This window comes from Acipenser ruthenus, chromosome 3, assembly GCF_902713425.1.
Source record: "Acipenser ruthenus chromosome 3, fAciRut3.2 maternal haplotype, whole genome shotgun sequence".
Lineage (NCBI taxonomy): Eukaryota > Metazoa > Chordata > Actinopteri > Acipenseriformes > Acipenseridae > Acipenser > Acipenser ruthenus.
The window spans coordinates 43,873,545-44,011,567 of NC_081191.1; the positions used below are offsets into that span (position 1 = coordinate 43,873,545).

Genomic DNA, 138,023 nt, shown 5'->3' on the forward strand with positions numbered 1-138,023 from the left:
TGAAAGAAACCCTACACAATTGTCTTTGCTGCTTTCTGCTGGTGAGATAGCAGTACTGTTGCTTTAGATCAGGACTGCAAAGTGAGTGGTGCGCCCTTCTGGGAAAAAGACAGGTATTGCATTCTGCACCACTTGAGCATTCCACTGGAACACAACACTCACATAATAGCGGTTAAATAAAGGGGCATTCAGAACAGAACATAGGAGGCACTTTTTTACACAGAGAATTGTGAGGGTCTGGAACCAACTCCCCAGTAATGTTGATGAAGCTGACACTCTGGGATCCTTCAAGAAGCTGCTTGATGAGATTCTGGGATCAATAAGCTACTAACAACCCAACGAGCAAGATGGGCTGAATGGCCTCCTCTCGTTTGTAAACTTTCTTATGTTCTTATAAGAAGGGCCTCATTCACCAAAGGCTCTTATGCTTTAGGGGCAGCAGTGTGGAGTAGTGGTTAGGGCTCTGGACTCTTGACCGGAGGGTTGTGTACCCTTGAGCAAGGTACTTTACCTAGATTGCTCCAGTAAAAACCCAACTGTATAAATGGGTAATTGTATGTAAAATAATGTGATATCTGTATAATGTGAAATAATGTGATATCTTGTAACAATTGTAAGTCGCCCTGGATAAGGGCATCTGCTAAGAAATAAATAATAATAATAATAATAATGCTTTAAGGTGCGCCTTCTCTTAAGATAAGGTGTGTGCTATTAAACGCCTTATTCATCAACCTAGATAAGGTGCACCTTAAAGCATTAGGCGTGCATTAACACACACACACACACATTAAAAATAAGGTGTTGGGTTGATTAGCATCTGCTGAATATGCCCACACCTCAATGCAGTGACAGAAAGGGCTAATAGCACCCACACCTCACTGCTGTGACAGACAGGGGTAATAGCACACACCTCACTGCTGTGACAGACAGGGCTAATAGCACATACCTCACTGCAGAGAGACAGGGCTAATAGCACACACACCTCACTGCAGAGAGACAGGGCTAATAGCACACACACCTCACTGCAGAGAGACAGGGCTAATAGCACACACACCTCACTGCAGAGAGACAGGGCTAATAGCACACACACCTCACTGCAGAGAGACAGGGCTAATAGCACACACACCTCACTGCAGTAACAGACAGGGGTAATAGCACACACCTCACTGCAGTGACAGACAGGGCTAATAGCACACACACCTCACTGCTGTGACAGACAGGGCTAATAGCACATACCTCACTGCAGAGAGACAGGGCTAATAGCACCCACACCTCACTGCAGTAACAGACAGGGGTAATAGCACACACCTCACTGCAGTGACAGACAGGGCTAATAGCACACACCTCACTGCAGTCACAGACAGGGCTAATAGCACACACACCTCACTGCTGTGACAGACAGGGCTAATAGCACATACCTCACTGCAGAGAGACAGGGCTAATAGCACCCACACCTCACTGCTGTGATAGACAGGTCTAATAGCACACACACCTCACTGCAGAGAGACAGGGCTAATAGCACACACACCTCACTGCTGTGATAGACAGGTCTAATAGCAACCACACCTGAACTGAACACAGGTAGAATGAGCACACGTTGAGGTTGTATAACCTACTGGTGGGACCGCATGCAGAATACTGTGTTCGATTCTGGCCAAATTATATTGTGAAGGATCTTGTGGCCTTGGAAAGAGTCCAACAAAACAGCATCTAGACTAATCCCAGGACTTTAAGGAATTAGCCATGAAGAAAGGATGAGTAGCCTAAGTACTGTAGTAACATTTTTAAGCTCTTATGTTCTGCTGGTCAGTGATTGCTCCTTTGTCCCGAAGCTGGTATGTGATAGTGTCCCATCACACAGACTGCCTAATTAATAACACAGAAGTCCTATAACTATTTATGTGTGAAACCTGGAAAGAAAAGGGAAATACTTTGGACATATAAAACAAAAATGTGATCACTTACCTGTTTCTGGATCCAAGTTGTGCATCGTTATTGTCATCCATCACCCGCAGCAACAGCAAGAGACTTTGTACTTTGTATTTATCAGTCTTGTTTGTGTTCAAATATATGAATATTCAGTATGTCTTCAAATATACCTCCCCACCCACCCCGTCCTCTGCTCATTCATTCTCTGCAACCCCTAATAACCTACCCTTCTTCTTTGCCCCTGCTCTACTCCCTTTCATTTCCTCTCTTTTCAACACCTCTCTGCTCTCTGGCTGTTTCCCCTCTGCCTTCAAACAGGCCTCCATCACCACCACCTTAAAAAAACCCTCCCTTGATCCCTCATCCCTCCAGAACTACCGTCCTGTCTCCCTTCTCCCTTTTCTCTCTAAAATCCTTGAGTGAGCGTTACATCGCCAGCTCTCAGCTTACCTGTCAAAACATTCCCTGCTCGACCCCCTGCAATCCGGTTTTCTCCAGGCACACTCCACTGAAACTGCTCTTCTCTCTGTCACTAACTCTCTACTCTCTGCCAGCTCCCTCCACTGGCTCCCTAGCACCGCTTGCATCCAATTAAAAACTCTGAACTTGCCTACCGCTATCTCGACCTTTCTACTCCTATCTCCAGACTAATATTTTTCCCTACACCCCCTCTCGACACCATCCTCTCCTCTGCCATCGGCAGATTATCTGTACCCCACCTCCGCTCCCACACTTCTAGGTCCCGTTTCTTCTCCTCCCTTGGCCCTTAGTGGTGGAACGACATGCCCACGGATATCAGGACTGCTCAGTGTCTGACCACCTTCTGGCGCCTCCTCAAGACACACCTGTTCAGACAGCATCTGTAAACCTCACAACTCTCGACTATATTGGACTATATGGCACCCAATTGTATCAGTACTTGCATCATCTTGCGCTTAACAGCTCCACACTTTGCTGTATTCTACTACTGCTCTTAATTATAACTATTTTCTGTATCCTGTACTTGATTTTACTCTTAAAGGTAACCATACTCATGTTTTTTGTAATTGCTCTTATTTGAAATCAATTTTATCCATTTGTTGTACTTACTACTTGCTCTTTATGGAATTTACTCTCATAAGCAAATACCTTTATTATAAGTTTAACTGCTCTTAGTCAAATTTACTCTTAAACGTAATTATTTACTGTATTCTTTATTTTGCTCTTATTACAATTTGCTCTTATTTTCTACTGATTTTATTGTATTGTATAACTGCTCTTATTGGTAATGTGATATTTTGTAAAATGAAATTTGTATTGTGATATTTTGTAACAACTGTAAGTCGCCCTGGATAAGGGTGTCTGCTAATAAATAATAATAATAATAATAATGGCATGACAAACACACTGACAGGACAGTCAACCTGATGGTCACAGGTGCTGTCAATACATTATGTACTTCCTAAAAAAACATTGTGTGTTTATTTTTTGTATTGACGGAGAGCTGGTGTCTTCTACCAATACTATTTAAAGAGTAAGTAGCAGGGTTCTGAAAAATATATCGTTAGACATCCCCACGTGTTGCTACAGCTGTTTGAATAACATAATGTGAACATAGCCTTAGGGCTGAGGCTCACTTTTCACCCTTACACACAAGGCCAGACACAGAACGGTACTTTTACCAGCACTTTCATGCACTTTTATTATTTACAACAACAAAACAAATAAACAAACAAAAACCTAACTCCACTTTGGAGAGCTAACTAAACTTTCTCTGGTCTTAACTATTACTGGACGACTAAACATTTTACCAGCCAAAACAAAAACATTTTTTCTTACAATGCAGGGTAACAGTACCTTTGACCTGCAGTCCCATGGTATTCTGGGAATTGTCATCTTACAACCCCTCCTGGACTACATTTTTCTCCTCCTCCCCCTACTCGGCCACAGTATCTATAATTTTTCTTTTCATTGTTAACATCCTGACAACTTTTTACACTTATAAATTTAAAGACTGTTTCAAAGCTCTTTTCAAAATGGCCGCTCTAGTGCACTGGGGTTTGGACAAATCACTACGTAACAACAAGTGATCTGGCTTAATTGGGATATTAGAACCGAAGTGATTGTATTTTATCTTGCTCTTAATTGTATTAATACTTGTACTGTGATTCTTGAAATGTATTTTTGTTTATGACTGTAAGTCGCCCTGGATAAGGGCGTCTGCTAAGAAATAAATAATAAAATAATAATAAATATGGATAGTGTTTGTGTATTGGTTATCAGATGTATGGGGAAATAAGGTGTTATTTCTTTAAAGGATTTCCAGGTAGCTGGAAAAGGGGAGGAGTTTGGCACTTCAAAAGCTTGCCCAAATTCTCCCGAATTCAGTTCGCTTGAGATGTTGTGCTGTAAATTCTGCTGTTTGCTTGGTTGTTTACTGGGTCAAATATATGCCGGGACTAACCACTCTGAAAAATGAGATCTGTGATACAGATCATCTCACAATGTATCCCACACCCCTGGCGGCTGTAGACTCTCAGCATCAACAGGCCAGTCTCCCAGCAGTAGTGTGTAACTTCTCTCTATACATTTGTTCAAAAAACTTTTCAACCACTGTTGCTGGTTCGTGGTGCTTGGAGGTGAGACATGTGATTTACCTAACAGTGGTGGGGCGTCCTGCCACTATATATATGTGTGTGTATTATTATTATGATTTATTATGTATTATGTTTTACAGGACGGACGAAAACTCATCCGTCATTATTTGTTATTGTTTTAGTACCTCTAATGAGAATGCATGACTGTCGGCTAGTAATTATTGAATTAGCTGCCAGTCAAGCAGATTTATTGAACCCGTGCAAAATGTGACCGAGGGGTTAATAAGATAATTGATAGCTATATGAACCTGCAGCTTTCGCAGAGTCGGGTTGTTGTGTTCAGGGCGGAACGAGAGACGTGAGTCGTGAGTCATCTTAAAATTGTTATCTTAAAATAACAATTGCTACACACGCTGGTTTTTAGACTTGCACAATAGTTGTTTGTTCCGTGTCTGTTTGTTTTGTTTGTCTGTTTTGGCCAACATGCCATTTATTTTGAGTAAGTGTTCTGTTTTGTTCAAACTTTTTGTTTATTTATTATTAAATGCGCAAGCATCACTTTTCATACCCTGCAGTATTGACTGTCTGTGTCCATTCTCTTCTGGGTCTGACGTCACCACCAGCCATCCTGGTCACATAATGGTGCAGATAGTGGGATACAATGCTTCCATGGACTCAGGCCAGGAACAGTATTGCAGTTACATAGTGGTTTGTGAAAGAGGAATTTCTTTGTGTTTTTTTTGGAGTGGAGAGAAATGGATGTGGATACAGTTGCCTCAGAGGAGTGGTACTACTGTGAGTTCGGTGGGAAGGAGAACCACCACCACTGAAAGGGTGTCCAGACATCCAAGACTGGTGTGGGGTGTGTGAGCATTTCGGCCATTTATGGCAGAAGTGCCTGCAGCCCAATGGGTTCTCTGGGGAACTGTTGGAGGAGGTCCCTGTTCAGGAGGAAGAGGAACAACTGCCGGCCCCAAAGAGGAACAAGGGAAGGAGCGGCTGCCCCCGTAAGAAGGGGAAGAAGCCGGTGCAAGTTTGGTGCAAGAGCCCGAGCACCCAGAGCCCACAAAGGAGGAGCACGAGGGTCCAAGGTCCTCAAGGGCGATGCAGGACTGGCTGACGGACCCTGAGGGGTGGAAGATGAGGGATCACCCGAGGGCCATTGACCTGCTGTGGGGCGGGATGGGAAGCCTGGGAACAGGAACATCACCTAGCATCCATCCTAGACATCTCAGCCATGGTACTCAACTACCTGGCTGCAGATATGGGAGGGGTCCAGTCTCATCGGAAGGAGCCACACCTACTCCAGATCCACAGGAAGTAGGCAGGTCCACACCAGGGCCCGAAGGAGAGCCGACCCAGTCCCCCGTGACCGGAGGAGAGCTGCCCCAGTTCCCCGCGACCAAGGGAGAGCCACACCAGTGCCCAGTGATAGAGGGAGACTACCTGCTGCTCTCGCCTCCACCAGAGGTAGACTACCTGCAGCTCCCACATCCACTGCCAGAGGGAGACTACCTGTTGCTCCCACCACCAGAGGCAGACTACCTGTTGCTCCCACCACCACCAACAGAGGATCTGAAGCTACCTCTCGAGGATCAGCTCCCACCATCGCCCCCCAAGGATCAACTGCCCAAGCCCGCATAGCCTGCACTGCCTAGGGCTGCCGAGCCTGCACTGCCTAGGGCTGCCGAGCCTGCACCGCCTAGGGAGGCTGAGAGTGCAATGTCTAGGGCTGCCGAGCCTGCAACACCCGGGAAGACCAAGCCTGCAATGCCATCGCCTGGGGAGGCTTGTTCACCATCATCTGGGGAGGCTAGTTCGCCATTGTCTGGGGAGGCTAGTTCACCTGTATTGCTGGAATACGCAGCGCCACCACCACTGCTAGAGTGTCCTGCGCTGAGAGCAGCATGGCCACTGCTAGCGCCACCTCCACTTCCGGAGTGCGCCACGCCGCTGTCAGTCTTTCCGTTGCAAGCAGTGCCATGGGTGGAGGACCTTGCCCCGCTGTCAGCATTTCCGCTGACAGCATTGCCGCTGTTAGCCTTGCAGTTACCAGCATTGCCACTGGCAGCCTTTCCGCTGCCACAACTGTCTGCTGGAGGAGCCAGCCTTTCCGCTGCCAGTGGTGCTATGGGAGGAGGAAGTTGCCCCGCTGTCAGCATTTCCACTAACAGCAGTGACATTAGCAGCCTTTCCGCTGCCAGAATTTCCCCGGCTGGAGGAATCAGCCTGGGAGTTGTCAGTCTTTCCACTGCCAGTATTGCCACTGGCAACATTGTACTGACTGTCTGTGTCCATTCTCTTCCGGGTTGGCCGTCACCATGAGCCACCCTGGTCACATTAACTCAGACAGATTGCTTGCCAAATATCTTGATATGCCTGAATTGTCAGAAATAGGCAATTATTTTTATTACCAAAGCAGAACGACTGGACAGTATATTTGTTCTTCAGCAATTTCAGTTTCTGCCAAAATGAGACTGAATTTGGTGAAAATAGGGCAATTACCTACCATCAAGGAGCCAGCAGTGGTGGTGCAACACTTTTCTGAACCTCTGTAACTGCAGGACCACAGTGAGTTTGTTACCCTTATTATCAATATTTTACTGGACAATTTGAAGAAAAAAAAAACCCTCTCACCTGCATCCCAGAGTACACAGCTGCCCTGCAGTAATGTACAAAGTCCAGCACAGCTCCAGGGCTGACTCCCAGACTCAGCAGAGCACTCAGGTCATCCACGAGCAGGACCGTTGGACCCCAGGCAGCAACCTCCTCCTCCGTGAATAACAGGGACAAGTGCCTAAACTCAAAGGGGCCAAGCAACTCAGGGACAGGGGATCTGACAGACCAGGAGAGAAAACACCATCACGAGAAGGATAAGAGAGGATTGTTAGCACTGCCAACATTTCTTATAGAGCACTGCTTCTCAAATTGGGGACCGGGGACTACTTTGGGGGATCACTTTTTTTAAACTATATTCAGTAGGGACCCCCAACTGAAAAGCTTTCTAGAAGTTTGTTGGGGACTCCTGGGCAACCTTTAGGTTTTTTTAAAAGGGGTCCCCCAAACTTAAAAGTTTCAGAACCTCTGCAAACAAGTCAATGAAAAATCTATGAAAATTATAGAGAAGGTCCCTGGAACTGGGTTTAGTTCCCTGGGAACGAGTTCTGATAAGTGGACATTGATACAAACCCCCAAAACTATTTTAAAAAAAGCATCACTCATGTGAAGCCCTTTGAGGCGAGAAGTATAAAGATTATATTTTCTTTGTATTCTTCTTATTATTATTGTAACTATTACTACTAAACACTAGTTTAAAGTTCAGTCTTGTGTCCACCGGGAGATGGTGGTGTAATGCGACCAGACAGAGTTGAGAAAAAGTCAACTCTGGTGGCCAGTCTCCTTGGATCTTCAGAGAGTTGCACAACTAAAGAATGGAAATCACCCTTGCACAATGGAAGTATGAACCAGACTGCAGCTGCAAACTGACAGTAAAAAAACACCCCAGCTTGCTCCAGCTTTGTGTGCATGTGTATGTATTTGTAAACCTCTATTCTCCCCGACATCCATCAGTGTCAGGGATAGAAATACGACTCCTACTGCATAGCAGTTTAATCCATTCCAGATTTTACTGAGAGTTTTATTTCTATCCCTGCTTAGAGTAGAAGGGACAGCAAGACAGATTCTGTAGATTGTGAGACAGATAGATGGAAAGAAGGTGTACCTGAGGAAGACGAGTGGCTGAGCAGTGTCTGGGACGGGCCCGTCCTGCAGCAGCATGTCCAGAGTGCGTTGCAGGCCCTCCAGGAACACCAGCTGGCCCTTTTCATGAGCCAGCAGCAGACACACCCCCCGAGAGGGCAGGAACCACACATGGAGGTCACCACAGACAAACCAGCTCCATGCATCTAACCACTGCAGAGTCACTGAGCTCAAACATCTACACCAGCACACATTCACAGTTAAATCACCAGAAACACCACGGATGTCAAGAAAATAATCATTTAACTTTCCCTTTAAGAAAATTGTACTTCAATTACACAATTTAAAATGTTGTTGAAATAAACCACATGTTTAAGCTTAGGAAGACCTTGTGGATCAACATATATGTATATTTTTTAGTTTGTGTGAACAAGTGAGTGTGTGACACACAGACTCACCAGTCTCTGGCCCACTGCACTATAGTGACTGAAGGACTGCACCAGACCTAGGACACACACCCTGCAGCCAGCTGAAAAACACAAGCACACGGAGCATGAGAACGTTTAATTGTCATGTTGCCATGGATGGAAATTAAACTCTTATTGCATAGCCGTTCCATCCATTTCAGGATTTAATAAGAGCTTGATGAGCCACAGCGTATAGGTAACAAGATGAGATGTGTCTTGTTAAACTCTTAATAAAACCAATGGATCAAACTGTTATGCAATAGGAGTCTTATTTCCATCAATGTGTTGCTAGAAAGTAAGTCTGTATGTTAATATAACAGTTTGAAACATGGCTTGCAAGTCACTTAGTGGTGGATTTGATCAACATTTACCCTGATGGGATAAGTCACCCCTGTTTGTTTTTTTTTTGAGCATTTTACAGCACTGGGGAATCCCTCTGAATTTCAACAGCCACTAATGTTTATGACTTATCCAGGTATACCTACAGATAGGTGGTTGATGCAACCCAGGGTGACTCTCCAGTGCTGTACCATGCTCCAATAAAATCCAACTATGGCTTATCACTGATGGGACAGTACAAAAACCCACTTTTGTTCTCTAGCTTCTATTATTGGCTTTAAGCAGGCAATCATAACATACTCAGCAATACTAAAAAGAAAATTAGAAAAAGTATGGCTTATCACTGCTGGGTACAGGTTGATCAAATCGAACATGATATGATACCCACTGCCTCTATACCTATACTTTGTATCAAGTTTATTTAATGGACCCCCACCTTTCAGGTAGAAGAAGATGAAGAACAGTTTTTGTTCCTTATTCAAAATATGCCTTAATTTTGTACCAATCTTCAACAAACTTTCATACACTCCTAGACTCCTATAGACGTTTCGGATTGCATTTGGGTGTAATCCGATAAACCCTTGATTTTATCCATGTCCTTTCAGTACATAACTATAAAACTGAGTGACCACGCCGATTTGGATGAAGAACAGTTAAATGAACTGAAAGGTAGCAAAACAGAAAAATACCCCCCCCCCCCCCCCCCAAAAAAAAAAAAGCTGTTTTTATACTCACTCATCCCGAATTTGTCACTTAAAATAATGTCATTTTAGCGGTTTGTAAACGCTACAGAAAAACACAAAAAGACAGTTCTGCACATTATCCACCCTTCTCCGACACAGACCCTGAAAAAATACTGAAATTCTAGACGTCATTATTTACATTTTCTTCTCCCGTTCTGCTGAAACAACGTCTTGCACTCACAAAAAGAAAAATAATTCAGTGCCGTCTGAACCGCTTCCTGGTGGATCTTTTCAATGGCAATTCAACACATCAAAAATAATATTTACTTATTTTTGCATGTTTCAATTAAATCAGTTTACTCAGCTTAACTTAGTGTGTAGTTCTAAGTTATAAAACTATAAGACTACTTTTGTGGTTGCTTTATTAGTGTAATGATATGTAATGTGTTTTGGATTGGCAGGGAGGGGGTTAAATTCCTCCTTGCCAAAATACATGTGAGAATGTGGCTGGAGCCTTAATTGAATAATTGTTAATTATTGATTAATTGGGCTCCAGCTTTATCCTACTGGTAACACAAAATAAATCATGCTGCTGCATTGTATACGTTGGTGTACAATGCTAATAAAAGATTATTTTAAATTGAAACTAAATGATTTTAGGGTTTTTTTATTTTATTTTAATTATAATTAGTTTTAACTTGGCCTACTTAGTAGCCTAGATAATTAACACACAATAGATCATGGTCCTATACAGGTGCTCAGAATGAGCTGGAGGGGTTAGTGGCACATGTGTGCAGTCTATTGCTCCCAACATGCTGGGAAACCCAGAAATATCATAGAAATTTGTATTCAAGTCTTGTACGTACACCCTGACTAGAGTTCACCTCAAAAATGCATTGAGCACAACTGGCAAGGCATGAGAAAAAGCAGACTGGGAAATTAAAGCAACAATTGCGGCTGTTTAAAACATGCTTTCAAGAGTTCTTAACAAATGTATGCAATTGTAAGTGTTGCGATTGTCAGCAGTTTTAGTACATCTCATTATAATATTTGTGAACCCTAATTTGCACTTCGCCCGCTTTTTGCGAATTTATGCAGGAACGCCCATAATTACATATTCATCTAAGGTTGAAGCGCAAAGAAAAACTGCTGCCGCAAAGCATTCCCTAAAAAGTCTCAAACAGCATTGCACATGTTTAGTACATTTCACCCTAGACTTCCGACTCGTTTTGCTACTACTGCGACAGTGGCAACACTTTAGTACGTCTTTAGTACATATAATCATTTTTTGAATATGGCCAATTACTGTAGATTTAAGAGGCAACTTTACAAAAATGTTGCAAGAAAAACCAATGTTCATCTTGAAGAATTTAATTCACAAGTTTTCTGTACAGCATTTTCAATATTTGTTTTGCAGGTTTAAATCCATTTACATATTTGTTTTTCATTGATTGCTTACATATGTTTATATAACATGCCTAATAATTATAGGAGGGTTGTAACATTTTGAGACCTGCAATATTTATTATTATTATTATTATTATTATTATTATTATTATTACTACTAATACATAATTTGGTATGGTGTAATAATAATATACAATGCAGTTAACTGTACAGTAAATATATATATATATATAATTACTGAGTGCTGGGACTACTATCCGAAATGACACAGTTGACAGAAATGAGAAATATGTACCATATCACAACCAGTTTTCCCTTGCACAGATTTGCATACTTAGCCAGAAATTGGCAACAGTTTCTAAATTAGCAATAGGACAAATAGCACTGTGTGGGACTTTATAGATATAAAAAACCAGAAGATCAATACAGCCACTCTTGGTCTTCTATTTACTTCTGGCTGTCAATAAAACAAGTCCAGATTAGGCTGCGCAACACAAGCTGCCAAATAGTGATCTCTACTCACATGAAGTTGCAAGCACTGTTAAAAAATATGCTGTCGAAAAAGTGCTGCATTATCAAGAATATAAGCTCACACACCTGTATCCCATTTTGAGTTCTATCAGAGGACAGATAAAGCCAAAGGATATAATAATAATAATAATAATAATAATAATAATAATAATAATAATAATAATAATAATAATAATAACATATTAGTAAGATCTTTCTCAGTAGAAAGCACTCAAGCACCACCAAAGATCAATTTGATTTTTTAAAATTTTACAATAGAGTATTTTATCTATTTTTAACTATTTTAAAAACCTTTGACTTAGTATATCACCAGGAGAAGTGACTCACAAACCTCAGCCATGTAATCAAACTCCACAACTGAAACACTCTATTAAAGTAGCATCAGTCCTCCGTTATCAATTTCCATCTTCTTCCCAGGGTTCATGTTCTGAAAATCTAATTAAAATAAACACATCAGCCAGTGATAACTCTAGTAGTCCTGTATGGACCTTTATCTGGTTGGCATTACTAAATACAAGATCTCTGAATAATATCTCTTTTAATTAACAACTTTATTCTGGAATCAAATCTTGATATCATAACCTTAGTTAAAACCTGGCTGAAATAGGATGATATTATAACACTAGTAGAGGCTTTTCCCACAAGTTTTTCTTTCTAGCAGAGGGCGTGCCCTATAGGTCACAGTGGTGGCATTGCTACCATTTTTGACAAGGAGTTCAATCTTAACTATGAGAACACAGAAGGTTATTCGTCATATGAAATTCTGTATTTTGCTGTTTGTGGCCCAACTCCTATACAAGTTGCAGTTATTTATCGTCCTCCTAGACCCAACTTTTTTTATCAGAGTTTGGTGAACTTGTATCAACACTTGCTGTCAAGCATGATGGGATTGTGGTGTTAGGTGATTTTAATGGAAAAGATTTCATGATATTACTTACTCTAGATCCAAAAGATCTTAATCATTTTAGGCCTATTTCCAATCTCCCCTTTCTATCCAAAGTTTTGGAGAGAGTAGCAGCAATCCAACTTAATATATTCCTTGCAGCACATAATATATAAAGGCTGCCAATGGATTGGAGCTGCCCTATGTTTGATATCTAGTCCTGGATTTTCAGATCGGAGGCATGAGCTTCCCGAACCGGGGGGTTATGATCATCAGCGATGGCTGTCAAGGCACCGATAGAGGGATCTTGTGATCCAACACAAGACAGATATTTCTCTGCTTCGATTCAACCAGCTATGCGCAGTGAGTGGGAATGAGCCTTTGACCAACGTCGATGGGTAGCTGCTGCCAACACCCCTAGTGGCAAGATTGGTGAGGTTCGTCTAGTCTGCCAAGGACAGGTAATGATTCCCCTTGTAGAGAGATGAGGGTTCGGGTAATGGCATCACCATCCAGAGAACCGTATTGCACCATGATTTGAAGCACCTAGGCTGGACGAAGAATGGCAAGTATCCTGCACCCTGGTTACAGTACAGAAGGGGTATTGTGTGCTTCGTATACAAAATGTCCACCTCTATCCCGTGGAAGTGCCCCAACGACGGAGCTTGGGTGTTATTTCATGGTTGGACCCCCAAGATGTCTGGACCAAGAGGGATGTTGTCCGAAAGAACCAGGGGTGATTCAGGTTGATGTCAGGACCATCGAATAGGAGGAGTCTACCCCGGTCACTGACCTGGCTTCATCTGCAGTGGGCTGGATAATTATCAAGAACGGAAGTTATCAGAACTGTTGCAGCGTTGGACCAAGATCTTCGCCAGTCATGACGATGACTTTGGAAGAACCAACGCAGTACTACATTGGCTCCCTACTGGAGAGCCCCCCCCCCCCTTGTCATGGGCGGTTCCGTCCGATTCTACCTACCTTGTATCAACAGCTTCGGAGCCTGTTGGCCAAGATGCTGGAGGGAGGTGTAGTGAGGGAAAGTGCCAACCCGTGGACTGCTCCAGTGGTCCTCGTAAAGAAAAAAGATGGATCCTGGAGGTACTGCGTGGACTACTGTGACCGAGTGCTGTTGAGTGGCGTGTGAGTGGTGATGTCAAGGACCAGAAACAGGAACCAAAACAAGGAATGGTGATGGGTAAAACTGAACACTACGGCGTTCAGTGCTTTTATTAAATAATAAATAAACAAAAGGTTTAAACAAAACTAAACAAACACCAAACAAAAAGGCGCGATGGCCAAACAAATAAACAGAAACAAGTATCTTTAAATATAGTAATTGTTTTCCGCTCTCGTTTTTTGCTCTCCTTGCTCGCTCTCCCGTACTGTCCTCTGTACACTCTCCTCCGAGTACGGACAGCTGCAGGAGTTTAGTAAGGATGCGTGACTATAAGCTAGTTAAATAATCAGTAGCTGATCAGCCACGCATCCTCACAAAGTTTTTAAAATATAAATACAAAACAATAACAAATACGTGACGCTTTGACCTGCACCTTAAACAAAAATACAAATAATAATACAAATATATATAGAGAGGCGGGACACTCCGCCACACATGCCCCCCCTTCTGCACAGCACACATGGCCTTTTCGGCCACCTCCCCCCTTAGTCCCCAAAGTCCCGGCTAGCAGTCCCAGCCCAGGAACAGGGGCAGCAACGGGCCAAAGGTGGCGGCCACGGTGGGATGTCCTCCTCCCACCCAAACAGCCGTAGCGTCCCGGTGGACTGTGCACAGGCCAGCTCCTCCGGCCAAGGACAATATGGGGGTGGTCTCCAGACCCCCCCTTCTTCATGGCCGGCAGCTCCCCTCCGTGGGGCTCCGGCCACCCGTTCTCCTGCAGCGAAATTGCTACCGGGGGAGCTGGTCTCCTGACCCCCCCCCCCCTTCTTCATGGCCAGCGGCTCCCCTCCGTGGGGGCTCCGGCCACCCGTTCTCCTGCAGCGAAATTGCTGCAGGGGGAGCTGGTCTCCTGACATCCCCCCCCCCTTCTTCATGGCCAGCAGCTCCCCTCCGTGGGGCTCCGACCACAATTTCTCCTGCCGCGAAAGTGCTGCTGGGGGAGCTGGTCTCCTGACCACCCCCCCCCCCTTCTTCATGGCCGGCAGCTCCCCTTCAGAGCCACAGGCAGTCCCAGGTGATGCGGAGCCACAGGCAGCCCCAGGCGATGCAGAGCCACAGGCAGCCCCAGGCGATGTGGAGCAACAGGCAGCCCCAGGCAATGCGGAGCAACAGGCAGCCCCAGGTGATGCATGGCAGGCATCCTTGGGCGGTGCGAGGCAGGCATCCTTGGGTGGTGCGAGGCAGGCATCCTTGGGTGGTGTGAGGTAGGCATCCTTGGGCGGTGCGAGGCAGGCATCCTTGGGCGGTGCGTGTCAGGCATCCTTGGGCGGTGTGAAGCAGGCATCTTTTGGCGGAGCGAGGCAGGACAGGAGCAGTCCTTCCCATGACGATGGAGGTGGAACCAGCAGGTATTCACCCTCTGCTGGTGGAGGTGGAGATGGAACCAGCAGGTATTCACCCTCTGCTGGTGGAGGTGGGAGGGGCAAGCAGTCCTCCCACGGCGGTGGAGACGGAACCAGCAGGTATTCACCCTCTGCTGGTGGAGGTGGGAGTGGTAAGCTGTTCTCCCACGGCGCTTGAGACAGAACCAGCAGGCATTCTCCCTCTGCTAGTGGAGGTGGGAGGGACAAGCAGTCCTCCCACGGCGGCTGAGGTGGAACCAGCAGGCATTCACCCTCTGCTGGTGGAGGTGGCGGATTCAGAGGCAGCTCCTGCTGCTCTGTCCCTAGCAGTGGTGGAGACAGAGGCAGCTCCTGCTGCTCTGCTCCTGCTGGTGGAAGCGGCGGAGACAGAGGCAGCTCCTGCTGCTCTGCTCCTGGTGGTGGAGGTGGCGGAGGCAGCTCCCACTGCTCTGCTCCTGCTGGTGGAAGCGGTGGAGGTGGGGACAGCGTGTAGTCTCCTCCTGTTGTAGGGAACCAGTGATTCTCCTTCTCCTCCTTTTCCTGGAGAATGGGGCAGTTGACCACGATGTGGCCCCACTCCCCACAGGCAGTACACCAGTTCACGGCCTCAAGTGTGCTGAGGTATGCTTTCCAGCTGCCCTTCGGTCGTCCCTCCTCCTCCTCTCCAGGGCAGGGGCAGTTGACGATGGAGTGGCCCCCCTTCCCGCAGGAAGGGCACCAACTTGAGGACTCAACCAGGCAAAGGTAGCCATCCCAGCATCCACTCTTGAGCTTCCCTCTCTTGGGCTCTTGACGCTTAGGCTCCACCTTCATGGGTGCTGGATGTACCGACTCCCCCCTTCCGGGCACTGGATGCACAGGCTCCCCCCTTCCGGGCGCTGGATGCACGGGCTCCCCCCTTCCGGGCGCTGGATGCATGGGCTCCCCTCTTCTGGGCGCTGGAGCCTGCTTCTTCGCCTTCTTGGCACCGCCCCTCCTTCCATTCTTCAGGACCAGCAGTTCCACCTCCTGCCATGGAAGGGGTTGGTTGGGTGCTTTGTGCCCGACCTTGCCGACGGCAAAGCACCACTCCTCCCCTTTGAGACAGGTGAGGCAGGTTTCCTGATCCACCTGCGGCGATGGTATGGCCTTCAGGTGGACCCACTCCTCCGCGGTCTCCACCTCACCTCGATCAAAGGCCTGCACAAAGAGGAGGTCTTCATATGGGCACACATCAGGGAGGTGTCCATACTCCAGGCAGGCGAGGCACCATGTAGCCCCTCCTTCCTTCAACTCCCTCTGATGCTCATGCCACCTCTCCATGTAGGCATCCACTTTATCCAGTTTTTATTTATTTATTATTTTTTTTTCCTCCAAACACAAAAACACTTATTCGAAAAAAACGAACAAAAAAAACAACCTTTTCTTTCCTGGTCCGGCTCCTGGAGGTGTTGTTTGTCCCACGCAGGACACCATATGTGACCGAGTGCTGTTGAGTGGCGTGTGAGTGGTGATGTCACGGACCAGAAACAGGAAGCAAAACAAGGAATGGTGGAGGGTGAAACTGAATGCTACGGCGTTCTGTGCTTTTATTAAATAATAAATAAACAAAAGGTTTAAACAAAACGAAACAAACACCAAACAAAAAGGCGCAATGGCCAAACAAATAAACAGATACAAGTATCTTTAAATATAGCAACTGTTTTCCGCTCTCGTTTTTCGCTCTCCTTGCTCGCTCTCCCATACTCTCCTCTATACACTCTCCTCCGAGCTCGGACAGCTGCAGGTTCTTATATTCTGGCCACAACTACCGACGGCTTAATTCCGTCTCCCACAAGGATGCTTACCCCCTCCCCCGGATCGAAGAGTCGCTCACAAGCCTTAGACAAACAGCCTGGTACTGCGCCCTGGACATTGCCAGCGGGTACTGGCAGGTTGAAGTAGACCCCAGAGATCGTGAAAAGACTGCCTTCACCACTCCTTTGGGCCTTTATGAGTTTGAGAGGATGCCGTTTGGGTTGTGTAATGTCCCAGCCACCTTCCAGAGGCTCATGCAGCGTTGTCTAGGAAGCCAAGTAAACAAGTCCCTCTTGATTTATCAGGATGACGTTATTGTTTACTCCCCAGACTTTGAAACCCATCTGGAACACCTGGAGCAAGTATTTGAGTGGTTGTGGAGCCATTGCTTGAAGCTCCAACCCACTAAGTGTCGACTCCTACAGAAGAAAGTGAAGTACTTGCCCAGGAACAAGAGGGCAAAGAGAGAGTTATAGCCTATGCCAGCTGGAGTCTACATCCTACTGAACGGAACAACCAAAATTAAAGTTCTTTTAAATTGAAACTTTTGGTATTGAAATGGATGGTAACAGAAAAATCTAAAGACTACTTGTGGGGGGGGGGGGGGGGGGGTGTACCCTTTACCATCTACACAGATAATAATCTGTTGGTTAATTTGGAGACGGCTAAACTGGGAGCCACAGAACAACACTGGGCTGCACAGTTGGCCAACCATGAGTTCAAGATATTGTATCGACCAGGAACCACCAACATTAATGTAGATGTTCTTTCCTGGTTACCAGAGGAAAGGACTGTGATGGCCTAATCCCTTGACATGGTACCCCCCCCAGGTAGAAGGAGAGCCTGTGCTCAGCCGGTGCTTCACATGTGGAATGGGAGGCGACACAGTGGGAACAGTGGCAGCAGAAAGATCATACTTTGGAGGCCCTACAATATTGGCTGGAATTAGGGAGATGCCCCGATGATGCAATTCAGGAGGCTGCTACTCCACCATTATGCCGCCTGCTGCAAGAATGGAACCACTTGATATTGACGGACGGAGTGGTAGCCAGAAAGAACCTCGACTTGGATAAGCATGTCATAACACCGCTCTGTAGGATAAGAGTCTCCCCGAGCCTGCAGTCGTACAGGCTGAAAACCATTTGTTTATATTGTAAATAGTGTGTATGTGTTCTCACCCTAAATATAAATGCTGTTTAGCACCTCAACCCTCCAGTCTCTTTGTTTCATTGGTCCACCACACCTCTACCTGTAACAGCGTTATTGTGTTTTTAATATAAATACAAGTTAACATGATGTTTATGTGTACTGTTATTTTGAACTGGTTTTTAAGCTCATAGGTAATTGTGCTACAATTCAGGATAATATGGTAAAGTGCTGCCTATCACTTCTGATAAACAGAGAAGTTTGGTATGCAAGGAATTAGAATTTGGGAGAACTTATATATATATATACACACAGTATATTTATACAGTATATACTGTATTTATCAAAATATTAACTCAACTGCACACAACTGATCACTTTTTAATAACTAGAATATATTTATAACAAAATAAATGTATATATACAGTATATATATATATATATATATATATATATATATATATATATATATATATATATATATATATATATACTGTGTGTATATACATATATATATATACACACAGTATATATTTTTCTAATGAGGTCCCCTACGTCTTGGCAGTCAGAAGAAAACAATTCTGAGTTTTAAAGTGAAAACAAATATCATACCAAATCTTTCTGCATTTATTGGGGTGCTACCAATACATTTTTGAGACAGCTTGCTGATTAAAGCATTTTTCATATGCATTTGAAGACCAAACAATTATCAATTTAGGAATATTTAGTAAAATCATTTTTGTGTTCAAAACAGATTACCTCCTCCCCTTTTCAGAAGTTGCTTGGACCTCACAACCCCTTAGATTGTTGGCTCTTTGTTAATAGATGTGAAGTTCCCTAGGAACCATCGCGCTCTGTGTTGCTCGCCCTAAATTCTGAATTACATTTCTTCAGAAAGGCTTCAGAATTCTGGCTGAGATATCATATGGGCTGGCAGGGCTGTGTGATGGAAACACACTGTGGTGGAGGCGAAGGTGTAAGAATGAAGAGGAGAGGGAACAAAGAGGGCTCTGTGTGCTACTGTGTGGTTTGTTTTCTAATCACCTCTCCTTGTGGGTGTGTGTGGCTGACCCCCCCTCCAAGCCTCTTCACCACATGCAAATTAGCCGTTTGTTTCCTTCTGTCACCGGTCCAACGGCAAAGTGGCACCCTGGGAAACGTTTAATACACAAAGTACCCAAGCATGCCTCAATTGAAAGGTATTTAAATGAAACAGAAGAATTGAAAAAGAGGTATTTAAACGAAACAGAAGAATTGAAAAAGAAAAGAAATTCAATTTACACATCATTATGCATCGCAGCATTAGGGCTAACTATTTAAAGTTTTGAATATGTTCTAAGTTGTTGCAAATGGCATCAGTCACACATCATTTTCAAAGTAATTGAACTAATCTAGAAGTTGATATAAGTGGTGGCTTCTTTCTTTCTTTCTTTCTTTCTTTCTTTCTTTCTTTCTTTCTTTCTGTGTCTCTTTGTGTGTGTGATTCTTTAATGAATCCTCAATGTTCACAACTAATTAAAAAGCTGCAGTTTGTAAAACTAACAGCAGAGAGCACCATCGTGTATCTAAAAAAGGGAAAAAAATTAAAAAAAACAACCTGTGTGTGTGTGTGCAGAGTTTTCCTGCGTCCTTCTTTTTTCTCTCTCCAGCCAGTTACTGGTTTGAATGTAATCCCTGCGCCACAATGAGCTATGGGGCCTGAGAGACACCCTGACCTGCAATCAATTCACACCATGCACCCTTTCAGTGCATTCAGACCTGCCTGGCTGGCAGCCACCATTCCCCCTGAACCAGCAGAACAAGAGCCTTCCTGTTCATCTTCATCACTGCAGTTGAACAGTTTACTCAAAGAAGCGTAATAAATCAAACGACGAGCATTTCGACTGGAAGTCTTTTTCAATGTTTTCAGTCTTCTACTCGAAATGTTTGTCATTGGACTAATACTGTTTCTTTTAGTATGGTCGAGCAGCTGTTGAGTGGCGTGTGTGGTTACGTCACGGACCAGGAAGTACCAGAAACAAAACAATGGTGGGCGGGTGAAGCTGAACGCTACGGCGCTCAGCGTATTTACTAAATAATAAATAAAATATTTAAACAAACAACAAAACAACAAACAAAAAGGCGGGTTGGCCAAAGAAATAAATAAATAAGTATCGTGCTCGTGTAAACCAGCACACTTAGCAGTTATTTTAAGTTCAGTTTTCGCTCTCTCCTCGCTCTCCCGTACTCTCCTCTGTACACGCTCTCCCCAGCACGGACAGCTGCAGGTTATACTCTGGCCGAGGGGTTAACTAGCTGCTGATTATCTTATTACCCCACGGCCACAGTCTGCACGGGTTTAGTAAGGATGCGTGACTGTCAGCTAGTTAAATAATCAGTAGCTGATCAGCCACTTATCCTCACAAGGTTTTTAAAATATAAATACAAATAACATTATCGGCTTTCGCCATAATAAACAAATCATAATAAATAAACAAACAAAGGGGCGGGGTTTAAACAGTAACTGTGAAACAAGGGGGTCTACAAGAGGAGAGCATTGGAGAATGTTCTGTGTCTGTTTGTCACTCTGTCTGTCTGTTTGTTCACTGGGCAAGTATAGTGCATGGCAGGGTGAGGGAATGCCATCACTAAATATTGCCTTATAAAACTGAACCACAGTAAGTTTTCTAAGCTTTTACTGTATTTAACCATGTGTTACCATGGTTTACCATACATACACAGCTGTGATTTGCCCTGCTTATACCTGTGCTTTACCAGGATTTCACTAAGGATGTACTGCATGTAGAAAGTGCGGTTTGATAACAGAGTTCCTGAGAAGGAGGAAATGTGTGGATAGAGAAGTGGCCCTTAGACATATAATTCATGGATCTTCTTTTGACTAGCACACACACTCGCTTCAAGGCAGTCTTGGTTTTTTACATGATCCCTAGTACTTTAGCTGTTGCAACTTCATTGCGAAACACTTTACTTTGTTTAAAACATCTATTAAAGAGAGAGGAGACAAGTTTCTGTTTGAAATATTCAAATTTTACAAAGAAAATGTCATCAATTTTATCCAAAGAACTTCCGAATCATCAGAGCCGATTTAGTGATGGGAAGACTAGCAAGATCTGTGGGTGGTGAAATCCCTGCCTACCCCAAACTCACTGCCAAGAATATCAAAGAAAATGAAGCATGTTTTCAGTCCATCACGGCAGCCAGTTGGAAAGAGAGACTGTACTGTACTTGCATATGCAGGAACAGGCAAGCCTATTTGTATGTACCCCTTGTTACAATATGAGCAGCTTTGAAACTCACTTCACAACCAAGCCCCCTGTGTAGTCCTGTGTGTTCCTCTCAGAACAGGCAGTAGAGCTGATCCCAGGGTATCCTTCAGGGTAGTTCTTTTATCTGTAGAACTTGCAGAAAGACAGCAGATTGCAGCCGGCTGCAGGCTCCTCACACATAGATGAGAGCCGCTGAGCTGCATGTCTGCGTTTACAGTTTATAGGTGATGATCAAGCTCAATGCCCTTTTTCATAAGAGTGCACCAGCAAAATACAGAGTTATAGTCAATGCATTTAACAACTGTGATGATAGATGTGTAAAGGTGGGTTACACCCATACGATAGGCACAGTAGGGGTCTGTATGAGTATTGAAATACTAAAAGAAACTTTGCAAAATTCAATGACAAATGTTATTAGTCTTTAGTGGGGTCTGCATTAGGCAAAAAAATGCCTATAACACTCCCGAGATATTTTGTGTGCGCATGTGTGTGTGACTAGATAACAGGTATCTTACCATATAAATAAAGTTCATATTGTAATTTTGGTAACTTGTGGTGTTCAGTGTAAAGTCATTTTAGAGATTGGTTTATGTAAGTAATACTATGTCGCCTGCAGTACTAGAGAATATCTTAAAACATGGAATCAGATATTTCACTAATGGGTATTGCATTTAAAGAACTCAATCCTACATTTTTAGTTCTTGTTTTGTGTATGGTAAACTATGAAGGAGTTTCCATCATAACTGCATGCAATTTACAGTTTTCAAGCTAAGCGATTAGAAGAGAAGCCCTTGCATCGAAATCTATAGAAGTTATTTATGACCAATTACTTGAATGTCATTATTGCTAGTTATCTAATGTTTTATTAGTCGTAACATTGTTTAATGTAATATTGACTGTGCAATTGTTTTAATGTATTGCCTGCCTAATTGTTTGATATCCTGCATTACTCGTTTTTATTTTTCTGAATATATTATTAGATTGAATGCATGTTTAATAAATTGCTTTGTTTTAAAATAAATTCCTGGTAAATAATTTGCCTGTGTAACAACCTCGATTTATGAACTTTAAATTAAATAGATTGTGATCTATTTTTTGTTGTAACATGAACATCTGCTATCGTTTTCAGAGAGCGATATTGAAAATGGATTTATATATTATAATAAAACGCAGTTATTGTTTTTAAAAATAATACCTTACTACGTCACCCACAACACCTTTAATTACACTACGGTAGCAGCAGCATATGTGTGCCCTTTGTATGAAAAAGTAATTCTGCATTTTAACTGCGATTAAAATCACTGTATTTAAATGTTAACTTTTCTTTTTGTGATCAATATTTTTTGCTTTATTATTTTAACAATAAAAAGGAAATACACGATCACATTTACATACATTGAACAGTAACTAAAAAAACAAAACAGAACACACAGAAACAGAAAACCTCTCCCAAGTTTACACACATGCATCATACAACCAAAAAGGACAATAACTGTACAACTAAAATAAAACCTGTCACGCCTTGATAATGTCGGCAATGGTTGCTGAGACTATATTCCATGCCTCTACTGTAGCTGGCCGAGCCCTGTTTAAATCAGGCTGTACTGTGTTGTATTATTTATTATTTATTTCTTAGCAGACGCCCTTATCCAGGGCGACTTACAAGATATCACTTTTTTGTTTTTTACATACAGCTACCCATTTATACATTTGGGTTTCTACTGCTTTTCTTTAACCACTGGAGCACACAGCCTCCTGGCAAATCCCAGCTCAGCCACTGACTCACTGTGTGAACTTGAGCAAGTCACTTAACCACATTTGGTAACCCAAACTAATTTGTATGGTGTGCAATATCAGGCACAGCATGGGAACAACCTGGGGCCACATTCTAGGGTGCACAAGTGGGTCCCCACTAATACAACTGAAATGAAAAAGTTCTGGGGCTTATCTTTTCTAATGGGATGAGGGGATACACCTAGAATGGATTTATATTGGTCCACCAACCAAATACATGCTGCGCCAATTTTTCTCTCCACAGTGAGCTGGGACAGGTTCCAGTTATTGTTAAAGTTTTTATACTACAATGCTAAGACTCTCTCGAGGGACCATCCTCAGTTTGACAGGCTCTTCAAATTACAGCCACTTCTAGACCATCTGAAGCATACATTTGAAGAAATATATACACCTGGCCAAAATATGTCTGTGGACACGCTGTTCAAGGGGAGGATTCTCTTTAAGCAGTATGTGGTGGCCGCGACCTCTTCTACTTAACTGTCCAGGTCGTGATTCAAATTATGCCATCTATAGTTTAACGAGGAATAGAACCTCAAATAACCCTATCTATATACCAGCAATATTTGGGTACCCCACATAGAGCCCCTCTCAAATAAAGGAAAAGACAAAAGAATGGAAATTGGTTGTGCTCTTTGAGCAAAATCTTTATTATAGAAAACAATGGCTTGTGGTACAATAAGACCCAACAGGAAGGGATTTCCTCATCAATTGGTAGCCAACAAACAGAGGCATGGCGAAACCAGCACTGACAAAAAAGATGTGTACCTCCTCACCACCATCCACGATGAGGCAACTGTAGCAATTCCTGTGCGAGGTCAGGACACACACACAAACAAGCCAAAGTTTGTCCTGGAGTACAATAAATTCATGGGAGGCGTAGATAGGCCAGACCAGATGCTGGAAGGAAGGAAGACCATGGCATGGTATAAGAAGCTTGGCATGTACATGGTCCAGATCTCATTGTGCAATGCCTATGCAGAAACTGTGACAAATCTTAGTGAACAGCATTGTATTCGAACGCTGCCACAGTCCGGGAGAAAAGCCTGTCCTCAAAAATAGTGCTGGGTATGTTCCCGCAAGGGCATAAGGAGGGACACACGGTACTACTGTCCATGCTGTCCCTCTTTGCCAGGCCTCTGTTTGGAGGAGTGTTTTGAAAAGTACCACACAGTACATGAGTACTGGAAGGACTAAATAAACCTTCAAAATAAACCAACGTAACCAAAGTTTGTATAAAACACTTGTTTTTTCTTCATGCGGCAACATTACCTTGGGCTCCAGAATGATTAAGGGTAACAAACGATTGAATGGGGATGTTATGTTACCCGTTTCTAAAATTCTTATTTTGTGCAGATTCAGAAAATGTATACTTATGCCAGGGTATCCATTCTTTGGTGGCGTACTAGGCACATGAAATCAGAGTGGGTGCTATAGGCTGCATAGTTCAAAGTAGAAAAGTCAAAGAGGCCTGGTGTCAGTCTAAACGCCTGGAAATGTGTGTAAATGTGCACATATTTGATATCTTTGAACTCAGGACACTCCAAGGAATTCAGAAACACTGTTTTCCCAACAATACATAATTCAAAGTGGAAAAGTCAGTGCCCTGTTATCAGCCTAGAGCACGTCATACCCCCCAAACAAATACAAAGATTTACACAAAGATACAGGAAAATCGAGCAGCTAGAAAGTCTCTAAAATCTTAAATCAAACATGAGGATTTGAGGGACCAAGGTATAATATATTTTATGAAAAAGTTGCATGTTGCATACAATAATAGCTGTATTTTTGTGGTCACATGACTAAAAATCCACAAAAACTTGTCACCAATGAAATGTTCAGACTGTGACACACTTAACAAATGAATATCCCAAAAAGCATGTAATTGTTTTAAATACTGAATTTTTACCAACCGTTAGTTAAGGTGGAATTTCGTGAGGCAGGCAGACTCCGACACGTTCAGCTGGCTGGGTGTAAATGGAACAGTTTAAATTTTCGCAAAATCATTTCTGTTCTAGCATCATGGCTGACAGCGATTTGGGGATGCTGCTTGTGCATTGTGGTGATTTTTTTTTTTCAGACAGAAAGTTCCAAGTAGTAGTTACATCATATGGAATAAACTATAACATTAATATTGTAGAATGCATGGGGGAAGGCAGCAGCAGGGCTGGTAGGTGACGTAATCACACATGAAGGCATAAGCCCGATATACGCCCGCCCTCCGCCTCTGTGTGGATTGCCTCGCCCCTGTGTGATGCGCCTGCCTGCATTTACCGGGATCGCTGCATTGGTGTCAGAGTGGACGCAGGTACCCCAGAACGCACTCGTCGGACTGTAGCCTGGTGAACAAGTCCGAGGCTGGTAGGGGAGAGTGTAGCGTGCATGGGGGAAGGCAGCGGTGGGGCTGGTAGGTGACATAATCAAATACGAAGACATGAGCCCAATACACGCTCCTTGCGATGGAGCTGGCTCTTTTGTACAGAGGTATTAGCGGTATGCGTTAGTGCGAGAGATCCCGGGTTCGGGTTCGTGCCCGCCCTCCGCTAGTGTGTGGATTGCCTCGCCCTGTGTGATGTGCCTGCCTGCGTTAACTGAGATTGCTGCAATATTATGGGTCAAATATATAAAAAAAAAACCTCGCTCTACTGTAGAGACCATCGTAAATCGAAGCTACGTGTATTGTATTTTGCCAGTAATTGCATGTACAGTTGTAATTTACCTATAGAATAAAGTCTCTTTTCCTGTCAATAATCAACCAGCTGATTCCCCTAATGAATGGGGCAATTTCCATGTAAAAATAAGTCTCACCTTTTTCTCACTATTTTGGTAGTACTTTCAGGTTGTGTCCATTTCCATGTAGTTTTCTTTCAGCCAGAGAAATTCTTAATCCAAATGCAAAATAACCTAATTAATATTATCCGGGAGAGTATATTTCAATGTTTGTGTCTGAGTTCCCATTTGGCCTTGCGTGACTTACTGATATCGTACAGCTTTCTTAAACTGGGTTTCCACTAAGTTTTTAGGTTGTGTTAAAACACTGAAAGTGCAACCTGCCTCATTTGGCCACCAACAAAATTGAATAAAAATAGGTTAGATAAATAATAAGAAAAACAGACATAGGTTACACAAATAACCTTAGATAGCTAATAGACATGTACAAGAGTTACAGTTAATGCAATCATTCCATTAGCTATAACCACTTTAATGGGGGCAATAACCAAAGCTAACAAAACATGTTCTGACCTTTTATTAACATAACAAAATCCTCACCAGTCTTTTTGCATTTGTACTTTTTGCTTTCCAGACCTTCATAACTGTACTGTGCTCTAAATGCAATGACGCCCTCCTTCTCCCTGTGAGTCGATTTGGAAGGATTCTTGTCTTGTCTGAAAGCAGCTTGGAGGGCAGGCATTATGTGATCCTTAAGCATGCACTATATTGCAGAATTAATTTCTGAAACCATTGAATATTAGCTCTGCGATAAAATTTTCCAGGAGTGCATATGGTAAATCCTGATGATAAATCAGTGATAACAGTGTGAAGTAAAGGAACTGTCTCCTAAATCTGGAGGTTTTACAGGGTATAAAGAAACGTTCTTACCTTTCTTTGAGTGTATGCTCCCAGCAGACTGTAGCATGCAACTTCAGGGGTTGTCTAGACTTTGCCATAGACCACATCACTTGATTAATTTGCTCTTTAGTGCCGACTTCAAGTTTGTGTCGATTATAATGGTGAAAAAATATTTAATGTGGAAAATGTTTGTTTCATTGTTTACTCAGAATGTTTTTGGAATGCTATCATGAGAAGTTGGAACATTGTTTTTGCAGACTTGTTTATTAGTATTAAGTAGAGTAGAAGAGTATTGAATGGAGCAGGCCTGGCAACCGCTGTCCTGTTTGGACAACAGGAGTTTTGTAAAAGTGATGTATGGATAATAAAAGTTGTAGAACCAAAAACCCTTCAACAAGAATCTTTTTCAGTAACAAATCTCTCAGTAACAAATGTGTGCAAGCTTCTGTGTTTTCTTGTTGTTTGTTTTCCTGAACGATTGGATGCTTCTATGAGAGCTTGTCACCCATTTTAACTTCTGAATTCCTTGTCAGATTCATCTGACATTTTGTATATTAGTTCATAATGGTGGGATCAAAACAGATTTAACAAATTGTTAAAATTGTAACAAAGCCCCCCCCCCCCCCCCCCCCCATAAAAACAAAAACAAAAACAAAAAACAACCAAATGTTTATTTATAGATCTTTATGCTGAGTGTGAGGGGTTCAAAAGCATATTTATTTTTCATATTTCAATGGCCGGCTTGTAGCACTGTGATATCACAATAGCAGCTTTGCTGGGCTTTGAATTCAGAGCTCTCCACAGCAATGGCAAAAAAAAAAAAAAAAAAAACTGCGAATAAAAAGTATTTGTGGATAACTCAAATAATCAATATTATTAAGTGTTTATGGTTTTCCTAATCACTGATTACACCATTTTAGTTTAGTACAATTTTTTTTTTATAAGAAAACAGTAAGTGGGGTCTGTAATAGTGTTGAGCGATATTGACTGCATAAATAATGAGGTCATCAAAGTTTGACTGAGTATCCAATTTGACACTAGAGAACTTGTAATTGACTGCATGCAAATTAGTCATCCAAAATACAGCTCAGTAGCAGATTTGAAGAGAAAGCTCTCACCAAAGGTTTGCATATAGACGGGCAATTTGTTCTAAATTGCTGCCATAATAGGCTGGACCATATTTACAATAGTATTTTGATGTAACAAACCTGACCACCATCTATATATACTCAGGTAATGGAAAAACAATCCCATTTTCACAGGCACTGATACATTGTAGTGTATTGTTATGTGTATAATAATAACAGCCTTGCAGAATTAACTTTGCAGGTTCAAGTGGCCTCATTTGAATATGTAGAGAGTTAATTGAAGAGCTCTCTATCAGTGCTGGATTCAGTCTCTCTACAGCCTTCACTGATCAGCAGGAGAACTTTTGTGATATTAAACAGTATATACTTAAATTAGACCCACCATTTAGGGCTGATGTACAATGTGTTTGCCTGCTAACTGGCAATACTTTGGACGCAGAAAAGTGTTGGACCCTGTACAACCAGTCCTTTATAAAAGGTGACCACAGTAAAAGCACAGCTAAGTGTAATAAAGTATAGCGGAAGCATGGTAAAGCATAGGTAAGCATTGTAAATCCCAAAGAGCTTCCTGAATGGTAAAGCATATTAAAAAAAAACAAAAAAAACATGGCAAACCATGGTAAACTATTGTAAATGCAAAGTATAACTATGGGAAAAGCATAGGAAAACTGCAAAAACACCCGTGCTGCAAATTTACAATGGTAAAATTTGATAAAAGTACACAGAGGGGTAGGAAATAAAACTGTCAATTCTGGAGAGGAGACTGACACCATGTGGAACGTTCTAGTAACAGTTTGCAGATCTTAACCCTATTTCTAACCCCCAAATGGATTTGGGAGAGCTGATTAGACTTGAATTCAATAAAAAAACAAGAGTTACCAGCAGAATGGGAGTCACACAAATAATGTGCACTCGAACCCGTGCATTGCATCACTTCCAGAAGAGTATGGACTGTCCTGCCACCTTCCAGTGCCACCAGTCCCTGATTCTCAGCACAGTCTGTATTGCTCAGTTGAGATTGCTCATTTTCACAGTCTTCCACAGATTCGCCATATCCTGCAGCTATATCGTCATCAGAATTATCATAAACACACTACTAAAGTGACCTGAAATATATAACTTGGTTGTTCGGTTTTAGTTTTGTTAAATTAACAAATGTTTTCTCTCCTTCAAAAAGTAGGAGTTAATTAAAGACTAGAGTTAAGGCTTTGAAAATGTGGCCTAATAAGAAGTCTCATTGTGATGTGATGTTATGTGATTTGATTTGATTTGATTTGATGTTATGTTGAAGTAATGGCTTCCTGCATGAGGTATTAATTATGTTATTAATTATAAGTTTTACATTATGTGTATCTTTTATAGTTAAGTTGTTTTTAATCATTATGTTTAAATTGTGTGTGAATGTGCTTATAGTCGTTTTAATGCAGTATGGTCCAAGTTTAGAATTCTCTCATTACACTGGGCTGACCCTGAGATGGGGGGGGGAGGTATTAAAAAAAAACAGATGGATGTGCCCTGCTGAATGTAGCACGTGGCGGACCATGAGGTCAGAGAGCACCGCCCCCTTTCCCACAGAGGACGTATGTGGTAGGCTCGCCGTGTGTAATAAGAGAACAACTTCGATTATTGGACAGAAACCAGTCGGGTTGAAGGGGAGTCAACAATTACTTACAAAGGTATAAATATCAAACATTGCAAAGTTTTGTCAGTCTTTTCAGCTCTTTCGAATTGACTCCATGGATATTCGTGCTTTCTGATACAAACATATCATGCACTGAGCTGTACTGACACATATCTACTCACAATTTCTGCGTTTTTTTGCATATTTTTCCGCACATTTGCACTGTCACTACCCATTGCCTCACAATAGCTCTTGAACATGTTTATAAGTTCAGCTGATACACCACAGTGTAACCATTAACCTGACCCCCTGCAACACTCTGCCCACCATGGAGGTAAGAAATACATCACAGGATACCACATAGAGCATCTGAACAGCTAGAGGCGTACATTGGTTAATATAACAGTGATATTTAACACCCATACCAAACTGTCCATAAAAATATATATATTTAAACAAAATATTTGAGTAACTGCAAGAACCACTGCTTACATCATTAAAATGTAAGAGGACATTAAACATTAAAATGTAAGAGGACATTAAACATTAAAATGTAAGAGGACATTAATCTATGACAATGGCATTTGAAGCCCCTCAGTTTTTAATGAGCCACTTTTCTTGGGTATGGAATGTTGTTTAGGTTCACTTTGTATAATTTTCCAAGTACATCTGATACATCAGCATGTAACCACTAAACTGTCCCCCTACAACAATCTACGCAAATGGAAAAATGTCAGTTCTGGAGAGGACATACATAAAAAATATATCAGTTAGAAATACCAAACAGAACTGTGGCATTCCCTACATAGGAGCAGAGTGTTGCAGGGGGGCAGGTTCATGGTTACACTCCGCTGTACCTTATGGACTTGGAAGTTAGACATGATTCTAACATTTGTTTTGAAAAGTGACTTGTCCTTGGTGTTCTTCACAAGTATATAATGCCCAGTACACTCTGTGTTGCCAGACAGGGGAAAATGTGTTTTGTACAAGAAACAGAATCTAGTTACATAAATCAAGTATCATTTCAGCATTGCTTGGACAATACAGATTGTTATTGATTGGTACTTAATGTAGGCGTATTAAGGTTTTATTCCATTTTAATTAATGCCTGACCACTTAAAATTCTTGTAACTGACAAAATAATTTCAAAAATGTTCTGTGTTATGTACATCTATTCACTAATTAGGTCTGAAATGTGTGTTTTTGAAAATAGTCTATGTTTTAGCAAACATGTATTTTCATTTTAAAAACATGGTATCTGGTACTACACAAATTTAAAGAAATCTCTCTTTTCAGGTCTCGCTTCAGAAAGTCTTGCATTTATTTTGTTAGCTTCAATCACTTTAAAATATGTTAAAGGGAATTAATTAGAGAATCTGAGTATCAGCACACCCCTTGTCCAAACTACCAGCATATTTAACATACAGCTGCAGGCAAAGACAAGGATATCTTCTCTGGCATTTGTGTTCACAGAACAGAAAGAGGAAAGAGTGAAGAAAGTGCACTGAAGCCATGTATGCAGGCACTGAGAGAGAGGGAGAGGGTGGAAAGATAAAAGCAGGAACGAGTGGGCTCAAGCTTTTAATGTTAAAAAAGTTTTATTTCATAACTGCCTTGATTTTTTTTCGTTTGTTTTTGTATTCCCAAAAAATTACAAAAAAATTGAAATACATCAAAGGATTAGAAATCACATCAATAAAAACAAAGACACGTTTTTTTTTTATCACTCCGAGCAAGTTTGCTTTTTTCATATATACTATATATTTTTATAGATACTCACTGAATTAGTCAAACAAACATCAAACTTCTGTAATTCTTTTTGTTTTTAAAAATGTATATAAAATACACTAATGCATGCCATTAAATTAGTAAGGCTTGGGGAGGGGGAGGGGGAGGGGGAGGGGGATGGGGGGTGAAACATAAAAAGACGAGTTTGTACCGTTGTAAAAAGTCTGTGGTGCTGCAGTTTGTATGCTGTCACTGTTGTGCATTTACATCATGTTGTTCTGAAGAGAGTTTACCTCGGAGTTCTCCTCACACTCAGCTGACTTGTTGTTTTCGTGTTTGGGTGTCAGGGAGTTCTGGATGTTGAGTGCGTCGTCCTCCTTGGGAGACACATTCACTGGGTCCTCCAATTTGTTCTGTGCGTTCGGGTCGTCCTGTGGAACAACATCCTCTGTTAACTCTCATTACCCCCGACCTACAGCATCCCCCTTTAAGGATCACGTATGATTGAAGCAAACGTCCCAGAAAGATGGATAGTAAAGAACGATATTATAAAATGCTTCCAGGTCATGGAATCAATTAGTGAACTGTTTGTAGGATATATATATATATATATATATATATATATATATATATATATATATATATATATATATGCAAATCCTTCTTACAATGCCATTTGTTGTATACTCATTTGTAAAAGATTTCGATTGGTCTGTTTCTGAAGCTGAATACTAAAGTCACTGCACCAACTTATTTTCCACTAGAACTAGATTCTCAATGATTGAATGATGTGTTCTTGTAAAATGCTCAAACAAATGCAAATTCTTCTATAGGTCATGCACTTAGGAAGCAGGCCTTGCCCCACTAGGGTACTAGTTAAAGGGAATATTTATTGGGTCTGATAGTTATAAAACAAACAAAAAAATGTTTACAATCAATGCCTGCAGGTTTTCCCTTACTCCGATACAGTGCACTGATTTTTGGGTGCAGTTTAAAAAGATAATGCATCACCCTGCTCTTGCAAAGTTAACACATTCAGCCGCAGAACCTTGGAGGACTGGGCGGGGCCAACACAAATTACCATAAAGTTTTAAAAAAGATATATTATTGTAAGGTCATTTCAACGTTACCTCTAGCAGTTGTTGCTAAGGAATTTTAAACAACCAGAAACCAGAGCAGAAAAAAGAATCATGGATTTCATTCTTGTTCAATCCTGTGATTTAAAAAAATGCATGTAGTTTTAATTTAATGTCAAGTTGTTTAAAGTGAATACCAATCTTGGAGTTGGAGGACACAACTCCAATTACTGTATAGAATTATACAAACATTTCCAAAAGCTTTTTGAGAACTGATTATAACTTACTGTTCTGTTTCCTCGTTCTCGTGTAAAAATCTGGTTGTAAACGCAATTTTAAATCTAGCTCTACACTCCATTTTAAAACTGATTGTAAACACCATTTATAATCCGATTTTTGCCATGCTAAAAATCAGGGAAAACTGTAACTTTATGACATAATAAAGCTTTTTTTTTTACTGTAAACATATCCAGTGTGTTCTAAATCATGTAATAAAGGGAAATAGATAATGCCTCTACTACGATTAAACTGATATAAAAATAATCTGCTGGTCCTTGTTAATAATCAATAACACCTTACCTATTTTCCATGAATTAATTTTTGAAGGAAACAATGTGGCTGATTCTCAAAGTCTTTACTTCAAAGTTTTTTTCAAAAGGAAAAAAAACACCTATTAAAGTTACATGAGTAGAACACAGCAACATTTATTAATTTAGGTAATTTTAAGTGAGCTAGGTGTTTAGTTAATGTAGTAATTTACACTTCAATGTAAAAGGCTTTAACTTTAAACTCAGACCCATAGTCTTAGTTGCTCAATGGTTATGTCTTTTGTTTATTTTCGCATTCAGAACCAGCACGTATCCCAGCCCAATCCTCAACACAAGGGCTTCACTTCACACAGTGATAGCTATTTAGCAACAAACAGACACTGTAGTTCTGAACATCACTGGAGTATCACTGGTGCACTGACAAGCTTGGAAGTCGTTCTGCTTTCAGGAAGGTTTAAAAAACAAACCATTGCAATTTAAAATATGTATTTTGTCAGAAGATTAGCTTCAACCATACTTGGAAGTGTAATACAAGGGTACATGTAAGTAAGGCGACTCTTTTTAGTAATCAATTTCTAAAGAAATATTGAATATTTCAACCAACTAACTGAGGTTTAATTCAGTATGTTATGGGACTGGCAGCCTGGAGACTGATGTCCTCTTTTACCCCCGGATGCTGGTATGGCCCAGAAACCCCACACCCATCCACCCACAGTACAAGCATGCTACCCGCTGTCAGTGTCCCATACATCGCAGAGTGAGAGGACAGTTCAATCTCCAGGCTTATCCAGATGCTCCTAGTAATTAAAATTATAAATTATCTATGCAGTATTGTTTTTGTACTATTTGTTTGCCCTGTGCTTTAAAGCCCAGATGTTAAAGGTTTACTTCTTGATTTGGAAACCTTGAGTTTGATGTTTCTGTTTTCTTTCAATCCTTGGAAGAGCTTGCAGGATTTATTTCTCAGAATATAACGGGTAAGTGTCTCTCCTGAATCCAGCAGTAAGCCCTCACTGTCTGTCCAGCGCTGTATTGGCAGCCCTGTCACATGTACGTGCAGGGGGATAATTGCACTCTCCACTGCTTGCTTTAGGGCAGACTGATTTGAACATAGTTCAACTTCCTTCAAAGATTGGAACCAACATCATTTTCCAGATCCAAATCAACATTTGTCTTTTCACATTTTCAGAAATCAGCAAGGCAATGGCAGCGTGCAGTGGGTACAATGTGAGAAACCACTGCTGGCACATTAGTGAACCTTTAACAGCGAATGAATGACCTGTGCCAAACTCCTCCATGCAAGACAGGCAGGCTCTGGAGTCCATCAGTGCCTGGGAGAGGTTGACATAGCGTGTCTAGGGTAACACCCTCTTTGGAAGACGTCTCCAAGACCGCAGTACATCCTCAAAACAGATGCTGAACACACATGAAAATATAAACAGGTCCTGTCGTAACTGACTATCTTTTGTAATATATTAAATAGCACAAATAAAGAAAGTTATTCTAAACCTTAAAAATAGTTCTATTGGAAAAAGAGTCCTTGTGTGGTGATGTCAGAACAGGAACTGAATGATACAGAGTTGTGCAGTGAATGCGCTGTTTGCGCCGGTTTATTAAATGAACAAATAAAGCATTTAAACAAAACACAAAACACTGAACAAAACAAACAGCACATTGGCCAAAATAAACAGAGAGACAAAACAGACCGTGGACGAACCACAAACAAGTATCATGCTGGTCCTTCCAGCATGAGTAGCATTTGTTATTTTAATCGTCTTTGTTTTTATTTCTCTTTCTCCTGTTCTTCACTGCGCACACACCAACCTGTGTGCGTGAAGCACTCACTCTTTTATGCAGCTGTGCCGAGACTCAATTGCTAATCAGTCATTCACTTGAATCTCGTCACAGTTTGCATGTGGACTAATTGTGCACTCCCCGTGCCCCCACACAAATACCTATTTTAATCTGCACGTGAAGTGATTATAAAATCCCTGTGCCTAAATACAAATATACATTTTAAATCACCTGTGCTACATAACCCACACTCTGTGCACCAATACATACACACAACATAAAACATAAAACACAAAAATACACACAGGGGAGGGGCACCCTGCCACATTATTAGCAGGGTAGAATCTCACTTTATTGCTTCATGCAGAGTGTATTCGGCATGCAATTTGAATCCAAGGTACAAGCAATGACAACCCCTAGAACAAGGGAGAATTCCTGTATGGTACATCATAAAGCTTGCCATAGTTAACCATAGTCCACTAACATTTACCATACTATCCAACTGGTTTTAGCATTGTAAAAGGGGGTGGTTACAGTATCTGTTGAAGGGTTGAGGGGCTGACAGAACTGGAGAAGGCAGCCCTCTGTCCGTCTGTCTATATGGTGCAGGTACAGGCCCCTCAACCTGGGCTTGTGAGACCACTTAGCCCCCCTCAGGAGGCGTGAGACCACTTAGCCCTCCTGGTCCTTTAGCTTACCTGTGTGTCATTTGAACTCAGATCTGAGAAAATAAACAAGGCTTTAGACAGCAAGCCACCTATTCCCTGTCCTGGAGCTTAACCTCATGAAGCGAAAAATAAAAATGGATTGCAAGGTCTTACATATACTGTATGTCCTATAGAATCATTAGAACCATATATGTGAGACCCTAAAGGTCTTTTCACACTGAGCGTGTCACGTTGAAGCATTAGCGTCTAGTGTATTTTGACACTGTCAAATTTGCTTTCACACCAAAGGCGTTCAGATAATTAGAACGCAAGGAACGGCAACCCTGTGATGCACAAGAAGTCGAGATGTATTACACCGTGTAACAAATTTTTTTTTTTTTTGTTATTTCCTAATTGCTTTTGCCTCAAAAGTGTAGAAAATGGCTATTATTTCCCACAAACTTTGCTTTTGTGACCAGAACATTCCAGATAGATTCAGTGCTGAGTAAACTTGGAGTAACTTCTAGAACTTTCCAGTAATATAAATAGTAGTATAAATACAGGGGCCTTAAGCCCACCAGTTCAGTTTAGTTCCAGCTGCCTAAGTGGATACATATCTGCATTTTTCTGAGATGGCATCAAGGTCATAGGAGACTTCAAAATGGTGGCATTCCTGATGGGTCTCCAAGGAGGTTTTACCAAGTTTCCCTGCTATCTTTGCCTTTGGGACAGCAGGGACACCAAGGCGCACTACCACAGGCGGGACTGGCCACAGCGGACCGAGTTCTCTGTGGGGAGGAATAACGTCAAGTGGGAGCCACTGGTGGACCCCCGGAAGGTGCTGATGCCACCACTGCACATCAAATTGGGCCTTATGAAACAATTTGTCAGAGCTCTAGGTAAGGAGTTGGCAGCCTTCAAGTCCCTTCAAGACTTCTTCCCTAAGCTGTCTGAGGCAAAGGTCAAAGCCGGTGTCTTCGTTGGACCACAGATAAAGAAGATCCTGGAGTGCAATGAATTCCCCAAGAAGCTCACTAGTAAGGAGAAAGCGGCTTGGAACAGCTTTGTCGCAGTGGTTCGGGGCTTCCTGGGCAATCACAAGGCCGAAAACTATGTGGAGCTGGTTGAGACTCTGGTGAAGAACTACGGCACAATGGGTTGTAGGATGTCCCTCAAAGTCCATATCCTTGATGCTCATCTTGATAAATTCAAGGAGAACATGGGAGCGTACTCGGAGGAGCAAGGCGAGCGCTTCCACCAGGATATACTGGACTTTGAACGCCGCTACCAAGGACAGTATAACGAGAACATGATGGGAGACTACATTTGGGGGCTGATTTGTGAAAGTGATTTACAGTATAATCGTAAATCTCGAAAAACTACTCACTTCTAAATCTTTTGTAGTCATTTTTGTATTACTTTAGTATAAATACATGTTAATTTGGATTCATATGTTGTTTTTTTCTGACTTTATGTGAACAAAAAGACACAAATTCGCCCGTTTTCTCATTGGAAATAGGTAAATTTCAAAATATCACTGTCCTGGTCACAAAAGCAAAGTTTGTGGGGAATAATAGCCATTTTCTATACTTTTGAGGTATAAGCAATTAGGAAATAACACTTACTACCCAGGAACCAAAAAAAAAAAAAGAAAATTGTTACATGGTGTAATAATAATAATAATACCCTACTGCTGACTGTTTATGTTTCTCTACCTTTTCATTTCCAAATGCTGCTCCAAAAACTCCATTTGCAGCATGTATGTCCATGATTTTATATTTCTTACTGGCTGCGCAAGCTCTTCCATCGGTTTTTAACTACATCTGAATCACAAGACAAAATAAGCGAAACAAGCAACAGTATAGTACTTTACTTGTGGTTCGCTAAAGCACTTTAACCAGAACAGAACCATTAATGTGTTGCATATGTTTAATATGTAGGCTACGGTTGAAGTTCTTAATCTTAAAAAACTAAATTTTATTTTAACTATTCAGTTTAAAGTTTGAAACACAGGGCTCTATACTCATGCTGTTCTCCACAAATAAGTACAGTAGTAAGCATTTTGATGACTGGACATTTATGTATTTACTGTCTGTCCTAAAATTAAATAATGTGAAATATACATAAACATGAAGATTATATACATTATATGTATACATGTATTCATTTAATGCTGATGGAGGTATTTTTTTTAACACGTTGGGTCTCATTTTGTGTTAAAAATCCTTGAAAGTTTTCTTGTTTTCTTTACTTTAGCTTTATTTGTTTCCGTTATCTTTAAGGACACTTCATTTCGTTAATATTACTGTTTTAAATCACTCATTTTCATTAGGTCGATCTCTGTGTTAATGGGCTACCTGTTTATGTTTGTTGTCATACCGACGAGTGGGCGAGAGCTGGAGTGTGATTGGTTAGACAGACAAATTTATGCCCGACGTGCACAGAAAAGTAGGACAAGGTCTATTTTTGATGCTGTCGGTTTTAAGCGACGCATTCAGTGTAAATGTCTCCACAGGATGTATTGTATTGTAAAAAATATATATTTATGACACTTTGACGCAACGCGCTATTGAAACCCTGATGGTTCTATTTGGAACCCTCAGTAGTTTAGTAAATAAGAACAGTTCTTTATAGAATATTGCCCGGGACAGACAGGCGCGGCGAGGTGCAGAGCAGCGCAACAGAGCGTGGCACACGAGGCAGTTTACCGTCTGTATTGCTGGTATTGCTTTCTTATAGTGTTGGACGGATCATCGTGGGATACTACCGCTAGTCCAGCAGCTCCAATCGAAAAACCAGAGCGTTTTTTTCTGACTACCGCGCGGTACCGTCGGTGGATTAACCAATTACAGCCAAGTGCTGACAACACGTGCTTGCCAGGAAAAATCATGAATTAAACTGTTGTCTACCAAGGTATCCAAGCACCCTGAAGTGTTTGATCACTCCAATATTTCCTACAAGGACAAGCAAGTCATTATTTTATACATCACCCCTGATAAGCATCCTTCTTGTAGCCAATTTGATAATGTTATCACGTTTGCCTTTTTTTATCATTTCTGTAGTTCACTACTATTTTTGAGGTATGACACAGGCCCGGTTTTTGGGATGGAACCGCTTAACAGTCTCGCGTTTTGATTGGTCCACGTCTGCCACATGAATATGTCGTCACACGAGCAGAAAAGCTTGCAGGCATTTTTAACATTGTGATCAGAGAGAGTGATCTGCTTTCCACAACCTTACCATTAAAATATAATGTGGTATTATGCTGTACTGATATAACAAACTATGGGTAATTACTTTATATGAATTATCATGTTATGCACAAATGTAAGAATTGGCTTTCTGTAATGGTGTACTTTTTTCTTTCAAGTAGCATATATCTATAATCGTTTACACGATATATTTTAATATCAAATATATGTCTTCCACACTATTACAGTTTTGTTAGAGGATGTATTAGTTTAGATCTAATGTAATCACAGTTGTACATAAAGACTGCTCATGTTTTCATTCACGTCCCAAATTCTGGCCCGCTTTGGTTTTTAGATAACATCCCAAATTCTGGGCCGATTTGGTTTGCAGATAACGTCCCAAATTCTGGGCCGCTGTGATAACATCCCAATTTTTGGGCTGCTCTGGTTTTTAGATAACATCCCAAATTCTGCATTTTCGAATTCAGGCCAGTTTTTGAGATATTCTGCTTAACTGACAGCCGAGTTTCTAAGTCATGCATGCACAGTTTACCATAAACTGGACCGTTAATTCATTTACATGTACATGAATCAAAGTACATGAATCAAAGTTAATGTATTTTTTACTCTCCCCAGAAAACATTTAGGAACATGGTATACCAAAAAAAAAAAAAAAAAAAAAAAAGGACATCTCATTTGCTTATGTAATGTCCATCAATATATAGTGAGGCGTAGGGGTTTATCAGAACTTCTGGATTTAAGAGACCAGTGCCCTTCAACAACTTCAAGTAAATCCTATTGTATTGTATTAGTCAACATTTCCCTTATCTATTCCTGATAGTTTATACTGTAGGTCAGGAGTTTTCAACCTTTTTTTTAAACTGTACCCCTTCTATATGGAGGTTTCAGCTTGAGTACCCCTTTACAATTTTCGCTCAACTGAACGGTACCTCAGTTACAATAAAATGGAGAATAATCTGATGACCCCCCCCCCCCCCCCCCCCCACCCCCCCGTTTATTTCAGAAATTTGGGTGACAAACTGCTGGTTTAGGACAGAACAACAAACAGTAGGCTTAATTCTTAAAACTTTTAACTACAAGTATTTGGATGCACAGAATTAAAAAGACAAGTATTGGGTTAGGAGCACACCTATTTCTTTGTAACTTTGACGGCCTTTTTTAAATTTTGACAGCCTTTTGTAAAAGTGAAGGCCTTTTGATACCCAACATACACTGCAATACCCAGCAAAGTTATACACTGATATTCTGATAGCACAGCAATTCAAATGAAATTTGTAATTGGTTGTGTTCCTCAAATACATAATGAAAAGTGATATTTATAGGGTATACAGTTATACAGTGATACAGTGGTTTCAGACATCTAAGAACAGGTACTGCGAGCATCTGGATTCATACCCAGAGGTACTCTGTAGCCTCCTAGGACATTCACAGCTTGATTGACACCCTCTTGTAGTTGCCCGTTTCTGCATATAAAGCAAAATGCTGTTTGTCAATCTCTCTTTTTTCTTATAAATCAGTCTTTGCAGGAATCATTCCAAAAACACTTGAATCAGTTAGGGACTACCAGTCTGACACTACAGGCCTTTAAATTGCAGTACCAATTTGCAAGTTGCTAAGTGGTTGCGTTCCCCGAGACTTGAAAATCGGTACGGAGGTCCACCTCGGGGCCCCTGTTGATCTCTCCAAGCGACGTGTCCCCAGCTAAAAAGGACTCCAGTTTAGACTTTTTTTTTGCCAACCTGGAGCTCAAAAGCTATTGGAAATGCAACCTTGACATGCCATCATGCTGAAAATGTGTAAATTTGTTGAAAATGTAGCATTTGAAAACGGATGGCTCCCTGTGAAAGAGGGCCCCCAGAAATGACCCTAGGAAGTTCAACCCGGTTTCTAGGCCCCGGGGTCATGGAGATATGACCCCGAAAAGGGTAGTTTTTGGACATTTTTGACAGGGCGTATCTCGGGTTCTGTGGGGGTTAGGAACTTGATTTTTTTTTTGCGGCGGGGCCCCATGGGACACCGCACAAGGAGTCACCATTTTCATGGTTCAGATGCCAGGACGTCTTGGCAAAGTGAATTTTTTCGTCTTGACATGAGTTTTTGGGTGAACCACCACACCGTTTTAGGGGGTGGTTTGGGGTGCTCCCCTGAGTCTATATCACTTTGAATGGTGGTTCTATGTGCTCGGGTTCAAGAGATATGCCTGAAATGTGTTTTTGAACCCTGCCATAGACATGAATGAGGCTGAACACCCTGAACGCCCTGAAAATATTTTTTGCAAAGAATTGCTACAAAACTGGGCATGTTACATTCAGGCTGGTCTAGAACCCTTCGAACGGTGGTTGTAGGTGCTGCATGGTGGTGTCTGAGTGCAGGGATTGCATGGTGGTGTGTGCATGTAGGGGTTGCATGGTGGTGTGTACATGTAGGGGTTGCATGCTGGTGTGTGCTTGCAGGGGTTGCATGGTGGTGTGTGCGTGCAGGGGTTGCATGGTGGTGTCTGCGTGCAGGGGTTGCATGGTGGTGTGTGCATGTAGGGGTTGCATGGTGGTGTGTGCATGTAGGGGTTGCATGGTGGTGTGTGCGTGCAGGGGTTGCATGGTGGTGTGTGCGTGCAGGGGTTGCATGGTGGTGTCTGTGTGCAGGGGTTGCATGGTGGTGTGTGCATGTAGGGGTTGCATGGTGGTGTGTGCATGTAGGGGTTGCATGGTGGTGTGTGCGTGCAGGGGTTGCATGGTGGTGTGTGCGTGCAGGGGTTTCATGGTGGTGTGTGCGTGCAGGGGTTGCATGGTGGTGTGTGCGTGCAGGGGTTGCATGGTGGTGTGTGCGTGCCGGGGTTGCATGGTGGTACACGTGTGTGGAGGGGAATTGGAGTGCAGGTTTTGAGCAAAAGAGGGGCGGGGAAAAAGACTGGGAAGGGTAGGGTAAAAGAAAAATTACTACAATCATTTATTTTCACTTTTGACTCTCAGTCTCCTTTCCCTCACTTTATGATTTTATTTTGTGATTATTTAATTATTGTCAAAATAAACGGCCTTCATCTACTCACAGTTGCAGTCTCATTTCTGTCCAAAAAGAACCTGAAACACTACAATATATTGATGGACGTTACATAAGAAAACGAGATGTCCTTTTTTCAGAATACCATGTTCCTTCCCAAAAATGTGTTTTAATATTAGCCTTTAATAAAGGAAAACGACTGTCTAAAAACCAAAGCGGCCCAGAATTTGGGACATTATCTGAAAAGCAAAGCGGCCCAGAATTTGCAATGTAAATGAAAACAGGGGCAGTCTATATGTAAAACTGTGATTACATTAGAGATAAACTAATGTATCCTCTAACAAAACTGCAATAGTGTATACATTTTATATTAAAATATATCGCAAAAACGATTATAGACATATGCTACTTGAAAGAAAAAAGTACACCACCACAGAAATTCTTACAATCGTGCATAACATGATAATTCATATAAAGTAATTACCCATAGTTTGTTATATCAGTACAGCGTAATACCACATTATATTTTAATGGTAAGGTTGTGGAAAGCAGATCACTCTCTCTCTCTGATCACAATGTTAAAAATGCCTGCAAGCTTTTCCACTCGTGTGACGACATATTCATGTGACAGACATGGACCAATCAAAATGCGAGACTGTTATGCGGTTCCATCCCAAAAACCGGGCCTGTGTCATACCTCCTATTTTTACTGAATAACTGGCTGTAAAAGGATATTTTCAAACACTTTAGTAGTAGGCTACTTGCTGTCAGCAATGTATTGTATGTTTCTTTGCTAATCTCAGATCGCTCATTTCATACACCTGCATATTCATGACAGAGAAACAATGTTGAAAAACAAAGCAGTGTTTTTTTTTTTAGTAGATTATATGGGACACATTACAGCTATGGCCAAAAGTTTTGCATCATGCCCTATAGAATTAATAAAGTTACGTTGACATATTGAAATTACATATTGCTTTGTAGTTTTCCAAAAATTGAAAAATGTGACATTTCGAAATCTAACATAAAATACTGTACTACTATTGTAGACTTTTGAGATACCATTTTGTAGTTTCTTAGATTGCATGATGTTAAATAAAACATTGAAATTATGTTCATGTAGTTTTTTTTTTAATGTCTGCATCCTAATATTCTACTAGGTGATGCAAAACTTTTTGGTCATAATGTAAATTATATTAGAGTACATAGCCTACGGTGTGGTACTGACAATTACTGTACTGTACCATTCAATTTTTCTATATTATACGAAAAGTCAGTCGCGTAGTGCATACCGCTCCTATGTGTCTGGGTGCAGACTAGTGGTATCGCACCATGAATGCCCTGCGTGCCGCACCTATCTGTCTCGGAAGAGTGAAGGAATATGAGCACTTCACAGCACTCCCCAGCACCCACCGTTCCTGGAGCACTTGTTTCTGTGCACAAAGGTAGACGTTGGGATAAAGGATTGTATTTGTAAATAAGAAATGTGTTATTATTTCGGGACTGCAACTCGTCGCATTGACTTCCACTATACCACTGCTGATATGCGGGCAGATTATAAATACAGACTGCTTTGCTATTGAAATACTGCCTGGACATTTGCATGCTTCACCCACACCACTCACCTCCTGACAAGAACCCATACAAAATACAGCTGTTTCCACTGCCCAATGCTGTCTTTCTCAGGTACATGCTGAGATGCGTTTCTGTTGAGCACCTTGCTCTTGAGACTATTAATCTTTTTCACTCACAGTGAGGCTCGAACTAATTAATTTGAAACATGTGATGCTAATGGGTCCGAAATATATTGAAACATCATTAAAAAAGTAGTGGGTTATGGCAAAGATGCAGCTCTCCTTTCTTGTAAAGGTAAAGTAAACGGTTCTGTATTTTGACGTTTCTGTTGTGGGGGGAGGGGGCTAGGGGTAAATTGTGTACTTTTCAAACTGAAATCAGGGATATATTTCCATCCGGTAATAAAAATGCTATTAACTAAAAGGCTCAAAACAATAGATTGTGTGCATCCCTTAGTAGCTGCCAGTCTGTTTTTCATTCAACAGTTTCCTTCAGTTTTCTTGACAGTTTTTGTAGATTCGGTACTCGGTTCGGTATTTGGACGAATCTTTTGAGATGGATTTGGTATTCGGCTGAATCCCAAAAACTTGGATTAGGTGCATTCCTAATTATATATACAGTGCCTATAGAAAGTTTACACCACCTTTCAAAATGTTCACCTTTTGTTGCATTATAGCCTGGAATTAAAATGCATTAAAATAGTTTTTTTTCATTGATCTACACATCCTACCCCACAACTTCCAAGTGAAAAAAATATTCTAGAAATTTGTAGAAAATTAATTAAAAATAAAAACTGAAATAGCTTGGTTTGATAAGTGTCAACCCCCCTTGTAATAGCAATCCTAAACTAGCTCAGGTGTAACCAATCACCTTCAAAATCACACACCAAGTTAAGTGGCCTCCACCTGTGTTAAATTGTAGTGATTCACATGATTTCAGGATAAATTCAGCAGTTCCTGTAGGTTCCCTCTGTTGGGTATTACATTTCAAAGCAAAGACTCAACCAGGCGCTTTCAAAAGAACTCCAGGACAAAGTTGTTGAAAGGCACAGATCAGGGAATGGGTATAAAAAATATCAAAGGCCTTGAATATCCCTTGGAGCACGGTCAAGACGATTATTAAGAAGTGGAAGGTGTATGGCACCACCAAGACCCTGCCTAGATCAGGCCGTCCCTCCAAACTGGATGACTGAGCAAGAAGGAGACTGATCAAAGAGGCTACCAAGAGGTTAATGGCAACTTTGCAAGAGCTACAGACTTTTATGGCCAAGCCTGGTCAAAGTGTGCATGTGACAACAATATCCCAAGCACTCCACAAATCTGGCTTGTATGTTACTCAAGAAAGACCACCTTGAATCCCATTTGAAGTATGCAAAAACACTCAAGAGATTCTGTAGCCATGTGGCAAAAAGTTTTGTGGTCTGACAAAACTAAAATGGAACTTTTTGGCCTAAATTCAAAGCGTTATGTTTGGCACAAACCCAACACAGCGCATCACCCAATGAACACCATCCCTACTGTGAAGCATGGTGGTGGCAGCATCATGTTATGGGGATGTTTCTCATCGGCAGGGGTTGGGGCACTTGTCAGGATAGAAGGGGAAATGAATGGAGCAAAGTACAGAGAAGTCCTTGAGGAAAACCTGCTGCCCTCTGCAAGAAAGCTGAAACTGGGACGGAAGTTCATCTTTCAGCATGACAACGACCCAAAGCACACAGCCAAATCTACACTGGAGTGGCTAAGGAAAAAAAAGGTAAATGTCCTTGAGTGGCCCAGTTAGAGCCCCAACCTAAATCCAATAGAAAATTTGTGGCATTACTTGAAGATTGCTGTCCATCAACGCTCCCCAAGGAACTTGACAGAGCTTTAACAGTTTTTTAAAGAAGAATGGTCAAATATTGCCAAATCTAGGTGTGCAAAGTTGGTAAAGACCTATCCCAACAGACTCACAGCTGTAATTGCTGCCAAAGGTGCTTCCACCAAGTATTAACTCAGTGGGGTGGAGACTTATCCAATTATGATCTTCCAGTTTTGTATTTTTAATATATAATTTTTTTCTCAATAAAAACTTTTTTTCCCCTTAACAGTATGGAGTATGGTGTGTAGATAAGTGGAAAAAATCCTCATTTAAATGCATGACACTCTGAGGCACTGACACAATAAAATGTGAAAAAAGTTCAAGGGGTGTAGACTTTCTATAGGCACTGTGTGTATATATATATATATATATATATATATATATATATATATATATATATATATATATATATATATTAAAGGTAAAACTGGGGGTAGCATAGTAAAGCAGCTCATCTTGTTGTGAATGTTAATAATTCGCTGCATGAATGTCTGTGAAAAACAGGTAAAAGTTAATCTGAATCAGAACTACAGCATTTTAAACAACAGCCTTGTATTATAATTTTGTTTTTTTAACTACACAAATGTGTCTACCGAATGTATTAAAAAAAAAAAAAAAATATATATATATATATATATATATATATATATATATATATATACAGTGTCTTGCATAGGTATTTACCCCCCTTGGACTTTTCCACATTTTGTAGTGTTACAACCTGGAATTAAAATGGATTTAATTGGGATTTTTACCATTTGATTTACACAACATACTTAACACTTTGAAGGTGCAAAATATTTTTTATTGTGACACAAAAGTTAATTAAACAAAAAAAAAGACATTTGTTGGTTGCATAAGTATTCACCCCCGAGTCAATACTTGGTAGAAGCACCTTTGGCAGCAATTACAGCTGTGAGTCTTTTTGGGTAAGTCTCTACCAGCTTTGCACATCTGGATCCTGCAATTTTTGCCAATTCTTCTTGGCAAAATTGCTCAAGCTCTGTCAAGTTGGATGGGGACCGTTGGTGAACAGCAATTTTCAAGTCTTGCCACAGATTCTCAATCGGATTGAGGTCTGGGCTTTGACTGGGCCATTCTAAGACATTCAAGTTCTTGTTTATAAACCACTCCAGTGTATCTTTGGCTGTGTGTTTAGGGTCATTGTCCTGCTGGAAGGTGAACCTCCACCCCAGTCCCTTGCAGACTGAAACAGGTTTTCCTCTAGAATTTCCCTGTATTCGTCTCCATCCATCTTGCCCTCAATCCTGACCAGTTTCCCAGTCCGTGCCGATGAAAAGCATCCCCATACCATGATGCTGCCACCACCATGCTTCACCGTGGGGATGGTGTTCTTAGGGTGATGAGCAGTGTTGGCTTTGCGCCACACATAGCTTTTTGCTCTAAGGCCAAAAAGTTCAGTTTTGGTCTCATCAGACCAGAAAACCTTTTTCCACATGTTTGCTGTGTCTCCCACATGCCTTTTGGCAAAATCCAAACGGGATTTGATATGGGTTTTTTTCAGCAATGGCTTTCTTCTCGCCACTCTTCCATAAAGCCCAGCTTTGTGGAGCGTCCGGGTTATAGTTGTCCCATGGACGGTTTCTCCCATCTCAGCTGTGGATCTCTCCAGCTCCTTCAGAGTTACCATTGGCCTCTTGGTTGCTTCTCTGACTAATGCACTCCTTACCTGAGTTTTGGTGGACGGCCTTCTCTAGGCAGAGTCGTTGTTGTGCCATATTCTTTCCATTTTTTAATAATGGATTTAACGGTGCTCCGGGGGATGTTCAAAGTTTGGGATATTTTATTTGATTGGTGCTTCTCCAGAACTTTATCCCAGACTTGTTTTGATAGCTCCTTGGTCTTCATGATGCTGTTTGTTTAGATATACTCTCTAACAAACTCTGGGGCCTTCCAGAAACAGGTGTATTTAATCTGAGATCATGTGACACTTTAATTGCACACAGGTGGACTCTATTCAACTAATTATGTAACTTCTGAAGGCAATTGGTTGCACCAGAGCTTATTTAGGGGTGTGTCACAAAGACGGCCAGAGTGGGTGGCGTCAGACCAGAAGCAGGAAGGAATACAGACAGAGATTTCCAGCACGTGAATTCATTACGTGCAACCCCGTGCCACACATTATATTTTAAATGCACGTGCGTGATGTGCAATCCCGTGCCTAAATACAAATCTACACTTTTTAAATACACGTGAAACACAGACCCGTTTATATCCCGTGTACCAATGACTATACACCAACATTAACAAACGCAACATACACACAAATGCACACAGGGACGGGGCGCATTGCCACATATACCCCCCCTTGTGCGCAGCACACATGGCCTCAACGGCCACCTCCCCCCTTAAAAATCCAGCAGTCCAGGACAAAGTCTCGGGCTGGGAAGGGAGGCTTCAGTGGGCCCATGGCTGGCCATGCTGTCAGCACCCCTGCCGGTAGTGGCACGGCTGACAGCCTGTTGGTTTGCTCCTGCAGCGAAACTGCTGCTGGGGAAAGTGGTCTCCTGACCTCTCCCCCTGTCTTTGTAGCCGGTAGCTCCCTTTGGTGGGGCTCCGACCACAGTACTGCCGGCAGCGAAGAAGCTGCAGTGGGAGCAGGTCTCAGGACCTCCCCCACGATCTCCGGCAGCGAAACTGCTGCAGTGGGAGCAGGTCTCCAGACCTCCCCCACGATCTCCGGCAGCGAAACTGCTGCAGTGGGAGCAGGTCTCCTGACCTCCCCCATGATCTCCGGCAGCGAAACTGCTGCAGTGGGAGCAGGTCTCCAGACCTCCCCCACGATCTCCGGCAGCGAAACTGCTGCTGGGGTTGGTGGTCTCCAGACCTCCTCCCCCTTCTTCGTGGCCGGCAGCTCCCCTTTCTGGGGCTCCGGCCACCGTACTCCCTGCGGAGGTACGGGCAGCAGAGGCAGCTCCTGCTCCTCTGCTCCGGGCGGTGGCGGAGGCAGAGGCAGCTCCAGCTCCTCTGCTCCTGGCGGTGGTGGAGGCAGAGGCAGCTCCAGCTCCTCTGCTCCTGGCGGTGGTGGAGGCAGAGGCAGCTCCAGCTCCTCTGCTCCTGGCGGTGGTGGAGGCAGAGGCAGCTCCAGCTCCTCTGCTCCTGGCGGTGGTGGAGGCAGAGACAGCTCTAGCTCCTCTGCTCCTGGCGGTGGTGGAGGCAGAGACAGCTCCAGCTCCTCTGCCTCTGGCGGTGGTGGAGGCAGAGGCAGCTCCAGCTCCTCTGCTCCTGGCGGTGGTGGAACCAGCAGGTATTCACCCTCTGCTGGTGGAGGTGGGAGGGGCCAGCAGTCCTCCCACTGCGGTGAAGGTGGAACCAGCAGGTATTCACCCTCTGCTGGTGGAGGTGGGAGGGGCAAGCAGTCCTCCCACTGCGGTGGAGGTGGAACCAGCAGGCATTCACCCACTGCTGGTGGAGGTGGGACCAGCAGGTATTCACCCTCTGCTGGCAGCTTGGGTCCTAGGGCTGTGGAAGCCCCGACTTCCCTCTCTTCGGGCTGTGGACGCACCGACTCCTCCCTGTTGGGCTGTGGACGCCCCGACTCCTCCCTGTTGGGCTGTGGACGCACCGACTCCTCCCTGTTGGGCTGTGGACGCACCGACTCCTCCCTGTTGGGCTGTGGACGCACCGACTTCTCCCTTTTGGGCTGTGGACGTTCGGGCTCCTCCCACTCAGTCGTTGGACGTTCGGGCTCCTCCCACTCAGGCGTAGGACGTTCGGGCTCCTCCCACTCAGGCGTAGGACGTTCGGGCTCCTCCCACTCAGGCGTAGGACGTTCGGGCTCCTCCCGCTTGGGCTGTGGACGCTCAGGCTCCTCCCGCTTGGGCTGTGGAGGCAAAACCAGCAGGCATTCTTCCTCTGCTGGTGGAGACGGGGACAGCAGGCATTCTTCCTCTGCTGGTGGACCTGCTACCTGGGCTGCTGTTCCACTTATAATTGCCTCCAGGTAGCTGAGGACCAACCCCACACCTTCCTCCCAGGTGCTTACGGTCTGTTCCCTTGCATATGCCTCCCATCGCTCTCTGTCCATAAATCGCAGGAACTGGACGACTACTGGGATAGACTGGGCCTCCAGCCCAGCATTTTCCAGCATCCAGTCCCGCACTTTGATGGCGTCTTCTGCCATTTTTTTTTTTTTTTTTTTTTTTTCCTTTTTTTAAAATCCAAACTGCGGTTCCTGCTCTGGCCTGAGTCCTGGAGGCGCTGTCGATCCCACGCAGGACACCACGTGTCACAAAGACGGCCAGAGTGGGTGGCGTCAGACCAGAAGCAGGAAGGAATACAGACAGAGATTTGGGGTTTTGGTTAAGCTGAGCGCGTGATCGCGCTCAGCATTTAATAAACAGAACAGAAAATAAAAGGTTTGAACAGACAAAACACGGGACACGGCACTACACGCCAAAATAAAAAGACAAACAAAACGTACTAAACACTTAACAAACGGTGCACGGAGAGACAAACAAACACGGTGAGTACAAACACTTCTAGATATTATTTTTACTTTACTACTTTACGTTCTCCTTCTCTCTCACCCGTTCTCCACTCTCGAACACCCAACCCCGACTGAATGAAACATGCGTCTATTTATACTGTTTGTGCTGGGATTCAATTACTAATTAATTATTCACTTGAATCCCAGCACGTGAATTCATTACGTGCAACCCCGTGCCACACATTATATTTTAAATGCACGTGCATGATGTGCAATCCCGTGCCTAAATACAAATCTACACTTTTTAAATACACGTGAAACACAGACCCGTTTATATCCCGTGTACCAATGACTATACACCAACATTAACAAACGCAACATACACACAAATGCACACAGGGACGGGGCGCATTGCCACAGGGTGTCACAGCAAAGGGGGTGGATAATTATGCAATCAAGAATTTTCAGTTTTTTATTTGTAAATAATTTTGAAAAATATGTAGATTTTTTTCCCCACTTTAACATTATGGACTATTTTGTGTAGATCAGTGACAAAAAATCCAAATTAAATCCATTTTAATTCCAGGTTGTAGCACTACAAAATGTGGAAAAGTCCAAGGGTGGTGAATACTTATGCAAGGCACTGTGTTGCAGACATTTTAAATTCACAAGGCAGTACAGACCTGTGATGTATCTGATATTGGCTCTCTAAAGATTAACCATGCACATATAGGTTTAGATTACTATTAACAAGCAATAAGCTCATTTGAATAACACCATAATAACACATTACTAGCTAGCATAAAGCTTCATATGTCATGTTATAAAATAATTACAAGGTTTCTTATTAATGCTTTAGTTACTTACAACACTATATCCTGTTTTTATCGTAATTAATGATATTCAAATATTGTTTATAACATACTTTACAACACATTTATAGATATTCTATTTAGTTATTATTAATTGATCTTATTATTAATTGGGTATTTAAATGGCTTGTGGTACAATGAAGGCCCTGCCACTAACATTCACTATCACCTCACAGGAAGCAATTTCAGGTAATCTGACCAGCAAAGGAGGCAATCAGCTACGAAGAAGCTAAATTACAATTTAATCTTTCATGAAATAAAATTATTTAAAAAGAAACAAACAAGCAAATAACCAAGATATCTATGGCACAAGACTACTGTGTCTCCAGTGCTATTGAAAACCACAGGATTTTAAAGGCCTGCTTCACTCTTGTAAGAAAATATTTCAATAACTACTTCTTGGTATTTTGTTTTTTATTTGTAAACATGCTGGTTTTGTAGACCAGTAAAACATAGACAGTATTTAACTTTGGGGCATATTCCTAAAACATTAGAGCACAGGCACCCCTTCAATCACTTTTTCCTGTCACTTACTAAATAGCTAAAGTAGCTAATGGAAGTGTAAAACAGGTCAGATTTATGAAATTATTATGATAGCTAAAACCACTTTATCTTTAAAAAGCAAATAATAATTACGCAAGAAGTAAGGTCACTCAACACAGCACAGAGACAAGAAGAGTGAATCAGGAAATAATGAAGGAGAGGTCATTCAGCCCATCTACTGTAACTGTTCCTAGAAAATCATCCATGAATCTCTTAACGAATCCCAACAAATCAACAGCAGCAACATGGCTTGGCCTGCATTCAAGGTCAGATTCATTCAATTGATTTATCAGCTGCACGTTGTTTCATTTAGTTATGGGACTTCTACACAGTACCACCATTAATTGCATTTTTTTTTATTGTGTGTCTGTGTAGCACACAGTACTATCTTGTGGCTTCCTAGGCTCTTAAAGGGAAAGTTCTATTTGTAACTGTCCGCACACCCCTGCCTGGGATTGTAACACAATCAGAGCTAATAAGAGGCTAATTGGCTGCACTCAAGTCGGTATTCCCAGTCCACCTCCTTAGTCTACAGGGACCTGTTAAAAAAACACCTTCAACTTGTGTTTCATTTGTAAAGGTTAGAACTGTTGTGAAACACAAGATTAAACTACAAAGGATCTTTAGAAGCAGTTGAGGCAGGTTTCATGAATATTGTACCAGACTGTTGAATTCATAAAAATGGGCTTGAAAAAACACAATGAGTAAACGTTTTATGAATAGGGGTCAATGCGGCTCAAAATCCCTTTTAGGGAAGGCCTGATTTGAGCTTGTATTTAAACCCTCAGGATGTGGACGTGGTCTCGTAGTACCAGGCTGTACTGCACTAGATAGAGCTATTAAATGAATTAGTCTATCTATAGTAGATTAGTAATAGCTGAATCTCTCACTGGCAGCTATGTTGTAAACCTGTCAGTAAACTCAGAACACCATCTCGGGGGATGTTGCATCTCAGCTGTTTATCCAGACCAGGCTAAAAGGTTACATTCTGTAAATATTAAAAAAAAATTAAAACCCAACCACTTCATTCCAATTCCATGATCCAGGATAAACATTTGAAACTGACAGAGTGACAGACAGACAGCCAGACAGCCAGACAGCCAGACAGACAGATAGACAGACAGCCAGCCAGACAGACAGACAGACAGACAGGCTGCGACATCTCCCATGGGCATTCATGTGAGCAACAGAACATTCAATGGGGTAACAAGGGGAAGAATGGCGATGGGGAGTTGATTTTAAAATAGGAGACAGGCCAGGTTTTCACACGATTGATGAAATGTCAGCTGTATGTGTTAGACAGGGCTAAAAGACCTCTTCTCAGATAAGACTGAGACATTTCAAATTCTTTAGACACATTTCCACTCTTATTTTATGTTTTTCTATTGTTTGTAGAGGACTGAGTGTTGCCCTCTTTTTTCTGATGCTTATTTCCTTTCAAAAAATGTTATATTTTTGGTCCAAACAAAAGCTGGCCAACCTCTTGTTTCACGTCAAGTTGATTTACACTGACAGTGAAATGGAAATGCAGAAAACTGTGTCAAGCAGCTGACTTTAAATATCATGTTGTCATTGCTAGCCAATAAGAGTGCTGCATTTATTTCTTCAGTGGACTGCACAGCGCAGGACTCAAGATCTGTACAGAGTGAGTTTACTCAAAATCCCTGGCAGCATTTTGACTGTATACTTGAGAGCTTCGTAAAGCCTGATGGAAGTTAGAGCATCTTTAGTCAACTGCTACACTCAACAGTCAATCTGCATGGTTACTGCACTTTACTGCAATAATATTTACAAGGTGGCCAAATCTGGCACCAATTAGCCACGCCAGTCCAGGAATTTATACAACCGTGTCTGTGCTTTATACATTTTCATTCTGCATTGCTTTCCAGCGCACAGAAATGACCTCTTACAGACTGATATCTGCAGTGATTACTCTGTGTATGTCAGGCTAAGAGGCAATACAGAATAAAGGGCCTGGCTGCTACAGACCCCCGGGCTGGCCTAGTGGTGTGGTGCCGGATTTGGTGTGTGCATCCTAGCTGACCTGTCCCCCCAGTGAGATGGCCCCTGGAGGTGAAACACAGGCCCCCATGCAGGAAGGAGAGAGAGAGAGAGACGTTACCTGACAGATAATGTTATCATAGTAAGCCAAAGCACGGGCCTGAGGGAGGTTAGATGGGGTGTCGCACAGTTTCCTTACATTTGGGTGGGAGCCCTCAGCGATGGTCGACAGTGAGAAATTATCATTGTGCTGTTCCGAGGGAGGACGGTACTTACTGAGGAGAGAGAAGAACATAGAGAGAAAAGACAGGGGTGGATGATGGGACAGAGAGAAAAGGGGGGATAGACAGAGATGAAGGGTCAAGAGGAGGGAAAGAAAGGTGGGGAGAGAGGGAGAAATGAGGGAAAGAGGGTAGAGGGGTATAAGAAAGAAAGAAAGAAAGAAAGAAAGAAAGAAAGAAAGAAAGAAAGCATTAGTGCTACATTATTACTTCAAATTATTTACTAAGAAAAGCTGTATTGGGATGCAGCATCACCTCGCCTCACTGGCCAAGGCGGGGGCACTGCTGTTATTGCAAATTCTGTGCTCGCTTCCTGATCTTTCTTTGCCTGCCTTTTCTACCGTCCACCTAAGACCAACTCTGCTTTTATTGCGGAGTTTTCAGAGTTCCTCTCCATCATCTGCACTTCAACTGACAAAATCCTACTCCTAGGTGACTTCAACATTCATGTTGACTTGCCTTCTTCCCCCCTAGTGACCGACTTCAACACGCTTCTGTAATGTCTTGGTCAGGACACACCCTGGATCTGCTCATCACCAGGGGCCTTGATGTCTCCAATCTCTTCGTCTCAGATGTCTCTCTCTCTTACCATTTCCTAATCACTACTAATATTAATCTCACTGCTCCTTCCTCCACTACTGATACTGTTGTCTCCTTCCATCCCAAGAATCTGCTGAATCCTCTGAAACTCTCAGAATGTGTCTCTGCATCCCCTCTAACTGGTACTCTCCCGTCCTTATTTGATGATGCGGTGACCCTCTACAACGCCACCTTTACTCATATCATTGACACTGTTGCCCCGCGTATTTTTAATTAATTAATTTATTATTTATTTCTTAGCAGACGCCCTTATCCAGGGCGACTTACAATTGTTACAAGATATCACATTATTTTTACATACAATTACATTTTTTTTTTTACACATTATTTTTACATACAACCAGAACCGTCAAGAAAGATCGAAACTTGCCATGGTACACCCTCGAACTTCGAGTGCTTAAATCTGCCTGCCGCAAGCTCGAGCGCAAGTGGAGGTCGTCTGGACTAAAGGTTCACAGAGAGATCTGGACCAACCATCTCGCGAGCTACAGGCATGCGCTTGCGGTGGCCAGGGTGAAATACTTCTCTGAAAATCATAACTATGGGACACGGTAAACCCAATGTTTCTCTAAGACCATTGACCAAATCCTACATCCAGCCACCAACAGATCCAACTCCCGTCCATCTTCCTCTCTTACCTGTCATGACTTCTCTTTCTTTCGGAACAAAATCAACAACATCTATTCTACACTCGCCCACCACAAACCTAGTCTACTACTTGACCACCTTGACGCTCCTCCAGTTGCCCCTCCTGCCCTCTCTTCCTTCTCTCCTCTCTCCACTGCTGATGTTTCCGGTTTACTGTTGAAACCAACTACTGCCACATGCACCCTGGACCCCTGGCCGACTAACCTTGTCCGTCTCTGTGCTTCTGATCTTGCTCCCTCCATTATGCACACTCTCAACCTGTCCCTGGACTCTGGCTTGGCTCCTGCTGCCCTTAAGCTTGCCCGAGTTACACCGGTACTCAAAAAACCCTCCCTTGACTCGGCTGACATCTAATTTCCGTCCCATCTCCAATCTCCCTTTTCTCTCAAGAACTCTTGAAAGGGCTGTAGCCAGTCAGCTGATGAAACATCTCACGGACAACAATCTGCTTGAATCTCTACAGTCTGGTTTCCGTCCGCATCACAGTACTGAAACTGCTCTGCTCTCGATTGTGAATGATCTCCTGCTCAATGCTGATGTTTGTGCTCCCTCTGTGCTCTTCCTCCTTGACCTAACAGCCGCTTTTGACCCCATAGATCATGGCATTCTTCTTGACCACCTACAGATGTATGCTTGGACCTCTGGAACATCTCTCCTGGATGTCCTCTTATCTATCCGGACGCATGCAGTCTGTTTTCTATGCTGGATGCAGTGGTGTTGCAAACCCAGTCACTTGTGGTGTCCCCCAAGGATCTGTTCTTGGGCCCCTTCTTTTCAATATCTACATGCTTCCCTTGGGTCACTTCATCCACCAACACAGCATCATGTTTCACGCCTATGCTGACGACACCCAGCTCTACTTAAAACTCAAACCTGGTAGGCCCTCTGCCATGGTCCGGCTCTCGGCTTGCATTCAAGACATCGAGGCCTGGATGTCTGCCAATTTTCTTCAGCTGAACACTAGCAAATCTGAATTCCTTCTAGTAGGATCTAAAACTCAACTTAAGAATCTAAATGTAGCTGCCCTGAACCTCAGAAACTCTGCTGCTGCCTTGCCCCGCAGTACGAAGCCTTGGTGTCTTCTTGACAGCAACCTCTCCTTTGATGCCCACATCTCCTCCGTGGTCAAATCTTCCTTCTACCATCTTTGAAACATCTCCAAAGTCCGTCCCTACCTTTCCCTCCCAGATGCGGAGATGCTTTGTCACGCATTTGTCTCCTCTCGACTACTGCAACGCACCATAAACCGACTGCAGCTAGTCCAGAATGCTGCTGCCAGGATCCTTACTAGATGTAAAAAACGTGATCACATCACCCCCCGTCTTGCCCAGCTGCACTGGCTACCTGTAAAGTTCAGGATTATTTTCACAACTCTCCTGCTCACCTACAATGCCCTTCATCACACAGGTCCTCCTCAACCTGCTGATCCGCTATGTCCCTGCCTGCAAGCTGAGGTCCTCCAACTCTGGCCTGCTTGTTATCCCCAAGCAAAAGTGCACCACCCTTGGAGAACGCTCATTTAGCTTCATGGCTTTGACGCTTTTGAACTCTCTCCCAGCTTTGGTGTGTGATGCTCCCACCGTCGCTCGCTTTAAATCAACTCTCAAGACCCACTTGTTCTCTCATTTTCCATGCTCCTTTAGCTTGATATCTGCTATTAGCTGCTGTGTTGCTGCTACTATTTCATGTATTATGTTACTATCATGTATTATGCACTATCCACTGTATTTAATGTATTATGTTTTTTTTTTTTATCTGTATAGCATGTATTATGCATTTCTCTGTAATTAAAGTATTATGGATTTTCTTGTTGTTACTGCATCTTGTAAAGCACTTTGGTGGTCCACTATGAAAGGCGCTATATAAAATAAAGATTGATTAATTGAACATCTTGTTGTATTATTTTTAAATAATAATAAGAAATGTACAATGTACAACTGTGCACAATAACACTACAATTCTATCAAGTGTTTCTGGTGACACATAAATCTTTTGATTTATTAATGTCACCAGAAACCTGAGATCGAATTTCAGCCTTATATAGACAGCTTGGTGTATATTATTTGTTATAATACACAAAATGTATGTCACTTATTGTTTTAGTAAATAAACTTCGGTAACGCTTCATATTGCAGGGCATAGCCACTTTTAAGATGCCTTTGAGGTGGATTAGCTCTTAGGATGTTTTTTATTTTTATTTTTAGTGGAAATGCAGCTGTCCAAGTTTCAGTCATCACAAAACTTACCTATTTCAAAGTAGGCTTTAAGTCGTCTTCAGTACCAGTCAAAAGTTTGAGTACACTTGCTGGAAGTTTTTTTTCATAATTGACAATGTTTTACGTCGTATACGTTTCTGTAAATACTTGAAGGCATTCGGTTAACAAGTTTCAGCAGGAAATCACCCGACATGTCTTCCCAGCTCTTCTGCAGCCATTCCAAGAGATGTAGGGCACTTTTGGGTAGCTTTGCTTTGACTCTTCTGTCCAGTTCATCCCATACAAGTTCTATGGGATTGAGGTCTGGAGACTGGGCAGGCCAGGTCATTAGATTGAGCTGTCCTTCACTTTCCTTCTTTGCCAGATAGTTCTTGCACAACTTTGAGGTGAAGAATGAAGGACTGCCCAACTAGCCATAATCCTGCTGGAATGGCATACCTGTGAAGTATGCTATGATAGCCATGCTGGCTGAGCTTGCCATGGACTTGGTAAAGATCACCAACTCTGTCACCAGCAAAGCAACCCCAGACCACGACACTGCCTCCTCCATGCTTGACATTAGGTAACATGCTAGTTAACTTGGAGAACATCTAACAAAGACACTTTTATGCTTAGGCCAGTGTTCTAACACCGTGTTATACACATTTCAGACTTTTAACTGACTTGGGCTTCAGACTGAAATCCCCTTGCTTTGGGTGACCATTTCATTGAAATTGACAAGATTTACTTTTTCATTTAAAAATTAAATTTTTGAATGCAATTCACTTATGATTATCAGCTTATATAAGTACACGTATCATATAATGAAACATTAAGTGTTTATAGACAAGTTTATACAGTTAAAAGCATAGATAATCATGAAAAACCTGGTTTCAGGCAGGTGTACTCAAACTTTTGACTGGTACTGTATATATCTTTCCTATCTATTTTGTAGGAAATATATATACATTTTATCACTGCCCTGTGCAGAATTGTTATTTACTGGCTGCTCCTTTAAATTAAAAAAAAAAAAAATCTGGGCTTTAGAAGCAGAACAGTTGTCTTCCAAGTTTGCAGCAAAAAAAAACAAACAAAAAAACTGTTAATTGTTTATAGGTAAATGCACAGTCTCTTCATTTAATTTAATTTTGTAAAATAGTCAATTAAAACTGTTATCCTGGGTTAAAAATATTCCATTTTTAATATGTATTAATGCTGTTGTTATCTGAGAAGGTTAAACTAATATAAAACCTACTATATGCATAGACATGCATGTGTGGTTACAATATTATTAAGCAAAATATAAGCTTAGTTTTTGCAGCATTTTAACATAGTATTTTAAAGTGTAATAAGGTGGCCCACTTAATTTCCAGCTGTCTCCTCTGGTCCAGGTTTCTGTGCTGAATATAAAGTATTGTCAGGGATTATTAAATTATTGGCTTATGCATTTCACTATAAGCAACCATGTAAGTCATTGTTTAAATGGGCATTTCAAATGGGAAACCAGGAAGAAGTATAAATGAAATAAATTGTGCATCTACTGCACTGTCCTTCCTATGTGTGAGCAGGTACTTCATTGACATCAGTGAGCTGTAATATATTAATTGTCCAGAAGGTGGTGCTGGTGTATATACTCATGACAGCAGCACATATTCAAGCTAACAGAATTCGTCTATATTTATTTTAAAAGACATATCACTAATGTATTGTCAGTCAAGTAATATGCTTTAAAGCTGTGTTTAAAGCCAAGGTATTTGTATAGAGGGTATATAAGGCTACAGAATACCCTACAACATACTATATCGATTTTATAAAACCCATTCTGAGCTTCCTTTTATTTTCACTGTCATATCTGGTCAGCTGGGGATATGGTTAGGGTTAGAGTTAGGGTTAAGGCTTGGACTAGGACTAGGGCTGTTGTTAGGGTGGGGTTTATAGTTAGTGTAATGAATGGGGTTTGGGTAATATGAAATATTACACCTACTGTATTACTTGTTAGTTACAGTCTAGCGAATATGTAGTGTAAAAATTCCTATGTGTTAGTAAGACTAGAAAGTTCACTGCTGGATATTTCAATATTTCCCAAAGGAACCTGTTTTACTTCTATCTTGGTCAGGGTTGTTGTCTTTATGTTCCTGAAGGAAAAATACATAAGAACATATAAGTTCTTAGAAGCGATTCAGTCTCAACAACATGACTAGGTAACCCATTCCATACCCTTGTCACTCTCTGTGTGAAGTGTCTCTTTCCTTCTGTCCTACAGTATATTTATATAAGCTTAAGACTATCCATTCATTCCAGACTAAATGAAAAAGGTTTAATTACTGCTGTAAACTACTTGTTAAAAGACTGGGTTTGTTGTGTGCCAGTTACAATGTGCTCCTGGAATTTTCAGCATTGCAAACACTGTCTCTGTTTATATCAATGGGGTTAAGCTCACAGGAGACTGCAACATGCTGTTTAACTGGCAATGGTAACGGTATTCTAGAATCTGACAAATGTTGTTTAATTAAAGAGGCACCACGTCCCCAATCCCCCCCCAATAAAGGTACTGCCACGTGGTGCACAATGAGTCATGAGGTCGGTACTGTGCTGGTTTGAATCCTGGTTGCACACAGTTCTTGGCTGAGAATTCAATGAGAGTGCTGCTTTGGCTTTTGCATGCTCATGGACAAGGTGGAAAATTTTCTGCGTCTGATATCTCCTTTTTTTCCTTTGATAACATTTAGTGAGATACACCCATAAAGGTAACATTTTCAACATCAGTGAGGCAACATTCTTTTTAAACTATGTAACTTATTTTAACAGCCGTGTGTGGCACTAAACATTTAAATTGGAGTTTGTTTTTGACTTAAATCCTTTATTTTGGAATGTTTTAAATCGCTGGTCATACAAAAATTGCATAGCACTGCCCCATTCAAAACTCATGCTGGCTGTTGGTAAATGTGAAAGGTTTTAATTAGCCAGTCTGTGCAGTAGCACAAGAGATTTTAAAATTATTACACATGATTTTGCGATTGCATTTATGCAATATCATGTGGGTGTACAGATCAAACATTTGTTTCCACAGAATACTGCTCTCACATACAATACAGTACCACAGCTCAGCTGATGTTATCATGAAATACAGACATTTCTTCCTCAGTATCTTGTCATTAGTGGTGATTATAATAGTTCCATGTGCTAAAGTCAATTGACAATGAGGCTGGAGACTTCAATTCCTGCACCCATCATGGCTGTGATCAATACTGTACGAAAATTGCAATTGAGACTTTTACATGTCTTCTTTTTTTTTAAATTGTTACTGCCATTTGGTAGGCCCTTTAAGATGTTTTTGTTTAATTCCATAAGGCCTGTTTGTGTTCTACTCAATAACAAAAATGAAAATATAAAGAAAGAAAGAAAGAAAGAAAGAAAGAAAGAAAGAAAGAAGGAGCCCTACTTATAGATATTAGTAATGTGATGATGCAATTACTGATGAAGATTATATATGTGAAATTCATTAGTAAAGGTGTAAAAATCATTAACATGGTAATTATGCAAAATTCACACAGTAAATCAGAAACTGAAATCACAGTTTTGTAAGAGTACTTTTTTTTGAAAACTATATGTATATATATATATATATATATATATATATATATATATATATATATATATATATATGCACACACCCCTCCCCATTCCTCCTGATATCTCTGGGCTGTGTGACTGCACTGCTCCCTGCTCATCCCTCCTCCTCTCTCATACTGCAATGTAGGTCACCCTTCCCCCTCTCAGACAGTGCCACAGATTCCAGCTGGAAGGCGTGACATCAGTGCCTGTGTGGGGAGAGAGCTGAGAAGGCCCTCACGCTGACAGTTTCCATTGGCCCTTGCAAATGCAAATCGCTCCATGGCTTAATGCAGCGCCACAATAGAGCCTGCTAATCTGTTTTCTAATAGTGTAGTTAAACGACTTCAGAGCCCCCCAGTCTGCCTCTGTGAGGGCTTTTTAAAAGCCCCTCTCCCCATCTTATACCCCCTACCCGTCCACCCTGAAAACACTGCACTCGGACATTAAGAACAGCTAGCCCCTTTCTGCACTGCTCCGGCCCCTGCACTATAGACGTTAAGTCTTTGTTCTGCGAGAGAATGGGGCAGCTTTGAAATGTGGCTGCAACCAATTACATAGCACCAAGCATCAGTGGCTTTTTACGGAATACACTGACTTCCCTGCAGACATAGGAGCCACAGGTTGCCATTCCAGCGATGGGATAAATAAAGGGTTGAGTCCATCTATGTCAGATTCTCAGAATGGTGTAACGGTTGCTGGGCTGCAGTTGCCATGTTAATCTGCAATATGCACCGTTGCTAAGGAAAGCTCCAATAATCTTGTTCGAGGTGCTCCAGTAGGTGATGGTGTGCAAAGCTTACTTATTGTGGTACTGCACGTCGCAGAGGGACTGGCTTCAGGAGACTAAAATGCTGTTCCAAACTCCAACACGATTCTTTCTTTCTTTCTTTCTTTCTATTTTCTATTGTAAAGCACAGGCAAGCATGTTAAAGCACAGATAGGTTTGGATCATCACAATTTCTGTGCAAATTCACGGCTTAACAAAAAGCCTCTGCTCTGTGTCTTCGCTCACCAGTTCTATCACTCTCAGTTCTATTTCCCAAAAAGCCCCTCCTCCCTCACTTCTCCACTGCCCTCTCTCTTGCAGTGCCCCTCCAGGCCCCCCAGTGGCAGTTTGACTCACGAGCGCTTGCGTAGTTTGTAGTTCTCTGTCTTGAGCAGGTGCAGCTTTTTGGCGAAGAAGACAGTGATCATGAAGAGCAGCAGCACCATGACAGCAGCAGCTCCAATCGTGATGCACATCACCTGGAACTCCGTGATCACAGACTCACAGCGAGCCCCCTTGTGCCAGATATAGTTCTGCGTGTTACACCTGCGATATGTAGAAATGAGAGGGGGGGGGGGGGGGGGGGGGGGACGGGGACGACAGAAAGTCAGTTAATGGCTGTTAAACCCTCATTCCTAATTAAAAGACAATTAACTTACATTTTGACCCAGGCTAAGGCAATAATTAATAGAAGAGGAGAGTCTGGAGAGTTTCAAACCACTGAAATTAAAATCCAACATGGTTTAGATCAACATTAGACCACAAATAGGCAGTGGATTCCAAAGACTGTAATTTTCCTGCATCCCATTATTAACCATCTACACTGTCGTGCCTTAAGAAACACACACCCACACCCACACCCACACACCCACACCCACACACACACACACACCCACACACCCACACCCACACACACACCCACACACACACACACACACACACACACACACACCCACACACCCACCCACACACCCACACACCCACACCCACACCCACACCCACACACAAACACACACCCACACACACACCCCACACACACACACACAGACACACACAATTTCCTCATACTACAAATTTACTACATGGTTTCGGCCAAATTTAGCATTTGCTTATTGTAAATTATTTCTTATAATATGAATTCACTAAACACGAATTTCCTGTTTATGTAAATTATTTTGGAGTCATCCCAGGGAAGAACATTGTGAATAAAACTAAAACGCCCTATTCCGAACAGCTTGAGTGTAAAGGATATTGGGAAATGTATTAACTTGCATCCAGATTTGCGCTTCTGTTTTGTATTTTAGTGCTGTTTTGGGACTACAGATCCTATGATGCATTTCACATTTTCAAAGCTCAAAACCAGGACACATTGTTAAATAATTGATAAGACTAGTTAAACTATTGAAATATAAGCTATTTTAATGGTAATTGAAATAGCCATCCTCTCACTCTTAGTATTATCTTTTTTTTTTTTTTTAAGCCGCTAGCAAATTCCAGTACACTCACAGGTGTATAATTTGTGCGTAATTTAGTTTAATATTGTGCTATATACGTATTGCTAATTTTATATTGAGCTCATTATTATTATTATTATTATTATTATTATTATTATTATTATTATTATTATTATTATTATTAGGGTAAGCCATTCTTGCTTTTTATTATACCCTTAAAGCTATATATAACAAAAAAAGTAAAGTAAGAGTAATAACTCTAGACCGATAGGCCTTAAAGTTGTTATTGTTGTGTACAATAGGTGTCTGAAATACTGAAATCATTGATGCATTAATTTTTGTGTTGAGTGCTAAAAATGTTGCCTACTGTTATTATTACTATTATTTTTATTTATTTATAAATATTATTTATTTCAGGTATCTTCCGTGGTGACAAAGGGTGTTCGGACAACAAAAGACGCTGTGCGTCGCATCATGCGCCACCTTTCGACGAATAAGTTGGCGCAAGGGCTTAATTGGACAGGCCTTGGGGAGAAGATTTATTTTAGAGACTTGAAAATTAGAGTCATACTTCAGAGTAAGTATAAATTTCACATAAAACAATTTGTAAGTAGTATTTATTCCATAAGTTACTTGATGGGGTAAATTATGGCCAAGCTGTCCATCCAGCCCTTAATGTGTGGCTGTCACACGGCTGGCTGTGTCGTGACGTCAGAACCAGAAGATAAATAACACAGACAGGACAGATGAGGTGAAATGATGAAGGCACATGCTTGTGCCAGTTTATTATAAATAAAAAGGTTTTAACAAAACACAGGACACGGCACTTGCAGCCAAAATAAACAGACAAACAAAACGGACTAACACTCAAACAAACGGTGGACTAAGAGACAAACAAACACAGTGAGTACAAATACTTATTATTATTTTGTCTATTTTCCTTTCTCCTCTCCACACCTGTTCTCCACTCACCGAACACACAACCCCGAGTGAGTAAAACGTGCATCTAGATATACTGTTGTGCCGGGATTCAATTACTAATTAATTATTCACTTGAATCCCAGCACGTGAATTAATTATGTGCAACCTCGTGCTCACATATTAAATACTTTAAATGCACGTGAAGTGATTTAGTGCAATCCCCATGCCTAAATACAATTATACATTTTAAACACTCGTGCTCATTACCCACATTATATCCCGTGTACCAACTACAATACACTAACATTAACACACGCAACATAAAACACAAGAATACACACAGGGGCGGAGCACATTGCCACAGTGGCTTATGAGAAAGATATTACTTGAAAAAAGCAATATATCATATTGTGGCAAAGTGGCTGATTGTGTACAGGTGCAGGAGTGATGCAGTGCGTGCAGAAACAAACAAGGAGAGTTATAATCCAGTTGAAAGGTATTTTATTTATATCCAGGTCTGGTGACCAAATAATAAGACCCCGGCAATACACAACAATGTGTATTGCACGGTGTAAATAACAATGGGTTGCAATCCCAAACAATAAACACAAATATCTGCCCCACAATAATGCACTGCACTTTTTGCAATACGGGTCTCTCACAGTCTTTCTCGGTTCTAGCAATTCAAACCAAATGCAAAGGAACAGATTACGATTCTCCGTCCTCTTGGTAAACGAATGTAACCCTTCCGGGTCAATGCGTTCTTGCAACGGAGTCTCGCCTTCATCCAGACTGGCCGACTTCCCGACCCAGAGAAAGAACTGTCAGACCAGCCCATCCAAAGAACTCTGTTCTCGCTGCTTAGCGCCCTCACAGGTCGGGTGGGAGATTTACAACCAAGAATCATTGTATTTCTGTCACACATATTTATACCAAAGCTGTATCTTGTTATTACTTCACACTACTGAACAATGCCTAAACTTTAACTATTTTTCAAGGTCACATAACTATTTCTCAAAATTTGTCATATTAGTTACTTGATAAATCAGTTACTTGATACAGTTTGTTTAAATTAAGGCAGCAGGTAAATGTTGATAATTGTATCATTTTTTACATTTTTTGTATCAATACAAATAAGGTATTCATGCCCCTTTGAAAGTCTTATTTCAAAGGGGTATGGAGGGATGGAGGGATGGAGGGAGGGAGAAGAGAGGAGTTTAAGGACCAGCTAAGGATCATCAGTGGGACAGCAGCAGCTTGCCAGTTTATGACCGGCCAAGGGCCATCAGTGGGATAGGAGCGGCTTGCTGTTTAAGGACCAACCAAGGGCCTTAGTCACCTCATCCGCCAACACAGCCTCACGTTTCACTCCTATGCTGACAACACCCAGCTCTACTTAAAACTTGACCCTGGAAGCCCCTCTGCCATGGTCCGGCTCTCAGCTTCCATGCAAGACATCGAGGCCTGGATGTCTGCCAATTTTATTCAGCATAACACTAGCAAATCTGAACTCCTTCTAGTAGGATCTAAAACTCAACTTAGAAATCTAAATATAGCTGCCCTGAACCTCGGAAACTGTCTGCCACTGCCTTAGCCCACAGTATGAAGCCTTGGTGTACTTCTTGACAGCAACCTCTCCTTTGATGCCTACATCTCCTCCGTGGTCAAATCTTCCTTCTACTATTTTCGAAACATTTCCAAAGTCCGTCCCTACCTTTCCTAGTTCAGAATGTTGCTGCCAGGATCCTTACCAGATGTAAAAAACGTGATCACATCACCCCCCGTCTTGCCTAGCTGCACTGGCTACCTGTAAAGTTCAGGATTATTTTCAAAACTCTCCTGCTCACCTACAATGCCCTTCATCACAGAGGTCCCGAGTATCTCCTCAACCTGCTGACCAGCTATGTCCCTGCCCTCAAGCTGAGGTCCTCTGACTCTGGCCTGCTTGTTATCCCCAAGCAAAAGTGCGCTTGTGGTCATTAGTTAAAAGTTAAAAGAACTTTGGCATTTACGCATTATCCCCAAACAGCACATATTTTTCGGATATCAGCTAAATGTGCGAGAATTTATTGAGGCGACATAAATCACAATTCTAAGTAGGCATCGCAATTTTATGTAGTACTTGCTTCTGGACTTTTCGATTCCCTTGTTTCTGTTGCAATGTTTCATTATTCCACAGCTCCTTGGTTAATTGTTACCAGTTATTCCTCTCCAAAGGACCACCGGCCCAATTCTGTTTCACTTCTTTCGTTCTACAAGCGACCGTGTGATAAGAATCACATGAATCACGTTGCAGCTGCAACTCGCCGCGACTCAGACTTACAAAAAAAAAAAACACAGTACAATGTAACCATATGGCTTCATGGCTCCGACTCTTTGGAACTCTCTCCCAGCTTTGGTGCGTGATGCTCCCTATCCCTTTAAATCAACTCTCAAGACCCACCTATTCTCTCATGCTTTCCATGCTCTTTAAGCCTGATATCTGCTATTAGCTGCTGTGTTGCTGCTGCTATTTCATGTATTATGCACTTTCCACTGTATTTAATGTATTAAGAATTGTTGGGTTTTTTCCCCGCTGTATAACATGTGTTATGCATGTTATGCATTTCTCTGTATTTAAAGTATTATGGATTTTCTTGTTGTTACTGCATCTTGTAAAGCGCTTTGTGATGGTGGTCCACTATGAAAGGCACTATATAAAATAAAGATTGATTGATTGATTGATAAAAACGGCTTGCCACCGGTGGTCCACCAAAGATTGAATGAGCAAAACTGCGGAGGGCCACCAAAGGATGCCGACAATGGGCTGATGAAAGTGCTGCTTAAGGTCCTCTGTTGGTTTGCTTGCTGGGTTACTACTGCTACTACTACTACTACTGGTTCTACCAAGAAGAGAGACCTCCTGGTGAATCTGCTCCTGGCGCTTGGAAAACTGGCAATTTACAAGACCAGGAAGCGCAAGATCACCAGGGAGTGCCTCTTTGACTGTGGGGCTTTGACTGTTCAGGGCCCTAGTCCGGTCCCGGGTTAATTTAGAGCACGCCCTCGCGAAGTCCACTGGCGACATGAAAGCTTTTGTCGACCAGTGGGCTCTAGGGGGTGTGCTCTGTACCACCCCCCCTTTGTTTTGAACTTTTAATTTACAGACCTTTTAACCATTTTTTTTTCATTTAAAATTAGTTAATGGCCAGTCTTTGTTAGCACCCCCTTTTGTTTAGGTGGTGCTAAACTGAATTTAGTCCCCTACTGGACATTAAATAGGACTACTACTACTAATAATAATAATAATAATAATAATACTAATTATTATTATTATTATTATTGTTATTATTATTATTATTATTATTATTATTATTATTATTAATAATTCTGTAAAAATACATTTACTTTCTTTTTTTACTCACTGTGTCAGGATGGCTCTATTTATTGACGTTGTTAATGTGGTTTAACCTGGTGGATTAGGATGCTAGCCACCTCTCCTACTGTGCCTAGTATCTGGGTTAAATCCCGCCAGAACTGAACCGCTACAAAATTAATGTATTACACACAATTGTAGATTCATATTGAATATAAACAAAATGAAAACGCAAGGTGCACTGAGGAATAAGCACGTATGTCTGTGTTAATTACTTTATAAAAATAATGTTCTTGATTACCCTGGTATTTCATTGTACTTTATTTTCAATGCAGGTGCCATAAACCAAAAGCAGTTGTTTGCGTTATTTTGACAAAAAGTATTTAGAGTGTGTCGACAGTGAAAACCGGGACTTTTTAAAGCATCAAGCAAAATATCAGGACACCCGACACCTTTGATGGAAAACCGGAACTATCCCAACTAAAGCGGCACGTCTGGTCACCCTAAATAGTTCTCACGCATCAACGCCATTTCAATGAAGCAGCACAATACCATGCACTATCCTTGCAGACAAAAGGTGTGGTTAACGGCTTGCGAGCGCCCCAGCTTGAAATGACTATGGAGGTGTTGAAGGCGGTGGTTAATTAACCACCATAGAAGAAAAAGAAAGATGTTGCTGCAGCTTTTAACATTCCTGCAAATACTGTTAACCATTAAAAATAATGGGGCACAATAATACAGGCCTATGAACAGCAAACTGTGGTTGCAAGTTATTAGCATTTCTGATTTGCTCAAAACCCTGATACTGAGGACGCCTTTCTTTAGTGGTTTAAAAATGCCATGTGATCAGAATGGGACATGCAGGTTTGTTTTGCAATGTATACTTTTTAAAACTAAATTTCAACTGCATTTTCAATAAAATGCATAATACATTTAAATGTATAATACTTTTCATTGTTCAGTGTTACTGGCAATTTACAAGACCAGGAAGCGCAAGATCACCAGGGATAAAAAGTGTCGTATAAAAAGTGTCGTATACATTTGGCTTACACGTGATAATACGAGTTTGTGACTGTAATACTAATTTATTTTTTTTGCTGATCCCTTCAATTTCGTATTAACAATAATTAACTCTATATATATATATATATATATATATATATATATATATATATATATATATATATATATATATATATACATATATACACATGAATTACCCCTCCCCAAAAACTAGACATTTTAACAACCTAAAAGTAAGTGATTTGAATGATGAGTCATTCTTTTTTCTAGGGCACTTCTGAATATCAGAAATCAGAGAGCCAGATCACTTGCAAATATTGGACCCCATGAAATTCCCTGGTTACCGGGTCAGTTTTCATTAAGGCTTGATCACAGGAGGATAAAACCAGCCACTCACTGTCACTCTGATACTACCTCAGAGCCTCAGTAAAACCAAAAGCCAAACACCATAGCTGAACTAACACACTAAACACGGAATCACTGTCACAGCAGTCTCTTTAGAACCAGTCCCTGCTTTCCCTAGCTTGTATAAGACTTGATATGCTGGTTAAAGAGCTCCAATACCCGGACGTAAACAGTTTCTTAATTTCTCTGAGGTGTTAGAGTGCAGCTGTAGACTTTTCCTGAGAAACGTTTAGAAATGAATAATGCAAGTCTGAACCATTTACCAGCCAGTGAAGGACATAAACGTGTCTGACCAGCACTTTTTTATTTTGAGAAGTACACAAAATACTGTAATACAGTCAGCACTCACATATCCGACCATATCAAATTTTGACTTCAGTGATGGTTTAACCAGTGTGACACATATGTGATTATTTCATTTAGGCCCGTTCCAACCCTTGTCCGTTTTTTCAGGGAACACAAAAAAGATACAATGTCAAAAATACATAGCTGAAAGGACTGCATTTTAAAATAAGTAGACTTTCATTTAGATGTACTGTAGTTGGTTTTGTTGGTACACTATTATATTTTCAACAGAATAAGTATTTTTATTCAGAACGATATGATTCTGAAAATATCACTTGCCAAAAGAGACAACTGTTGACACAGGGACTGTAATACAGTACATACTTTTAAATCCGGTACGTATTGTAGCAGTATGTAAAATTCCACATTAACGACCCAACAGCAAAATGAAATCAAAATGTTACCCATGCAAGACTGTGTAAAACGTAAAAGGAAATGCAATTTATCAAAAGATTAAAAAAACAACAACACCAGTTTCCAGAATTAAAACAGTATCTAAAGTCACTATTCAAAATTGCAGAATATAGTGTTTGATAAGGTCCTAATGTCACAGTTCACTTGCAAATGAAAATGCACAAAATCAACTAAAGATCACAGATTTAAGAAAAATGCATCACAGTATCTAAAACTGTTTAATGATTAACGTTTACATTACCGTAGCTTGTCTCATTTGCTTTGCTTTTGCTGCAATTTTCGTCATGTGAAATTGGAGTAAGCGTTGTGTAACTGCACAATAAAGACTGATTTAGCATGCGATAAAAAAAACAAACCTTGGACAGTGAAGGATAAAGAAGTACACTAACATTGAAGAGATGGGCTTTGTATCAGAAACCTGCTGACAGAGTCAGTAAATCGTGTGTGATGGGTAAGTGCATTCATTTGTTACATATATATATAATGGGGATTGATTTTATTCTTAATACAAGGGAGGTATTAAGAATAAATACGCGACTGACATGTATCTGGGTAACGGATATCCGAGTGCTGACTGTAAATCACTTGTCTGGTAGAGTAACACATTTGTTTTGAGCAGACCTGGGTTCTTCATTGAAACATCATGAATCTGTAAAATCTGTTCATTGTGTGACAGGTCGGAGTTGCTCAGCTTCTTAATGAAATAACTTTCAATTTATTATTTAGCTCCAGAACAGCTAAATGTCAATTATATCTAATAACCACCTTGCCTGACATGCTTAGCGAGCCAGAAAGACAGATAGTAACATTGCCCTGTCTTACTTTTGCTGTTGAAACTGCCCCCCAGGTCTTCTAGATGGGTCTATGGAAACAGTAGAAAATGATACTGAAGTTACATTTTTTTAGTTTCTATATTTTATTTTTATAATATTTTTTATACCACTTATTTGCTTTTCTATAGTACCTGACTATCGTTTCCCATTGTGCATTAAGTGATGTAATGCACACATTAGCAAGCTTCATGATGTTTCTGTGAAGGCCCCCAACGTAATTAAAACAAACAGGTTACTGAGTGATATAGTACAGTATTTTGTGAGCCCCTGAAAAATTACTGTCTGGCAAACACAAACAACAAACATCTTAGAATTAGCACAACAGCCCTATAGCACATCTCAGTGAGAAGGTTCATTAGGTTTATTTGTTGTATGCAAGACCTGATCATCCAAAATGAAACACTGTTTAGAAAATATCCATCAAATAACACCCAAATCCAGGAGTCACTTTACTGGTATCCAGTGGATACAGTATATTATAAATCACGCATGAGAAATCAACCAATCACTGTTAAGGGTTTGTCAAAATTCCAGTGCATCATATCCTGTGTATAGATGTCATCCTGTGCGTAGAACATACAGCATAGTTCTAAAGTTTAAACAGAATAATAATCTCTGTTTATGTTAATATGTTGTGTGTAGGGTGTCGCTTATTCTAACATAATCCATTTCACACAGAACTGCTCAACTTTGCTTTGCGGTCTGTTCACAGGAGACTTCCCACACACTGCGTATTAAACGTAACTTAAATTATATACAGTGCTGAGTCTTTTAATTCCAAAACGTGCTTTTAAAACAATCCTTACATCACCATGTAATTGGATGTCTCCCGAGCTGCACTGCAGTGGGAGTGCTAAAGGGGATCAATAGAACAACTGAATATCCCTAGCACGGGAACACCATTTTAAGATGAATAATGTAACCATCAATCGCTCTGCACTGTAGCTGTAATTACATTTCAGTTAAACTGCAGTAACCGATCACTGAAACTGCTCTACCTGTCCTCCTTAAAGCGATTCACCAAAGTCTGCTCTTTTCATTATCCAGTTAACTACAGCTACAGGGTCCACTGCAGCACTCTCTGGTCTCTGGAGAACTTTATAGGAAGAGCTGCATCAGTAACTGAACACTGTCACTAGTCTACATTTTGAATTCTCACATTTATTCACACCATACATACAGTATAAAGCAACACCACCATCTTGCTCTGATACCAAAGCCATGGGCCAACTGCAGAGGTGAAGTACTGAGTATTTGATCATGCAAGTACTGTAATTTTTCACAATACAAATAATACACAAGTAAAAAAAGAAACTATTATAATTAGTAAGGTATTAAATCTGTAAGTCGCCCCGGGTAACGAAATAATAAATAATAAAAATAATTTAGGAGGCAATCCATGCAAGGAGGAGGGGCTAGTACTTCACAGATAACTGACACAACAAAGATGCAAAACAAAAATAAACATTAGGTCTTCACGATCAAAATCCTTCCCAAATTAAAGCAACATCTCACTTTTTATATGAAAATAAGTGCATTTTCCTTTAGAAAATATTTAACATGCTCTCGAGTGGCACTTATTCCACTGTCGACCGTGGATGGGAGCTCCCAAGGGGTGGCGCACAATTGTCCAACGCTGTAGCTCTGGGTTGGCTGCATGGCGGACCTGCAGAGTGAAAAGAAGCGGTCGGCTGACGACACACGTTTCAGAGGACAGCGTGTTTTCATCTTCGCCGCTACCGAGTCAGTGCGGAGGTGGTAGCGGTGAGCTGAGCCTAAAATACAATTGGCTATTTCAAATTGGGAGAAAAATGGGGTAAAATTGGCTACCACTAAATTAAAAAAAAAAAAAAGATTTAACATGATGGTCCATGTTTTTTAATATGCTTCACCATACCTCTCTGTGATTTACAATGCTTACTTATTCTTTACCATGTTTTATCTATACTTTATTACATTTTATTGCTTTATTGCTATGATACATTTTTATAAGGTTACTGACACTTCTGTTTTAGCCCTGCCAACTTGCGATGACATCATCTGAGTACAAGTGCTTATACAAGTATGACATTATGAATATGACTAATGGGTCCTTTGTAAATGGCAAGTGGAAAGTTGTACCATATATGATTTGATTGGATAAGTGCACTTTCTTATTGGAACTGTTGAAATGTATCTGTTAAGAGTTTAACTGCAGTCCTCCAAATTTTAGGATTGAGACATAAAAAAAACAAAAAAAACTATATGGACAATACAAAATTATATTGCAAAAGTTTGCTGGAAGCCATAACAGTAGTACAGTATTTTATGTTAGATTTAGAAATGGCACATTTTTCAATTTTTGCCAGTTTTTCATTAAATATATGGAAACCTACAAAGCAGTATGTAATTTAATATGTTAGCATAACATTATTCAGCAGGTTTCATTCGACTTTATGAAGCAAAATTAATTAATTATATAGGGTAAAACCTTTGGCCATTGCAGTAGATGTACACAGTGCTCACAAACAGTTAGACCATGTTGATAATAAATTGTACATATTCATAGTTCACCACTTTACTGTGTAAGGGCCCTTCGCTAAATCACGACCCTCAATATTTCAAAATGTTTTAGGTCAAATAATAAAACAGTGAGTTTGTACTTCAAACCTATGGCAGTAGAAGTGACAGGATAAGTCAGTGCTGGAATGGGTCCCAGAGAAGAGCAGACTGTCTTTGTTTGGATGGTGCCATTTGGCAGCAACCTGAATTGTGTGTGGGGTTAACCTCGCAGTGAGATTATCGTCTAGGTCTGGATACACTGTGAAAACAGATGGTTCCGTGAGAGCAGCGGAGAGACAGGAAGCATGAGGAGACGTGAGGCGATTGAGCAGGACAGTGACACACACTGCTGGAATACACACAGGGCAACACAACTACACAAAGCTACTCACAGGCACACAAAGATACACACTGCTACACAGAGACACACAACAACACAAAGAGACACACTACTATTGAGACACACAGAGACACAAAGAGACACTGTAATACACTAGAGTGAGCAGATTTCCAAAGCTCATAGATTAAAAATACTGTTTTATTTTTTAAGAATGCTTCTTTAAATATACTTATTTTATCACTATTACTGTTTTTTTTTATTTTATTTTATTAAACTAGCATAAAACAATAACCTCTGACTGCTGCACAACCACTGCACATTCCCTTTCCAATTTGTGGACACGTTTAACTATGTTATACCAAATGCATTGCTATTTTTACTCTGTCATTTTGTATACTTTTAATTTAGTATAGTAACTCATATGAAAATTCTACTACACACACACACACACACATGTATATATATATATAGGACATATTTAATGCATTATAAACATAAATGTATACCGTATATATACTGTAAGCTTGGTCTACCTATATGGTTACCGCAGTACTTTTCATGACAGTGGATTTTTAAGTCACTACTAAGTTCTTCTATTGCAAGTGGAGCTGATCCGTTGTGAACTTGTGAATCATTTTAGATGTACAGTCCATCGATCTAGAACTCTGGTTGTGCTTTACAACATGAAACAGGAATTGTTACACTTTGGCAAGTCTGTTTTTCTTGCTTTCTTTTAGTTTTTTTTTAAAAAAAAAATCTCAATTAACCTTTAATATGGTGATTTTACTCATTGTAATCCAGTGTTTCGTTTTCTTAAAAACTCTCTGCTCTTCCACCTTGCGAGCAAATTGACTCTATCCTGCCTTTCAGTTCCACTAGCTTTCATTGTTAATGGTACTAGCGTATTCAAGAATAATAACTTTAACTATATTAAGACATTCTGTGCGAATGTTGTATTCTTGGATATGCTGGTAGCTTTTCTTTTAAAGCCCTGGAGCCATATTTCAATATGATTGACTATGATTATGATTGAATGTAAATTATGTAAAGAGTGCTATCTTGCGCGTTTGCAAGGCAAGACTTTTTTAAGGGTTTGGGAAAAATATTGGGACACTGGGACAGTTGATGGGAAACAGGGATGGTCACAGTCAAACAGGGATGTCTGGTCACCCTATGATACACAGACACACAAATGATACACTGCTTCACATTGAGGAACAGACATACACAAAGGGTCAGCACAGACATTGAGAAAAGGGCTCAATGACTGCCTCTCACAGACAGACACAGACCAGCTTGTGTCATGTCCAAAATCCAAAATTGTGTTTTATGTCTATATCCCTGTCAACAGTTAAATATATTAGTATTGAACGACACAGTCATATGTTACTGTTTATATGAAGTACTGTTATTAAAGTCAGAACAGAGAATGGTCATTGTGCCTTGCTTAAGAGCTGGTGTAGAAAGTTTGATGTGGCTGCTGAGGGAGAGAACAACAAAACAAGCTTCACTCTTGAAGACCCATTTAAATTTTTTATTTCAACATTATACATCTGGAAAACATTTAAGGGAATTACCTGTGATAGTTAACATCATGTGTCAGCATGTATAATATTCTGAATTAATATAATGCATTTTGCTCTTGAGTATGTTGGTGGTACAGACCTATTGTATATTAAAAGCTACAATCTCCCTGTGACAGGAAAATCCTGTTGCTGGTTCTATAGTGCATGTGTGCCTTTATGGAAGCAGCTGAAATGCACAACAGGAGACGCGTTGCTAAGCAACTAATTGAGCAGGTAGGCTTGTCCGGTGCTGAGTTGATCAGCAGGTCCTGATTGGCTGGATGCATGCCCAGGGAGGCTGTGTGGAGCTCAAATGGCCTCTGTGCCACAGCTCAAGGCGACTGCACCGTCATACTACACAGACAGGTGTTGTGTTTACATTGAAGAGGAAAGTGTCCATGGAGAGAACTACTACACGAAACCCTTCCACTCCAAGACAATGCTCGCAAAGGCATTGCCCAGCCGAGGCTGTATGAAAAGTCCATTTGAAGAGGCCGGAGTCGTTGTGAGGATGCAGGGACTCCGGGAGCCCAGAAGTAGGTCAGTTTAGGGGCTGTTGATCCCAAACAGTGTAGAGAGGGTTTGTGTAGTGTAGTAGGTTCCTGGAGCGGGACGTTCCTTTTAGTGGGACTAGAGCTTGCTTGTGTGGCAAACTTTTATTTTTAGTTTAGTTTTCTTTATTAAATGTGACACTAGGGCTACCATTGCTGGTACCCTAGTGACAGCACTTGTGTTTATTAAATCTGCGCGCCCGTGCAGCGTGTCAACACCCAATGCTCTGTGTCTGCCTCAGTATTATTCAGTGACAACCCACATATGTAACGTCACCCTGTTACACTCTCCCTCATATCTTTTCCCTTCCATAGAAAGCAGAGTTCTCCAGCTGCAGTGTCAGGTATCACATATTCCCTTATAGAGTGCCAGTGACCAGGGCTTCTATTCATTTACTCCCACTGGGCCCCTGGTCTCCTTCCCAGCGAGAAGAACAGCACGCTGGGACACACAGCTTCCACACAACACGGAAGAACACTGAACTCACACCCCACAAAGGGCCCTTCAGTGCAGGCAATCAAAAACACATTTTTGTGCCGAGTCACTGCAAGATTTGCAGCAGGATTCAAATCTGGTTTTCTCCCTGTTCTATGGCACTATTCAACCAAACTTCTGGGCATAGGAAAGCACGGCCACTGCGTAAACAGACGTGCAAAAAACAAATGTTAACATATGGAGAGCTTGATTGAACACCGCCATAAAACAGGGAATTAAAGACAAATTTAACGCACAAGGGGATCCTAAGTAGGATCCTGCTTTATTAGCTATTGTTACACAACAGGATGTGCCCACTCTATGAGTCTAAGCTTGTCATTCAGCTTGTATATCTTGCTCCCAGTCCACAGTGCTTACCCTCAATACAGTTAAATATATGAAGCTCACCACTATTACATGTGACATACTTGTGGCTTCCAGTTTAGAAACGTGGTACATCCAAAAAAAAAAAAATCCATACTCTAAATGCATTGGCATCCAACAAGCTCTGGAATGTTGTTTTGGGTTTCAGGAAAAGGCAAGTAATGAAGTAATCTCTCTCTCTCTCTTTCTCTCTCTCTCTCTCTCTCTCTCTCTCTCTCTCTCTCTCTCTCTCTCTCATTGCATTGCATTGCTTCTGTCATCCCTCCAGCCTTCCTCCTATTACGAGGCAGATCGTAGTCGTAGTCTGCAGGGAGCGTCAGGCTGGCTGCAGGAAACTCCTCTCCTCAGCCGTCAGATAATGATTTAGCAATATAAAGCAACATCAGTATAAATATCTTTATTGGACACCTGGATTCCTAGGAACCTCTATTAGTGGCGCTTCCTCTGTATTGCATGTTTTCCATGGGGACTGTGACAACACTTTTCAGTGTGGAAAGAATCTTTAACTGTAAAGATGTCAGGAGGGAGATGATACTATTATTATCATTCAAATTTGCTTTCAAGTGCCTTGTTTCTCTTAAATGAAGATTAAGCATGGAAAATATTGATCAATGCTGCAACATGCTTGCTCAATTTTATTAAGGGAAAGGGAAAAATGTTGTTCTGCAGAATTCTACAATGTTTATGGCTTTGCCACTTTCCAGAACTGATGTTCACTTTCCAGCTTTACAGTGTTGTGCGGACTGCCTAATGCTTTCTCAGCAATCTGATAATGAAACAGTGCTTGGATAGAAATTATGAAAAACAAATGAATAAAGGATTTGGAAAAACATGTTAATTAGATTTCATAATTCTGTAAATGATTACTCATTTATTTATTTAAAATTATATTTGCTGGAAAAGCCATATGCGCTACAAACAGATCGTTTGCAAAGGCATCCCAGGAGGAAGGTAGGAGTACTCACCCTGTACTCATTTTTAAATGCAGTATATCCATTCTAATGATACAACACATCATAAATCCCAGGTGGTGTACGTTAAAACCATACTAATGTAATAGGTCATTTAACAAATTGAACGTATGGTGTTCGCTCTGGGGCCTCCAAAGGAAGATGGGCAGGATTTGAACCTGGGTTCTCCTGGCTCCTCTTACCCTCCCGATGAATCCTATTTGCATTCCACAACACACTAAAGCCTGGGTTTCTGAACCCATCAGACCTGAACCATAAATAACCTTCTTATCCAGCTCTATATGTTGCATGTAACTGTATGGAAGTATAGCACTCCCACTCTACCCACAGGGGCGATTCTACATATTGATATCAAACCAACAACATGTCTGCATTTGTATTTGTACAGTACTCCCAGTAAACCTGTATATAGTTCAACCTAGCATGGTGTCCATCTCATTCTCTGCAAGTAAATAGCAAGACACCACAATGGCAATAAGGAAACAACCGGACCAATAAAAAAAAAAAAAAACCCCGAAACATAAACAAATATTTGCTGCAACGGTGTGCACACTGTGCTCCACTGAAACCAAAAAAAAACAACAACAACCAAATAAAACAAGTGACACTGCTGATAACGATGACTACAGTAAGGCCAAAGATGCACTGACAAAATATTTATCTCCACAAAAGAATGTTGATTTTGAGGTAGACACATTGCGTCGGGCCCATCAGATTCAAGGGTAAAGCATGGATGAATACCACTCACTGCGCAGAATGGAAGCATCGTGTGAGTTTACTGATGTAGATAAGAAAGTAAGGATTCAGATAATTCAAGGGTGCTTATCTGCATGCCTCAGGAGATGAATACTAAGAGATGTTTAATTCCAAACCTTGCCGCCATAACACAACCGCTCCGAGAACTCATCAAGAAGGATTAGCCGTGGGACTGGTCAGCAAAGCATACAACAGCCTTAGCCTGCCTCAAGAAATCGTTCAGTAGCAACTTGGTAATGGCTTATTTTGATCCAACAAAAACTACTGAAATCAGCATTGACGTGTTGGCCTCAGTGCAGTCCTGACACAAGTCAGATCTCAAGGTCATGTCTCTACTGTTGCTTATGCCAGCAAAGCGCTGTCACCAGTTGAACAGTGCTACTCCCAAACAGAAAGAGAAACACTTGCTGTTGTGTGGGGATGCACACACTTCCATCTGTACTTGTATGGATGCCATTTTACAGTTATCACCAATCACAAGCCTCTACAACCGATGTTCAAAATGCATTTTTTCAGCCACCTACCCGAATAGAACAATGGATACTAAAACTGCAATCTTACGATTACACAGTGATATATCGGCCTGGGAAGGGCAACCCTGCAGCTTATTTCTCAGCGCAGCCACAGACTTTGTCATCTCTCACACTATCCCGAAAGCCACGTCTCCACAAGAGATTCAAGACCACACTGACTTGCTTACAACATGCAATGAAGACGGTACAAAATCGACAATGGAACACATTTACAAAAGCACCGCACCTGTCACTTGCTTGCCAAATTTGTCTCAAATCCTTCCCGAAAATAAGACATGAACTCACTGTCACTTCAAGTAATCTGCTGCTAAGAAATACGAAACTCGCCATGCCAAACACAACTATGGACTCACATCAATTCAGCTCACAAAGGACACCAAGAGCTAGTGAAAATCAAGCAACTACTAAGAGAGAAAGTGTGGTTCCCTGGTATAGACCTCCAAGTAGAGCACAGCATCAAGGCATGCCTTTCTTGCCAAGCTGCAATTCTGGAGCACAGGATACCTCCAATACAAATGTCCAACCTACCGAACCATCCTTCTGCAACTTAACCTCTGGAAGGCATTTGCTAGTTGTTATCGATGACTACTTATGTTTTGTGACCACATCATCTGCCAAAGCAGTTCTACCAAAACTAGACAAAATCTTCTCTGCCTATGGCATTCCACAGCTCAGACTTTGCCAAGTTTGCAGAATACCTTGGTGTCATGGATAGCTTTTTGGGTGACGTCCGATCAGGAAGACACAGGCACAAGAGCACAAGTACTGCGGGGTAAGTCGCCAATGCACTCCTTTTTATTAAATTATAAATAATAAACAAAACAAAACACTTTACACAAAACAAAAGGCACGGTGGCCAAAACAAATATTCTAATGAAACACTGACCAAAACAAGCATCATGCTGATTTAAAACCAGCACATGAAGTAATTGTCTTTTTAGCTTACTTCTTGCTTCGTTCCTCCTAACTACTCTCAACCTCGGTCAGCAAAAGCTGCTGGTTTTTATAGTGGTCGAGGGATTAACTGGCTGTCACTTACCTCATTTATCCCTCGATCACATTCTGCATGGGATTTTTAATGAGCGTGCTCAACAGCCAATTTGTCAATAAATTATTAGCTGCCAACCACGCATTCTCACAGAGGTATTTTGGCAGAGACGAGAAGCAAACATCGTCCCTGCCATCGTCCCTGCCAAACTACATTTAACTATAAAAATAATGTAAATACATTTCTGTAAGGATTTGATGGAAAGGTAAGTCAGCGTCCACAACATAGTATAGAGGAATTTATTGAGGATCAGGCCAGAGTCTCTAGTTTAGGAGACCAGCTTTGCGGAGCAGACATAAAAGATTTTATGATGCTCGACTGAGTTAGTTCCTGCAGTGAATTCCTTCCACTTGTACAGGTATCAACTGCAGAGCAATCTCTTGTGTTTGGCAGTTACAGTCTACTTGACACCCAAACACTGGCTACCTGCTATCTTTCAGAAGGTCACGGTAAACTCAGGATTCCTGGAAATCCGGTCATTTCAACCCAGATTGTTTAATTAAAATAGGGAAGATACACATGCACACAATTCTTTGATATCAGCTGTTACGGACCAAGTTTTATATTTTATTCTATTTTAAACTCCGAATTACCGAAGTACAGATCCTTGTCACGCTACTAGCAATTAGTCTAAAAGGATGATAATGGAGAGGACCATGAAGAGGCTGTAGCTGGTAAGTGAACCTTTATTTTTATTCTCCAGATAAACTATGGTGTTTCAGCCACTACTGCAGAATACTGTAGCATTTTCTCTATGGGAAGATTTTTAAATATAGCATACTAGTGTAGCTAACAGATGTGCAGACAGTTTCAATATGACTATACAGGGATGTAGGAGAAGATGAGGAGGCTGGATTCCATTCTTTGGCAGTAACTGTGACTGTTCAGTGGGCTACCTCCTCCTCCTCCTCCTCCTCCTCCTCCTCCTCCCCCGCTCTCAATACACTCAGCTCCAGCACTTTGTTACTGAGTCACAACCAGCCCCCAGACCTGTATCCCAGCAAAGCCCCGTCAAGCCTGGCTAGCTCCCTAAGGCTCTCCTCTCTCCTTCAGCAGCCAGGGATCCACAGCTCATCTGCCAGGGCCAGCTTTTCCACTTCCCACTCTCTCAATACCAGTCATACTGTACGTTCCCACTGCCAGCTCCCTGGTTATGTTACCCGCCTATATGAAGACCTGTTACTGTGAAAGTAAAGAGCGTCAGATTAGCGCAGCACAGTGTAGCTAGGATGTAGTTAACGAGTCTTATTGATAGAGGCAAGCAGCAAGCCCTGTGTAGGAGAAATAGGGTTAGATTCTCTGTGCTCTTTACACTAAATTATCACTGGCACATAACAAATAAGAGAGCTTAAGACTGCTTACAGTGCAAGCCCCTAAATTAAAACTCAGAGTTTCTGGTTCTGGTTTAGTAACTGTATTGGGTCTATTTGGTCTTTCTGGAAAAAAAAAGCTAATGATGATGTGAAGTAAATAGCTTTGAGAATCTAGCCAATATTGTTCTATCATAGTTTAATTCACTCCAGTATTAAACATTAAGTAACACATTAAGTCATTCCTATTCTGGGTCATGGCAAGTTTTAATGAGGACAGCAGGTCTATTTCTAGTCATCTACTTGCAAGGCAGTTTGAGTCAACAAGTGGTGGCACTGCCGGCTTCTATTGTTGTTTCATAGGAATATCTATTTAACTGCTATTGGTAATGGTAGAGAAAAATGTTAAAAGTCATTCCTTAAATCTTACAAAAGGAGATTATAAATATTTACTCCAATGCAAGTTATCAGTGTAAAGCGAGTGTTCATGGCACCCAGTCAAGTTTCCAAAATCACTTTGAATCACTTGAGCTGAAAACGTGTAAACCACCTACCATGAACTAAGTGGTAATGGTTCAGCGATAGACCGGTTTGTCTTTGATCTTAGTTTTGCCCAAATACATTCCCTGAGCACAGCTGCTTATTTAGGTTAGAAGACCAGCTGCTGGTGACTATGGGACCCCATTAATCACATGGCTGTTGCTCTGCAAATGATTGGCTGTAATTCCAAGAGGATATGGCATCGAATTAGAGCAGTACTCTTCACTCGACAAGCAGCACTTCACTAGGCACAATGTTTTGCAAAAAAATGTGTTTCAATACATCTCAATGTGTGAACCAGACTTTAGATGCTAAATGCACCTGAACAAGGCTAACACAGACACGGATGATGACCCAACGCCTTTAATTGGGTTTTTTGACAAGACTGATGATCAGATGATTGATTGCATGTCACTCTGTAACAGCACTGCTTCTTTAATTGAACTGACACGAGCTCTCCAGGACAGCCACTCTAGTATCTCAGGAACCACTTCACAATCAAATAAACAGCAGTGTGACAATATTACAGTGCAGTCACTTCGCTGATAGAAAAGCAGGGGTAGAGGGGGGGGGGGGGGGGGGGGGCAAAACACTGAGGTTTGATCAGATCTGAAATGATGCAAAGGACCTCTATCACAAAACTATTTTAAGAAATGTTTTTCAAGCACTTTTTTTAAGGATGTGTATAAACATTCTCTTAGGTTAAACAGTGAGAAGACTTCATAACCTCATTAAAACAGTTGAAAATAAGGTTTTGTGAACCAACAATGAAAATGGGCTTTTAAAAACTGTCCTTAATGAAGCCTCTCTAAAACAGTCCTTAAAGCATATGTTGCTAACAAAATAATTCCAGTAAATCTTAACTAATATATATTGCTATAATTTTGTTGGTCTCAGATTTTCCTATATGAAAAACGAACACTTTATAGTAAAGGTGAGGTTGATTTATTAATGGTAATTTATTTGAAGCTGTTGGAGAAGAATATTTATTGAACGCTCTTCGATGTTGTACTTCTGGACAACTTTTTAAAGTTGCAAGAAGGAATTAAGTCACCATTGAAAACACAATGCACTGGCTTGCATACACCAATGCGTCTAGTCATTGGAAGTTTGAGTTATTTTTAAGTAAATAAATTAAATACATTTAGAATGTTTAGTTTTTTTTATTTTTATTTTTTTTTCTGGAGAAATATATATTTTAAAAAATCCACTCAGGAAGAGTCATTGTCTAAAAAAAAAATACATTTAGAACTGTTTTCCTACAAGGACTCCCAGAAGCAACTCAAGGGTGTCCTTTTGCTTTCCTTCAACAAGACTTACATCATGGAAAAGAGAGCAAGATACGTTCGTGTGACAGAAAGACAATGATTCTTGGTTGTAAATCTCCCTCCCGACCTATGAGGGTGCTAAGCAGCGAGAACAGAGTTCTCCCTGGTCTCAGCCCGCAACAACCTGGCCACAGCTCCCGTCCACCGGAGCAGCGGCACACCACCTCCTCTCTCTGCTCCACCTACAACACCGGGACCGAGACCTCCTAGATCTCCGGCCCCAATGGGCAACCTTGCCTCCTCTTCATGGAGGTCAAGGTTGGCCCCCAGTGGGGGTAACGCTGCTACCCCATCCCCGTTACCATACCAGCAATGAGAAAAATGTATAACCAATGTTCCCTCCTTCTCCCCTATATGTTTTAGATGCTACCAACAGCGGCACCTGGCCAGGTCATGCCCATCGGAAATGGAGTGTGACGTGGCAGCGTGCAATTGGGCATTTGGAGCGGGTAATTGCGAGGAAAATGGTCGGGAGGGGCCTTGTATTGTTAATGCAGTTTTAGGCAAGGTGACAACCCACACATTAGTGGACACCGGGTGTGAGCAGACGTTAATTAAAGCAGCTCTCTTGGGCGGTGTGTCGTGGCAGCCACGAGGCCAGGCAGCGATCTCCTGCGTCCATGGAGCTACGGCGACATACCTCACCTAAAAGTATATTTGTTGGTAGTTGGGGTGGCAGAAAGGCTAACACACCCAATAATACTGGGTCGAGACTGGCCAAATTATAGAGAATTGGTTAAATGAATGGTAGTCTCGACCGCAAACGTAAACGTGGCAGAAAAAAAGAAAAAGGAACAAATTGGTGATGTGTTTCCTTTTCAAGCCGAAATGTTTTCTCCTATTTTCCGTCCTAGAAAAACCAATAAAGAGAGAAGGACCGCAAAATGGGAGGGAGCATCACTAAGACAAGGCTGGGGTCTGGTGGGAGAGCGCTTGGATGGTAACAAACGCCAGTCAAAGGGAGTTGGAACGCAGTGTGACCGAGAGGGCAAGGTTACTGGGCCATCCAGGACAGACGCTACTCCATTCCCTCTCAATATATCGGACATGTGGTACTCAAGCGCAGACATAGTGTGGGGCCAACATAATGACCCATCAGTAGTGCATGCTTGGGGGCAGGTCCAGTCTATTGAAGGTAAGGACGTTGATGGTGCTGGGGCACTAGTATATCCACACTTCAGTATCAAGGGGCAATTACTGTATAGGTAGGGCTTCTGTTTTTCGGGTTTTATTAATTGTATTTTTCAGTGCTTATTTTTAACTATTTTCAAGTTTTATGTAAATTGTTTTTTTTCGGGGCTTTTGTTTTTGATATAATGTTTGAAATTAGTGTTTTCGGTTACTTTCCAAAATCCTTGAGCGTTTTTTTTTTGGTTTTTTTTTCTGTCAAAACATGTTGGGGGCTCCCGAGTGGTGCATCTGGTAAAGGCGCTCCGCGTGGAGTGCAGGATGCGCTCTATAGCCTGGACGTCGCCGGTCCGAGTCCAGGCTATTCCACAGCCGACTGTGGACGGGAGCTCCCAGGGGGCAGCGCACAATTGGCCGAGCGTCGCCCGGGGGGGAGGGACGGTTAGGTCAGCCAGGGTGTCCTCGGCTCACTGCGCACCAGCGACCCCTATAGTCTGGCCAGGCACCTGCGGGCTTGCCTGTAAGCTGCTCGAGAGCTGCGTTGTCCTCCGACTGTAGCTCTTGGGTGGCTGCACAGTGAGTCTGCAGTGTGTAAAAAAGCAGTCGTCTGACAGTACACGCTTCGAAGGACAGCGTGTGTTCGTCTTCGCCCTCCCGAGTCAGCGCGGGGGTGGTAGTGGTGAGCTGAGCCTAAAAAATAATTGGACATTCTAAATTGGGAGAAAATAATAAAAAAAAATAATTGGCAACGACTAAATTTATTTAAAAAAAAGAAAGAAAAAACATGTATAGTAACTCGACAGTACTTGCACAGTTTTACCTACTTTCCTTTGCTGTCTTCCACAACGAAATCCCTACGGGCACATTCTTCTGGGTTTTTTGTCTGGAGACATTTTTATACATTTTGCCACAATTCTGTTTTAAATCGTCTGTATCTTAACTGTATTACATCTTTAAATCCCACTAACAAGCCTCCATTCCTGATTGTAATCAGGTTTTAAATCTCGCCAGCAAAGTCTCCAATAGAAATGCAGGAAAGTGCTGTCACTCAGTAGTTGGGGGCGGGTTTAAAGTATTCAGAAAGAGACATTGCCCAGCAGCACTGGGAAATGTGTTTATTATTATTTTTGTAGTAGGTTTTATTTTTTAATGGATAAAGGGTAAAGTTAACGTGAATAGATTAATCATTTCCACAGTTTTTCCGGTGTTTTCCGGTGTTTATTGGCTATCCACCGATTTAATTTTTTTTGTATCGGGGGTGTTTTATCGGATTTTATCGGTTAAAACCAAAAATTAGAAGCCCTATGTATAGAGTAAATCTAGCCGCGGGCACAGGACAGCCTGTAACACAATTATTGGTTTCCCCGTCTTGTCGGACTGAGGTCATCAGGCTGGCGCATGATATCCCTTTTGCAGGGCACCTCGGAGTTGACAAGACAAGGGAGCGGATATTGGCTCGATTCTATTGGGTAGGTCTTCATACTGATGTGCTGAAATATGTAGCCACATGCCCAGACTGCCTGTGAGTAGCACCGGGTCGAGTGCGCCCCGCCCCTTTGGTTCCACTGCCGATTATTTCCACTTCTTTTGAACTTATTGCAATGGACATTGTGGGCCCTTTGCTACCTTCTGACTCTGGGTATACACATATATTAGTAGTGGTAGATTATGCAACATGACACCCAGAGGCAGTTCCATTGAGGTCCACTAGTGCTGCTGCAATAGCCACAGAGTTAGTGCAGATTATGGTATAAGGATCCCCAAGGAGATTTTGATTGATCATGGGACCAACTTCTTGTCTAACACGTTACAGCAGGTATATCAAATATTAAAAATACGTCTCATCAGGACGTCTGTTTATCATCCACAGACAGACGGTGTGGTGGAACGATTTAATCAGACCTTGAAGCAGATGCTGAGATGTTTTGTAACACAAGAGCAAAAACATTGGGCATCGCTTCTTCCCTACCTCCTTTTTGCAGTGAGAGAGGTGCCGCAGTTCGACAGGGTTCTCCCCCTTCGAGCTCTTGTACGGCCGACAGCCTCACGGCATCCTCAATCTGTTGAGAGAAGGGTGGGAGGAGTACAAAGGCTCATCCAAAAAACGTAGTGAAGCATGTGCTCCTACTGAGAGATCGCCTGGATTTGGTCGGTCATTTGGCCCAGGACAACCTCAAATCGGCTCAGCACCGGCAACAGCAGCATTACAATAAAAATGAATTAATTTGAACCTTTCGACCAGGAGACAAGGTAATGCTGCTGCTTCCCTCCTCAGAATCGAAATTATGTGCTAAATGGCAGGGGCCATATGAAGTGATTCGGGCTATAGGAAAGGTGAATTATGAAATTAGACAGCCTGATCGCTGTAATGAATGTGAAATTTATCAAGTAAATTTATTAAAGCCCTGGCAGCAAGGGAGGTCTTATTAATAGCCCCAGGCAATAATAGAGGATGACTTACGCCACTGTCCAGAGACTCCTAGCACTAAAATCATTTTCGATAGGGGAACAATTGGTTCCAGATCAGCAACGGGAGCTGTGTAAGCTTATTGAGGTGTTCAGCAATGTTTTTTCTGACTTGCTCGGCAGGACTAACTTAGTTGAATATGACATTATCTCTCCACCAGGTGTCACAGTACGAGAGAGACCTTACCAGTTACCACAAAGAGGTATGGGACATGCTCGAACTTGGAGTGATTGAACCTTCCAGGAGTGACTGGTGCAGTCCTATTGTAATAGTGGCCAAGAAAGACGACACACCCGCTTCTGTGTAGATTTCCGGAAGGTAAACTCTATTGCCAAGTTCGATGCGTACCCTATACCTCAGGTCGATGAACTTCTAGATAGACTGGGAAAGGTGAAGTTTATCTACTCTAGACTTGACAGGGATACTGGCAGATCCCCTTAACCCACAGTTCTAGAGAGAAAACCACATTTTCAACACCAAAAGGGCTGTTTCACTTTAAAACCATGCCGTTTGGGCTACATGGTGCGTCCGCTGCCTTTCAGAGACTGATGGACCAGGTTTTACTCCCACATCATGAATATGCAGCAGCGTATATTGATGATGTGGTTATTTACAGCTCCACCTGCCAAGAGCATTTGGCTAGGGTTACAGCCATCCTTCAGTCTCTAAGGGTAGCCCGGCTGACAGCTAACTTGCAAAAATGTGCGTTTACCAAATAAGAAACTCAATATATGGGATTTTAATGGGGAATGGAAGGGTGAAACCTGTTGTCACCAAAATCCAGGCTTTGATAGATGCGGTGATCCCCAAAACCAAGACTTGGGTGAGGTCACTACTGGGATTAGCCGGTTATTACCGCCTCTTTATCCCCGAGTATGCCACAGTGGTTAACCCTTTAGTTGACCTCACCAAAAAGAGTGCTCCAAGTTTAATTAAGTGGTCAGCTGAGTGTCAGGGGGCGTTTGACTCTGCCAGGCCCCTACTCTCATCACACCAGATTTCACAAAGAGATTTATCCACATTGATACGTCGGATGTGGGTTTGGGTGCAGTCTTGTCCCAAAAGGTAGACGGAGTAGAACACCCAATATTGTATCTCAGCAAAAAGATGCTCCCTCAGGAGCGCAACTACTCCGTAGTCGAAAAGGAGTGTTTGGCCATCAAATGGGCTACTCACTCCTTACGATACTACCTGCTGGGACATTCATTTGATCTTGTCACAGACCACGCCCCACTCAAGTGGTTAAGCACAATGAAGGATAGCAATGCCCGATAATTCGGTGGTATCTGGCATTGCAGCCCTTCATGTACCACATGGTACATCGTGCGGGGAAAGACCACCAAAATGCGGATTATTTTTCCCGGGAGGGTGGAGTAATGGGAAAGGTAGATTCAGCCGAGTGTTCCTTCGGCTCCAGTCTGAGCAGTGGGATATGTGACAGAAAGACAATATTCTTGGTTGTAAATCTCCCTCCCGACCTGTAAGGGCACTAAGCAGCGAGAACAGAATTCTTTGGACAGGCTGGTCTGAGTTCTTTCCCAGGGTTGGGAAGTCGGCCAGTCTGGATGAAGGCGAGACTCCGTTGTAAAAACGCTTTGACCCGGAAGGGAAACAATGTGGCAGCAGCAGATTGGAGAGGTGGTTGCACTCATTTACCAAGGGGTCACGTGTGACATCATAAAAGGGGATGGAGAATTGTAATCTGTTCCTTTGTTTGGGTTATTAGCAAGTGACCTGGAAGGACCTGTGTTTGGTGAAATAATCGTGAGTGTTTGTTGTGTTCTGTCTATTTGTTTGTTTGTATTCACTAGACAGCTAGCATGTTCCGGAGCTGTCGCCAGAGGCCAGCACAAACCCGGAACAGCACTGCACTCGTATCACTATAACTGTACTTGCACCACTAGCACTAATTCATGCACTAACAGACTTGTGTATGTGTTTTGTGTTTTGTGTGGGTGTATAATAAAAACAGGACTATTATATGCGGGGCAAACCCAGGAATTACTTACCTTACGCTGCTGTATTACTTACCTTCATTATTGTTTACTGTTTGTTTTGCCGTCAGGCACTGGACAAAAACAAATAAAACAAACCTTTGGACCTGGATTACAATTGTCTGTCTGTTCTTTAATCACCTGCACCTGCACACTATTAACCACTTTGCCACAGTTCACCAATTTCATTTTCAAATAGCATTGAAAATAAAATACATGTTTAACATAACATCTGCCTCTTCCATATAGGAAAATGTGAGATCTATGAAGTGAGGGTATGTGGCAATGTGCCCGCCCCTGTGTGCATTTGTGTGTTATATGTTGTATGTTGCGTGTGTTAATGTTGGTGTATAGTCATTGGTACACGGGATATAAACGGGTCTGTGTTTCACGTGTATTTAAAAATGTAGATTTATATTTAGGCACGAGGAGGGCACAAATCACTTCACGTGCTGGTTAAATGTAATATGTGAGCACGGGGTTGCACAGAATTACTTCACGTGCTGGGATTCAAGTGAATAATTAATTAGTAATTGAATCCCAGCACAACAGTATATATAGAGACACGTAGCATGCAGTCGGGGTTAGGTGTTCAGAGAGTGGAGAACGGGTGAGAGAGAAGGAGTAAAAGCGTAATTATAAATATAATAAGTGTATTCTCACCGTGTTTGTTCGTCTCCGTTTCACCTGTGTGTTAGTGTCTAGTCGTTTTGTTTGTCTTTTTATTTTGGCGTGTAGTGCCGTGTCCCGTGTTTTTGTCTGTTCAAACCTTTTATTTTCTGTTTAATTATTAAATGCTGAGCGCAATCACACGCTCAGCTTTACCAAAACCCCAAATCTCTGTGTGTTACTTCCTGATTCTGGTCTGACGCCACCCACTCCGGCCGTCTTTGTGACACGTGGTGTCCTGCGTGGGATCGACAGCGCCTCCAGGACTCAGGCCAGAGCAGGAACCGCAGTTTCTTGGATTTAAAATAAATAAATAAATAAATAAAAACAAAATACAATGGAAGGCTGGAACTGGAGAGACGGCTGCAGTGAGCTGGAGGAGCTCCTCGGCAGGTTGGAGGACCAAGGCTGGTGCCTTGCCTGCGGGGTGTATGGGCACACAGTGGCTGTCTGCCCCTTCCAGGAAGAGGAGGAGGAACCAGCCCAAATGAGGAAGGTGAGGAGAAGGAGGCAGAGAGGGGGAAAAGTGAGGAGGAAGCAGAGGGAGCCAAGTTGGTGCACCATGTGCATTGCCTATGGGCATGAGGACGAGGACTGCCCAGAGCAGGAGCCAGGGGAGGAGGAGCCCGAATGTCCTACGCCTGAGTGGGAGGAGCCCGAACGTCCTACGCCTGAGTGGGAGGAGCCCGAACGTCCTACGCCTGAGTGGGAGGAGCCCGAACGTCCTACGCCTCAGTGGGAGGAGCCCGAACGTCCTACGCCTGAGTGGGAGGAGCCCGAACGTCCTACGCCTGAGTGGGAGGAGCCCGAACGTCCTACGCCTGAGTGGGAGGAGCCCGAACGTCCTACGCCTGAGTGGGAGGAGCCCGAATGTCCTACGCCTGAGTGGGGGGAGCCCGAACGTCCACAGCCCAAGAGGGGGGAGTCGGTGCGTCCACAGCCCAAAAGGGAGGAGTCGGTGCGTCCACAGCCCAAAAGGGAGGAGTCGGTGCGTCCACAGCCCAAAAGGGAGGAGTCGGTGCGTCCACAGCCCAAAGAGAGGAAAGTCGGGGCTTCCATAACCCTAGGAACCAAGCTGCCAGCAGAGGGAGAATGCCTGCTGGTCCCACCTCCACCAGCAGAGGGAAAATGCCTGCTGTCCCCATCTCCACCAGCAGAGGAAGAATGCCTGCTGGTTTCCCCTTCCGAGGCAGAGCCGCACCAGTCCCCTGCAAGAGAGGCAGAGCAGCACCAGTCCCCTGAAAAAGGGGGAGACTACACGCTGCTCCCACCTCCGTCGTCAGGAGACTACACGCTGCTCCCACCTTCACCGGCAGGAGCAGAGCAGCCGGAGCTGTCTCTGTCTCCGCCACCTTCACCGGCAGGAGCAGAGCAGCAGGAGCTGCCTCTGCCTCCGCCACCTCCACCACTTCCTCCATTAGGAGCAGAGCAGCAGGAGCTGCCTCTGCCTCCACCACCGCCAGGAGCAGAGGAGCAGGAGCTGCCTCTGCCTCCGCCACCTCCACCGGCAGGAGCAGAGCAGCAGGAGCTGCCTCTGCCTCCGCCATGTCCACCAGCAGAGGGTGAATGCCTGCTGGGTCCCTGTCCACCAGCAGAGGGTGAATGCCTGCTGGTATCACTTCCCCCACCAGCAGAGGGTGAATGCCTGCTGGTATCACTTCCCCCACCAGCAGAGGATGAATGCCTGCTGGTATCACTTCCCCCACCAGCAGAGGATGAATGCCTGCTGGTATCACTTCCCCCACCAGCAGAGGATGAATGCCTGCTGGTATCACTTCCCCCACCAGCAGAGGATGAATGCCTGCTGGTATCACTTCCCCCACCAGCAGAGGATGAATACCTGCTGGTATCACTTCCCCCACCAGCAGAGGATAAATGCCTGCTGGTATCACTTTCTCCACCACCTCCAGGAGCAGAGGAGCAGGAGCTGCCTCTGCCTCCACCACCTCCAGGAGCAGAGGAGCAGGAGCTGCCTCTGCCTCCACCACCTCCAGGAGCAGAGGAGCAGGAGCTGCCTCTGCCTCCACCACCTCCAGGAGCAGAGGAGCAGGAGCTGCCTCTGCTTCCACCACCTCCAGGAGCAGAGGAGCAGGAGCTGCCTCTGCCTCCGCCACCACCACCGCAAGGAGCAGAGGAGCAGGAGCTGCCTCTGCCTCCGCCACCACCACCGGAAGGAGCAGAGGAGCAGGAGCTGCCTCTGCCACTTCCAGGAGCAGAGGAGCAGGAGCTGCCTCTGCCTCCACCACCGCCAGAAGCAGAACAGCAGGAGCTGTCTCTGCTTCCCGTACTTCCACCACGGGGAGTACGGTGGCCGGAGCCCCAGAAAGGGGAGCTGTCGGCCACAAAGAAGGGGGAGGAGGTCTGGAGACCACCAAACCCAGCAGCAGTTTCGCTGCCGGAGATCGTGGGGGAGGTCCGGAGACCTGCTCCCACTGCAGCAGTTTCGCTGCCGGAGATTGTGGGGGAGGTCCGGAGACCTGCTCCCACTGCAGCACTTGTGCTGCAGAAGAGACTGTGGCCGGAGCCCCGGAAGAGGGAGCTGCCGGCTACGAAGAAGAGGGGAGGTCAGGAGACCATCCCCCAAGCAGCCTTTCCGCTGCCAGGACTGCCCCTGCTGAAGGAGTCAGTCTGGGAGCTGTCAGCACGTCTGCTGACAGCATGGCCAGTAGCAGCCTGGCTACTGGCAACATTGCCACCTGTGGGCCCCTGGAAGCCTCCCTTCCCAGCCCGAGACTTTGGCCTGGACTGCTGGATTTTTAAGGGGGGAGGTGGCCGTTGAGGCCATGTGTGCTGCGCACAAGGGGGGGTATATGTGGCAATGTGCCCGCCCCTGTGTGCATTTGTGTGTTATGTGTTGTATGTTGCGTGCGTGTGTTAATGTTGGTGTATAGAGATTGGTACACGGGATATAAACGGGTCTGTGTTTCACGTGTATTTAAAAAGTGTAGATTTGTATTTAGGCACGAGGAGAGCACAAATCACTTCACGTGCTGGTTAAATGTAATATGTGAGCACGGGGTTGCACAGAATTACTTCACGTGCTGGGATTCAAGTGAATAATTAATTAGTAATTGAATCCCAGCACAACAGTATATATAGAGACACGTAGCATGCAGTCGGGGTTAGGTGTTCAGAGAGTGGAGAACGGGTGAGAGAGAAGGAGTAAAAGCGTAATTATAAATATAATAAGTGTATTCTCACCGTGTTTGTTCGTCTCCGTTTCACCTGTGTGTTAGTGTCTAGTCGTTTTGTTTGTCTTTTTATTTTGGCGTGTAGTGCCGTGACCCGTGTTTTTGTCTGTTCAAACCTTTTATTTTCTGTTTAATTATTAAATGCTGAGCGCAATCACGCGCTCAGCTTTACCAAAACCCCAAATCTCTGTGTGTTACTTCCTGATTCTGGTCTGGCGCCACCCACTCCGGCCGTCTTTGTGACAGGGTACTACATAGTAGAGAAGATTTACTGGTACGATTTTGTTAGCTACAGTATATGTACTCTAAAGTGTATCTAATCACAGTTAGATTAGGCATTGTCGTAAAGATCTCACTGCAGAAAAAGACTCCTGGTTGTGATTAATGTCTCTTTACTAATTTGTAATTAGCAAGTAATTAATTACACATATTGAAAGTAATGAATTGTAATGACTGTTGTTTAAAAGAACAATTCACAGTTCTAATCTATTAAATTGGCTCTACTTTAAAACCTTTTTAGAAACCACCTCTTCCCTTGAGTTATGAAAACTAAAAATACTAAATCAAAGGCATAGCCAGCAACGGCAGATTATAACATTACTGGGCAGGAATTGAAAGACGCTGACATTGCCAGTAGACAATACATGAGCTCATTTCATTTCTAAAAAGAGACTGATACCTTCCTACTGGAGTTGATGGTCACACATTATTTTAAGTTTAGAAGTTTACTTGTTAATGATTTATTAATTTATAGTAACCTATTTATAAAGTAATAAAAAGGTCAGTTAAAAGTGTTCAGAAAACAGCATATCCCTACTTAGGGATTATGAACCTCAAGTCAGTCATGTGGGGTTACATTTATTTAAAACACACTTTTTAATATGTTAATGTAGTAGTGATTTGCAAATAAAATTAGATTAGGTTACTAGACTGTTACTAAAACAAAATGAACAGTTGTTAACATGTTAGTAAGCTTGATGTTAACATTTGATAAACTAAAACAAATCCTCTAAATTAAAGCATTGCCTAGACTGTCAGAAACGTACAGTAAAATCTCCACAAGCAAAATCTCAGGAGACGGTAGAGCTCTGTTATTCCTTTACCGGATTACATTTACAGAAAGCTATGAGCTATGTGTTATTCAGGATAGCTTGCTACAGTACCATTGCCTTTTCACATGGCTATAAAAGATGAATTCCTGCAGCCTAAGCAGGAGGAAGGGTTTAAATGATATTATAGAAGCCTGCAATTACAAGGACACTGCGACAGTGTGGCTGGGTGGACAGAGACTCGGAGACAGTAAACCTTCAGTTTAAGCGCTGCTGCAGAGGTTTATTAAACAAAAAAAATAAGAAAACAAAACGCAGCTCACAGAGCAAAATAAAGGTTGTAACAAAAACAATCACGTACCACAAAAATGAAAAAAACAAAATAACCCTCACCCAAGCAGTGCTATCACAGTGAGGTTTTTAAACAACCATTTCAGGAGCATGTATCTCTCTCACAGGCTCTCTCCCTAAATGGAGTTCTTTAGGTCCCTTAAATACCATGTGGCCAGGGTTGATTGAGAACTAATAATTCAATCAACACCTGGCTACATTCTGCACATGTATTTGGCAGGGATAAGAATTAACCCTATCCCTGCCAACCACTAGTAAATCACTTACTATAAAGTAAGTGTAATACTAATCAATAAACCTCGGAGACTCTAAAAGTCCCCCTAGGGTAGAGGTTCCCAAACTGTTGTACGCGGGACAAATTGTGTAATGGCAAACATTTTTTATTTATTTTTTTGCATTCTCATAAGACTTTATAACGCATTGTGAACAATACCCTGTGTGAGCTACGCTGTGGGAGCTACCCTGTGTGAGCGACCCTGTGTGAGCTACGCTGTGGGAGCCTTCGTTCTGCAGCTACATACTCTTGGCCCTAGGCACGCATGTTTATTGCAAACCTCCAAGAGGTATCAATGAGAACAAAGATACAGAGACAATGACATACAGAGCCCTCACCACCAATCACCGTACAGTCTGAATTATATGTATTATATTTAGCTATTTTCGAGTTTTGCGTAAATCGTTTTTTCGGGGCTTTCGCTTTTTATATACTGTATGAATGTATTGTTTCGGTTACTTTCCAAATTGCTTGGGCGGTTTTTTTCTGTCATAATAGTAGTATACTGGACAGGACTTGCACGCTTAAGTTGTACCTTCTTTCCTCTGCTGTCTTCCACAACGAAATCCTTATGGCAACGGGCACATTGTCATGGGGTTGTTGTGTATAGGCATTTTTTTACATTTCGCCACAATATGCAATTCTGTTTTAAATCCTCCGTATCTTAACTGTAATACAGTTTAAATATCCGCAAACAAGTCTCCATTTGGGTTTAAATTTTGTTTTTGTTTTTTATGGGTTAGGTTTTTGTTTAATGGAAAGTGGTGATGACATCAACGTGAATTGAGTCACTATTTCCAGTGTTTTTCCGGTGTTTACATCGATTACATTTTTTCTTTTTGTATGGGGGGGGGGGGAGGTTATTAGGTTTTATCGGTTAAAACCGAAAATCAGAAGCGTTAATTATATTATTATAGTAATTTATATTGTGTGTGTTATTGTGTATGTGTATAATATGTGTATTATGAAAGCATATATTACAAATAACATTAAAATATAAACCTGTAAGCTACGGGTTCGCAGATAGTTGATAGGTCTGAAAGGGGGTATGTGACCATCAAAAGTGTGGGAACCCCTGCCCTAGGGGATAGAAAAAAAGCACTGCTCCACAACTTAAACAGAAAATGATGCAGCAAATCAGACAGAGAACAAGACTCCTACAGGAAAACAGGCAGTGGGGTACAAAGCTGTTTAATAAAAACCTGAAATCTACTAAAGGACAATTTGTCTGCAGTACACAATTATGTTGTGTGAATATACATTGTTGTAACCTACCACTGAACCTACCACTAATTCTACAGGTGCTTTAGAAACATTATAGACTCCTCATTACCCCCAAAAAATTCTATAATTGCCTATAGTGCCTCCTGCGAGACAAGCATGTACCGTAAAGCATAAAGAGAAGCAGTCCTGATTAAAGTGATTACCCTTTCTAGATATTTCACATTGCCACCCAAAGATATGGATTGGGTTACTTTGGGGAATGAGATTGCATAGTTAAAAGTTTTACCTCATTTAAAGATCCCCATCTAAATGCCCCTGCTCCCTGTGGAATTGCTCCTTACCTGCAGAAGACTCCTGTGTTCTCCACCAGGTAGCACTGGCCTCCATTCAAGCAGTAGCTGGAGAAGATGTCACAGACAGACTTGCATGTGAAGTTGTGCTTGACGTACCCCATCCGACACTCCGAGCTGTTGTTGTTGTTGACGTTGGGGCCCTGACCAGAAGGCAGCTGTGTGACAGCCTGGCCTGCCTCATCTTCATCGGAGCCACTGGGCTGCACATCCTCCGTGACAATGGACTCAGAACGGGGGTCCAGGCCAGGCTGGGGGGGCAGCGTGCCCCTGTCCTGGAGCAGGATCCACGGGTCAGAAGGCACAGTGGTGAGCCGGTAGTCACTCTCATCCTCCAGGTCAGATTTGATGTATTCGTCCTCTTCAGGGTACACCTCTGTAGTGGAGGGGTAGGAATCATCATAGGGAGTGAAATAGTCTTCAGGGAGGGTCCAGGAAGAGGGCTCACCAAGCACCTCACGGGCCGATGACACAGAGGATGTCTTGGGCAATGGAGCGTCTCCCAGGTCCAAATCCGCGAAAGGGTCATAATAGTCCACGCTGAGAATATCTGTGGTTGCCAGGGTGTCTGTGATAGGAGTGGTGGCTGGCTGGGCTCTAAACTTCATGCCCAGATCCAATAAAGTGAAATCCAGGTCCCCCTCAGCTTCTTGCGCAGGGGAGTCTGTGTGGCCACCCCAGAGCATCACTTGCTCATCCCCTTTGAAATCCAGACGGATCTCAGTAGTGTTAGGGGTCGGCAGGCTCTGGATGTCTCTGTTTTTGCTGGGCTCGGCTCCAGCGCCGATGGAGTCCCCAAACACTTCAATCAGGTGCTCCTTCTCTGCTGAGTCTTGGCTGATCTCAGTGCTGCTCATCACACCTATGGTGGTGGCATCTTGCCTCAAGAGGGCAGTGGTGGAGCTCGCCCCAAAAGAAGTGCTGGCCGAGGGTTTGAAGAGCTGGTCGCCACTACCCAGCTCTTCCTGGCTTTCTCGGGGAAGGGGGATGGAGGTCTCCCCCAGCTCCTTTGTGCCCCATAAGCCCCAGACAAAGGCCTCTCCGGCAGTCGGCCAACTTGAGCCAGTGGAGGCCTCTGGGCCCCCTTCTTTGTGATCCCGCAACAAAGGTTCTTCAGCCTTGGCTCCAGAGCTGGAACTGCTTCTGCATCCCAAGCAGAGTGATGTATCATTGTTTTTGTTATCTGTTAAGGTCGTGTTGCCTTCCAATAAGCCTCCTGCAAAGGGAATACAAATATTTACAAATGTATTTGATATTTCTGAAATTTACATAACCTGTGTAGGATTACTGAACTTGTACATGTTGCATAGTGCTTAGTTAGGCTATAATTATGGCTTTTTTAGTCTACATTTTGAATCATGCTTCATTTTCTTTACACACACACAGAGAGGAGGAATTGAGTAAAGCTATTAAACAGATAAAACATCAGAAAGTTCACATTCTAATACTAATACACTTATTTAAAAAGGAAATATCTTTACTATGTCTATGCCTAAATGTCAAACCCAGAAATCAAACTTGGTTCTTCACTATCCATAAAGATCTTCAGTATGAAAAATGGCTTACACTTTAAAATAATGTAAGTTTCTGTAGTCCCCAGTTACTGCTGCAGTACATTCAAAATGCCCAGTGTGTTTGGTTTAGAAAAAGAAAGGTCATACAGGTTACAAGTAAATAAGGCCACTTTGTGCTGATGTTGTAGAAATCCATTCACAGCAGTGCAATGAAACTTAGAGGGGGCATAATAAGGCACCTGTAGTTGATAATCATTGGCACTATTTGTATAACATTAAAAACAACTGTATAGCACCTTGCATTAGTAACACACTTCAATGTCAATTAAACCGTTTTTTTTTTTTTCCTTTTCAATAGTATGGCATTTGCCACCATTCTGAGTGGTTCTGAGTTCACTTGCTCCCATATAGAGTCATGATAATTTTTATCTAAATCTGCCTTCACTTAGGGTTCTCCAGATAAGCTCAAATCTAAGTGCCGGGACTGAACAGCCTCCATCAATCCATTCAAATCATGCGACAATGTGATATTTCAACTCTGTCAGACCCTCCTTAGCCTTACAAGAATATACTGTATACGAATATATGTAGAGATACACTGCTGTGCAAAAACATTTTTCTACTCTGATGCGTTATGAGCATCAACAATTTACTCAAAGCCTCCATTAGTGTTTTCTACTATTATAACAACCTTGACTTGCATAAAGAAGGAAAAACATTCAGTGAAATAGCTCACAATTCAGAAATCAGAAATTAAAACACATTAAACAATGCTCAGGGTATTTTAAACATGACGAAAACACGGATGGTGGCGAGTAAATGACACCTGAGGAAAGGTCACGTGTGCGTGATGAATCATTACCATTTTGCTAATTTGCATACATTTTGCTTTGTGTTTTGTATCATGTGCTGACTGACCGTTACTCACGAGTGCTTTGTACTGCATATAATTCATTATATCAATATCAATTATATCATTATAATGCAATTTTTGTTGTTTTGTTTCAAATAACAGATGTTTTAAATCTATAAAATTGAAAGGTCACCATATTACTTTTTTCTTTATGCCATAGAAGGCTAAAGAAATCAGACAAATTTATATCATTATTTTTTTCTAAGGTTTTTTATGCAAAAACCAATGAGGTATGTCTTTGCTAAAGTTCACAAAACAAAATTCAATGTACAGTCATCTTTTTCAATAAATGGTTGTGACGAAGTGCCCGCCCCTGTGTGTATTTTGTGTGTTATATGTTGTATGTTGCGTGTGTTAATGTTGGTGTATAGTCATTGGTACACGGGATATAAACGGGTCTGTGTTTCACGTGTATTTAAAAATGTAGATTTATATTTAGGCACGAGGTGGGCACAAATCACTTCACATGCTGGTTAAATGTAATATGTGAGCACGGGGTTGCACAGAATTAATTCACGTGCTGGGATTCAAGTGAATAATTAATTAGTAATTGAATCCCAGCACAACAGTATATATAGACACATTTTCTTTCACTCAGGGTTGGGTGTTCGGTGAGTGGAGAACGGGATTGGAGACTGAGGTATGTGTGTAAAGTAAATAATAGTTAAATCTGCTCACCGTGTTTTGTTCGTCTGTCTGTGCACTGTTTAGTTCGTTTTGTTCGTCTATTTATTTTGTCCTCAAGTGCCGTGTCCTGTGTTTTGTGTTCAACCCTTTTATTTTCTGTTCTGTTTGTTAATTATTAAATGCTGAGCGCGATCACGCGCTCAGCTTTACCAAAACCCCAAGTCTCCGTTGTTTATTTCCTGGCTCTGGTCTGACGCCACCCACTCCGGCCGTCTTTGTGACAATGGTTAAGAACAAATATGTAAATAGATATTTGTCTTGTTAAAATGCATTACCCTGAAATTTGAACTTTGACCTTTTTGGTCTCAGAATGCATATAAAATGACCCAATCTTAATTAATTGTTAGTAATTTACTTTACACATCTTAAATAGTAAATAGTGAGAAAACAAAAAAAATCTATCGGTTAGATATTTTTAAACCCTTTCCTTAGCCCTGCCTCAACTCTCTCAATTAGTGTTACGCAGTAGAACAGAGGAGTCATCTATTCGGGTGATAATATAATGTTTTTGAAAGCTAAAGGAAAGCACACTAAGCTGATCAGAAGGATAACGAGCTGGCTGCCCAGAGATTCTTGGGCAGGACCTTTTTTTTTTTTTTGCTGGCGGGAAATACCTTGTGCAATCAGTGTGCAGATTATAGGGAGAGAAAGGCAGCGTGACGTTAAAAAACACACACATTCAAACAACCAGGAGCGCAAAGAAACCTGCAACAGTAAGGTACCTTATTACTAATTAGAGTAAATCATTTTACGCTGTATTTTTTCATGTTCGTTAGTCTGAATTTGATAATCTGAGTCAATATGTTATCACTGTTCATTGCCGTTTGGGTATGAGCTACTCACTCAAAGCTCCACTGTGTAAAGTTTTTTTTTTGTGTGTGTGTAATTTACTCCTTTGCAGGATATGATTTCTGAGCATCTATATTTAAATAAAAATATACAATGACTCACACCACTAATCAGGATACAAAGCAATTTCATAACCTCATAAAACACCAGTGGGCAGTAAATTTACCTTGATTATGTATGATTTCCATTACATGAGAGTAGGTGTTAAAACTTCATGCTGATATTGGACTCAGCTTTGCCAAGATAAGCACCAACTAAGACACAGCTTATTTTACTGTAAACTAATGTGATCCATCTGTGTTTCTTTCCATCTGATGATGTAGATACCCTTCTGCCTGATGTTGATGACTGAAGTATAATGCTGGTTCCAGGGATCAACGTATTTTCTCTCCCTGGCGCATCAGCACACCCAACGGCTGCAATGCTGGTGCGGCCTTCCTAGTGCATCAGCATGACAACCGTCTGGACTGAGCTGAGTAGGGTACATCTCTGGGGTCTTCAAGTGAGCACCTTCCATCCTTGGTGTTTCGTTGACTAGCCCACGACACCTTAAGAGGGCTTGACAGTGATTCTGGCATCCCAGCATCACCCCCCTCCGTCCTCCACTCAGCTAAGCCCAGCTTACGTACTTTCTTTTACATCGATGTTGCTTTCTTTCTACTGTGCTTGACATCCCCAACCAGAATCTTTTCATCTCAACCAGAGCCAGTTGCTGCTCCTTTCTGAGACTTCAGATAAGTTCTTCACTATGCATTGCAACTCTTGACCACTGAACCCAATTTCTCTGAGAAACCGGGTTGTGGAGTGTGCCATAAATCCTCGACAACCCACCTCCACTGGGTAAATCTGGACTCTCCATCCTCTCTGTTCCACTTCAGCAGCTAGTTGAGCACACCGAAGTTTCTTCCTTTCACACGCCTCATCCACAGCATCCTCCCATTGCACTGTTAACTCTGCCAGGTGAACAAGGCGTGGTGATCCAGACTACAAGATAATATCAGGTCGAAGGTCAGTGGTGGCAATCTCAGATGGGAAAATAAGCTGTTGTCCAACATCTGCTAGCATTTTCCTGTCTCTAGCAGCTTCCAGTTGTCCTAGACGAGTTTTGGCTTTAATATCTTTTCTTGGTGGTTGCTCCCCTGGACAGAGGAATGTTGTTCTTCTTGTGTCATATATTGCTGGAATTGGTGGCAACCTGTTGGTCATGCTGCGCTTGTCTTCCAAAGCTAAGGCCAAACATCGCAGCACCTGGTCATGACGCCAAGTAAACCATCCTTGGCTAAGACCCACCTTACATCCTGTCAAAATGTGTCAATGTAGCTGGCAATGAACACAAAGAACACCACTGATCCTCTCCTACCCATAGATTAAGGTTCTGTGGTAATGGGAGAACATCATGTTGACCTGATGAAGAAACTGATCCTGCTCTGTTCCATTGTCCATAGATCTCGCCAGCCGATCTTGCGTTGTTCCACACTCTCGTCCATTCTCCTTGCTTGGCCTGGGAAATGAGGCCTTTACGCATCTTATCCTCTCCTCCTGCTTTTGCACCTTGTTGACTACCAACTTCCTCCGTTGAGCTGGGACTGCTTTGTGCCATGTAGGAGGAGCTGAACTGAGACCAAGGCCTCCTCTTCCATGCTGTACTTGCCCCATGAGATCACTGATACAAAGGGCAGCCTTTGCATCTTCCACAGTTTCCTTTGCCACCCACTTTCTTCCAGTTTTCAACACAGGTGCTGCCTCCCTCACACATTCGTCATGTGACTCTACCAATGCCATTTCCAATCGAACCTTGGCGCACTTAAACTCCTCGGTTACAGCTGAGGCTGGCAGCTGCAGTATCCCTTTACCATACAGTCCCAATCTGCAGGGGCAGAGTGGAACTCTTAACTATTTCCTCACATATGAACTGATTAACACTTTCAGCTTCTCTACTATTGTCAAGGAAACCTCATACACAGTGAGTGGCCACAGAAGTCTTGGCAGTAGACCATACCGAAAGCACCAGAGTTTGCCCAGTAAAGCGCTGCTGTCTATGCTCTTCAACCCTTGCACTGCTTGTTGTCTCACTTCTCCCACACGAACTGTGTCCTTTAGGTCCCCATCATACCATCTCCCAAGACTTTTCACAGGCTTCTCAGACACTGTTGGTATTGCCTCACTGGTAATGTAGAACCTCTTATCCACTACTTTACCTTTAATTATAGAGATGCTCCTTGACTTAGTGGGCTTGAATTGCATTCATGCCCATTCATTGTTATTGATTAGTTTGCCCAATAACCGCTTAGTGCTGGTTACTTATGTAGTCATGATTGTCATGTCATCCATGTATGCTCTAATTGGTGGCAGTCGCATTCCAGAAGCCAAGCATTCTCCTCCCACTACCCATTTTGATGCCCTAATAATTACTTCCACTGCCATGGTAAAAGCCAGTGGAGAAATGATGCATCCTGCCATTATTCCAATTTCTAGACATTGCCATGTAGTGCTGAATTCTGAAGTTGAAAAACTAAATAGGCTTTCACTAAATTTGTTATTGTCCTCAGTACACTGAACAAACCAAATGCTGCCCAAAGAAGCTCATGTGGTACTGAACGATATGCATTAGCTAAATCCAGGAATGTCATATGGAGCTCCTTCCTCTCATTTTTAGCTGTTTGATTTTTTTTTTTTTTATATAAATTTAGTCGTTGCCAATTATTTTTTATTATATTCTCCCCAATTTGGAAATGGCCAATTATTTTTAGGCTCGGCTCACCGCTACCACCCCTGCGCTGACTCGGGAGGGCGAAGACGAACACACGCTGTCCTCCGAAGCGTGTGCCATCAGCCAACCACTTTTTTTCACACTGCGGACTCACCATGCAGCCACCCAAGAGCTACAGCATTGGAGGACAACGCAGCTCTCGGACAGCTTACAGGCAAAACCACAGGCACCCGGCCAGACTACAGGGGTCACTGGTGCGTGGTGAACCGAGGACACCCTGGCCGACCTAACCCTCCCTCCCCCCGGGCGGTGCTCGGCCAATTGAGCGCCGCCCCCTGGAAGCTCCTGTCCTCGGTCGGCAAAGGAATAGCCTGGACTCTAACTCGCGACATCCAGACTATAGAGTGCATCCTGCACTCCACGCGGAGCGCCTTTGCTGGATGCGCCACTCGGGAGCCCCGCAGCTGTTTGAATTTGCTGCCAGATCACACTGATGTGCTCTAAGCATCCTAGGAAACCTGGAATACCAGCTTTCTGTTCTGAAGTGGCAATGAAGCAGTTCTTCAATAGGAAGTTGACAATCTCTGAGCAACAATGCTGAAGAAAATCTTGCCTTCCACGTTTAACAGGGAAATAGGGCGAAACTGACCGATAATTGTAGAATCTTTTTCTTTGGGTATAAAGTCCCCACCTGCTCGGCACCATGCTCTTGGTATAACCTGTTTTTCCCATGCTACTTTCATCAATTTCCACAGGATTTGTAGAACACTAGGGGCACTCTTGTACACACTGTACAGAACTCTTAGGCCCAGGAGATGATGACACCCTTGCCTTTTTCACAGGTTGCTCTAATTCTTTCCACTATTGTGGTGGATTGGTAGGTGGGTTGTCTGAAGGAATCGACTTAGGTGCCTACGTTTTTTAATCTGTGTGCGTTTCCTCAAGATAACTCTCCAGCTCAGACTTCGTTGCTTTTAGTGTGCCATTTTTCTCCCTGGTGAATAACTTCTTTGCAAAATTGAGAACTGAAAAATAATTTAGTTCTCACACGCTCCTTCTTTTTGTAGCGTTTCCGTAGGTGCTCAGCTCTGTGCAATGTTGCAAGCTTATCTTTTATTACCCTTTGTAATAGATTGAGTGCCTCCTTCTGACTTTGTTCTGCTCTCCCCCATTGCTTCCTCAGCTGCCTCCTTTCTCTAAGCGCTCAATCTCCTGCTGCCGTCTAGACTTTACAGGAATAGTTTGTACTTTCTCCTTTCTTTTTTCAACTCCAAACCTCTCGCTTCCATATGCGTAGATGGTATCCCCAAATTTATCCAGTTTCTTTTTGACTGTTCCACCTAACCTTTCCAACGCAAAACAGAGATCTGTGTTTACTGTCCCATGCTGTTTTCTCACAAGCTCTTGGCCATTTAACTCTAGGGTTCACAAGGATCATTAGGTTCATCACTAGTTGTGTTTATGCAAGTCCTCCTCTCATTTATGACAGGGATGCTGATATCCTGCGAACTGTGGTTTGCTTCCTGTCACTGGATTTCATTTGACTGTCTTGACTGACCTCGTAAAAAGTACTTATCAATGCAAGGCCCTTGTCCCTTCTCCCTCAAGCATTTCATCCTCCCTTGATGAATCTTCAAACCCCTAACCATTGTCACTTTGCTCCAGCCACAGACACAAGCCGGGAGCCCCATGTCTTTGCTAACTGCAGATCCTAAGCTAGTCTTTTGCAAAGTACTCTCCATTCTCATATCCGTTTCCTTTCCTAAGTCGTTAACCGTGTTGTCAAATCTTGAGTTATCTCCCCACCCCGCTTTCGCAGACTCTAGGGGTATTTTTCGCATTAATTTCTTAGAAGCCTTGGGCGGGTGTCTCCAGCACCCTGTTCCAATTGAAAGCACAGAGCTGGTTACTGCCAGTCTAATGAATGCTATTGTGCTTTGAAATTAATTGAAAAACAGGTTAATTACCTGCTTGTGAAACAAGTCCATGTGTGTGTGGGTGCTCTGAATGCAATAATTTACTAATGTCGTATTGTGTCTGGGAGTTGGGATCAAGATTAGGATTTGAGATTCTTGGGATTAGGATACGGGTTATGAAGTACTCAAAGAAACTTATTACTTAAAACTGTTTAAAAAACGAATACAGTAGATTAACAAAATATGACTGTAAGTGTAGTACATTTGGACATTCCACTAGTTTTTTGTAGCAAGTAATCAGTAGTACTTATTAGTAATGCAAACACTTTATTTCTCCAAACTGATGAGGGCATTCTTGTCTATGGCTTCTTTTAAAATGAAGTGGTTTTGTTATCTTTTAGGAGGAATTAGAAGAATATGGCTAATCAATATAACACACACATACACATACAGTCATGCAAACACACACGCACACACACACATATACAAACACATACACACATATACACAAACACCAAAACACATACATACAAACACATAAAAACACCCACATATATACACAAACACACACACACACACACACACACACCCACGCACACATTGAAAATGTAATTGCTGTTAGTTTTGGCTGAAAATGTAGAGCAGACCTGGACATGATGTGATGCACCTCAGTTATTTTTTTAAAGAGATCAATAAAGTAGTCATTCTCAATGATCACCCACTGACACACACAAGCACGGACCTCAGCTTGGACTCACATTTTGCAGAGCCAGCCTTTGTTCTAAATGGATTCCAGAGAGGCCTGTGCATGATGGTGAAGCTCAAACTATATTGAATTAAAGTGTATCTTTCCCTAACTATGTATCAGGTGTCTTTGGATACGACCCTGAGACACACACAAAGATGTGTGCTGGCAAGGGTAGGCTTTCAATGTTCTCAATCTCTTTCACTTTAAACTAATAAATAAATAAATGTTTTACTATAGTATAAAAAATAACAAAATGTTGAGATTTGTTGTTTAAGGGTAAACATTTGGGTTTTTTCTTTATTTCATAAGCAAAACAGTATTTTTAGAAGTCCATTTAAAAAAAATTCAAGGCTTCTTTATTTTCAGTTTGATTTGGCTGAAACAATTGTTTCACTTTCTCTTTTACAAATAATAGGATTTGGCAACTGTGTGCACAATCAACACCATCGTGCATAAATTACTATGACTGCTTCTCGATTCTACACTATGTCAAACCTGGCAGACCAGCTAGTAGATAATCGAACGCACCAACAGTATTGTCCCGTCCTTCCAGTGTGATTGATTACTAATGAGAAATACTAGAGAGAAAAGATTGTGCCAAAATGTAAATCGAAATAAATAAATAAATACATTTTTCTATGTAATGTATTTATTTATTTTGATGTTTATTTATTTATTTATTTATTCATTTATTCATTTATTCATTTATTTATTTATTTATTTATTTATTTATTTATTTATTTAGATTTTCATTTATTTATTTATTTATTTATTTATTTGTGTATTTGTTTATTGCGATTTTATGTATGTATTTATTTATTTCAATTTTTATTTATTTATTTATTAATGTATTTATTTATTTATTTTGGCACAAATTATCCTCCATACTGCCTTGCACGTCACCCTCGTTTTCACATGCTAATGAAGTCCCGCTCAATCCAGGAAGGCCTGCAGCTGTCAACCTGGAAAGGGAGAAGCAGGGATGGTAGGTGACGTAATCACACATGAAGACATAAGCCCGATATACACTCCTTGCAAAAGAGCCGGCTCTTTTGTACAGCAGTATCGGCGCTATGCTTTAGCGCTAGTGGTCCCGGGTTTGTGCCCGTCCTCCGCCTGTGTGTGGATGGCCTCGCCCTATCTGATGCGCCTGCCTTCGGAAAATGAGGTTTGCTTCTATATATATATATATATATATATATACAGTGCCTATAGAAAGTGTACACCTCCTTAAAAATATATATATTAAAAATACAAAACTGAAAGATCATAATTGGACAAGTCTCCACCCCCCTGAGTTAATACTTGGTGGAAGTACCTTTGGCAGCAATTACAGCTATGCCAAACATAATGCTTTGCTTTTAGGCCAAAAAGTTCCATTTTAGTTTTGTCAGACCACAAAACTTTTTGCCACATGGCTACAGAATCTCGTGAGTGTTTTTTTGCATACTTCAAATGGGATTCAAGGTGGGCTTTCTTGAGTAATGGTTTCCTTCTTGCCACCATACCATACAGGCCAGATTTGTGGAGTGTTTGGGATATTGTTGTCACATGCACACTTTGACCAGTCTTGGCCATAAAAGCCTGTAGCTCTCGCAAAGTTGCCATTGGCTTCTTGGTAGCCTCTCTGATCAGTCTCCTTCTTGCTCGGTCATCCAGTTTGGAGGGATGGCCTGATCTAGGCAGGGTCTTGGTGGTGCCATACACCTTTCACTTCTTAATAATCGTCTTGACCGTGCTCCAAGGGATATTCAAGGCCTTTGATATTTTTTATACCCATTTCCTGATCTGTTGCTTTCAACAACTTTGTCCCGGAGTTCTTATGAAAGTGCCTTGGTGATCATGGTTGAGTCTTTGCTTTGAAATGCAATACCCAGCAAAGGGAACCTACAGGAACTGCTGAATGTATCCTGAAATCATGTGAATCACTACAATTTAACACAGATGGAGGCCACTTAACTTGGTGTGTGATTTTGAAGGTGATTGGTTACACCTGAGCTAATTTAGGATTGCTATTACAAGGGGGGGGGGGGGGGGGGGGGACACTTATACAACCAAGCTATTTCAGTTTTTATTTTTAATTAATTTTCTAAAATTTCTAGAATATTTTTTTCACTTGGAAGTTGTGGGGTAGGATGTGCATATAAATGAAAAAATATATATTTTAATAAAGATATGAAACTGTAATTTTTTGTGAAGAATCAACAACAAGTGGGACACAATCATGAAGTGGAACGAAATTTATTGGATATTTCAAACTTTTTTAACAAATAAAAAACTGAAAAATTGGGCGTGCAAAATTATTCAGCCCCCTTAAGTTAATACTTTGTAGCGCCACCTTTTGCTGCGATTACAGCTGTAAGTCGCTTGGGGTATGTCTCTATCAGTTTTGCACATCGAGAGACTGAAATTTTTGCCCATTCCTCCTTGCAAAACAGCTCGAGCTCAGTGAGGTTGGATGGAGAGCATTTGTGAACAGCAGTTTTCAGTTTTTTCCACAGATTCTCGATTGGATTCAGGTCTGGACTTTGACTTGGCCATTCTAACACCTGGATATGTTTATTTGTGAACCATTCCATTGTAGATTTTGCTTTATGTTTTGGATCATTGTCTTGTTGGAAGACAAATCTCCGTCCCAGTCTCAGGTCTTTTGCAGACTCCATCAGGTTTTCTTCCAGAATGGTCCTGTATTTGGCTCCATCCATCTTCCCATCAATTTTAACCATCTTCCCTGTCCCTGCTGAAGAGAAGCAGGCCCAAACCATGATGCTGCCACCACCATGTTTGACAGTGGGGATGGTGTGTTCAGGGTGATGAGCTGTGTTGCTTTTACGCCAAACATAACGTTTTGCATTGTTGCCAAAAAGTTCGATTTTGGTTTCATCTGACCAGTGCACCTTCTTCCACATGTTTGGTGTGTCTCCCAGGTGGCTTGTGGCAAACTGTAAACGACACTTTTTATGGATATCTTTAAGAAATGGCTTTCTTCTTGCCACTCTTCCATAAAGGCCAGATTTGTGCAGTATACGACTGATTGTTGTCCTATGGACAGAGTCTCCCACCTCAGCTGTAGATCTCTGCAGTTCATCCAGAGTGATCATGGGCCTCTTGGCTGCATCTCTGATCAGTCTTCTCCTTGTATGAGCTGAAAGTTTAGAGGGACGGCCAGGTCTTGGTAGATTTGCAGTGGTCTGATACTCCTTCCATTTCAATATTATCGCTTGCACAGTGCTCCTTGGGATGTTTAAAGCTTGGGAAATCTTTTTGTATCCAAATCCGGCTTTAAACTTCTCCACAACAGTATCTCGGACGTGCCTGGTGTGTTCCTTGTTCTTCATGATGCTCTCTGCGCTTTAAACGGACCTCTGAGACTATCACAGTGCAGGTGCATTTATACGGAGACTTGATTACACACAGGTGGATTCTATTTATCATCATTAGTCATTTAGGTCAACATTGGATCATTCAGAGATCCTCACTGAACTTCTGGAGAGAGTTTGCTGCACTGAAAGTAAAGGGGCTGAATAATTTTGCACGCCCAATTTTTCAGTTTTTTATTTGTTAAAAAAGTTTGAAATATCCAATAAATTTCGTTCCACTTCATGATTGTGTCCCACTTGTTGTTGATTCTTCACAAAAAATTACAGTTTCATATCTTTATGTTTGAAGCCTGAAATGTGGCAAAAGGTCGCAAAGTTCAAGGGGGCCGAATACTTTCGCAAGGCACTGTATATATATATATATATATATATATATATATATATATATATATATATATATATATATATATATATATATTCTGAACAGGATGGCTGCAGAGGTGACGTCAGACCAGAAACACAGACTCAACACAAGGAATGGCGGTGCAAAACTAAAACGCAATGACGCTCATCCTTGGGCGGAGCGAGGCAGGCATCCTTGGGCAGTGTGAGGCAGACATCCTTGGGCGGAGCAAGACAAGCATCCTTGGGCGGAGTGAGGCAGGCATCCTTGGGCAGAGCGAGGCAGGCATCCTTGGACAGTGTGAGGCAGGCATCCTTGGGCGGAGCAAGACAAGCATCCTTGGGCGGAGTGAGGCAGGCATCCTTGGGCAGAGCGAGGCAGGCATCCTTGGGCGGAGCGAGGCAGGCATCTTTGGGCGGAGCGAGGCAGGCATCTTTGGGCGGAGCGAGGCAGGGCAAGAGCAGTCCCTCCCATGTTGGTGGAGGTGGAAGCGCTAAGCAGTCCTCCCATTGTGGTGGAGGAGGGAGTGGCCAGTAATATTCAGACGCCTGCTGCTCTGCTCCTGGCGGTGGAGGCCGAACCAGCAGGCATTCTCCCTCTGCTGGCTGAGGCAGGAACAGCAGGCACCCTTCCTAGGCTGCGGGAGACCTGGGTTCTGGAACTGTGGGCCTCCCCTTCCTGGGCTGTGGCCACACTGGCTCCCCCTTCTGGGCGCTAGATGCACGGGCTCCCCCCTTTTGGGCGCTAGATGCACGGGGTCCCCCCTTTTGGCCGATGGATGCACGTGCTCCCCCCTTCTGGGCGCTAGATGCACGGGCTCCCCCCCTTATGGGCACTGGAAGTAGCTGACAGTCATCACGCATTCTCACAAGGTATTTAAAATCAAAAATACAAAACACATAATGGTGGCGACTTTTCGTCCTCGCTGCATACAATAATAATACATATAATAATAATAATACAGATAATAATAAACAGCACACACATATATATATATATATATATATATATATATATATATATATATATAGGGGCGGGACACTCCAGATAGATAGATAGATAGATAGATAGATAGATAGATAGATAGATAGATAGATAGATAGATAGATCTTGTAACGAAATATAACACCCCTAAAATATAATAGCTGGAACCAATCACTCATTACTTTAATAAAGAAATATACTTATAAAAAAATTGCGCGACAGTATTTACTACAGCAAATTATAGTAATAGAGTACTGCTGAATAATATAATAACATTGCAGTATTTACAACGCAGGATTAGTAAGATGCGTTTTTTTCTGTTTTGTACAGCTACAGTATTGCAGTATTTGCAGCAGAATTTCCGTACTGCAGTAAATTATAACAGATAAATAAATGTAATTAAAATAATAACGAATATTGTTGTAACCACCTTCCAGTAACCACTACACTATAGTGCAATTTACTGCTTTTGACTGTACAATTGAGGAATACTGCAGTAAAAAATGTTTTTTTTTTTTGGTTTTGTTTTTTTTATAAGGGTAGCCGACCTTGCTGTACCACAGTTGCTCTGAGAAAGTAGGCGAGAGTGGATGTTTTTTGCTGTCGGTTGGTTTGGCAACAATAACCCTCCACTTTCCCAAACATTCCATTACATTCTTCTTAGCCAGTCCCACCGCCGCACTTTACACGAGCATCTCGCTCAAAAGCAGGGCTCAGAGGCACGCTGTTGGCGGGGTTTTACATAAATCTGTTGATTTGTTTTGTTTTCCTGAGATAGATGTTTCAGCGGACCCAGCGCAACTGGCAGCGAGGTGGGAAGCAATTCTTTAAATGACTGCCCCCCCCCCCCCCACACACACACACATATATACTGCATCGACATATTCCATTTATAAGCTAATGTAGAAATGCAATACAAGATACTGCCAGCTATAGGGCGTGACACAAAAGGTTATCAGTAATTAAATAAACCATTCGCTGAAGGTACAAACCCCGGCACGTATGCACGACAAACAACCCTGCTAATGTTAATGTAGGCTCTTTATGGACCATTCATTCACCAGAGCATCATATAGCCCATTCCTAACCACTGTTTGTTACACTTTCTAGCTTGAAACAGACAGGATGAAGATCGGCTCGAATTTGTTTGTTACTTTGCTACAGTTAACTGCTGTATTGTTGTGGAATTCGAACAATACTCTTTAAAAAATCCACTACAACTTAGCTTAGTTTCCTTTCACAAATCATGTACTCGAGAGTAATTCTCAATTTCACCTTACAAATATAATAATATAATAATAATAATATAGGGCAATTGTTGTGCTGGTGGAATTGCATTTGTAATTTACATTTTTACTCCACTCACCGGGTAAGCACAACGACCACGTTCTTAATATAATGTTATTATAAAATGATTTTGTACTAATAACAATAATATGTTTTGCTTACCATGCACACACAGAGGAATCAAGTGCAGAATGAAAACGATGGACAGCAGTGTAAACTTCCAACACCCAGCGCAATATCGCGTCTGACTGTTCATACTTGCATCCACCGACGTAGAAAAAATAACTAAAATATAATAGAAAGTGGTATTTCCTTTTGGGTTTTCAACGTTATAGATCTTCACATCGGAGCTCCCACATGACTATTCAGTGTATTAAATGTATTTTAGAATCGTCATTATTATTATTATTATTATTATTATTATTATTATTATTATTATTATTATTATTATTATTAGTCGTAGTAGTAGTAGTAGTAATAGTATTTCACGTATTACACGTATTTATTTTTACAAAGCCATGGTGTGCTGTAGTCCCATTGCTGCGCTGTAGCAGTCTCACAGATCTGAAATCCTGTAGCGTTTCTATAAAAGCCTGGTGAGCCTTTTCAAACGTAACACACGTTGACGCTTTGGAGTCTGCTTGGTTTCGTTCAAAAGAGGTACCCCCCCACCCCCTCCAACAAACACACACACACACCAGACCTGTCCCTTATTTGCCGGGACTCTCCTGTTTTTTTGACACTTCTCCCAGGACAGATTTTCTCCCGTATTTTGCTGAAAAAAACTCTACTGTTAAACCCCTTTATGTCAGCAAACCTTTAATTTCTGCAAAAGTCAGGTAGGTCTGTGGTAACTGCAACACCCTTTTAATCCACCAAGGTTTAGGACGCAGGGGAGCACTGTGCAGGCATGCATTCAATGCGCGAGTCAAACTCACGTAACTTGACCCGATGGCTCTCACGGTATATAAATTATATATATATATATATATATATATATATATATATATATATATATATATATTAATGCAAATTTCAAGCTTCTTGGACAACAATATATTTTCACATAATCATAAACAACGTTATAGATAGATAGATAGATAGATAGATAGATAGATAGATAGATAGATAGATAGATAGATAGAAGTCGCACCATATCACAGCTTATCATTCTACCAAATAAAGAATACTTCAATTCAGGACACGAAGATTTCAATTTATAAAAGCTCCCCTATATCGCACTGTCTCCTCCGACCTTTTCATTTTATATTAACAAACTGCAATTCCATGCATGCCAACAGTCCCTATATGGTCGGGACAGTCCCGATTTCGTATCAAATGTCCCGCGTCCCGATGCATAGGAAGAAAGTCTCAATATTTACCCATAGAAAAAAAAAATTCTGCACAGTAGAATTAGTGAAAATCACACGCTGTGCTCTTCGTGCGGCTGACACATCCGCTGATCACTAACTTACCGGTATACAAAGGTAAGAACGCTTCATTGTTTCTATGTTTACTGTCATGTTGTTCATGTGGTGTCGAGTTGAGGGGATATATCTATTATATGATAGAGTGTTTTTTTGCGTATGACCTCTCCCATGTGTATCATGCATATCTGAGAGAATGTAGAACATAAAGCTATATGGCGAAGATGAGAAACAGAAGGTTCTGTGTAAGAGAGAGAAAGAGAGAGAGAGAGAGAGAGATATTTTACATGTAATACCATTAAAATGTGTTTTAAAAGAAACATATTTTATAAGGTTACTTTTAGACAGTAATTACAATGATCTTAAATAGCAGTTACAATTTAAATTAACGGTTCAAAATTAGCTTACTATATATCAAGTGTTAATTTTGTATTAATGGTTAGTCAATACTTAATATGTCGTGACTTGATATTTTCATGTAAAATGCAGGGATGAGGGCTGGATTTAGCCATTACAATGTAATCAGTGTGCTCTTTTTCACACATTGGTTGTTAAAACGGAATACCATTTCACAATAAACATAAGAACATAAGAAAATGTATAAACAAGGGGCGGCCGTTCGAATCATCAATGCTTCTCCGGTTCCAAATAGTTGATTAATCTAAAAACGTTGTCAAGTCAGGTCTTAAAGGATCCCAATGATTCAGCATCAACATGACAGCTTATTTCCAGCAAGGGGAGTGGACAACTGGGAGCCACCTGTTGGTTGCATGTGGTATTATACAACTGGTTAAACAAACTGTAGAAACAAAATACTCCCATGAGTAGCCTGTGGTTGTCCCATCCCCATACTGGCAATGCAAGCAAGACTATAGTGGCTCAAAGGTCAGGTTCAAAGGTTTTTAAAACATTGCTCTCGAATGACGACCCATCTGGTTGACTTGGTCCTCACATGACAATTCAATTCAGCAGGATGCATTCGGATGCATTCGGTGAATCTCGATACCCTGCTTCTATAGCAGCCTATTAACCCAGTGGCACGTTTAAAACTATTACTCTTGGAAGATGCAATACATACAAACACATTTGAAAAAGTGAAAGCAAGTAAAAGCAACATGATGTCTGTTTAATTTTCTTCAGGTTGTTTAGATAGTTCTCTTTAGATTATATGATAAGAAACAAAAGCAGAAAGCATGTAAGTTGCATACCGTACATATCCCTGCAACACATGGACAAGAATTGTTCAGTCAGTTCTTGTAAATAGCAGTGCAAATGTGTCCAAGATATAGCCATTATTTGCATAATCAATCACAAGCCAGAAACGATACATGAGCTATAGTGTGCTACTCCTTCAAACTTGTGCTAATGAGTGTCCATGCTGAATTGTATTGCAATTAGAGGACAGGTTCTTATGCATCACCCATGGGGTGAGACAGAGATGCTCACCAGGCACAGAAGTGAATGAATCTATGCCAGACTCAGATTGTCTCCATGTATCTGAAAACTACAAACTTCTAAATGTTCTACTTCTAATTGACAGATCCATGCAGCAGCTTTTTGGTAAGACAGGTATTTCATATAAAAAGAGCTTCCACGCGGAGGGTGGGTCACTCTGCGTGGACTAAAGAATCAATAGAGGAGACCCAAAGGGAAAAAATGGTCCACCCAGGCGCATGCAAAAATAGGAGGCCAAAATCTGACTATAATGTTTGACTCAGGATCTACTGTTCTTTCTGATTGACACACAAATAGCACAGAGCCACCGACCATGGCAACCTATTCCAGTGCCCATAAAGATGCTTACAGCAGCCAAACAACAATTTTTTGCCAAAAATATGGTTTCATTAATATTGACATTGGGACAGTTCTCTACAGTGCATGAACTGTTAGTGGCAGAAAACTTAGTGGCACCTGTCATTCTGGGAACTGACTTCCTCACAAACATGGCATACAGCTGCGATCTGCTGAAAAGAAATGGAAGAGAACCAAACTCCCTGCTGCCCTAGACCTCTACCGCACTCTCCTCTCCTCCTTCTCCTCTACTCTCTCCTCTGCTAAATGTACTTATTTCCAACCTGTAATCCAAGCCTCCACTAACAACCCACGTAAACTATTCTCTATCTTCTCCTCCCTCCTAAACCCCCCCTCCTCCTCCCTCCTCTCTCCCCTGATGACTTTGCCTCTTTCTTCTCTTTTAAAATCTCAGATATCCACAAACTCTTTAACACCTCTCCCTCCCCCGCACCCCCTCCTGCTCCAACCCCTACACCCACTACATCCCCTACTAACTCGCCCTCCTTCTCCACCTTCTTGCCCCTCTCAGACTCTGACCTCTTCTCCCTGCTCCAGGGTCACAAACCCGCCACGTGTGCCTTGGACCCCCTCCCCACTCACCTCTTTCAAGCTGCTGCTGCTGCTCTACTCCCCTTCATCTCCTCCCTCCTCAACACCTCTCTACTTTCTGGTATCTTTCCCTCTGCCTTCAAAACAGCCTCCATCACTCCCCTCCTCAAAAAACCTACCCTCAACCCCACCTCCCTCCAGAGCTACCGTCCTGTCTCCCTCCAACCCTTCCTCTCCAAAACCCTCGAGCGGACTGTACACTGCCAGCTCTCTGCTTTCCTGTCCAACCACTCTCTGCTTGACCCTCTCCAATCTGGCTTCTGCTCTGCTCACTCCACTGAAACCGCCCTCCTGTCTGTCACCAACTCACTAAACTCTGCCCGAGCTGCCTCTCTCTCCTCTGTCCTAATTCTCCTCGACCTCTCTGCTGCCTTTGACACTGTTGATCACTCTATTCTACTATCATCTCTCGCTGACCTGGGGATCTCTGGCACTGCTCTGGCCTGGTTCTCCTCCTACCTCTCCAACCGCACTTACCAGGTAACCTGGCGTGGAGCAACCTCCACACCTCACCCTCTCTTAACTGGAGTCCCTCAAGGGTCAGTCTTGGGTCCTCTCCTATTCTCTCTCTACACCCGCTCCCTGGGCCCCCTCATCGCATCCTATGGTTTCTCATACCATTTCTATGCTGATGATGCTCAGATTTTCCTCTCCTTCCCCACCTCTGACTCCACCATTTCCTCCCGTATCTCTACCTGTCTGTCTGCTATTTCCTCCTGGATGCACTCGCATCACCTCAAACTCAACCTCTCTAAATCTGACCTCCTTTTCTTTCCCTCCTCCTCCCCCTCCTCTGATCTCTGTTCCTCTGGAATCTACCACACTCTCCCTCTTCCTCCGCTAAGAACCTCAGAGTCACCCTGGACCCCTGCCTCTCTTATTCCCAGCACATCTCCACTCTGGCACGCACTTGTCGATTCTTCCTGAGCAACATCCGAAGAATCCGACCCTTCCTCACCAACTACGCTACCCAGCTCCTGGTCCAGGCCCTGGTACTCTCCCGCCTAGACTACTGCAACTCCCTCCTGGCTGGCCTCCCTGCGTCCGCCACCCGTCCACTCCAGCTCATCCAGAACTCTGCTGCCCGCCTGGTGTTCTCTCTGCCTCGCTTCGCCCACGCTACTCCACTACTCCGCTCGCTCCACTGGCTCCCGATCACCGCTCGCATCCAGTTCAAGACTCTTGTACTAGCCTACAGATGCCTTGACCAGACTGCACCCAGCTACCTCCAGACCCTCATCTCTCCCTACACCCCCACTCGACCTCTCCGCTCCGCCTGCACTAGAAGACTAGCTCTACCTCCGCTACGCTCCCCTGCCTCCAGAGCCCGCTCCATCTCCACCCTTGCTCCGCAGTGGTGGAATGACCTTCCTACAGATGTCAGGACTGCCCAGTCCCTGACCACATTCCGGTGCCTCCTTAAGACTCACCTCTTCAAACAGCACCTGTAGAACTCCTCTGTTTGTATCCTGGGACACTATCACCCTTCATTTAAATGTGCTTTATTTTGCTCTTATCTTCCCCCTATTTTACTGCATTTAATCCTGTACTTCAGAATACTGTAATCTGCCAAGTGTTTAACCTGTAGTATTTTGTATTTAATCATATCCTGATGTAACTATCACTATTATCTGCTGTATTATTGAATTGTGTTTTGTCACACTTGTACTTTGCTTGAACAAAAGTTATTGTATTTCTTGCTCTTATTGTATTACTTGTATTGTAACACTTGAAATGTATTTGCTTACGATTGTAAGTCGCCCTGGATAAGGGCGTCTGCTAAGAAATAAATAATAATAATAATAATACAGCTGGACTTTCAAACAGGTTATATCACTGGTCAGGGATTTTCTATCCCTATGGACATATCAGAGCACATCAATAGCTGAGTACTACTTACAGTCACAGAAGCAATGGGAAACATACCAATGATTTTGATTCTCTGGCCTTTGTGCAAACAGTAATTTCAGATGGGGCTGATATGGAGGACTGCACTAAACCTGCATTTGGGGGACCCAGGTCAGTTGAACTACCAGAGACACCTCCTCTGTGCACTTGATTCAGCAATACATGGATCTATGGTCAACTACACCTGGTCACACTACTCTTGCTTATCATTACATTCCAACTGGCAATAATTCCCCAGTTGCCTGCCCATGCACCTACGAGCAGAGATCACTACACAAATCAAGGACGTTACAACTTGGGATAATTACACCCAGCAGCAGCCTCTGGTTAGCGCCAGCAGTTTACACCAGGAAAAAGAATGGGGACATACGCATCTGTATCGATTTCAGAGAGCTAAACAAACAAACTGAAAAGGACACTGTAACAGGGGAGATCTGTGCTGACTGTCTGGCGCATGCATGGTACTGCAGGAAGGGGGCAGCAGCCTCGTAGATCCACCTGTCAGTCACGGCAGTGACACGGAGAGTTGGTGAAGAGGGTGTGTTGGCAATCCCTCTCTCTGAGTGGCTGAGAGGCGGGCCTTGGGGGATTGCTCGGCCCATAAGTACTGCGCTTAGTAATGCATTCGGGTGGCCGTGATTGGAAAACACACAGAGACGCTGGCTGAGAAGGCCAGTGTAAACATAGACTAGGCAGGAACGCCAGTGGTTGGAGCGAGCAACCAAAATAGGCAAGCACAGCTGAGAAAGACAGCCAGCCTAGAGAAAGAAAATAATATAGAAAATAAATTGTTACGTATCCGAGGGAACGTGTATGAATAGAAGGGGAACCTTGGCCACCCCAGTGTGTAGTCCATAACGGCGTAGGACAGTGACCTGAGTTGACCGGCTTAGCGGCAGTGGGGGCACTGCGTAAGCAGCACCTTTATTTTGTAGTTTTATTACTGTGTTTTATTTTCCCTTTTCTTTCGCCTTTTGTTATTTATTATTTCAGAGCACCTGTGAGTGCGCCAGTATTAACTGTTTACCAGTATTGGTATTTCTGTGGTCCTGTTTACCGTTGCCGTTATTCAGGCCAAGGACAACAGTGCCCTCTGCGGGCTAACAGAAAATATATAAAATAATAAAACTGCGCACCAGTGCGGTGTTTTCAGTTAAACCTTCTGTCTCCCATGTGTGTCAGTGAATTGCCCACCACCCTTCCACAGATGCTTATCTGCTTCCACTCCCCGATGAAGTACAGGACCGGCTGGCAGGGGCTTCCCTCATTTCAACTTTGGATCTCAGGTCAGGTTACTGGCAAATGCCAGTAAACCCAGAGGACAGTCCCAAAACTGCATTCTGTCCTGGGCTTGTGTTAGAACTGTATGAATTTTGTAGAATGCCCTTTGGGGTGACCGGAGGTCCTATTCCAGCGTTTAATGAACACTATAGTGGGGGACTTGGACTGTGTAATGGTTTACCTAGACTATGTTTTAATCTTCTCAAAAGCAACGCACATCAAACATCTGTCACTTGTACTGGACAGGATACAAGCAGCAGGACTCACACTGAAAGGGCCAAAATGCAAAATTGACCTGCTGAGTGTTGCATATCTAGGACACATTTTCTCTTTCAGGGGAATGTTGCTGGATCCAAAGAAAACTGAAGCAATTGACAGTTGGCCAACACCTAGCAATACCAAAGAACTGTGACAGTTTCTTGGTATTGCCTCTTACTACCGCCGCTATATGCCACACTTCAGTACAGTTGCAACACCACTGAACCAGTTTTTGGAAAAAGCAGCAACCTTCTTGTGGGATGCACACTGCGAGCAGTCATTCAGAGCACTTAAACACTCCCTATCCAACACTGCAGTCCTGGCTTATCCTAAACCTGACGAGGAGTTTCAGCTTTTTACCGATGCTAGCGATACCGGCCTAGGCGCTGTACTGGAACAAAGTGGTAGTTATTGCTTACAAAAGCAGAACCTTAACTAGCAGTGAGAAAAATTATGGGACGATTCAAAAGGAATGCTTTGCGTTGGTGTACGCTCTGAAGGAGTTTCGACACTATCTCCTTGGGGGGCATCTGGTGTGGATTGACATTCGGCGACTTCGCTCGCTTCCATCTAGTGTGGATGCAGCTTAATTGTAGGGATGCACCGAATCCAAGTTTTTGGGATTCGGACGAATACTGAATCCATTTCAAAAGATTTGGCCGAATACCGAACCGAGTACCGAATCTACAAAATCTGTCAAGAAAACTGAAGGAAACTGTTGAATGAAAAATAGACTGGCAGCTGCTTACAAGGGACGCACACAATCTATAGTTTTAAGCCTTTTATTTGACAGTATTTTTACTACCGAATGGAAATATATCCCAGAATAAGTTTTCAGTTTGAAACTTACACAATTTACCGCTAGCCCCCCCACCCCCTCAACAGAAACGTCAAAATACAGAACCGTTTACTTTACCTTTACAAGAAAGGAGAGCTGCATCTTTGCCGTAACCCACTATTTTCTTTGCAACTGCTTAAGAGCTGAAAAAAATGAAAAAGGTCTAATTAAGCAAATTATCAGTTCAATTAAGGTTCTAGTTAAGTAGTTGAGAGCTCAGTTGGAATGAAAACCAGCAGACACAGTGGGTACCCAGGACTGGGGATGGGAACCACTGCTCTACAGAACCCAACTTCGCCTCATCCTAGCAGGTTTATCAGCTCATTCCCTAAATATTTTTTTGTGTTCACATTTATTCTGGAACAAAAACAATACAACAGTACCGAATAAAAGAAAATTCCCCATGTTTTTCATTCCCCCCCCCCTCCACCCAGCCACAGGTGGTAACCCCCCTCCGCAAAGGACCCCAGATCAGACAGTGGTAGCTGGGAACGGGCTCATCAACAATTTAATGGCATCTGTCACCACTCTCCAGACCTGTACAGTCCCCTCCCTGACCCCATGGCCCTGAGCATGGAAAGTTCCATATAAATGATGTCCAAAAATGTGAGAGTCCACTGACACCAGGGAAGGGAATGCAAAGGCTGCCAATGGAGGGCTATTGTCTTTTTAGCATCTGTAAGGCCAGCTAGCCAAATCTGCTTCTGCTGTAAAGATAGGTCAGGTGTTGAGTCATCATTCAGAAAAAGGACCAAAGAAGGACAAGGAATATTCTTTTCGAGAATAGCAGATCAAGATGAACAACCCCGATTCCAGAATATAACCGCATCTGGACACTCTCAAACCATATGAAAAAGGTGACCATGGCCCCCCAGGGACAAAACACACATACCGAGGTAGCGATGAGTTTCATTTGGAATCGTCTCCGAGGGGTCAAATATATTCTATGAATAAAATTTAAATGGATCAGCTGATGATTAAGTTTTTTGGAATCACAGCTTAAATTATTCCAAACAGTACCCCAGCAAATTTCTTCATTTGTAGAAGATATATCCTTATTCTAGATAGCATTAACCTCTAAGGGTTTATACAAGGCCCTTAATAGGTGAGTATAAAGTGTGGAGACCAGCCCATTCTTTTTACCCCGTGTTGAGAATATCATGCAAGGCATGAGGTAGCAGTTCTGTCCCCCAGGGAACCCCATAGGCATGCATTGCAGAGCCAAGACATAGATACTAAAAAAAGAACTACCTGGTAAATTATAATGCAGTTGTATGTCTTGGAATGTGCAAAGGCAGTCATCTTTAGCATTATCTCCCAGAGTGTAAATCCCCCTATCCCTCCATTGTGAAAAAGAAAAGGAACAGCCACCTGATAAGAGCACAAAATTATGGAAAATAGGCGAAAAAGAATGTCATTTTGTTCAAAGTTTTGTGTGCTTTTCTACCAAGCACCACACCGTAATCAAATAAGAGATTATAGGACCACCGTGTAATTTGCATTGCTTAAGGGGAATGCCAGAATTAACCAAGTCCTGAAGTATATATGGAGATACTAAATTTTCCTCTGTCACCATGAAACAGGAGTTTTAGGATAGAGCCACACTGTAATCGGCCGCAGTGCGAATGACCAAAAATAATATTTGAAGTTTGTTCCTGAGGATTTCTCTCGATGTAGATATCTCTTGATATGTGGCCGCCTCCCTCTCCATATGAATTTATAGATTACAGAATGCAGTTTATCCCAATAACCAGTAGGGGGAGATAGTGGGAGTATATTCATTATTATTATGGAGATACGTGCTTGAAGCGAATTAGGAAGCTGCATCCACCTGTTTAAACCGCCCTCAACTTGTCTAAAAATCTTATTAAAGTTAGTTAGTGCAATAGAGTGTATAGAGGGATAAATTTCTACACCAATATATTTAAAATGCTTGACTTCATTGCAGGGTTCAAAGGCGTAAGTGCAGACATAGACCAGTTCATTTTATATCCCAATAGAGCACTGATATCTTTAAAAAAATTTAGTAGATGAGGGAGCAATTGGGAAACATTTTCAATATGCACAGCCGTATGAATAACATGAAGGAGGCAGCGAATATTATCTGCTGCTAGGCGGGTCCTAATAAATCCTGTTTGATCTTGGTGGATTAATTTAGTCATATAGGTATCAAGTCTACATGAGAGCACCTTGGCATGCAATTTAACGTCCAAATGTATCAGCGACAGGGGACGGCAGCTAGCACAGAGAGAGGGGTCCTTATCTGTTTTCAGTAATAAGGATATGATAGCAGTATTAACATCTCTGCGAAAAGAGCCCCTCTCTAAAGCCGTTTGCACCATCTCCAATAAAAGGGGTCCCAGTTGATTCCAAAAAGTGAGAAAAAACTCAGACGGTATACCATCAAACCCAGGAGACTTACCCTTACTCATATCCTGCAAAGCCTCCCTCATCTCATCCAGAGAAAATTGAGCTCCTAGAGCTGCTGATTCGTCACCCGAGAGGCGTGGCAATTGAAGGCTCTGAAGAAATTGCACACATTTGCCTCTATCATAAGGGATATCAGAACTGTATATCTTAGAGTAAAAGGAGCAAAATTCAAAATTTATCTGTAATGGGTCAGACAGTCCCTAAATAATTTTAATGGAAAGACTGGATCTGATCAACATGCCTCTTATATCCAGCCAGCAGTTTGCCATAGAGGGATTTTTGGGACCCATTTTTGGTTTTGTAGCAATCTGTCACATCCCTAGAAACAAAAAGCTTATTTTCTAGCGAATAATACGTGAAAATTAACTGTCAGTTGTATAGCGCCCTACTGCCTCTCTCCATGCTGGGACTCCCTCACAGGAGATAACATTGACACTCCAAGGCTCACTGAAATGTTTCCTCTGAGTCAGCTACCCATCTCTGCTAGGATTAAGAGCAATACATGTTTTGACACAGAGCTGGAAACATCAGTGGTTTTGAATCCATATCCCAAACTGTCTAGTCTGCATTCTGATTTGCTATACTGAACCCCATGTCACGAAGTGTTCTCTTAGGAAGTGTTCCTATACGTGGAGACTACTGTATCACTTTTCTTCAGCCTGCACTCATGCTGGAAAAGTATATTTTATCTGAGCATACTGATGTCTAGGAGGTTTGCACTAGGCAGTCCCTAAGTGACCATGATAAACCAGACCTCACAAGAGGTAGCAGATAGCAATGATTTTATTATGAAAAAGTTAGTGTCCTGCCTCGCTATAAGACATGCTCCATCAATGTGGGACATTCAAAGTTGACAGGGACTGTATTGAATCTGGACAGGGTGGGGAGCGGTGAGACAACAGGAGGGTTACAAGCCAGATGATCAGTCACACCTCTCGAGGGGAGAGGAAGTAGGGAGGTGACCCACGGCCCAAACCTCTCCCCTTCTGTTCAGGTTTTCTGAGCCTGTGCTTATTCAGTAGCTGCTCCAGCAGTTTACAAATGGCAGCTCTCTAACAGAGTGATGGCCACATTAATCCTTCCCCTGCCTCCTTATGTTGCCAGGCATGGACTCACGGCTCCGTGACACATAATCATTAGCCAGGTACCATCATCCCTCTCCTCCATGTTCCTGTCAAACACTCCAGCACTCACCACTGGGACAGATATACCAGAGAAGTACCAAACATCAGCTTGATTTATCAGTTTTAAAAAAGGTCACCAGCTGAACCCCTACACGGTACAGCATCTCTCTCATTTCTCCTGCACCATCTGGGCATGTTGCTCTTCTTTACTCTCCTGAATCCCACCGGAATGCCTTCTCATTTATATTCACCTCAGGTGTGAATGTGAAAGTTGGAAATTAAGTTGAGATTAACTGAGGTCAGATGGTAAGAGACAATTTTTTACTCAGAGTGGTGAGGATAAGAATAGGTTACCTAGCCGTATTGCTGAATCGCTGGGACACAGGGAGGGACCTTGGTTGTGGTTCTGTTGCTCACAATTTTTCTGATTGTGCTAACGTTTTCTTTGTAAGTGTAATAGGCAGTGTTGTGTGATGCACTGCCATTACGGATTCTATCCCCTGTCAGTGAGATAAGATGAGATGAGGTTAAAAGCTCTGTAACCACGAATGCAGATGAGCCTGACTCTTTTGTAAAGTGATTAAGACACTCTCTTACAGTGTGCGGTATCAACGATTCATGCCCAGAATACAAATATTATTTATACATTTTTTGTTATTTTTTTTTTATTTGGAATTGCCAATTATTTTTTCTCATTTTCTCCCCAATTTGGAAAGCCCAATTATTTTTTATTGCCACCCCCATGCTGAGAGATGAAAGACGGACACACGCGTCCTCCGAAACGTGTACCGTCACCCATCCACTTCTTTTCTGCAGGCCCGCCATGCAGCCACCTCAGAGCTACAGTGTTGGAGGATCACGTAACTCTGGATCGGGCAACTTACAGGCAGGCCCTCCGGTACCTGGCCAGTCTACAGGGCAATCTGTCACATCCCTAGAAACAAAAAGCCAGTTGACAGGGACTGTATTGAATCTGGACAGGGTGGGGAGCAGTGAGACAACACACAGTGCACAGTGAGCCGAGGACACCCTGGCTTACCTAAGCCCTCCCCACCCGGGCGGCGATCAGCCAGTTGTGTGCTGCCCCCTGGGAACTCCCCTCCACGGTCGGCAGTGGAATAGCCTGGACTCGAACCGGCGACCTCCAGGCTATAGGGCGCATCCTGCACTCCACGTGGAGTGCCTTTGCCGGATGTGCCACTCGGTAGCTGCTTCTTATTATTTATTTAATATAGAGGTAGTGACTGAGTTTCAAAATCTGTTCTCCAGGTTCAGAGACTGTAACTGTCTGTCTACTGTCTCAAATAGCGCTCAATTTGGAGAACAAAGTGACACAACATTACATCCAACACAGTCAGCTGCTGGAGAGAGATCAGTGACAAATGAAAAGGAAATAATACGCTTCTCCAATATGACTGGATATGACATGTATCTGAGATTGGGTCTCGTGAACACAATCTCTGTAAGGCAATGCACAATGGTCAGCAGCGCTAAAGGCAAAAAAAAAAAAAAAACACCCTAGAGCTATGAAGAATTTGAAGGATAAATGTTGACACTTTCTTCCTATGCAACGGGATGCAGGATATTTGAAATTGGGACTTACAACGACATGCAACATTATAAATCACAAGAGCAGAGTGCTATTTGTTTTTTTATAGTTATAACTACATTTATTTTAAGTGTTTTATAAAAAAAAACATTATTGACAAAACCAACTATAATCCACTGTGTCGTGTTTTGTGATAGCAATACAATTATCACTTTAGTATTATTGCACTTACTGTAAACTATACTGTATTTAAATATGAATCTTGCATTGTAACCCTATACTCCCCTGTAACACCTGCAAGTCACCTTGGATAAAGAACCCTGCCAAATAAATAAATAAATAAATAAATAAATACATAATATTAGTAGTAATAATAATAATAATAATAATAATAATAATAATAATAATAATAATAATCTTCATATGACATGCCTTTTAATCCTGGAATTAATCGGGCTGCTGTCTTCTGTACTCTCCAAGGCCTCTGTCTTTTTATGATATGGCAACCAAAACTGTACACAGTATTCTAGATGTGGTCGTAACAGAGTGCATTATATAATTTTAATATAACTTCTCTAGATTTGAATTAAACTGTCTTGACTATATAACTTTATAGCTTCTCCGCACTGTCTAGTTGGCTTAAGAGTTTCATCCACTACTACCCCCAACATCCTTTTTCTACATGGCTTCCTCTATTTTGTTACTGTTCATTTTGTACTTGCCTCTAATGTTTTTGCGTCCTATGTGCAGGACTTTGAATTTATTCATATTCAATTTCATCTCCCATGTTTCAGCTCAAGCTTGAATTACATATTATTACTGTGATATAGCCTGTAATTGTTGAACCCTTCCTGTGTTGTTTTTGTTTGTTGTGTGAATGTTACCCTGTGAGGTGGGGTAGTGCTCTGGGGTGGGGAAGGGCTGTCTGTGTGTGAGTGAGTGAGTGTGTGGATGGTGCTAATTTCTTATTAGCTGCCTATTAAATAGCATTGTACCTGAAAGCCTTTGTGTGTGTGTGGCCAAGTGGGTTGCAGTGCGCAGGTGTAGAGGTGATGCAGTACTCAAGGAATGGCAAAGACATAACTTAATGGTCCAAACAATGTTTATTTTTATCCTGTTTATAATCCAGGTCGTTATGACCGCAAATGTCTGTTAACAGTCCCGAAATAATAAACACAGTATTAAACACACACAAGACACACTCACGATCACAAGTCCGGGTTTGGTGCTGATCATGTTAGCCATCTAACAATAATAAACAAGTATAATTAGACACGACAAACAAACAAAACACTCACGGTATGTTTTTAGTCCTCCTTTAGCGGTTCGCTCTTAACCATAACAAAGGAACAGATCGCCTAGCCACGCCCCCTTTTGCACCGTCAGTCACGCCCCCTTAGTTAGTGAGTGCAACCGTTTCTCCTCCAATCCGGGGTTGCCACATCACTTCCCTTCTGGAGCGATGACTCAGTGTACCGTAGCTCCGCCCCCTTTCTAGATGGCTGACTTCCACCTTTCCCTGGAATGAATTGTCAGACCATCCAGTCCGGGGCTCTCTGTTCCCTTTACACAGCGCCCTCACAGGTCGTGAGGGAGATTTATAACCAAGATTCATTCTTTCTCTGTCACAGTGTGTCTCCATTGAGTCACGTGCTGGCTACAGTATTAAATTAGTAAAGCTGTGTTATTGCTGCAGGCTTCCAACAACATCAGGTTTGAGTCTAAATCATTGAGAAAGATTTGTTTTAAAAGCACGATAACATGAAAAAAGACAACTACTGGATATTTCTGCAACAGCATTTTCCTTTATAGACACTTACACTCTATGCACTGTGATAGAGGGGAGAGGGACAGAGAGAGATAATGAGAGTGGGGAGAAGGAGAGTAAAAGTGGAGAGAGTGACACAGTGAGGGAGATGGCAAGTAGAGTAGGGGCTGGAGCTGGACCCAGCTGTACATTCTATGTGAGCGATGAAAGAAGGGGGCCGGCGCTGGCTCCTGCTGCCATTGCTCCTGGCCAGGGGCGATGTCAACCAGTGTCCTACATTCTCAAAATGTTTTCATATCCTACATTTTTAATCACCCACTCACATCCCCTCTAGCACTGGAGAGACAGTGTGAGAGGGTGATGGGAAGCAGAACCGTTTCTGTTGGCTTAATTTTCACCCATCGCAACTCTGCTGATGAGTGAAGTCATTGCAGAAAGATCTGGTCATGGCCTCATTGCAATTTTAATTTGGATTTATGGCAGGACAGGGCCCTGATTGTAAGTGGTGTGATTGGTGTATTGCTGGTAGTGGTGGTTGGCAGGGTGGGGTTAATTCCTATCCCTGCCAAATACATGTGAGAATGTGACTGGAGCCTTACTTAAATGATTAATAGTTAATTAGGTTCCAGACACATGGTATGACTTGTTTTGTTTGACCTTTTTACTTCGCTCTGTGAGCTGTGTTTTTTGTTTGTAATTTTTATTTGTGAAAAAATAAACTTTGGCAGTTCTTCAGCTCTGAGTCTCCTTCGTACCTCCTGACCACCTTAGACATCCGGCTGTCCTGTCACATGATTATATAAAACTGATATTGGTTATAGCAGCTTTACAGACAGGGAAGCATACGTAGTTGGGAGTGAAAGACATGACCTAGAATAAGGAAATTAGGAAATAGAGAATCCAGTGGGTGAGGGTAGAGGGGTGAATACTAGCTGTCTTAAGGGGTAAGCAGTGGATGCTGTAGAACTTGGTCTGCAGGGTGATGGGCAGTTTAAGGGTGGGGAAGTGGTGTGATAAACTAAAACAGGAAAATATTGTTAAGTCTGACAGGATTTTACTGTTACTAAAAGCTCCCTCAATATTCTTGCAACAGACAAATTAAATTATCAATGACTGAAGGGCTGATAAGTTTGGAGTGATGGATGAATGCATGAATGTCATCTCCACCTTGTTTTCCTGCTCTCTGTCTAAAGCTAGATGTGTTCCCTCTCTTGATAATGGGACTCTACAGAGTGACCCAGTCTGTGTCAATGTAATCCATGCAGCAGTCGCTCAGGTCGAGCCCAGGGGGTGTCTGATCAGAGAGTGTTGCACACTGGTCACCATGGAGCCGATAGTCACATGGTGCTACCCAGACGCTGCACAGACAATCTAAATCACACTTTTACAAGCCTGCCATACTGTAGGGTGCCAATCCAGTTTGCTTTCCCACTGGCTCAACTCAGGCTTTATCAAACCTGTAAGAAGTTAGGAGATCCTTTGCACTTTACAACGTTATCAGTATTACCACCTGTAATGCATTTTATTTTTTCCCTTCCTTTCTGTCCTTCCTTTTTTAAATACATTTTATTTTTTTCTTCTTCCTTCTGTGTCCCTAAAAGCATGAAGTGAATTATTTTACAAAGTTCATCTTCATCCTTTTTTTATTATGCTTAGACTACAAGACCCCTACAAAACTCGTTAGATATCATTATTTAAACCCCAGTTTTAAGCTATGGTAATTTTTCACAATGAACTTAAGTTTTTAGTACTTACATTCACTCTGGGGTGCAGTCCAATTAATCAGTAGGAGATGTTGCAGTTCTTCTCAGTTACCAGCTGAGGGATGTTGGGCTCCAGTGAAGTGGTGGCTACTCTAAGCACTGCATGCAGGTTATCATCTGTCAGCCTTGCTCTGAGGTGTGACTTGTTTAGCTTCATAAGGGAAAACACCTGTTCACAGATATAAGTGCTTCCAAACAAAGACAGCAATTTCAAAGCTTCTCTGCTAAGATTAGGAAACTGATTGTGGTCCAGTGATCAGTAGAATTCTAGGAGAGACGGGTCCCTGTGTTTGCTCTTCAGCGCAGTGGAACACTGCAGTTCAATAACTTCAAGCTGGAGATTGTCAGATACACTGTCTGCATAAACAGAGAAGGGATCTGCAAAGAGTTTATAAGAGGCTTGCTCGCTCCTGAATTGCTCAAATCTGCTGGCAAACACCCCATGTAGTTCTTTCAGGACACTTGCATGGCGTTCCAGTTGTATGTCTCTTCACGTGGAAAGGCTTGTTGACATGTTTCAAAGTGTGTCAGCTGCCCTTTCTCGAGCTGGTTTGTGAACAGCTTTAATTTCATTTCAAACGCTCACACTGCCTCAAACAAATCACAAATGAGATGCTGACTTCCTTGTAACTTTAGGTTTAAATCATTTAAATGTCCTGTGATATCAGTCAAAAAAGCCAGATCAGCAATCCAGTCGCTTTCTTCCATGACAGACGTGTCTCTTCCCTTCTCTTCCAGAAAATGTTTTATTTCTTTTCACAGTGAAAAGAACCTCTTTAGGACGTTGCCCCAGCTAAGCCATCTCACTTCAGTGTGATAAATGAGGTCACCGTAAGTGGTGCTGATATTCTCCAAAAAAGACTGAAATTCACGGTGATTCAAAGATCGCAAAATTCCTAACCAGAAAGCAGTTATTTATCGGCCTTCTACATCCAACTCTCTTTTTTATCAGAGTTTGGTGAGTTTTTATTATCAACACTAGCTGTCAAGCATGTCATTTTAATATACATGTTGAGACATACATAGAGACCCCCTTGAAAGAGATTTTATGATATTAATTGAGTCCTTTGTTTTTTCTCAACATGTTACTGGTCCGAGTCAAATTCATGGCCATACACTAGATTTAGTTATTTCTCGTGGTCTAAATATTCAGAACTTGTCTACCATTGATCTGACGATGCTGGGTTACTTAATATTCGCAAAATTCAGAAAAAAAACACAGGTGGTTGAGCATTCAGCTATAAGGCCCCCCTACATTATGAAATGACCTGTCTAGCCCTGTAAGGAAAGCTCCCACTGTTGCTACCTTTAAAACTAGATTAAAAACACATTTTTATAATCTATTTTATATATCTTAAAATGTTTTCTTACCTTCTTGCTAGTTTTACTGTTTTATTCTGTTGTTCATATTTACTGGTTATTGTTACTTTTTGTAATATTTATTAATGTTTGTATCCTTGTAAAGTGCTTTGTGGCAATCTATCATGAAAGGCGCTATATAAAAATAAATGTTGATTGGTACAAAAAAAATCAACAGATAATGCCTCCCTACACTCTTTCAGTTTAAACTCTGCACAGAGCACAGGACTACAGGGCATGCATTGAGGTTAATGAATTCTGAATGGAAATTAGGATGCACTCATGAAGGCCGTTAAAGCTCTAACATAAGGGTTATTAAAGAGGCAATTAGATGCTGCCCTTGAGGAGAGAGCATTCTGAATATAAACTGGCTGAATATAGCCAGTTGACCTGGTCTCATCCCCAGGTTTATTACAGTCACAGACAAAAGTATTGGCATCCTACACTTAATATAAGATAATTCAAGAAAACATGTTAAATACAAGCATTTAGTGAACATTAGTCACAAATGAATATGACAAAGACCAAAATACACAATTTCTGGTAGTTTAACAAGCAATATTTATTAAAAAAAACAAAAAAAAAATAAAACACTTAAGCTCTTTCAAATTAGTCAATGACCAAAAAGGAGGTAATGATTTCCAACATCAAAACAAAGGAGTTTGATTCCTGTTTGAGAAAAGCACTCGTAGCAAACTACAACAAACAAAATAGTTACAGAACAGTATCAGAAAAATATGGAAAACCAAAATCTACAATCAGAGCAATAATCCAGAAGCACCACAGAACAAATTCAACTAAATGCTTGAAAAAAGTGGAGCTCCAAAGAAAATTACAGCAGGTAGGAGAATCGTCCAAGCAGCTAAAAATAATCCAAGATTAACAGCCAAAAAAGATTTAGAAGCATCGAGGAATAATAGTGTACAACGAACTGTACAAAGACACCTGAACAGAGGAGATTTTTAGACCTTGCTGCAAACCAGTTTTAAAGAAAATTCATTTAACAAACCGTCTAACATTTGACAAGAAATATGAACAGGAATCTGAAGCATTCTTCAACAAAATTCTTTGTTCCAATAAGACTAAACTATAACTTTTCCCCAAAAATGGACCACAGTATGTTTGGAGATAAAAAGGAAAAGCCTTCAGTGAAGAAAACCTTGTACCTACAGTTAAACTGGAGGTGGCTCGATCATGATATGGGGGTGTTTTAGCAGTTCAAGGAATGGAGACATTCATGTGATTGAATATCGAATTAATGCAGCCATGTATCAAAACATTCTGCAAAGTACATTGATACCATCTGCTCGTAGGTTGATTGGCAGACAGTTTATCTTTCAACACGACCCAAAAATAACCAAGAGGAGAGACAGAGAGCAAACAGCGGAAAAGTGGAACTAGAAGCAGCGCGCAGAAGCAAGAGACGGGGGGTGTCAGAGAGACGAGACCAGGATAATAATAATCACAACTGCAAAGTGGAAGTGAAGCAGTTGACTTTGCAGCAGCTAAGACATTTTGCTAAAGAAGAGTTAAGTACATTGTAATTTAATTAAATTAATTACACCTGGGTTTTACCACATGAGTATATTTTATATGAGCACACTGATGTCTAGGAGACTTGCACTAGGCAGTCCCCAAGTGACCATGATAAACCAGACCTCACAAGAGGTAGTAGATAGCGATGCTGGAAAGAGGGAAGCCTACCTCTGCCTTCTCGAAGCCTCGAGTTGGTGCCAGCTCTGCGAGGAGAGGGGCCATTGCATTCGCAACTGCCCCCGGCCTGGAAAGGAGGTGGAACGACCGGAGGGCAGCTGGGAAGCCTGCCTCGCCGTTCTTGAGGCCAAGAACCTGTGCCGTGCCTGTGGGGAACAGGGCCACTGTGTGGTCAGCTGCCCTGCTCTCCAGGAGGAGGGAGAAGCCCCGCTGTCTCCAGCGTAAGAGGGAGAAGCCCCACCGTTCCCAGAGACCGAGGGAGAGTCGCATCAGTCCCCGATGATAGAGGGAGACTACCTGCTGCTCTCTCCTCCACCGCTAGGGGGAGACTACCCACTGCCACATTGAGGCCATGTGTGCTGCGCACAAGGGGGGGGGGGATATGTGGCAATGTGCCCCACCTCTGTGTGTATTTTTGTGTTTTATGTTGTATGTAGTGTGTAAATGTTGGTGTTTATGTATAAAGTGCACAGATTATAATGTGGGTTATGAGCACAGGTGATATAAAGTGTAATTTGTAGTTAGACCCGAGGATGGCACAAATCACTTCACGTGCAAATTAAAAGGGTATTTGTATGGTATGGAAGCACGGGAAGGGCAAAAATTAGTTCACGTGCAGATGTACAGAGATTCCAATTGAATGATTGATTAGCAATCGAGTCTCGGTACAGCTGCATAAAAGGGGCACGTTTTCACACATTCGGGGTTGTGTGTTCGTGAGTGGAGAACGGGTGAGAGAGAAGGAGATATATAGATAGATATATATATATATATATATATATATATATATATATATATATATATATATATATATATATATATAAAATAACAATTGCTATTTCGGGCTGGAAGCTCCGACATGGTACTTGTTTTTTATGTTCGTCCACTTTGTTTGTATGTCTGTTTCCTTTGGCCAATGCACCGTTTTGTTTGTTCAGTCTGTGTTTTCTGTTTTGTACAACCTTTTTATTTGAAATAAACCGCCGCAAGCAAGCGCCTTCATCATTTCACTTCAGTACTGTGTGTGTTTCTTTCTGGCCTGACGTCACCACTCAGCCAACTGTGTCACAGGGCCTCACTGTGTGTTCCTTGGCTGAAGAGAGGCAGCCTGGTAGGCCCCCTGTTGGAGAAACACAGAAATTGTGACAAGAATTGAAGCAGGAGGTCACAGAGGTCCAAGAAAAAATGGCTGATCTGTCAGATCGTGCAGAGATCTACCACCTATTGAGTCCAGTTCTACCACCCATTCCCCAGGTTGTGGCCTTTCCCAGACCATTAGGAGGACCCAGAATAGAGTATCACCCCCAGGCCCAAATAATCTATCACCGGTGTAAGCAGGTAGGACACATTGCTCATTTTTGTCAGTCTCTTATGCCCCAAGACTCCAATCCTTTAAACTAGAATGCCCCACAGTCTTAGGCCAGACTGTGGGCGACTTTGACTCCGGCCTGACTTGTGAAAGAATAAAAATAGTTGGCAGAAGCCCCATGGTAGAGGTGTGGATGAAGAGTGTTAGGATGCCTTACCTTTTAGATACTGGATCCCAAGTAACTATGTTTAAACAAAGTTTCTTTAAACAGCATTCTGGTAAGCAGTTGAGGGGCCCAGTTACTTGGCTTTCATTAAAGTGAGCTAATGGGTTGACAATTCCTTATTTAGGGTATGTCCAACTGAGAATAACGTTGGGGGATATGACTCTACCAAAACAGGGTGTCATTGTAGTTGAAGATGCCAGTCTCTCTGTACCTGGGTTGTTGGGGATGAATGTGAGGCCTACAAATGGCAACCTGGACAGTGGCACGCAGGCGTCATTCCTCGGCGATGGCGTACAGACGTCCCCAGGCGACGGCAAGCAGGCAACCCCAGACGACGGCAAGCCGGCGACCCCAAGCGAAGCGGAGCCAGCGACCCCAGGTGATGGCTAGCAGGCGACCCCAAGCGATGGCAAGCAGGTGACCCAAGGCGAAGCAGAGCTGATGACCCCAGGTGAAGCAGAGCTGGCGACCCCAGGCGAAGCAGACTCAGTAGCCCTGGACGGTGCAGGACAGGGTAGGAGCATTTCCTCGGGAGGCGACGGCTCTAGGCACCCTAGCAGCGGTGGTTCCGGAACCCCAGGCAGAGACAGCTCCGGGCCCTCCTGTAATATAAAAGGGAGAGACAGTGGCTGCTCCAGCCCCTCCAACAGCGACAGCTCTGAACCCTCGAGTGGTGAATTCAGGAGGGGAGCACCTGGCCATGGAGGCGGCAGTGGGAGCTCCACTTCTCCCTCGTGCTCTGTAGCTGACGGCTCCCTTTTCTGGGGCTCTGGCCCCAGGCTTTCCAGCAGTGCAAAGGATGCTGTTGGATTTAACACCACCGCGGGTGATGACAGGCAGGCTTCCCCGGGCGGTGTCGTGGAGGCATCCCCTGGTGGTGGTGAGCTGGCATCCCTGGCCGATGGTGAACAGGCATCCCCAGACCATGCAGGCTTGGCAGCCCTAGGCCAGTAAGGCGGCAGCGGGAGCTCCACTTCTCCCCCTTGTGAAGGAATCAGGAACATGTATGGTGCAGGGGTTGGAGTTGGCCACTCTGCCTGTGGCATGCAACGGGGCTGGCCCTCTTCTCAGTAGCTGCGGCTCGACTGGTTTCTGCAGTTCTCCTCTCAGCAGCCTATGCAGTGGCTGCTGAGGAATGCCAGTATCACATCCTGATCCTTCATCTAATAGAGGCAGCAGCAGCTCCTGCTCCTCTCCTCCTGGTGGTGGAGACCGAGGTGGCTCCTGCTCCTCTCCTCCTAGCTCTCGGAACGGCGATGGATCAACCTAGTCGTTTCCCTCTGGTGATGGAGGCGGGAGCAGTAGGCAGTCTCCCCCTGGCGGTGAAGGCAGGAGCAGCCAAGAGTTTTCCTATGGCGTTGGAGGTGGGAGCTGCAGGCAGTCTCCCTCTGGTGGTGGAAGTGGGAGCTGCAGGCAGTCTCCCTCTGCTGGTGGAGAGGGGAACAGCAGGCAATCCTCCTCTGCTGGTGGAGGTGGAAACAGCAGGCAATCTTCCTGTGCTGGTGGAGGTGGGAACAGCTTCCTCATGGGCTTTGGATGCTCGCCCCCCCCCCCTCCCCTCTTGGATGCTGGACGTTCGTGCTCTCCCTGTCTGGGTGCTAGATGCACAGGCTCCTCCCACTTGGGCGCTAGTTCATCCTCTTGGTATTGCGTGAGGCAGTTTTGACTGATCACTTTACTAAGTTTGTTTGGGCAGTTGCTCATTTGATCAAACTGCTATCACTATAGCTCAAGCATTATTGTCCAGCTAGGCTACATAATTTAAGTGGACTCAAAGACTGATCGAAGAGCAGCCTTTGAGGCCATTGAAATTAAAGAACTGTGTAGGTTGTATAGGGCTGAGAAAAGTCATACCACCCCTATCACCCTGCAGGAAATAGACATTGAAAGATTTAATAGGACCTTGCTGAACCTGTCATACCACCCCTATCACCCTGCAGGAAATAGACATTGAAAGATTTAATAGGACCTTGCTGAACCTGCTTGGAACACTAGAAAGTGAGAAAAAAATTGTTGGAATGAATACTTGCTAGAATTGGTCCATCTCTACAATAATAGTGTTCATAGCTCTACTTGATGTTTGGATGTCATGCCGCCTTCCAGTTGACCTTATGTGGGGCCGCCCCCAGGAAGGAGCAACATCTGCAACAGACTGGGTACAGCGACATCACGAGTGATTGAAGTATGCCTACTGGAGAACTGGGGAGTGCAGTACTGAGGCAGGGAATCACCAAAAAAGGTACTAGGACTTCGCCTTTATTGCCAGGAGAACGGGTATTAATTAGGAAATTGGGAAGGAAGAAAAAGGGGAAACTAGATAATTTTTGGGAGGAAGACCTTTTTGTTGCAGTTAACCACTTCAACACCATGACATACGCACGTACGTCAAGTTTCCCATTCTATTCTATGATCGGTTTCTCAGTCTAGCGTTTCATGTTTCATTCCCTAAGCAGTGCTAGTACTGTGGAATGTGCAATGAAAGTCAGGGGAGGGTCAGGTGACATTTGTATCCAATTGCATGTTGTGTAGAGATTCCAATCTACCTGTTTAGAAGACTGAAATATATTGCGGGAAGCCATTCAACTTTTACAAGTATATAAATAGTCTTTTATATTATTTTTTGTTTTATTATTAGTTTTACTTGTTTAGTTGTAGTTTATATAATTTTTAGCGAAAGCTAAACATGGCAACGTACGTGCAGAGCAACAACGGGAGTGATGAAGATTTCGAAGTTGGTTCGGAGGATTTCGAAACCAGCGACAGTGATGCTGACATCACTCAGCGATGATGATGAAGAGGATGTGGAGCAGGGGACTGAGTGTTTATTACTGATCCCTACGATGGTGCCATTCCTCCATCATTGATTTTGCACCTGTTTACACAGATGTGCACCCCGCCGTGGAACTTGAAAGTTTGTGTTCTCCATTGGAGTGCTTTTTGGCTTTTGTTCCCGAAAAGCTAATCACTTACCTTTGTGACTGTACAAACAAAAGAGCATGCAGCTACTTTACAGGTAAGCCAGCTGCAAACAGGAAGGTGTTTGGTTTGAAATGGCAGTGCTGTGACGAAATTATTATTATTATTTGTTTATTTAGCAGACACCTTTATCCAAGGCGACTTACAGAGACTAGGGTGTGTGAACTATGCATCAGCTGCAGGAGGTTAAGTGACTTGCTCAGGGTCACACAATGAGTCAGTGGCTAAGGTGGGATTTGAACCGGGGACCTCCTGGTTACAAGCCCTTTTCTTTAACCACTGGACCACACAGCCTCACAATGCCTGTGCAAAGTAACCCTGTACATGCATTTGTGACTATCCCTCCAACACAAGGGAAGCAGAGACTGCAAAAAAGGTGCAGGGTCTGCTACGAAAATGAAAACAAAAGAAAGGACACAAGAAAAATGTGCAGTGGTTTGCGAAGGCAACCCTGGGTTCTGTTGTATTGAACATTTCAATAAATGGCACAGAGCAAGTAGATAATGGCACACGTTTTGATGTTTTTTGATTTTTATTTGATAATTATTGTTTACTGATTATTATTGTTATTAGCGTTATTGTTTTCATTGTTCAAACAAAAAAATAATAATAATAAAAAGAATGTGTTTTTATCTATGTGTTTAACATGGGTATCTAGTACACAGGAGCATAAAGGGTTAATGAAAAACACAGTTTAGGTCATTTATTTTATTATTATTATTTGTTTATTTAGCAGATGCCTTTATCCAAGGCGACTTACAGAGACTAGGCTGTGTGAACTATGCATCAGCTGCAGAGTCACTTACAATTACGTCTCACCTGAAAGACGGAGCACAAGGAGGTTAAGTGACTTGCTCAGGGTCACACAATGAGTCAGTGGCTGAGGTGGGATTAGAACTGAGAACCTCCTGTCCTACTGTACACATTCATATTTTTATGTAATGTGTAGCCTACCCAAAACACATTAGTGTTATTTCAGTGCAATGATTTACTTTTAAAATGCATTGAGCACTATAAATGTATGTGTGAGCGATTTTATATATATATAAAATAGGTAAAATGAAGAAGGAACAGAATGTATTGTACAGATGACATTTACATTTAACAATGCTATTTTGATTCTTGGGCACCTTCTGCTGCAGCAAACCACAACTCGGTCCCTGCTATTTATATGAACAATGTCGAAGAGACTCTCGCAGTGTATAATGCTAGAGATCTCGCTAAGAAGACACAACAAATATTTAAATTAGTATATTGCGGCTCTTTTCATTAACATATTTTCTCTTAGTACATACGACAAAATGTATACTTTGCGAATTGTCGCAACGAAAATGCAAATTGCCGTATGTTTGCGCTGCGACTGACCCCATAATCTTTTGCAAATTCTGCAAACTCATAAGCTGCAAATTGCGGACCATTATCTGCGACTAGTATCTCTGGAACTCCATACCTGGCGAAGATAGCTTTCATTCTTTCTATTGTCTGAAATGTTGTTGTTGATGGCAGATTTGAAACCTCTATGTATCTGGAGTAGTAATCTACTACTACTATGTAGGTCCCATTGTTCCAGTGAAATATATCTGCAGCAACACACTGCCATGGCCTGGTTGGTAATGTAATCGTTATTAGGGGTTCTAGTCTGGTCTGAGTTTCTTTGGTACAAACCTTGCATCTTTCTATAAGGTCATGGATTTGTGTGGTTATATGAAAAGGTGCTAGCAAGAATTTTATAGACTCACGAAGAGCCGAGCAGCAAGGGAGAGTGTGGACTTAATCAGAACCTAAAGCTAAGTAGAATTATCGCTTAAAAAAAGCAAAATTATTTAAAAATATGAAAAAGTGAATGAAATCACCTCATCTCTGTAGTTATGACTTAATGTCAAAGCTCACTCCTTCCTCAGGCAAAGGCTGAAAGAAAAAATGGCGCCGAGCCTTATGTTATCACTCGTATTTATCTCCAGGAGGCGGCAACGAGGTCTGACGCATACAGGGCTCTTAAAGGAGCAGCTTTAACAGCTCAGGTAATTCAGGCTATAAGAGATATATCCCATTATCTAATAGTTACATTTCATACTTGAAAGGTAAAGGGATTTATTTAAACCATTTAACACACAAAATGGCATTAAATGCTGCTTACTCTTTAGTAAGGATTAATGCATTCCTGGCAGATTTTCACTCATGACCAGATCTTGAGTTTTAATGTCTAATTAACATGGATTTTGATCGTTTTGAACTCCTAGTGTGTAATTTAAACTCTATTGTGCAAGCTATATTATTATTATTTTACTACATATTTGGAGATTTCAGTTGTTTAATGTGATCAAGGTGGTGCTTAATGTGCCATTTTTAAGTGTGATGAGACCACTTAGAGCAGATACTTTTATCTGTGGATTTAATTAGTATTGGGAATTGATGGTACTTGTGGGTAGAATTTATACAGCAAGCATAGCACATTTTGCTGATTAAAGAACCAAGAGATCCCTGGATCCAATCCAAGAATTTACTCCAAAGCTGGTTTAATCTCAAAGGTATATATCATATTAATGCATAACTCAATTAACAATTCCCCATAACTTCTCTGTGCTCCAGCGAAGCTACCACAATAATCAGAAGCAAGAACCTGCACTCACACACTGAAAATGTGATGTATTCTGTGAGTGGGAAATGGATTCTAAAAATGGAAAGTGAATACAATATTGTGCTTGTTTTCAGCTTCGATCATCATCCAGTGTTACAGCATTTCTGCGAGGACATCGGTAGGGGCCCAAAATACTTTCCAAAGGAAAGACAAAGCACCCACGCTGAAGAGATCATCAAAAGGGGTTGATGATAATAGCAGTAATCAAAAGAGGCTTGGCCTGTGTGGGTTCTCAACCGTCTTGTCTCTACAGTCTCTTGATTACCACGTAGCGCCCCGGAAAATAAGCAGCTCCCTTGTGTGCAGCCTGGCGAGATCCCTAATGAGACGGCCTTCCTATTCAACAGCACCAATTATCCCCTAATGAACTCCATTAGGGCAGCCAAGAGAATGGCAGGAACAGAACAAGAGGAGAATGGAGACATGGGTACTGATTCAAGAGAAAGGGAGCGAATACTACTCTTACTGAATTTAGGGACATGCAGATAATTTGTTACCTGCGGTAGGTAATGTCCTCTTCCATGACTCAGTTGGGGCGACAGGTGAATGAACATGTGTCATTAAGCACAGCCTTACTGATAGAACTAAAGCAAACTGACATATAAACTTAGATTTTTCATACAATCCCTACCACTTATTTTAATAAAGCCATGCTCTGTGGAGACATCAAAGAGGTATATTTCTCTTGTGATATAACCCCCTCCCCCTTTTCTCACTGGAAATAATGCTGAGCTCAGCCCAGTGAAAAATCCCTCTGTATGAAAGATTTTAAAACACTGGATTAAACAGAGATTATTAGAATTATTGTTTATAAAAAAAACGATCCATGTGCCCAGGAAACCACCCATGTGCCACTGTTTCCTAACCTTTTGTTTAAAAACTTCAGAAACTAAAATAATGAATCTACTGATTTAACAAGGGTGTAGCCACTTTTCTGCAACTTGCACTGCTCCAAACATATAAGGAATATTAAAAGTGTTTATTAAACCGTATAAATCCCTCTATAGTAATTTGAATGCTTAACATCATACTAGATCCCAACTGTCCACCCTCCTTACATCAGTGTGCTGTGCGATTACCTCAGACACCAATACAGGACAGACATTGATAATGCACGATGAATGTCTGGATACACATGCTTAATATAGACGCATGAATACCGCACAATCCCTTTGTAGTATTGTGAAATGAAACCGCACATTATAGTCAATATTCCATGGATGATGCCTATAG

At 42.3% G+C, this 138,023-nt stretch overlaps 1 protein-coding gene across 3 annotated transcripts; it reads right to left on the reverse strand.

The window, feature by feature from the left end:
* Positions 1 to 30,860: 30,860 nt before the first annotated feature.
* On the reverse strand, positions 30,861 to 110,402 carry LOC117435451 (chondroitin sulfate proteoglycan 5-like). 3 transcript variants are annotated; one of them, XM_034058607.3, is made up of 5 exons: positions 109,983 to 110,401; positions 94,481 to 95,705; positions 61,058 to 61,246; positions 52,795 to 52,870; positions 30,861 to 31,454 (listed from the first exon to the last, which is right to left on the reverse strand). In XM_034058607.3, exons 1-5 carry the CDS (start codon positions 110,074 to 110,076, stop codon positions 31,287 to 31,289), a joined length of 1,752 nt encoding a protein of 583 aa, XP_033914498.3. In that variant the 5' UTR covers positions 110,077 to 110,401; the 3' UTR covers positions 30,861 to 31,286. The 3 variants fall into 3 exon arrangements, with proteins under 3 accessions (XP_033914498.3, XP_033914497.3, XP_058868961.1); XM_034058606.3 differs by having other exon boundaries at positions 30,862 to 31,454; positions 52,717 to 52,870; positions 109,983 to 110,400; XM_059012978.1 differs by lacking the exon at positions 52,795 to 52,870 and having other exon boundaries at positions 31,273 to 31,454; positions 109,983 to 110,402.
* Between the last annotated feature and the right edge of the window lie 27,621 nt (positions 110,403 to 138,023).

Excerpts from the sequence above, each read along its gene's own strand:
- LOC117435451 (XM_034058606.3), bottom strand. The coding sequence starts at position 110,076 with ATGAACAGTCAGACGCGATATTGCGCTGGGTGTTGGAAGTTTACACTG. Across the intron at positions 95,706-109,982 it reads GATTCCTCTGTGTGTGCATG|GAGGCTTATTGGAAGGCAAC; the intron begins GTAAGCAAAACA and ends TTCCCTTTGCAG. Across the intron at positions 61,247-94,480 it reads AACACAGGAGTCTTCTGCAG|GTGTAACACGCAGAACTATA; the intron begins GTAAGGAGCAAT and ends TACATATCGCAG.